The 144,179-nt window shown below is 40.8% G+C and overlaps 3 protein-coding genes across 11 annotated transcripts; all 3 read right to left on the bottom strand.

The window, feature by feature from the left end:
- Positions 1-58,583: 58,583 nt before the first annotated feature.
- Positions 58,584-63,715, bottom strand: LOC114433990 (retinoblastoma-like protein 2). Of its 3 annotated transcripts, XM_028402852.1 has the most exons (14): positions 63,558-63,715; positions 63,082-63,138; positions 62,843-62,936; positions 62,213-62,326; positions 61,735-61,841; positions 61,438-61,541; positions 61,199-61,336; positions 60,936-61,100; positions 60,725-60,826; positions 60,460-60,636; positions 60,223-60,294; positions 59,899-60,075; positions 59,622-59,786; positions 58,584-59,535 (listed from the first exon to the last, which is right to left on the bottom strand). In XM_028402852.1, exons 4-14 carry the CDS (start codon positions 62,284-62,286, stop codon positions 59,287-59,289), a joined length of 1,530 nt encoding a protein of 509 aa, XP_028258653.1. In that variant the 5' UTR covers positions 62,287-62,326; positions 62,843-62,936; positions 63,082-63,138; positions 63,558-63,715; the 3' UTR covers positions 58,584-59,286. The 3 variants fall into 3 exon arrangements, with proteins under 3 accessions (XP_028258653.1, XP_028258651.1, XP_028258652.1); XM_028402850.1 differs by having other exon boundaries at positions 62,843-63,138; XM_028402851.1 differs by lacking the exon at positions 63,082-63,138.
- A 430-nt stretch (positions 63,716-64,145) lies between these two features.
- Positions 64,146-120,200, bottom strand: chd9 (chromodomain helicase DNA binding protein 9). Of its 6 annotated transcripts, none has more exons than XM_028402435.1 (39): positions 119,980-120,200; positions 115,341-117,012; positions 100,795-101,207; positions 91,485-91,590; positions 88,828-88,974; positions 88,436-88,504; positions 88,193-88,248; positions 87,560-87,677; positions 87,170-87,256; positions 86,775-86,912; positions 86,041-86,162; positions 84,571-84,814; positions 82,887-83,063; positions 82,654-82,797; positions 81,522-81,777; positions 80,985-81,195; positions 79,921-80,116; positions 79,502-79,684; positions 78,450-78,635; positions 78,150-78,260; positions 77,831-78,030; positions 77,373-77,572; positions 77,139-77,298; positions 74,391-74,480; positions 73,673-73,776; positions 73,200-73,317; positions 73,027-73,084; positions 72,859-72,907; positions 72,490-72,733; positions 72,183-72,388; positions 70,985-71,860; positions 70,707-70,876; positions 70,359-70,589; positions 69,269-69,446; positions 68,893-69,041; positions 68,562-68,792; positions 68,284-68,433; positions 68,067-68,171; positions 64,146-67,933 (listed from the first exon to the last, which is right to left on the bottom strand). In XM_028402435.1, the coding sequence occupies exons 2-39, from the start codon at positions 116,907-116,909 to the stop codon at positions 66,938-66,940; spliced, it is 9,048 nt and encodes a 3,015-aa protein (XP_028258236.1). In that variant the 5' UTR covers positions 116,910-117,012; positions 119,980-120,200; the 3' UTR covers positions 64,146-66,937. The 6 variants fall into 6 exon arrangements, with proteins under 6 accessions (XP_028258236.1, XP_028258237.1, XP_028258238.1 ...); XM_028402436.1 differs by having other exon boundaries at positions 69,269-69,443; XM_028402437.1 differs by having other exon boundaries at positions 70,410-70,589.
- A 1,707-nt stretch (positions 120,201-121,907) lies between these two features.
- aktip (akt interacting protein) lies at positions 121,908-126,945 on the bottom strand. Of its 2 annotated transcripts, none has more exons than XM_028402559.1 (10): positions 126,787-126,945; positions 125,997-126,118; positions 124,774-124,985; positions 124,484-124,548; positions 124,203-124,303; positions 123,655-123,743; positions 123,324-123,422; positions 123,103-123,210; positions 122,898-122,958; positions 121,908-122,736 (listed from the first exon to the last, which is right to left on the bottom strand). In XM_028402559.1, exons 2-10 carry the CDS (start codon positions 126,042-126,044, stop codon positions 122,629-122,631), a joined length of 891 nt encoding a protein of 296 aa, XP_028258360.1. In that variant the 5' UTR covers positions 126,045-126,118; positions 126,787-126,945; the 3' UTR covers positions 121,908-122,628. The 2 variants fall into 2 exon arrangements, with proteins under 2 accessions (XP_028258360.1, XP_028258361.1); XM_028402560.1 differs by having other exon boundaries at positions 124,774-124,982.
- Between the last annotated feature and the right edge of the window lie 17,234 nt (positions 126,946-144,179).

The following is a 144,179-nucleotide window of genomic DNA, read 5'->3' as shown; positions in this document are numbered from 1 at the left end:
CACTAAACTATTCTGTTCAATTAACCATGAGGGAATGGATGGCAAGGGAGAGAGGGTGGGGGGGGTGTTTGGGAGAGACTACACTCTATGTTGGTGTTTAAACATAAAACAATAAAACACAGATATAGTGACTCTGTAGTCATTTACACATACACAAATTTTAAAGTTTCCTTTCTTGTCTGTGTTTCTGTTTGTGTCAACAGACCAATCGTACCCATTTTAATACCTTATTAACTGTTCTGGCTGGCAAATGTTCATATTTTTCAGGAAATAGTTGTATTGTATATGGACAGGAGACTTGTTCAAATTCCACTTGCCCTTCAGTGCTGTTCTAATGGGAAATGTGCTTATGCAAGGCGATCTCACCCTGGAGGCTTCACATTTTCCACCAAGACTCTGTCAGGTCAACAGTCTCATGAAAAAAAGTCGAATAACATTATGAAGACGGTAATAGTGAAGTGAGTTGGTTGCTAACACATTTCCCATGTTGCCTCAGGAGCCTCTGAAGCCAAACATACTTAAATGTAACTTTAAAATCTCAGAAACCTCTTTTTTCAGTTTGGATTGCATCAACTGCCCTGCCGCAGTGAAACACTGAGGTGGTGAAATGTTTGGCATTGCTGGGGAGTAGACGTTGTCAGTTGATCAGGCCTCGGCTGTCTGTTTGTGAAGAGACAATACCTTCAGTGCAACAACAACAAAATAGACAGAATGAGACAAACAAAGTGCATTTCCTGTCTACAGAAACAGACATATTTTTGGCTGTCAAGAGGAGCATGCTAAATGCACCATAAAACCACTCCCACAATGATGCAAATCTGATGCAGGGATATAGGTCAGCTCACTCCTCCTGACTCACCAGCCTGAAATAATCAAGCTGCAAAGTGAGGCACAGACTCTTAGCTTAGACAGAATTTGCTTCAGGGAGGCAGACATGTTATGAACACTGAAAATGTGGGAAAGAAAGGGTCAAATCAGGAGGAAGGATTCATTTTATGGTTAAAGATGGTAGGACTATTTTGGCTTACAAAAGAACTGGGTCACAGACAGATGCTGAGGACTGATTATGGCAGAGCAGTTGATCAATGCAATGAACACCCCACCCACCCCCCACTCCAAAAAAAATGACTGTCCAATTACAGCCAGGCAACTGGAACTAGCTAGGCTACAATGGGTATGTCAAGCTGTGGATTTCTCTACATGACAGAGTGATGTGCATGGGTCTATAATAAGACACCAAAAGAGTTCTGAATGTCTTTCTGCAGTCAGTCATGTCTCTTTATGTTAATTTTACTTTCACATCTTTGTGGTTTATTTTGTGCTGTGTGTTTTGAGAGTTTGTCATTTTATGCCGTGTTCACAGTGATTGTGCATCAATCTGTGGTCAAAGTTTCATTCAGACTCAATCATCATTGGGTTTTGTTGAGATTAACAGTGTGGAGCTTTTTGCAGATAGCTCCAAAGTGGTGACAGCAACAGCAGTGTTTTTGTGTGTGTGTGTGTATATGTGTGTCCAATCCTGTGCATCCAACGGTATTCAGCAAAGTTGCATTTAGGCTCAGTTAAGCCTGGGCAGACATTCTCTTTTCAATCAATCCATAAACTATTAATAGGTTAGATTCCTGAACTATGCCATTTACGTTTTAAACCCTATTTCCTAATTTGGCTCCTGCAACAACTTTATTACCATTGTATCACACCACAACAATTTCCATGAGCATATATACCTACTTCATACTGTAGCTGAAACTTTAATAATATTTATAATAAAGAATGTACTGTTATACGTCTCCCCTCTGTCATCCTACCTTTTCACTTAGCAGAGTAAATACTTGTTTCATGGAGAAGCCATCTCTGCAAAAGGATGAAAGTCCCAAAGGAAATTTCCTATCTGATGTACCATTTGTCACTGCTGCATGTAAGTCAGAATTTATGGTACCTATTACTGGATCAGTAAATCCAATGTTCTGCAGCCGAAAGCTCTTTTGTTGCTTGATTTAGTTTATCTGAAAAATACATCTTACAACGAAGTATGAATACATTGGTAGAGGCAATTTATATCACAAAAGAAACCAAATAAAAACTACTTGTGTAGATTTATACTATTCTGAGTTGGGAAAATTACTAAGTGCAACCTTTAGAGATAGTTCAATTATGTGTTGTTTATATAAAAACTTCTGCAGATAATACCATTTCACTGGGCAAATTAAGTTGTGAAACACCATTACTGCTGGGAATATGAACACCAATGCTGCTGGTTCAAAACACTTAGAACTAAATTGTGTTTGGGGATGGGGATCAGGGCTGCATTTGTTTTTATATTTATTTACACTACTCTGGTGCAATGCAACATAACTGCCCCTTACATTTATTCTCTGACATAAGGCAATAGTGAATGACCAGATCCATCCACTCACAAATAAGGAAATATTAATGATGATTAACCTTTTTTGTGTATGCCGTTGTATTTGCAGCATTGTGTGTTCTTAAATTCACCATGCTCTCGTGGCCACCATAGTTTCTGACTCCAGTCACGTTATATGTCTATAAATCGTAGGACCACTCTGAAAACTAATATTTTTTACACATCTTTCTGTTTTAAAGCAAGTTCCACTTACAGGGCTTTAAATAACTGAATAAAAACTCAAGGAAAATGTGTGTGTGTGTGTTTGTGTGTGTGTGTGTGAAAAGATCAAATGAAACCTTGCTCCAGTTGCGAGCTCAGAGGGCAGAGAGGCTGAGGGTTATGCAAATGTCTAACAGAATAGTGGAATTCCCCCTCAGTGCTGTTCCAGATAATATTCAGTGTCAGAATTATTCACCGCAAGCAGCTTGGAAATGAAATAATTAAATAGAATCACTTCTGTGATACATTTGGACTCTAAAGGGTGAAAGGGTTAGTATATATGTCGAGGATGAAGTCCGCCGTGTCATCGCAGATCTTGATTCCTACATTCAAATTGATTCCTCTATTTAAATTCAATATGGGTTGCAGTCGCCATTTTCCACATTAGTCCTTAAACCCCCTTCCCCCTTCATGTGACATGACTGACATGCAATACTCCATGTGATGGCTCACGTTCAAAGCCAGGGGTGGACATTTTCTCTCCCTTTAAGACACAGCACAAAGTCGTCGTCTCCATGCATCAGCAGCGAGCAGGAGGAGAAAAACAGCCGATTATTATGTGCAGAAGATGATGGATCACACATATATTCCTCCTTATCTTGCCAACAGCAGTATGTACTCCACACATCACCTTCCAATGACAGAGATGCAACGGCTTACAGAAGTCAAATGGCAATTTAACTTTGATCTTACTGCATTTCTGATTTACATTTGAATCACTCTTTGATTGCATCAGATGAATTTTTGACCAAAAAAAGACCAAGGTCAGAATACATTTCACTGAACTTGAAAGTTCTCCCTCTCTTAGCCTGCCATGCACTTCAATTTACCGTCTCATTATTCAAAGTGAAAATGAAAATTGGAGCCTGAAGCATTTATATTTGAACAAAGAGAGGGGAAGCAGATTATGAATGTTCAGAATGTAATTTCTATTACACTTCCATTATTCTTCTATTAATCACAGATTCATTCTGTCTGTCCTCTTAGAGTAAAACACGCTCATACAGTATTCATGTGCATACAAGGGGTGTAAAGAAATTGGCAAGACTATTGGAAATGTTTAATTTATGGAAGATACATCCTCATGCTGAAAGTATTACAGAATGTATTACAGAAAGTGTACGTTTTAATCACAACTTAAGAAATTGCTTGCAATGTGACAAACATGCTGTAAGTAATTATAACTGAAGCAAAGATCCTTTGTAACAATAATCCTGCTTTCTCTCTCTCTTTTTTAATAAACCACAGCATTTATGAATAGCGACCTGCATCTCTTTTTTGTTCTGCCTATCTTCTATAGAAAGGCTAATATTCACAAAGAGAGATGAGATTTAATGCATACTGATTACTCTGGAGACCCACTATTCAACTGTGGGAGAAAGCGTCAATTAAAGAGTTTTAAGCCTCCATAAACTGCACCTTAAACAGCTGATCAACGCTATGCAGGCCTACCTCGTGGATTTGAGCTGAGTTTTGTTTAAATGGAGCAAATTCATCTCTGGAGAGAAACCTTGTAATCCCCTTTTAAATCTCAAAGCAGTTGAATAAGTATGCTATTCATACACAATGATTATTTTACTGTCTCTCTCTCTCTCTGTCACACACACACTCAGTGTGGGGGAGCTGCACAGATCACACAATCAGTGGCAGAAATATTAAACTCATACCACTAAAATATGTGAGGTTGTAGACAAACACAAAGAGTGCATGTTAAAAATCAATGCTATCAACAAAACACAAACAGCCTCTTAGGATGTCTGTTTATTTTCATTTAGCTTACTTATGTATGTATTCATAAGCACTGAGGCATGAATGCATGGAGATATTTTCATTTGTGTGCAATGAGGCTTTGACATTGACCTCGCTTTTTAAAATACACCACAATGGATTTACAATGAACAACAACATTTGGCTGTGCTTCAAGAATACACCCAGAGTTTATTGATATGGGCACAAACATATCTGCAAAGGCTCAACCGGTCATTAGTTTGATTAAGAGTGTAGTAACCCTTCAGGACTAAACCTTGGCCTGTCGCAATAGCAGGACTCCCTGCATACGGTGAAGCCTTGTTGTGGTCCGACAAAAATGAAGAACACAAAACCGTATTCACAGAGCCTCCGAGCTCTGCACAACAATAACACAGCAGGACCATTTTGCGGTGCTCATTTTGATCCAGACCAAATGAAGTGGTGGGGGGAGAAATGAAGCTCTTGGTATCCAGTAGGAGAATGAGATGTTTAAGACATTGATTCACCTTGGGTTCAGAACCACAGTATCTAATTATAGCCATGGGAATCTAGTCAAGGCCATGGTATTTCAGGGCTGGAAAGAGACAACATTCTGCTATAACTACACACTGCTCTACATGAATCATATTCCCTACGTGCTTTGGCAACCATTAAAACAGAAAGTATGCCCTTTCTCAGTCAGAAGCCATAGGCTAGTGTACCTCTAAAGGTTAAAATTTTTTGACAATGTCTGAGTGATCAACACATACTCTGGAAACATACTAAGAGTAGCTAGTCAAAAGTAGAAACAGCTTAGAGGCTGTTTCAGCAGTAATTATAGCAGGATGGTTTTCAGCCAATGGGTTTCATGCTATTTGCATTTCAGGTAGAAACACTGTGATATAAGTAATCACAGAATTAGACACAGATAGGTCACCAAGCTTCTAACCCAGCGATACTTGGCACCCCATGAAAGTGTTGCTTATGCATATATCAGCTCCATCAAAGAGGGGAGGAGGAGGATGGGGGATGGTGTCTTTGTGAAAGGGAGGGAGAGGGGAAGGGGTTGCTCTCTGAAGCACACAACCTCATTATTCAGTTCAGCACATCCACTTCATTGTTCTTCAAATCAGCCCAAACTCACTGGGCTCATCTGAAGCCCTCAGAATGGAACAGAGCTGCTTTATGTTTTAAAAGGAGCTGTCGATGAGATCTCCGGAATGATATGTCAGGAGCATCCTCACTGCCTTTTTTTAATGCTCTTGTTTTGTCAAGTACACGGATATGATTTTTCTTTGGAACATCATTTGTCATTAGCAATTCAAAAATCATACAAGACAGATGAGGGAGAGACATCTTGCCGAGATGCTTTGAATGGTGTGACTTCCCCTGAGAAAAAGGCTGCTCAAAGATGGCATGTTATGGTTAGCTAAATGCTGAGAGTAGGGTCTAAGAGGTGCTGGGGCAACATGGTGAATCATTTCCAGAAATGTAAACTGATTTCACCACAAACTGTTAGATAAGGTCTTTTGTGTTCTGCCCAAACCCTCTGCTGTGCAGGAGTGTGCACGACAAATAATGGCAACACAAAAACAGGGCTTGCTGGTGTTGGTCCTCCCACCAGTGTTTCATGTAAATATGCCTACTACCTAACTATTCTTCTGCAGCTGCATCAATCACAGTGAATATGACAAGGCCCCTTTGTTCCACACAAAGAGTGTAAACACAGCTGGAGCATGCTAGAGGAACCTTTCCATCCCCTATCTTGCCACTACACCTGTCGGACACACTGCATCAAAAGCTCATTTAGAGCTCTGATTATCCTAATGACACCAGTGTCTTTTCCCTCTCTGGCCATTATTGCTTCAGTCCACCCTCTCTTAATTAAAGACACACAGAACAACACATGGTCAAGCATGGAAGAGGTCTCCCCCACACACAAAGGAATCCACCACTGCCATTCATCATTCTGTTTGTCATCATTAATTTAACAAATCGTTTTTGTTGTATGTGTAAATTTAGATCAATTTAGATGTTGGATTGAGTCAAAAATCAGATATTTGTTGCATTTCCATATTGTTATTTATTTTTTAGGCACTATAATTTGACAAAATAAAAAGCATTTTTAATATTCATCTCATACTAGAGTTTTTAATCCATATTTTTTTTTGCCACGAATGCATGAATAGAGGCAGGGACTGCAGCAACAGATGTGTAAACTGCAGTGAAGGCTGTGTAATTTCAAATAAAAGTAATGCAGTTAATGACCAACATATTCATGTCTTTGGAACTAAATTGCTGGGACAGCTAAAACATTTGTCAAACCAAAACAATGCCCCTGAAAAGCTGATTCTTTGAAAATGTCATTTACCCAAACAAAAACAAATCTAACAGGAATACACTCTTCTTGCAGAAAAAATTGGCTGTCAATTATTGCTGCAAATATGCTGCACTGAAACTTCTTTTTGTTTCTGAAACCAATTAGGGTCTGCAAAACTGTATAGTCAGCTAAATGCCCAACAAATGGAATGGAAAAGGTGATGGACAAGCAGAGTTCCCACTTACACGAGTTTAATAACATTTACTTTTTAACATTTAGTCAGTCACTGCTATCACCCAGTGAGTGCTGCCAAAGTAAAGGTACTGTGAAGTAAATCACTATCGTCCTGAGCTACAATACATGACCTGTTTGACCTTGCAGGGATAATGCATTGTTGCTGATATGGAGAGTATGAGAGTGGAGAAAATTCAATTTTGATTCAGTAGAGTAGTTTCAAGTGTTTTTGGTCTAATGGAATGGAAGAGTTGTTGCATACAGAGGTCACCCTGGACTTTTTTTTCTGCAATCGTGATCTCCTAGATAGGATTTGTCCTCGTTTCCTTGTGTTGTAGTAGTGTTTGCTGCTCAGCTTTTTGGGTCATTAAAATACCATGTACAGAATGGAAAGATATCAGTGGACCTGTGGTAATATAGTGGTAATCCAGATGTTAAACGTATCATGACTCAAGTAATTATATACACACAATTTTATTTAATAGCCCTGTTTTTATTAAGTTAATAATCTTTCAGATTTATAGCTAAGCTCCTGTTCTTAAGGATTTTAAAGGATTCAGTTTTGCAAGAAAAACCAGCCGAGTAAACTGAGAATGGAGAAAACCACGGCTCCTGATTCTGAAAAGAAACAGAAAAGTGAAGATGAGATTGAAACCCATTGCAGTTTGTATCATCACTGAGCGATACCTGTCAATATTGAGTGAAGGTCTCACCAAACCACTTGCCACTTCCACCAAGCAGGAGAAAAAAAAGTCACTGCTGTGCTGCCTCCAAGTTCTTATTCTCTTCCATTTTACCTCAAGGCCTGTGGAGCTACCTCAACAAGACCTCATCAAACTCTGCAGCTCTGTTTACACATTCTGTTTGGAGACAGAAAGAAAAATCCAATTCTCCACAGAGGAATGGTACACTTTTTTTTTTCTTTTTTTTCATATATTATTTGAGACATAGCAGAAACAAAACATACAGAGACAGACAGACTGAGCAAAACTCCCTGAAATGTATACCTGGCCATGCTGCCTGAATTATTTACCTTCAGCAGCCCCTTTGAAGGAGGCTGTGAGTGTACTGTATGTCCCTTCACATGACAGCTGTGAAGCAATACCCCAAGTTTGGTTTTCACAGCTCTTCTTCAATGCTCTGCTGGTTTGCCCTTTAATTTCACCTCTAGTGTGAGTCTGCCTCTGTACTCATATGAAATACAGCTTGACCTGTGACAACTTTGTCAGACGAACCAATGACATTTTTTCAAAGGCAAAGTTTGTAGACAAAGGGCTGCTTTGGATTTATTTAAGCTGAAATGTTTATGTTGTCTGTCCAAATGCTGTTGTCGGCATGGCACAGCAGTACTGTTCCTGCAGGAAGAAAACAGATTCATATATAAAATGAAATATATTGTTCTCAGCAAAAAAGACTTTTTTTTTTTTTTTTCTTTACATATGTACAGAAGAAAAAGAGATGAGCATGGCTGTGAATAAAAAATGTCATTCTACTGAAAATAAATTAGAGGTGTGTTCAGATGGAAGAACAAGCTACAGTTTCTGCCACTTACAATTCATATAAATGTGTACAACTGCTAACAGTAAGGGCATACTTCATACAGTGTCACTCAAATTGATAATAAATATACTATTAAATGATAAATGGAGAAGCAGAATACAGTTCGTCTCACTTGTATTATGATTAAACTTTGTAGCTCTACTACAACATAATCATAATTTGTAAAAGGAAAAACCTTCAAACCATCAAATACAGTTAAGCAACCAACTTACTTCGTGTGCTGACGGTTTGTATCCTATACACTTATCTCATCCAAACAAATAAACAAAAATATGAGAACAAATGAACCATAAATGCCATAATGAATCAAAACAAGGTAATGAATAGAGCCTTGTGCACAAGCACATTACTGACCAATTTTCATTTGAACAAATGTAGCCCTATGCTATCAAGTGAGCCATGTGAAGCTACTGCTAATTCCCTGCTTCATTTAACATTTAACTTTGTCCATGTTTGGAAAAAGTCACCATGTTTTAAAACGGTTACCCATGGGGAAACTGTTTTATCAAAGCATATCACCCTGCAGTGTAAACAGAATCTTACGAGCTTTAAATCAAACATCCTGCATACATTCCTTTTTTATTACCTCAGAGGTTCTGCAGAAGCAAATAAACTGCAGGCACACTATTGGCATGTCTACCTGTCCACACTGTAATGAAGTGCAACCTTGCAGCCTCTATATAAAATGCTCTCTGTGTCCCTTTATTGCCTGGAGGGAGTTGAAAGCATCCTGGTGTTCTGCTTTAAGAAAGAGTCTTGTTTTCTGATGGGGGACTGTGAAGCTGCTGGTAGCTATCTTTAACCCCAGCATGACAGAGCCTGGATGGGAAAGGGTGGGGTTGCTGTGGAGAAACCAAGTCTGCAAGCAATTTTCATCAGTCTGTACTGTTTTAATAGGACTTGTGTGTTGAGTTAGTCAAATAAACAATGTGAAAACAATAGAGAAGCAAGCTGCTTTCTTTTCATGCATTCTTTAGTGGCATATGGTGGATTTCATTACATTCTTTGTCTGCATGAATGCAGTACATTAAGATACAGGTCTGGGTATGTCACATATGGCTGCCTTAAACAAAACATAAGCTAAAAGGAAAACAGTGAATGGTAGAATAATTCTTATTCAGGTCTCAATCATGACATCCTTAAGCCCGGTTACTTCCTCTAATTCCAGAGGAATGAAAAAGCCTTTAAAGCAGCATGATGGAATTCAGCAACATAAGGTCTGGTTTGGGATACCAATATTATTCAAATGAGTACTACAGCCTGTTTGCACTGATAGCATATGGTGCTTCAGACAAGCACTGCCATATGGACCCATATGGTCGTCATTCCTGACATAATGACAACACAACCAAATTTAGGGTCATTCCTCAGCGTATTTGCTTCTGAAGAAGAGCCGTCTTTGAATTTGGCTGTGTGTCACATAGTCTAGCCAATCTGTGACGGCTGGCAGTGAAAGCAAAGAAGATTGACTCAGGCTGATCAAAGCGACAGAACAATGACAAACACAAGCAGAGCAGAGCCTTACAGTAGGGATGCTTCGCATGCCAGCTTCTCAGCATACCACAAATAAACAACAAAAGAATATAACAGTTATCAAAATACTTTGCATACACAATCAAGTACAAAATAGTGATAGGGATTGATATCAAAATTCAATCAACTCTTGGACCCAAACATGACCAAATAAATACAGCCTTGATTGCCCATCATCTAGAAGTTGGAACCAATTGGACTCTGGCAGAGTCAAGTGCGCAATTTTCTCTCTTAAAGTCTGTAATTGTGAGCTGCTCAAATCACCTTACCACGAATGAGCAGTTCTTGGTGAGATGGAGAAAATAACACAATTTATAACCTGCAGTAATCACTCCTTTGCATACAGAGGAGGAATGGGCCGCATAAGCCTTTGGTTATGTTTGCTGGGACTTAATGACTGTATACCAATGCTGGACAGATGAAGGACCTCTGGGTTTTGACATGGTTGTCAAAAACTTTCTCAAGTGTCACATTTAGAATAAATATATGTATGCTTGTTGCAATGTGGGCACAGGAGGATGAAGATACGCTCATTTACGTCTTAGTATTTTCATTCCTCACTCACTCTCCCTCTCTCTCTGTCTGTCTCCCCATGATGTTGGCAGCGCTTCAGGCTTAAAACTCAATTTCTTCGCCATTGAATAGACAGCAATTGCACTGAGCTAACTCAATTGTGAAGATAGTGCAGCAAAGGTTCTTGAATAGATTGAAGGCTTCGACTTTAACGCAGCATCAGTCACATTGCACAATACTGTTCCATTTTCATCCAAAGCACTTAAAAACAGAAGTAAAGCATAACCACAGTTATAAAAATAAGTGGCATGAATACATTTAACCAGCTTACTCAGAGATGGGTTACTGATATGCACAATTCAATTCAACCTCCACCAACATGAGGACATGCATACATTTATTAATGTAATGTAATCATGTTTCATGCTAGTTCTTAGTCAAATTCATAGTCGTCTATAAAGTTCATTTAGATTCAGCTAAAGGCAGTTATAAATCATACATGTAGCACTGCTGGGATGAGACATTATTTTGGTTGACAATGCAATCTTTTGACACACTACAGACAAATCCAGGGGCCTGATTAAAGCATGGGGCTTCTGGGCCACTTTGATTATCAGTTCCTTTACAGCAAGGTGCAAGGTGCAACTTGGGTAAAAAGTGTGCTCCCTGAAAAGGTTTTGGCTGGACATGTGCAATTAGCTGGATAGACAGGAGTACCTAATGAGGAGATCCACTTACTGCAAGGTTAACTTGTACAGGCCAGTCGATCTCTTCTTCTGAGACCGCTTTGATTAAATGTGCAGTCATAGAGCATTGAGAGGACATAAGCATTCATTTTTGTGGCTACAGATGTGTACAAGCATTGTGATATAAAAATACACAAGACCAAACCTTAAAGGTTTATTAGGCCGAACTGACTGTTAAAAAAAAGACTTAAATCTACTCTTATGTGGGCTTTTGCTTTGTCACCCTGCTGTATCAAACCTACTGGTGAGGTGTGGGAGGGAAAGAAGTGCCTATTCTCCCTATAAAAAGGACCAAATGAGTTTGTTGCTAATTTAAGATAATATAGTTACATTGTGAAGCTGTAAAGTGTCTTGTTAAAATAAATGAAGAAACTAATCCCATAACACAGAATTTTGGTAGTGACTAGTTTCTCTAGATGGTCTCGAGATGGTCTCATGGTTTGTCATTAGCACATTTCTGTCCTTGGTCTAATATAAAATAAAGCTACTTTATACAGAATAAAGTAGCTTTATTTTACAGACCTTGGCTTAATAATATCAATATCAATCATTTACAGAAACACATTTCTGTTCATATTATTTAATATATAGACTTGTTTGTTTTTATTCTTCTATTAAAAGTATTTATAAGTCGCCAACCTGGGAGTGGAAAGCCTTAATGTTAGATTATTTCTGGTTCAAATAGAATTTGTAAGTTGGTTCCTGTGACAGTGAAAAATTGTAAGGTGCAAAAAATGTAAGATGACAGGCCATAACTTAAACATTGCTTTTTGCTGTTAGAGCTTGTTACTCTCACAAAGCGTAGGCTGAGAAGCACAGGCAACATATCAAACTTAATTACCTTTCAGGTTGCCTCATCAAGTCACAGCTTCAATGAAGACAGATTGTTCCTGTTCCCGCAGAACCTTTAAAGCCACAAACACCACATGGCTCTTTCTCTAATGTTAGCAGCTCTTTTTTGAATTATTCCCCCCACTGCTATGATAGACCCTTAACAGGAAAATGTGCTTTATTGAGTAGCATTTCGTCTATGAATCCCATTCCTCATCTTAATATACAGATGAGACCTCTACGTCTTAAGGTAAAGCAGCACCACAAGGTTGCAGTTTGGGCTACAGCTGAGGAATAACAACGTGTTTACCATGTACTGCCATGGTAATCTTTCAGTTTTATGTCGTGAGTGCCAGTTGCTTTCCTATTTTATTGGGTATTACTTTTGTTTTATGGAGCAATTTTCACATCCTGCCCTTGATGATAGTGGCCTCACTCTTTCTTAGCACCAGGCGAGCAAGCGCACTGATGAACACACTGCACAGAGGGGTGATTATGGAGTGCTAAACTAATGATTGCCGATGAGAAGCTGTTCTCACCACACAGTGAATTCATTTCTCTGTCACGAGGAGTTAATGACTCCTTTTAAGGAGATGAAATCTGGTCACTAGGGAAAGCCATCCTAAAAGACTGCAGGTAGCTTATCCCATTTGTCTAAAGTCCTACTTCTTTAATATCAGTGCCTATAGGTCACTGAATGTAATGTTCACATTGGCAAGCATGTCAGCACAAGTCTGTAATTCTGATGTCAGATCCATCATCACTACCTATATTGGAGTTTATTGAACTTGTCATATTAAAGTGGCAGACTGGAGGGACTATTAGGCACGTCACCTGTGAGTGATCATTCCAACATCTCTGCTCATGATTCCAGTGCCATAGATGTTTGCTGCCATGTCTAAAGGTTGAGCACGAAGCCAAACAAAACTGAGGTGGGGTGACACAGAGCAATCTTTAGAAAGCACTCAGAGATAGACCCAGTTCACTGCTCAGGCATCCGCGGGTCCTTAACCTCCCGTTTGAAGCATTTCATTATTAATCGAGCACTGAAGTTTGGACTCATGTTACGCTAGATGCTCAGATCTGCCATGGGCGATCTTAGGCATCTAAACAGTACTGCCGGAACACATTTACTGCATATACAGGGTAAACACTTATGAATGATTTAGGAGTGCAGGGTGAACAAGTAACACACTGCAGCTGCATCATCCTGCTCTCTACATTTTCAACTTAACACTACTGTGAGAGCCTCCTGTTGACCTCTTGCCCCTCAGCCCATTGGAGTTACACAGTCAAACAAGCAAGAACATGTGTCTTGTATTAATTCTCTATTATATCTAAAAATATTTTGTGAAACTGTGAAAATGTTTCACCATAACTGTGAAGTTATGCTAGATGCTGATAGCTGAGAGCAGGTTGATAATTATGGTGATGCAGTCACAGCAATCTCACTTTTTTTATATTTAGCTGAATAACTGCACTGTAGCTGTATGCCTAGGAGCACATGTTCCAAAACAGATCTTCTATTATTTTGGCTACAGGAAAGCCAGCTAACGCTGACAAAAGTTTGACTTCAAACATGGCTAACTTGCTCTAACTATATTATTATATTCACTAAGGATTTGCTTGGAAACGAAAACATGCCACAACATTTATATTTTCCTCTTTAATCAATCATTCAAACAAACATTTCAACAGCTAATGCAGCAGATGTTTCCTCGATTTAATCTTTAAGACTGTCAGCCTAATAAAACATTTTTACATTATGCAGTTGGGGTTAATTCAGTTGAAACTCATTTGATTCAAGTGCTACTGCTGAAGCTGTGCAGCAATATATAGATTTTTTTTAAGATCAACTAATATTGTAATGTATGTTTCCTGGCCTTGCTCTGCCATTGCTCTAATATAGCTTTCATATCTTTATTAAAGATCTGAGCTATGGAATGTGATGTGTCGGCAGGATGTATACAGCCATGTGCTTTTACACATTTTATTTAGGCTCTGTGTAATAAAAGATGTGTGCCAGCTTGGTATCTCCTAACAGATAAAGATCAAGTCATAGTGCATGTTATTTGTATACATGTAGTGGTTTTATTGCTAGGGTTGGGCGATGAGATGAATCAGCTGTTGACAACTGGCTGAGCCCATCACCAATCCTTTAACATTCTACTAGATAATGAACATCTAAGGCACAATTAACAAGGCATTAGGAGGTCATATTATGCGTATTCTTAACCTCTTTTGAGGTTTGATTATTTTTGGAAAGAGACTGTACAGTAAAGGCACCTCAGCTTCCCAGCATGCCTGTTTTTAGATGAGCCAAGATTCAGTTTGAGTACATTGTTATATTTTGAAACAGTTCCTAGTTGATTGCTTATGGTTATGGCTTGACATAAGTTATGTGAAATACCCACTGCATGCACCTCTATGTAAATAAATGGAAATCAATTAACTGCTACTACTGTATTTAAACTTACAACTTGTAAACAAACTGTGAAATGTTTGTGGTTATAATGACATTTGTGCACAGGTAAGCCTCTTTATTCCTTATTAGAGACACAGTCATTTACTTTGTGCTTTCCAAGACATTTTGGCTTTGTATGCAGAGAAAATAAATTGGAGAGCTGTGACCAGTCACACACAGTACTTTGCAGCGTATGTAGCTGTAGCTATGCATCAGTCATCATTGTCCCTGTTTCAATAAGCAAGACCTTAACAAAAAGGAAACTATGCTGATACAGTATGAAAGCGAGCAGAAAAATGTGTATCATTCAGCATGACATTGTTAAAGTGGACCTCTGATCTGAACAGAACATGCCGTCAAGATGTTTGAACTAAAAGGAATTTCAAACAGCTTGTTGCTGAAGATCAGTCACACAATGCATATGGTAATACCAAAAAGAGAAAACAGGAGAAGCAGAAACCATCACTCTCATGGTGTCCTAAATATATATGAGAATATTGTGATAAAGATGTGTTTCAATACATGCTTTAACATTGTGTTTGTTTTTATGACTACCTCCCAAAATACTGCTGACGCTTTGCCATTTACGAGATGGACATTTTGGCTCGCAGCTTGCACTTGTATTTCCTTTTCATCACCGACACAGCTTATGACCTCAGTTCTGATTTCTGCTTCAGGAAATCTTTAAAATACCTCAGTAAGCATTAGTTTGTGTCAGATTATGTTACAGTAGTTCTCCAAAGTGGGAGCACAGGCTGAAAATTAATCGTACTCTACATCAGCAACACTTTTTTTGCTCAAATTGCCTTTAATTCATAAGTCATGTAACAGTTCATCAGACATCTTAGGTAAGAGAATTGTTTAGTGCCCTGTGAAGTATGACCTGCATGTGCTCCGCAGCATCGCAGCTGTGATGAAATAGTTGCTGCCATGATTACACCTGTATTACAAACTACTGTGCACTGTTTTGGTCCATCTCTTTTTAAAAACACTTCTGGTCTCAGTGGTTCCTTATCAATATGCACCCACCCTGTGTTGTTCTTTAAAGGACTGTTAATTTGAATCCATCTAATATTCCCTAATATTCATCAGCTTTGGCAATCATTTCTTGTTTAACTGTTGTCTACAATTACATTCATCTAGGGAAAGGAAACAATGAACTGGTTTTGAGAAAATTAAAACTGAATAGATATTGCACACTGTGAGCTGCTGACATGGTCAAGTATGCAGGTGACACAACATCAGCTACTCCAGTAAATGTTCGAGTGCAGATACTGAATCCTCCCATAAGGATGGCCCCAGAACACCAAGAGCTAATTGCAAGCAGCATGGCTACCACAACTGAACCTAAACTCTTATTTAGGCAGTTATATCAGTTATATTACCAAGGAAGAGAATAATGCAGTGCTGTATAACCGATTATATGCAGAGACTTCCAAAATGATAATGTATTCCTGAGTTTAGGGCCAAACATGCTAAAAGTCTGATATAAGATCAAGTGCTTTCTATAGATAGATAGATACTTTTTTTGATCCCCAAGGGGAACTGAGGATATATACTCTCTATATGAACTCTTTGTGTCGCCTAATACATAATTCATACTTTCTATGCTTTAATACGTGTTCTGAGAGAGTGTCCACTCTCATTAGAGTGAAAGGCAACTCTCCCCTCTAATCATAAAGAGGCAACTGATGCTCAGATCCCAAAACAGAGGAACAAGATATGATACATTATTTAAGAGTATCGATCACTTTTATCAAATCGATGAGATGGCAGGGAAAAAATAGCTGCTCATATGAAAGTCACGCTCAACTCTCGGCCCTTTCTGTTTGAAGTATTTCAGCCTTTCAAGAGAACCTAAGCAGATCAAAGACAGCTCAGAGCTGCAAAGATAGAGGGGGAGGTATGTGTGGCTGAATAGAAGAATTCCTCCAGAAGGGAATGGCCTCGGTCTATATGTATTTACTTCTGATTTAATAGTCCTCTACAATAGGCTTTTATTGTCATTGTAACATGCCACACAAACAACAAAATATATCCATTACTAAATCCACGGTTTGGTTCGTATCAAGGTTCTGAGGTCACGGTTTTCGGTTCGGTTTGGTTTACATTGTTGAGTTTTTTTTCTACTTTAAACACTCTGGAAATACCAGATGAGCATAAAATACAGCCTAATTATCCAACATTCACCATATTTAAGAATCAGTTCAGTGTTTTCCCATCATTATATCAGGTCAAGTCAATTTCATTTATTTTTAATTTCTATATAGCACCAGATCATAACAGAAGCCATTTAAAATAACCTTTCCTATAGAACAGGCCTACATCTTGTTCTTTTATTAAACAAACTAAACAGCTTATGTTATTTATCTTATTTGCACGGCAGCATGTCATTTCTCTCTGCATGGTGCGTTTACAATTCACCGCTGCTGTCTGTGCACAGAGGCACGATGCGTGTACACACACAGACACATGCACAGACAAACACACACAGAGGCATGTGCGCACATACTCCCACCGTCGGACAGAGAACGACATGCTAGATAGCCTGAACTATGACTACGCTAGGCTACGCTAACGGTGCTGATATCCGTGGTTTTCTCTTTATTTTTGCCATTGAAATATGCTATTTACATCCCGCTCTATAAGCATTGATGGGACCAGCGGCAGCTTGGCGCACGATTTAACACAGAGTGGTGTGGGTCTCTCTGCTCTGCCTGCAGCTGAAACTGCTGCGTGAAGCTACAGAGACTGACCGGCTGTGAGTGTTTTGAGGCGGGAGAGGAACTCACGGTCGGTGCTTGTCGAGGACAGTAGCCTGGCTGCAGAATGATACGTGTTTTCACGTCAGTCTCCAAACGTCACCAGAGAGAGTCACTAGTTGCTTTTGACAAAAAAAAAAGGTTTGGAAAGCCGCCAAATGTAGCGAGAGAGACGCTAAGTTGGCAACATTCGTCTCCATGCTGTGGTAAAAATGCCTACCCGCATTACTTGATGCGCATGTCCAGAACCAGGTGTCCAGAAACACGTGTACCGAACGGTTCAGATTTTTTTCCTGAACCGTCCCACCCCTAATATCCATGTGTAAGCATTGATATTTGTTTGCACTCTAATTTGTCCATTTTTTTTTAATTCCAACCAGTGAACCAGGTGACCTATGCAGGGACGCAAAGCTGGAGAGGAACAGCAAAAGTTCTGTCAGGAGGAGGATGGCAATCACAATAAAAAGATTTCAGTTCAATTATTGTAAGGGGCAATTTCTAGCCACACACCAGAGACAAAAAAATCCAGTGAAGGCAACACTTTCTGAATTGGAACAAAGCAGCACATTTAAGAATATTTGCTGGTGTTTAGCTCATATGCAGCAAATGGAATACCAAATCTAAACATTAAGTTTATCTGTTATTAGAAAACAATGATTCCTAATCTTTTCCAGATTACAGCGTACAATCCTAGGCCTACTGACTCACTGTACTGCCTCAATAAATGGTAAGGACCTAATGGTAGGATTAGATTAGAAACCAGTGCCAGGCATAGAGATGTGTTTGCACCAACTATTTGTGTTCCAGAAACCAGCCTTGCAGTTTTGGACATGAGTAATAAACATGTTATTGTTATGTGTACAGACAGGAATGTTCCATTTATATACCAAAGTAAATCTTTAACTTTTTTTACATTTTAAATGCTGTTATTTATCAATTTTCATAAGAACAAAGGCTGCAGTTGAGCTTCAGTTTAACAAGAATTCATACATAGTTTTCTAATGTAATCAAGCCCCCATTTTTACAAGAGACAGTAATAATTTATTTCTGCCTCTAATAGCCTATACATCACTGGCGGGGTGTATATTTCATTTTCCTGAAGCATGATGGCGAAGAGAAATCTTAATGATTTGCCCTTGCTAGCATAATTTTAATTATGGATTTTCCTCTACATGATCGATTTAGAGAAAGCCATAGTAATACAAGTTGTACATTCTACTGTATTAAATATTTGATATCCATTAAATTTTCATGATTAATGTTCTGGTGAAGAATCCGTTTCTCTAAGCCCCTTGGTTTTATTGCAGACTAAATTATGGGGTTTTGCTCCCATAGCAAAAGATATAGCCATATATTGCACCATAGCTTTGCCTGTCATGAGAAATGGAGCAATTTGATATTGATTATGAGGGAATTTTAAACTGAGAGAAACTGTCCTCAAAAGAGAGATTTTAAAGATGTTCTATGATTAATATAGTGGCAAATTAGATTTACCAATGTGTCTTTGTTCAGTTATTTAATATTTTTATGCAACTGTTTTAATTCTCATCATATTAATGTTTACATTTAATTTGAGAATCGCACACATTGTGTATCAAGCTCACCTTTTCAGCATGCATTTAAAATAAAATATTTCAAAATACAAATTATGAAGACTTTTCACATCACAAAATGTTGTTTTGCCAGAATTATCTACTGTGAATCAAGTTGTGGTGACAAATGAGCAGCCAGTCCAAATGTTAACATGGAGATTATCATAACTGTTTAGTAACGGTTGTGCTAAATCATATTTGTCATGTAAATAAATTAGTTAGCATGTTAAACCAAACTCCAACAATTGTCATTATTGGGGTTCTGCAAAATCTGAAATCTTTTTCCCCTTATCAGACATGTCAGATGACCTTATTGCTGGGCTTGTTGCCTCTGCATACAGACATTGCATCAGTCAAATTACCAACACTGACATTCTAACCAAAACTTAACTCGAATAAAAAGATGTTTATTATAATAACTGAATATTAAGCTTTTCCATCACTATGGGATGGTCCCATACTATTCGCCATACATAGATATGACAAATGTTAAAGCATCACCAGAAAGATAATGATGTAATAAAACGAACTAGAATCACCCCAGCCTCAAGTCGTATTTCATCCACTGAGCAGGTACATATAGTCCAATCTTTAACCAAGTATCCTGATTGTGTATCTGATCGGAGAGGACCGCACCGCCTTCCTATCTCTGAACATGGAGGTGTTGGAGGGCAACGCTGTGCATGGGGGGAGATATGGGAAGAGGCAACAACAGAGAAATAATGAGCCACCAAACCCTGATGCCTGAGTTTTGTAAATCCTAATGATTCTGGCTCCAATTCAAAGGAGAAAGGCCCACTCGACGCCAACTTCCATTTCCCACTATAGAATAGTGTGAATCTCATCTCCTAAAAGAATTACAGGTATCACACTCTCTGCTGATCTCCTTACACACCTTCTCCATCACTCAAATGCAGCACCAAAAAGCGCCATTACATCTAACTGAGGGGGTAATATCTCCTACAGTTTCAGGGTTGTAGATTTTAAAGAAAATCATGCAGATAAAATCTAATTTGCCACATTCGCTTCTCAAATGTCATACTGCACAATTTGCCGGTTCATCCATCCAGTTATGTCAGTCACGAAACTACAAATATTCTACATGGCTCTGTTCATCTACCACTATCACATATGGATAATGCAATAAAAGTGGATAGTTGTTAAATTCACCTTTGAAGTGTTCGCATCTTTGTGCTCAGTAGCTGTCTCACTTATGTAACTGTTCTGCTGGGAATAGCTTTGGCACGACGCTCTCATTTTGGAATTGCTGCAACACATTTGACGTTGAGGTATAATTCTCAATGTCACTGAGTTCTCTGTGTTCTGATGAGCGCTGGCAGCACAGCGAAAAATACTGCTTTCTTTTCTCTGAATCCTCCCCTTCATTGTTGATCTTGGATTTTGCTGCAGACAGGCCACAGTAAAAGGTTTATACCTTACAATCACAGCTCTCAATGTGAGTAAAATAACCAAAACACTTTCAGTAAAAGCCGACATATGTATCACACAACTCAGTCCATTTGTATCTGTAAATCAAAGACAAAAAAATCCACTGAAGATTGTCCACAATATCTACAACAGCAAGGAAGCAAGAAGTGTTTCTTGAGGGGAGTGATTGTCACTTCATCTTTAGCCTTCTGCATCTCTGACAAAATATTTATCTCACAGTGGCATAAGCAGTATTGTAGGCTGGGGTGTAGACATAAATTGCGTTTTTATGTTGTTGTATTGAAAGGAGTGGGTAGGGACTAAAATGCTATTTCAGAAAATCTTACTCTGCTACATTTACTGCTTACTTGGGATTTCTCTCCAGTTCACCCTCTTAATATTACTCCCACATGACACCCTCCATGCAAGATTCTCCTGCAAGTTCATTATCATCAATAAGTCAAGTATATTTTATCTTTCATCATCATATCATGCATTCTAACCACAGCACCTTTTTTTGCTATGTAAACCAATTTATATCCCTTCTCTATTGCAGATAATATTAAACAATGCCCTAAGAGTAGAGGCTGTCTGAATGGGAATGATTTATTACAAAGAGAGAAGTCTGTGTGTTGGTTTGCAGAGCTCTGCAGTGTAAAATAACCTCATTTATATTCTATATTGCTCAGGCTGCCTCACTTAATATTCCTGTCAGCACTCTTATGCCATGCCTTCTGTTGGCTTTGCCTGCAATAAAGCCACTGCCTTTGAAAAGTGTACAAACAATATTAAGCACATTTCATCAGATTAGTCCAACGCAGTACCAACACCTTTAATAGAAAACAGCAGGGTCAAGTGAGCCACAGTGCTGATTGTGTGGTGACAGATTTGCATCATTGTGCTGCAGCCGTCAGGATCATTAAAACACAGACGTGTGGCAGAATGTCACATGCTGCGTGTATGTGCTGTTTGGAGATCTCAGGGCACATAAGAAGTAAACACTGTATTAAAAGTAAATATGTAAGACAACATTATGACAACAGAGTAGCCACATATCTTGTTTAATGAGAAGATGTCAGACTCTTAAATGACTACATTATATTGAACTGCAATCTAATTGTACATGTATTATGCTTAGTGCTAAGAGCATTCTTCTTGTTGATTACATGAGTGGTTGATAATTTATTTAAGGGATTCAAGAATACTTTATTCTCAATCTCGCTTTAGACATAAAAGAACTCAGGTCTCAGTGCCTTCTATATTAAAACTGTATTAAAAAGCAAATAGATAACAAATATTAAAAGTATTGAGTAAGTAACAAGCAATGTCCTGTGTTATTGCCAACTGCCAACATGTCTTCACACCTGCTAATGATCAGTTCATCAAGAGCTGATGATCAGCAGCACCTGCTGCAGCTCACCTTTTTGAATCCTATGGATGTAGTAAGGGCCTACTTTGTATTGTGTACATATTCTATTGGCTTGCTTTTACTAAATAATAGCATGGTGAAAAGGTTATATGTTGCTGTTCATCTGAAGTTGCATTTGCATAATATAACACCTACTATGATGAGATTATGTATATTATGTTTTTACACAGAAAAAAATAGAATTAAATACAAGGGTATTGAACATGACTGTAACATGTTCATTTCTGGTATAATTAAAGTTGAACTACTACAAGGGAGTAAAAAGTTAAAGAAAGTAGCAGCTTTGTTAACAAGAAAAAGAGGAGATAAAGAAGGAACCTGTGTTGACCTGCTTGGCAGGTGATGCTTCCTGAGCTCTGAGAGGCAGCTGTTCCACCAGCAGGACAATGTCACACCTTTGGGCAGCATAAGAGACTTTTATTCATCTACACACTTTACGCAAGCCACTCAAGACAAGCAACAAGGAGTATGCAGCCATTAAAAGCTGGTCGATTCTCAGTTCCTGCCCTCTTCAGAATGTGTTCAAGAAGGCCAAACCAAGCGCATGATTTTTGTTCAGGTCTTTTAGTAGAGATCTCTCATGGAAGGAAACAAAGCTGCAATACAGTAACTGCTCTGCCCCACCCCCACCCCCACAACACTCTGCAGAGTGGTCTCACAGTTAGCATCATAATAAAGCCTTTTTAATTGACATTAATAAGGATATGAGGAGAAAACCAAGTGCCCAGGGGAAAGGTTTTGTGTTTGCCTGGACCTGATGCAGTGAATGTGTTCTGTTAATCAGATGTGAACACATGGCTGATGAGTAGGGGCCCTCTGCTAATTGGCAGTGTTTGTCTCCTGGAGGTTGTGTTGCTTGAAGGACCTAGCAGCATCCCATTGGTATTCAGGGTGCAGCTTTGTGCTCCCAGAAGTGATGCTACACCATTAGGGAAAGGGTCTCGGGATGCTTCCATTTACCTAACAAGAAGGACTTCCTCTCAGCAGTAAGCAGAACTCAACCTCTCTACCACATGTCAAATATCCCTGGAGCACAGATTTTACTGAACAGAAAGCCCTGCAACTATTTCCGCGTTACAAACGGATATAATTCGGATATAAAACAATTATTCGGATATAATATAATTTTGAAACAAAGGTTTTCGCAATTCTAAAAACTCAATCAGTTCACATCTGTACATTCAAACTAAATAAGTCTAGGTATTTATTAACATTGCTTGGTTCATTTAAGAGAGATGTTATGTTTCATTCAAACACTAATCTTTCAAGCAGTGAAATCTATCCTTATTTTTCATTTGTAGAAATATTAGTTGTGTTAGTGCTATCTAACACGCCACATTAATGCCAAACTTAACTTCTCCAATAGATGTTTCCAATAGAAAATAGAATTAAATAAAATAATTAAAATACACCTTTCCATGCTATATACTTTTACATTGGTTAAATTTAGGAATAAATAAAGTTTTAGGTTCCTAACTTTAAACTTATTAACATTAATGTTATACTGTAATCTTCACAGTTGCCAAATCCTAAACCCAACAGGATGTTTATGACGCAATGTGACATGGAGAGAACACAGGTATTCTGGAAAAATAGTGTTTCATCACTCCACTAAGAAAAATAACACACGCATATTTCTAACAACACCATAAAGGATGATCAAAAGATTAATAATGAAGATTGTATGATTCCACATCATAAAACACTAACACAACTAAACATGTGTCCATATTCATTACAAACCACCTCACTGACACCTCTTCAGTATTACATTATTGAATTCTGAGCTTTTAGTGTTTGTGTCTCGCTGCTATTAATTATTCAGCTCCGGCTCCTTTCCTTTGGAAGCTATGAAAGCAATTTCCTGTTCATGTTCACAAATTAAGATTGGCCTGCCCAAGAAAACACTAATTAGATGTGAGAAATTTGCTTTGCAGTCTTAAATCATTCTGTATTGTTGGAGGCTTCTCTTTTATGATACAGTAATGTTATTTTCATAGCAGAGGAAACAGAAGAGCTCAATGTGAGAGAGAGATGCATCAGTTCCCATATGTTGCTTATTTACCATGTTGGCTCACATCAGAGTCAACATGTGTAATACTGACACAATAATAAACAAACCAGCCCAGTTTTACAATATAGACATCTTAATTCAGAGGCAGACAACGTTTTCTAACCTTTGACCTCCATTAGCTAAAACCCAAGACTGAACTTCCTTGTAGGTTTTCAGCAAAGACTTATCCGAGTGTGACCCTAAGAATGCCATTAATATGTATGTTGAAACTGAAGTTTAGTTTCCAAACCTTTTTCCCAACAAGGTCAAGTCTTTTATGAAAATTATTAAGTTGAGTTAAGGAGAAGTTCATGTGTAAAAAAAATAATATGCCATCTAACTTCCATGAACTGTACTGAGTAAATGCTTCAAGTTAGTTTTAAGTTTTTACTCCCTACATTTTTCTCCAGTGTTCATACTGGAAAATTAGTCATGGCTGAAGAATATAGAGTATGTATGCATGGTGATCCCATTGGCTTTAAATCCATGTGTTTAGTATCAGATTATTATTAAAGTTCAGTATATATTTTGATGTAAAACTCAACTGTTGCCATTAAAGCTATTAACTTTTAGGCTGAATGGCCAGTTTCAATATGTATGTACTGACTTACTGACACATTTAGGAAGAAAAAAAAAAGTTCTTTGTGTATTCTGTAAAACCACAAGTAAGTGTGTAAGTATTTTCATGCTGGAGGTCATATAAAAACACGACACACACTCGGCTGTTTTTCACCTCTGCACCAGTGGCTCATCATTCTGTCATGTAGTAGAGGAACTGTCACCAGTGACACCCTCGACTAGTTGTGTGTCAAGGATGGATGGTACAGCCTCGTCATTTAACCCAGAGTTTTACAGCCATGTTGGGTTAATGGAATGAAGCTGGTTGCCATGTGCTGGAGACACAGATTTGTCCAACATATGTTTCAAACATGCACTAGACAAGGGGATTAGTTGCAGACTACATGTCTGGTGATTATTTTTTTGTTATTTAGTATATTTCCCATTGAAATCAAACTTATTAACTTTCTCTAAATAGATTTGTATTACTTGTCATAGGTGACAGCACAGAGAGCTGGTAACTAATGATGGCAACACAATGCAGCGGTGGGTGATGTCTATAGCTACACCTGTGCCAGTGCACTTTTTAGTGTAAAGTTCTTTTTAAATGTTGGCTTGATGTGGTAGATACATTGGATGAAGGCTACATTGTCTGAATCATGCTATCGGAGTGATGGAGGAACGAGGGGAGTTCCAGCTACTGCCGACTGACACTTTAATGAATACACAAGGGTAATGAATATCAACAGTACAGGTGGAGGTGTTATTAAAATTATTTAGATTTTTAACAACACTACGTGAAGATTTAACACTCTCAGATAAGTAATTTTTGCAGTCAAGTGATATATCAGAGATGAATCCGTTTTCTTACATTTCTCTAGGGAAGAACGAAACTAAAAACAGAATCTGCATCTATGGCATAATTGAGCACTTTGAAAATGACTCTGGTACTGCAGTAATTGCATCAATTCTGTTTACAAGTACCTTTTGATTAAAGTTTTTCAGTACTTTAATTAGATGGACACTAAACTTCAAAGGTTATCGGCAGTTGGCCTTTAAAGCTGTTTAAATGTTAAATCTTTTAATGATACAACCAGGGTCTTGCGTTTGATATTTTTGGCTGCCATTATTACATTTGTACTGAAAATCAAAGCTGAGATCAGGAGAGGCAGATACCATTAGGCTCAACAGGTAGTTTAAGAGTGTTTCTTATTATTAAACTAAAACAGCTCTTTCATGTTCACAGTGGGTTGGGAAGGTAGGAGTATAAAGAACTGGCATTAAGGATATGATTTAGTACTATTTTTTAATAAAATATACAAAAGACCTTACCTTAACCAACCCTAATTTTTCTTGTGTATATTGAGAATCCATTTCTCACACACAGTAATACTATATATCCATGTTTTCACACACCTCTGCACATATACACCAAGAGATCGGTCGCATACTGTGCACACCATAGTATGAAAACATCAAATAAAGAAAAGGGTTGGCTGCATAAGCCCTTTCAGAGATACTCTCGTAATTATTCAGCATAAACAAATCATATATAGCAGGGTTGTATTTAGCATATACTGCTGCATAGTTGTGATCGCAGTTTAACTGTCTTTTGCACACAGGGAACCGTTGTGTGGAAAGTCATCAGGAGTAATCTGTTGGACGCAGTGTTAATTTTGTTGACGAATCATTTTCGTCATAGTTTTCGTTAACGACCTTTTTTTGCTGATAAAAACGAGACGATAACTAAATAAAAACTAACGCACGGTGCCAAAAACGAAGACGAAATGGATTGACACTTTCGTCAACGAATAAAAACGAGACGAAATTATTGATGGAGACGAGATCCAATCAGAGCAAATTTTGTTTGTGGAAAAGGAGGGACGAATCAGGAGACGGCGGCAGAGAGCCAATCAGAAGTGATCTCTCTGTGTAAGGACGTTGCGCCGCGATGCTGGAAGAAGGCGTACTCATGCATGGTCACACAAAACAGGAGAACGGACACACAGACACGTTTAATTTCAAGACAATCAAGACGGTTTACAAACCGTGCGGAGCGACTATCAGCGGTAAAAACAATAAACCTGAAGCGACATTTGCAGACGAGTCATCTTAACTTCCGTTCAAAGATACACGTGACAAAATCTATAAATGAAGACACCGCTGCTGATGGTTTTACAGCATGCGACCTGTTTCTAAGTTGTCACTGAAGTGTTTTGCTGTAGTTATGGAGGATTCATGAAGAAGGTCATGACTGAACAGTGTATTCAGGGAGAGCAGCTCACTGTTCACTGCTGCTTTTGTGAAAAGGTAATAGCAATTAAATAAAGAGATGTTTGTTTCAAATAACACAAGTTAAAGCTGTGCCTGTTTTTATTGCACAATCAAACCTTAAATATTTCATGAAAAATATATATCATAGAATTTTAGTCGACTAAATCCACGGCAGATTTAGTCGACTAAAATTATTTGATATTTAGTCGACTAAAACTAGACTAAAACTTTAAAAATGTTGATGACTAAAATCAAATGACATTTTAGTCACAAGACTAAAATAAAAACTAAATCCGAAATTGCTGCCAAAATTAACACTGGTTGGACGTGACAGAAAGTCAGTGGTGTCTCTTGTTGTGACACTTAATTTGTATTAAGCTTGGATTATTTTTTTTCTGAATGCATAAAAACAACAGAGAACTATTGCTTCTGATACAAAAGGGCCATACAGATCTTATATTTAAACATACATAATGCACAGGGATCATGTATTTTTAACTCTGCATACATTACTGTAGTGCTGTGTTGTGATGAGTTCCCCATATGAAACTATTAGGTGCTGCCTTTAGCTGACATGTATCAGAATAAAAAGTGTTTTTTCAAATACAAAATGAAAAAAGAAAGACGAAGAAGAGACAATAAGCAGGAGTGCTGCTGGGAAAACACTCCTAGTGGTCTTTGTTTTGCTTCGCCTTTTCATTATCACTGAGTTTAGACAAGACTGACTTTGAATAGGGATGGGGGAGAAATGAGAGAAAAGTCACACATCCTGAGGGTAGATGTTGATTTGAAAGGAGAAACAAAAGAATTATACCCTTTGATGTGAAAAATAAAACCAACCACGTTGACTCTGAATGGAAAAATGTCAGGAAACTGCAGTCTAATTGGTATAATCTAGGTAGTAAGGGTGAAGGGTGTGGTCCGTATCCAATCCAATGAACAGATGATTGTAGAGAGCTACAAACATTTAGCATCACATTTGTATTGTCACACATCTACAGGCCAGTTACAGATGTCGTGAGGGGATTACAAAGACAAATAAACGCCATTTTACCATTTTTACCATTTTTGTGGCAGATGCACATACCTTAGAGGTCGTCTGAATGAATGGGCTGCACTGACTGTACATCAACCTGAACTTCAATAGTGTCAGATCCCTCGCATATTCCAAATTCTCAAGAAATCCCGTGCTACTGTATGATGTTGTATTGGTAATAAATGCCTGTTTTATGTAGCAGACACATATATACACGCACACATACATATATACACTCAACAAAAATATAAACGCTATAAACACTTTTTGTTTTTGCTCCCATGTTTCATGAGATGGACTTGAAGATCTAAACTTCATTCCAGATACACAATATTACCATTCCTCTCAAACATTGTTCACAAATCTGTCTAAATGTGTGATAGTGAGCACTTCTGCTTTGCTGAGATAATCCATCCCACCTCACAGGTGTGCCACATCAAGATGCTGATCTGACATCATGATTAGTGCACAGGTGTACCTCAAACTGCCCACAATAAAAGGCCACCCTGAAATGTGCAGTTTTGTCTCACAGCAAAATGCCACAGATGCCACAAGCATTGAGGGAGCGTGCAATTGGCATGCTGACAGCAGGAATGCCAACCAGATCTGTTGCTCGTGCATTGAATGTTCATTTCTCCACCATAAGCCGTCTCCAAAGGCGTTTCAGAGAATATGGCAGTACATCCAACCGGCCTCACAACCGCAGACCACGAGTAACCACACCAGCCCAGGACCTCCACATCCAGCAGGTTCACCTCCGAGATCGTCTGAGACCAGCCACTCAGACAGCTGCTGAAACAATTGGTTTGCATAACCAAACAATTTCTGCACAAACTGTCAGAAACCGTCTCAGGGAAGCTCAACTGCATGCTCGTCGTCCTCATCGGGGTCTTAACCTGACTCCAGATCGTCGCCGTAACAGACTTGAGTGGGCAAATGCTCACATTCGATGGTGTCTAGCACGTTGGAGAGGTGTTCTCTTCACGGATGAATCTCGGTTTACATTGTTCAGGGCAGATGGCAGACAGCGTGTGTGGCGTCGTGTGGGTGAGCGCTTTGCTGATGTCAATGTTGTGGATCGAGTGGCCCATGGTGGTGGTGGGGTCATGGTATGGGCAGGCATCTGTTATGGACGAAGAACACAGGTGCATTTTATTGATGGCATTTTGAATGCACAGAGATACCGTGATGAGATCCTGAGGCCCATTGTTGTGCCATACATCCATGAACATCACCTCATGTTTCAGCAAGATAATGCACGGCCCCATGTTGCAAGGATCTGTACACAATTCTTGGAAGCTGAAAATGTCCCAGTTCTTGCATGGCCAGCATACTCACCGGACATGTCACCCATTGAACATGTTTGGGATGTGCTTGACCGGCGTATACGACAGCGTGCACCAGTTCCCACTAATATCCAGCAACTTCGCACAGCCATTGAAGAGGAGTGGACCAACATTCCACAGGCCACAATAGACAATCTGATAAACTCTATGCGGAGAAGATGTGTTGCACTGCATGAGGCAAATGGTGGTCACACCAGATTAGTGCACACCTGTGCACTAATCATGATGTCAGATCAGCATCTTGATGTGGCACACCTGTGAGGTGGGATGGATTATCTCAGCAAAGCAGAAGTGCTCACTATCACACATTTAGACAGATTTGTGAACAATGTTTGAGAGGAATGGTAATAATGTGTATCTGGAATGAAGTTTAGATCTTCAAGTCCATCTCATGAAACATGGGAGCAAAAACAAAAGTGTTGCGTTTATATTTTTGTTGAGTGTATATATATAGCCTAAAATAGCACTTTAGGTAGATCAGCTATTGCGATTTGACACTAAAAATGGCCAGCAGGATTAGCAGAATCAAGGTCAACTCATATTCACTAACCATTGAACATTCTTGTGGAAAATATTTTTAACTTGATCCATGGCATGATTCTAAAAAATAACAGCAGCAAATATCTCCCTTGTTTGACAGAAAAAGAAGAACGCTCAGCTTGCTCTGCTTTATGGGTATCGTATGCACTGCTGGAAAATATCTTGTTACTAAAACAGCTTGGCTGAAATTACACTGTACACTGTTATGTAATGCAACCATAATCTCACATCTACAAGAGATGGCTAGGGTGGTGTCTTCAAATGACAAAACACCTTCTGAAACATGTCTGGTGGTCGGTGCGAACAATTTTTTGAGTCAATGATTCAACTGTAATAGCCATTTTTTTTCCTTCATGTCTTTTAAAGTCCAGTCTAAGTCTATATTCATAGTGAAAAATAGTCACTAGTGCAGAATGAATGCTGTAGCCACTACAGTCATAGCTTACTGATGGAAATGTGGCAGTTCAATTGAGTCGAGAGCCCATTGTAATTCCTGTTGCATCTAACTCTTACCAACTCTCTCTTAATTTTATGCTGTATGTATTAAATGTACAACTCATTCAACCAGCATTTAATGGCTGAAATGATTTCTAAATTTGACAAACAATGCTATAAAATAACAGCATCACTTAAACAAACCGGATGAGCATGCAGCACTGGCTCTGAGAGAGAGGGAAAAGAGGCTTTGCTGATTTTTCTTACTCTGCAACAATAGAGATATCCATAGTAATTAAGGAAGTCCAATAAAAGCATTGATAGTGCAGTAATGAAATAAGCCATGTTACGATTGAGGCTTCAGAGTCTTTGAGAAAGCTATTGTAATTGAGGAGCAGTTGTGTTATCCCAAGCTCCATTAAAATTTCATCACCCTCGCACATTTCCATGAATGACATTATTCAAATTATGCTAAATCACATCAGCTTGCCTACTTGGCAATGCAACGTTGCCCATTACAATGACCGCGGCAAGATTCCCAAAGTCTAAAAAGGGTCTGCATGTGACTTAACAGCACGCTTCATATTCTAAACAGATGCTGAAATGCTACTGAGTATTAGCCCTTGGCCTCTGAATATTTAGAAGACTGAGGAATGACAACCCTGAAACTTGCACATCTGAGACAAACCTCAGCTTTATTCAAACAAATATAAGTGCTTTTGAAATAAAGATGAAGAGTATAAACTGAATTGGCTTGGTAGGGAGCAAGGCTTTTTTTAATACTGCACTATACTGTTATTATACTACTATTGTACTGCAATATGTGAACATACAGTATTTTATTAGTGTCATCTATCATTCCGATATGTAACATAAACAATTGTTTAGAATGTAAGAATGAACAGTAAAAATATCAAATTATTCATTGTTCTTCATCTATTATGGAAGTAGGAATAACTGTAATTCTATCAGTGGCTGAAAAATGTTTATGTAAGAAATAGAGATTTACATTTGTGGGTCGTATGTAAAATCAAAATACATTACAGCTCACAAAAAACGATCACAGCTTGATACTGATTTGTTATTGCATATAATTCAGTTTGAAGTGAAATATTCATCAGGTGGGGGTAGTGCCTTCTCTGCTGCTCATAATAAGTCACCTGCTAACACACTGAGAGTAGCCTGTCTTAACCTAGGCCAGGAGAACATTATTATGATTATAGCAGTGATTTCCTGATACCTTGCTGTTAATAATACATGATAAATAGCTGGATGAATGGAACAAAGCAGTGTGTAATATTAGGTGACCCTGTGTTATTAGCACTGAGAGGAACCATTAGTGGGTTGCCTTAACCTGCCTTAATGAGGTCTCCCTGCTCTGGGAGTGAAGGGGACGATTGGTGCATACGATAAAGGGGGGCTGAGGCTGTAGAACTCACACAGTGGTGCGTATCTGTGGTTGTTATTTTTTTCAGCTACTGTTTCTGTCTGCTGAGGGACTGCTTCATCTTTGATCTGATTTTATTATGAGATATTTTAGTGCACTGAAACAAGATCTGACTCTAATAAGACAAAAATGTTGCAGAGTAAAGATACATATCAGCATCAAGGTGTATTAATTGTTGTTTTGTTCGTTTTTTAATGTGCATATTGGTCAGTAAATTACTGACCAATTACTCCCCTTTTTGCAGTGAAGACCTTTGGAGTGGAAGTCAGAAGGGTTACATTACATTTAAACCATTTTTATCCAATTGTCCATACTTTTTTTTTTTTTTTTTCCTCTTTGACAAGGTTCATTTGGTCTTAACCTAACCCTAACCTTTTTAACTATAAGAGTATTCCTTTCAGTGTTTCCTTTCCTCAAGTATCTTAGAGTCTTAGACTATACTTAGAGTCAAGGTAAAAAACACAAAAAACACTGGTCTGACTGAAAGGAATACTCTTATAATTGTCCATACTCGTTTTTTACATGAACTGTTGTTAAAGTGTTGTTTGGCATACTCTGATGAAGATTCTCAGTCATCCAGGTCATTTTCATTCAAAGGGTTGAAGCAAAGCAACTGGACTCGTAGCTCCAACAGCTCTAACTGTTTGGTGGGGAAACAGATTTATATGTGGTAAAACTAACTGGTCTGTGTGAAACTAACAACAGCTCTAAAATAGCTCAAATATTCCACTTAGTGCTTCACACAGCTGTCGAGCTATGTCAGCATTTAAGTCTAGCAAATTAATAGTCTTTGTCAACCATTAAAAAAGTCCAATCTAGCTACAGCAATGTTACGAAACCTTTTTCCACACGACTGATGATTTAGAAACTGTGGAACAAATGAAACAAAAAGGATGAGATGTTAGAATAGTAAAATGAGAGTGTGCATGAGAGCTTAACAAAGCTGTGTGCTGGCAAAATGATGTAATGTTTCAAATATACAGAGCCATAAAGCTAATTAGACAAGTCAAATTAATTACAAGTATTTGCTTGTAAAAGCTCTCTTTATATGAAAGGAAAGGGTGTGGGAGGACTTTTTAACATGGGAGATAAGGGGGAGGGAGCTGAAAGGATGAACTCCCAACTGTGGACAGAGCCCTAGACCCATCCACAGGACATGACAGATGGCTGGCAGAGTGTGCAGATAGATAAATCATGTGTATTTGTGTGATTGAACTATAGCAACTGAAGTTGATGAATAATATTAATAATGATAATGTTAATAAAAGATAATGTTCCCATTTAGAGTCACAGCCTGTTTGTCTGGGCTACAATTCGTTTGCAGTATACGTCACATTTGCTCTTTTATTTCCCTTATTTAAAAGACAAACATTGCCGTTTGTGTAAAACTAGAAATTAATTGTCTCCCTCAACAAAAGCAGCCTGAATAAGAAGAAGCAGACGTGACAAGTTTGCACGGTGACATGTTGAAGTATTATTATTGTCATTGTTTGAGGTATTATTTTCTGGCATAGACTTGTATTGCCTCCCGTGGGTGTCAGGTGATTGACAGTAAGCACAGCATAAAATAACATGCCCGCTGAGATGAAAACACAAAATCCAGCCACAAAGAAGAGATAACAAAAACAGACACATAAAAAAACAGACACTTAACCTAATTAAGCCATCATATTTACCTGGATAAAATGATCTGGCTTGGGTACTTTCCAATTTTATAAATGCAGACACATGCAAGCTTGAATTCAAGCTTGCATGTATTTGAATGTCAGGGCTTTCCAGGCAATTTTCTTTAACTTAAAATGAAGCCATCTATCGTTCCTCATGTGTAACACTTTTCTAATACTGTGTGTTTACCAAGGGAGTAAATTACCTGCATGTGAACAAGAAGATGGACCTGGAGACATTCATGTGGGTCATCTGAATCAGAAAGGAAGAAGAGGAAGACCATTACTTGTCAGTCATGTGACAGACCCTCATTACACTCACACATCACCAAAGCAGAGATGCTCTCAAGTGTTTATTACACTGGGATTCAGGGAGAAATCGATCTAAAATGACAGCTGTTAGGTCCAATCCTGCCGAGATTGGAGTTGACCCGTACACACTGGACAGCACAGTGAACGGTCTTACCTGAAGTTACTGTGTTCAGCTGTCCTGGGTAAGATCCTATCTTAAAGATGTTATCTGGTTACATTATGGCTCCTGGTGGGTGCAATTTTTACAAGAGCAAAAAGGAAAGATTAAACAGAGGGGAAGACTAGCACAAAAAGGAGGCAAAAAGACATCCTCAAAAGAATGCTTTAAGGTGACTTGAAAAGGTAAACACCACCAAAAATCTGTTTTTTTCTTTAAAACTGATAGGAAATAAAATGCAAAATGCCATTACTTCGAGTAATAATTTCAGTATCTAACAGATGGCCTTGACAGAAAAATATTTAGCGTACACTTCATTTAGAATAAAACATTTTGAATGTATACTGCAGCTCCCAGAAGGTTAAAGAAATGAACAACTGCACAAAGCAACACTTCCTAGTATGCCGTGCTGTTGTTGGTCTGTAGGGAACCCAGAGCATAGCACAGCTGTTAAGTACTTTTAGCACAGCTATTGTTCAGTGAAACAAAACAGCCCATTCAGCTTGGCTGGTTTCCAGAGCACTCCTATAGCGGCCAAATGTTTATCATTGTTTTGACACTGCATAGGATAGGACAGCATGGGGTATGTCTATAGATAGCAGCATTGACTGTGTGTGCAGCGCAGAGGTTGCACAATGCATTAAATGCTCTAGAAACAAATTAGTGGTATATTGTAACATGCTCTTTGACACTCCCCTGCTTCCTTATTTTCTTCCTCATGGGGATAAAGCAAATGTAGTTACTCAATGATCAGCAGAAATAGGCCTTTCAAAATATTATCTTAAGTGTCTGAGCAGCAACAATAAGCACATTTTTATTACTGATCTCTACTCTACTGATGTTTCTTCGGCCCCTACAGCTTCCACATTTGAACTGGTCTTTAGCGTAACAGTGCCAAACAGAAATAAAAGCTGTTACTTTATCTATTCTAACTGCAGCCCGATCACTGCTACTACTCTGATTGTGCTACCTCTCTCTCTTTACCCATTTCATCTCTTCATTCTGGCAGTGTGCACAGCCAGGACAGTTCTGCTTTATTCTAATTGCATACTTTCGATTAAAAAAGCTTGTTTTCCTTGATTACTTTGATGTTGAAATGGGAGCAGGGGAGCAATTCACATTCATTCGGCAGTATGTTTCCCCCCCTCTCTTTTGTGCTAACAGCAGAATTCCTATTTATATATTGGCAGTGGAACTAAATTACTGCAAACATCTCTGTGGGCCAGCCAGGCATAACAGATTGGCAGACTCCTGTATTATATCAGTGCCCCCTACTGGCAGCCAGTAGAAATACACTGTTGTTCATTCCAGGCACGTATGGCATCAGGGTTTGGTAGAAACACAGTGGAACGGGCTCCGAGAATTTTTGCTGGGCTGCTGGAATATTTGCTAAATGAATCTCTTATGACTGGGGGCTTCTCAGCCAGTGTACTCCTGTGTGCTCAAAGCAGGAATTAATCCACTTTCGACTCTACGTTTTACTTACACAATTTTCTAGGAACATTTTAAGTGACTCCAGCAGGCTCGTCTTTGGGATCAAATACCATAACATGCATTTGCAAGCATGAAGTGCTCCTTTTTTAAAAACCCTGTGACTATGCTAAGATAATAAGGCGGAGTTAAAACAAAGAAAACAACAACATGACAAGATATGAACAAAAGAGGAGGGACTGACATCTTTAAAGAAATGAGAAAGAAAGAAAGCCTCCAGAGGAGTATTCCAGGAGAGGAGAAGGGTTGAGTGGGGATGAAGAAGAGAGAAGATTCCTTATCCGTTTTGATGCTTAATGCATATGTTGCATTGTATACTTGAGTATAACAGGGATTAGGGCACAGCTAGCAAAAGCCTCACCAGCTGTATATCATTCATGCCCTGATGTTAACCAGCTAGTGTAAAGAGGCAGGTTTTGCAACTGAAGGCGTGGGTTGACTTCCCCACTGGGATGTGAGTGTTTCTCCCTCGAGTCCCATCACACACTGCATCAACACTAACAAACATCAAGGTGCTATTGCTCTTTTTATACTTTTATTAACTCTCTTTTTCTTATCTTGCAACTGTAAAAAAGTGAGTTGCACAAAATGGAACAAATAAAGCCTCTTTGGTCTATTAGCACTTGACAACAGGTCAATTAGGAGTGTTAAACTGCAGCAAGCTCGGCTGGAGAAAAAGCCCAGAGATTAAAAGCAGAGATTTTGAAAGAGAAATTTCTGTGTATCTCTCCAAAGACAAATACTGACAGAGACAAAAGTTGTGAAGGCAAAAGCAGTGCACACACTGAGCTGTTATTACTGACATAAATAGGGTCCAAGGCAGTCTACATAACAGTGTGGCAAACGGTTTATGCTGTATAATGAAGTATGGATCTTATATAGACTATGAATTAGAATGTTTTATTAGAGGCAATGTCGTTTTAAGACTTGACACTAATGAATACGTAGAAATGCCATTAAAGCCTTTTAAAGAAATTGCATTACCAGGAAAAGTAGAGCATAATTTAAAGTATTTTGGGGGAAAAAGCAAATGCCAACCACTGAAATGTCACAAAAAGTCTATAATAGCCTCAAAACTGAATAATGTTTTTAAGTGCCGCCCTTCCCTTACAAACATAAGGTAAAAACATCTGATGTTAAGAGTATGTGAATTGTTATTGCATTTTCTTTTTTCCTTCAAAAAACAATTTTCCTTAATTTTAATATAATAGGTCTATTGACTGGCACCTTCCTTGCCCCATCATGTCAGAGCCTGTGCCAGCTGCACCTTTGGATGAGGCTGTTTGTCTTCATTAGCATCCAGTGTTTCTGCAGTGTTTTCATTAACAAGGTCCCCTCCTGTATTTGTCAACCAAAGTGAAAGGCCAGAGACACAACAGAATCTGGGTCACGCTTTAATCGTTTTCATGCTATCTCTCCCACTCTCCGAGGTGTTTGTCTTCCATTAGCCGAAGAGAGACTTTCCCACACTGGGGGCTTCTCAACCAGCTGGTACAGCATAACCCTGCCAGCATAGGGAATACAGAGGGAATATGAAGCTGTGAGTTCTGTTCCCAAACATTCCTCTTTTCCCACCTGCATGATGACTTCTTTGCATAATGGCAGCAATGAGATCCAGACTGAGGCACAATTTCTTCCACTAGTAGAAAGTCAGGTGTCTTACTAAAACAAATATTTTATCAGTAGCAGAAACAGCATTTCATGAAGACATGTCCATGTCATGTAGTTTAAGGGCCATATTTGTTTTTGTTTTTTGTTTTTCAAATAACACAAAATGGGTTTTGGTTGTTTATTCGCTTGGAAATCTGACCATCATGGTACATGATGATGTTTAACACAAGAAATAATAATACTAATACAGAATATTTTTTAACTGTTTAAATGACAGGTAGTAATAGTTAAACTGTAATCTAACTATTTCTAAACAAGCCTGCAAGTGAGGAGTTACAGATTACGGTCAAACTAATGACAATTCAAGATGGATGGATGTTCTTATCGTCGCATAGTACTTAGGCTAGAGACCTAAGCATAAACTGAGATTGTGTAGTTTATTCAGCTGATCATCATGCAGAGTAATCAGTGATTTCTGTGCAGGAATTGGGGGATGGCAGGAATAAACATACCAAAATTAATAAGTCAGTCATATGTCTGCACAGAAGTAATAACAAAGCCCTTTGGATATGGCCAAAACACTTTTAAAATTGTACGCGTGTTATGTGACATGTCTGTACCTACAAAGGTCATTGTTTCTAAACATGTCATATCAAATATAAATTCTTTCTGCCCCAACAAGAGGTCAGGGAAGCAGTACTGGGGGAAAAGAGAAGAATATTACGGTATATCTGTGATTATTGTCAGTTTATAAACTTATAACTACACACTTTCAGACCGATCCCATTTATATAATGCACTGCCAGTCTCAATTGCAATCACCTTGCTCAACACAACAGTGCTAGTACAAAACCATCACACACAATGACCTCTATTAGAATATGAAAAATACACTTCAGGAGAAAACCTACCTCACTATTTTTCAATGCTGAAATTATGGTACTGTCAGCAGTTTTTAATGAGTGTGTCACTTATTGTTTCCAGCACTGTTCTTTGGAGCCACATCTCCACTCTTCGCTCTTCACAAAAATGACTGTAGATACTGTGTTCAGTGTGTAAGTTGTAGTGATTAGCAGCTGTGATTTAAGCACTTTCTTAATTAACCTTGTTCTTTAATTCCCTCCCCCACTAATTTCCAGTACAGACAATGAAGACGCTGTACCAACTGCTTGTGCTACAGACTATTCTGAAGACAGGGTAATAGAGATATGGCGTATCTTACTGTGAGCACATTAACCGAGCCAATATAAGATATACAGAGTAGATAATTTTAAATCATCAATCTCACTGACCGTGAGTGCATTTTTCATTCTGTTTAGTTCAATTTGTTAGATGGCTTTTTTCATCATTCTGTGTAGTCCATTAAGTACTACAGCAGTTACAGTAGATATGGATGTTGTACTTTAACATCAATGGCTGCACTTAAATGGAAACAGTGAACAAAAAAAAGACATTTCTAAATTGCCCAATTTATTTGGCTAGTTGGATGATGGAGTGACAGGGCAATGATTTGCATTTCCCACTTCAGATATTCCACTTGAATTAATCAAAAATAGCATTTCAAAAAGGTGTTGACATGAGGGTGGCCAACACTACAACCCTTGCACATCGATGTATATCTTGATATGGGCATATCTCTTTAAAGACAGGCTCCACACACTTTCTTCTTCAGCAAAGTCAGCCACATCTATTGATTACTACTGGAGAGGTATATTAATCTCTGCTTGCTTAATATACACACATGCAGTCTCTCATTCGAGAAATCATATATCTATGCTCTGGCAGCTGTTTGAATGGAGGAAAAATGGTGAGGGAGTGGCCACCTAAATACTTCACAATACCAAGACCATGCAGTGGCTGTCAGCTCATGAGAGGAGCTCTGTGCTCTATGAATCTGGGCTGAATAGCTGGAGGCAGGGCATCAGAATCAGGTCAGTCTGTTTACTGATCAGCTCTGGGCCTCCAGAGAACCACTGGGCTAACAGTGCTGTGCAGCAGTGTGTGGAGTGTTTTCAGAACCAGAGTAGGTACCCAACGCCTTGGGCCAAACTCAGCAGCATAATTCATAAATGCAATGACCATATCTCAGAAAAGTTTGTATTCATGGATAAAATGGGCAATGCGGTAAATATGTTGTCCATGTCATGGTATGTGCAATGCTTTAGGCTACTATCCATTTTGTAAAATACATGTTCACTTGCAAACAAATTACTACAGAACACTCTCAACTGGGGAAAAGATGAATGTGTAATATAAAAATATAGACAAAATACAATAAGTATCGTAATGACGATACACAGTATTCAGGTCCCTGGAAATAAACTGCACATTTTAACGATTTTTATCTGAAAATTTATTGAAAGGATGAGCTATTTGGAAAGGGGAAATATGTCCAAACGATGCCTGGCAGGTAAAGCATCTGTCCCTCACATTTACCAAGACAACCAATCTGTTCACTTCTTGCTGTCCTCACAAAAACCAAAAAGACGCATGTCATAGTGCAGTATTTGGTCCAAACGCAACCATATAAAGCTGCTTTAGGTTTGGTAATGTGGATAATTGCTTGATCTTTGCTTTGCATAGTAAATATCATGAGTGAGTACTTTAAGCAGAACTGTGTTCATGTTCATATCCATATCCAAATGTTTCACAGTATTGGTTAATATAATACTTAAATCCCTACATATACACAGTATTTGGTTTGTGTTTGTAGTTTCCACGAACATTTAGAGGTCCAGTCCAGAGCAGAAAAGAAATTTCTTGAAACTAGATGCTCTCTGGATAAAGTTTTTTTAAGCCTGTATGGATTAATTTTAATACTGTTACCTATACTGGTAAAGCTTTTGTATCAACTAATCGGTTAAAAGTATGGTTATGTGTGCATCTCCTCTCAGCAAGAAGATGCTGATTATTCCTATTAGATTCGTGTTGTGTTTCAGGCAGAGTAACAGCAGTGTCATCTGCCAATGTTATTTCATGCTCAGTTGGGTGTGAATCAATTTCATTCCGGGGAACAATTACTGAAGATTGCAGATTTTTTTTCCAGGCTTCCAATCATAACATTTGAATCAAATCATTGTGCGCTGCTCAACATACAGTGCCAGAATCAAAACACATCAGCTGCTCCACGCTGTGGTCATGTGATGTCTATGATAGGCTTTTTCCAAAAGAAAAGCTGTTGTTTACACACCGCTATGTTTGTTTCAGTTTCTCGCAATTTAAAACCACTGAAAAATATTCCTCCTCTTTTCTTCTCTTTCTCCAGGTCAATAAATACCACTGCCGACCTTGGTGAACCCTGACTCAGAACGTTTACATTGTTGGGGCAGGGTAGTCAAACAATACGCAGGATGGATGGCAGATAAAGCTTCACACATTCTCCCATTACTCACTTAAAGAATGTTGGCCCTTCTGCGATGGACAAAGTGCCTAGATTTCAGAGGCCTTGTTGCACCAGCACTGACAGTTATTTCTGGCCTTAGAATTGGAATGAGGGCAGGCGGTACGAGGAGCCATGCTTCAACAGTTAAAGAGGCTGATCAGTCTGAGGCTGTGCAGCTTTCACTGACGTGGAAGGTGTCATTCAAGCCCAGCTACCTCTAAGTGGAGGAAAGGGTCCGACCATGGATCAGTGAGCAACAGAGACAGACAGACCCTCTTCAATTAGAACTGGCTGCAATGTATCCACCCCATCTTCCACCACCTTTTAGTTAGACATGGATGGGTATACTGTGAAGAGTTAAGTTCAGGGTGAACATAATTAAACTGAAAGCTTTGAGGCAACAGGAATGTTTAAAGGAAATAGTTTAATTCTGAAATAAGATGTCCAGCCACTGACAGGGACATTAAAATAACAGCTCAAACAGCTGAAAATGTTAATGTTAGCTTCTCCAAGACATGGGATTCATAACATTACTGTGTTCATTCACCTGTCAAAGTGACAGCAGTCATTCAGAGAGGTCACTTTTATATTATTTGAGGCAGTAACAGGGAGAGCTACAGGACAAACTTCTCCCACACCAACAGCTACATGTCCTGCTCTATGTCCATTCCATTACCTCGCTGCAAATCTTGTCCTCATATTCTCTGTGCTTTCGAGTTGTTTGTCATAGATTAACAGAATAGTGCAAGTCGGCAATACTTGATACAATTTAGACATGGTGCCTGAACTTTTTTATGCTGGTCATCTGCGTAATGGCGTCAGACTGTATGTGAAAGAAATCAGGAGAACAAAAAAAAAAACAACATAAAATGTATAGATATTAATATTGTTGTTAAATGGGGCTTTAGTGAGTCATGTTCAGTCAGACAGTGATAAATTTTACAGTAACAGATAATGCCTGCAGTGGAATGTATTCTGAAATGGAGTGAGAAGCCAATAACTGGCACTCTCCCTGCCAGAAAGATTATCTGTTTTAGCATCATGTCTTTCCTTTGTCACAGAGAAACACCTGGGAGAGGGTGTGCACACAGCATACACAGATTTCTGCCTTTCATGCCTTGTGAGCTACTCATCCCTTTCCTGTCCATATCACCCTGATACCCAACTGCTTTCGACAAGGCTGCAATCACAGAGCCCTGATTTTTCACTCAGGTCTCCACAATATCAAATTGACAAAAGGAGAAGAAGCTATTTCTGAAAGAGGCACAAGAGCATAAAAAGTCCACAAATAGTAGAAGAAGAGGAATCGATAGAGATTCTCTTTTTGCAACGTTAGAGATGTGCAATGTGATGTATTGTACGGTACATCAACCTTCCACCCACACTTTGCAGATCTAAACCGACACTAGGCTTGTTGTTCGTTGTGTTGCCACAGCAATATTTCTATTTATCCTGTGAGACAGCTATACAAATAGATGAAGTGCAACAACATGACATTTTCTGTACTTCAATTACTTTGCGGGGCTGGGCCACGTGGGTTAAAAGCCAACAAACCATAACTTTTCCTGACATTTCCTCCCCCCACAGTGACCATTGATGGATTCTCCCTGACAAAGCATTCATTATCGCAGAGAACAGAGAGTGCACTAAAATCTCTTCTCTTTTCTTCTCCCCTCCATCCTCTGCCTTACTGTCCAAATCGAGATGAACTCAGCTGCAGAAAGAGAATGGGCTCCACACACCGTCAGATAGGGAAAAGCGCTGCAGGATATTCACTGGCAATCAAAAAGTATATCCTTATTGCAGGGCAGCCATTGTGGTGCAGTGGGCAGAGGGGCATATCAAATGGAAACAACTGTTCTGTGCCAGCTCAGATTTGATCCTGCTACAATGAGAGAGCCTGCTATGGAAATGAGCTGCGATGGCATGCCATTGAAGATTAACTCCCTTTTATCATTTATCTGAGAGTTCAATGCACTGCAGCTCAGTGGGCCAAGATGCATTGAGTCACTGTAAGTGACAGGCAATGCCACAATCTCAGCCCCAGCCCCCCGAACGCCCTCTGCAAGGGTGTAGCCAAAAAAAAAATATCCAAACAGTAAATCAATTTCATCATATATAGTTTTAAATATGACAATACAATTTGCCAAGACACGTATGGGAACAATTTACATGCCAACATGTCTTAATCACATTTACATGGATGCAAACACACACTGCAAAACACACGCTTTAAAAAAAAACACCCAGAGGCAGGGGACTGATTGTCTGACAGCATTAGCATTCCTGTCCAGACCTGATAGAAGCAACACAAGAATAAGGCTCACTTCAAGAGGTTCACATCACTGACAGAAACACATTCATTCACCGTGGACAGGCTAATAAATAAAAGAGTAACCCTGTGGCAGTAACAAGCCTATAAAGTATAGCTATGTTTTACAAGTGAATCAGACGGACAGCCAAGAGAGATGGTTACCTGGCGAGAGCCGGGCACTCTGTACTTTACAAGGCTGAGGAGTGAGTGGTACTGCTGCAGATTGCCTCTGCTTCATCATGATATGAAAATCTTAGTGTCACGGCTTGAGTTATCATGTTTACACTGCAGAGTTAACACACGTCTCTTCAGGTGATGTGCATTTTTCTTAGATAAACAGGACTTGAAACATCTTCATAAATCATGTCGCTCCTTTATGGTTTACAAAAAAAAACATATTTCAATTTGATATGAAACCCCTCATAGCATTAATGTAATACACATTGATAAATATTACATTCTAATTATTTATAATACACAATATAGATTGGATTTTTATCATAGCCTTCAATCGGAACACAAAGCCACTAAATGTTACAACCTGACCATATTTTCTTTGTCAGCTGATACACAGCATTTCTGGCATGTTGTAAAGCTCATTTTGCCTTTTTTTTGTCTTGCAGAATACAAAGATTCAAAGCAGTTTATTGTCACAATAATCAGAAGGTAACCTGAAAATGACTAAATCAGAAGTCAGATAAAGATAAATCAGATAAAGGACAGCAGAGACAGCCATGAGGCTTCAGTCTGGCTGTCATGCCCCATCCATGCCTGGCAGACACAGCATGCCTGAATAAAATGACTCCATGTTGGCTCCAACATATGCATGTGAAATAGTAGGTTAAGTGCATCTGGTGGACGAAGACCTTTATATTTACACAGCATCTGCTTCACAAGAACAACCAAATGCCAGCCAATAAGAGCATGCTAACTCAGCAGCAGCCTCATTTACAGCCAACGTCTGAGCAGCCAAAACACTGGCCTCATCATGTAAGTGTTAGCCCTGCTCCTGTCCACTGAGAGCGCAATCAGCAGCACACAACACAAATATAAACACATTAGCTTTAATTAGATTGCAGCCAGCACTTTGACTCCATCAAATCTAATACATATTATGCTGGATGTAATCCAGCTGGTTGCTATGGCGTTGCAGATTTATGGAGGAAGGGGGGGTTGGAGCAATGTGTGCTGCTGTGGAAGCTGTGATTTGTATAATGGGGGATATAGATGGTAGCATGTGAATCACTCCATACAAGAAGGGTGCAAGTCCTGAAGACCGGGTGGAGGTGGGTCACAGTGTTGTCATATACAACATTTAGTGAAAAAAAGTTTTGTAAGAGCGAAGATTTACACGATGACGTCCGCTTTATCCCTTTTAAAATTGCTGCTTTAAATTAACAACGTACTGGTACATGTCCACTAGGTCGCCGGCGAACTAAAGCCATGTTTCAAAGTGACTTGGCAGTGTGTATAAAAACAAATCATTGTTAAACTTATTAATGTTGGCATGTAATACAAGCTTGACAGTTCAAATTCTCACCGCGGTGAAGTTTTAGGTTTTAGTCCAGACACAGTAAAGCAGCACGGCATAATTTATTCATATTTCCTAGCATGATTACAGAAATGGCTACTTCCTACCTGCCTGGCAGTCATCTGTTCCGTAATTATTTATATTCCTTTGGTCCAATTTTTAAAAGAATTAAACGGGGTTTCCATAAAACTGCTGTGTGAAATCCATTTTCGCCAGCTGCAAACGTCTTTCATCAAAGAAAAACAAAACTTTCGTGCCTAGACGCCGGTGATGTTTGGGGTGCGCTTGTTTTACGTGCTAGCTGGCGTCATATTGCGGCGCTCCCACTGTTTTCTGTTTGGTTTGTATCAGCTGGATGTCTTTTACAGCAAAACAAGCGCTCCCACTCAGAAGGCCAATCAAAGTGTAACTTAGTCACAGCTGCAGAGGGCTGCTGAACTATCCAACCTCTAAAATACCTGTTATGATAGATTCTATTATTTTTATGGCCACAGAAAGGAGGAAAGGCAATTTGGTAATTTTAAAAATGACATCAAACACAGTAGAAATTCGGCACAGTTGTTTCGGACAATGTTGGATTTATTTATAAAGAATTATTTATTTTTTAGGTAATGATAAAAAACCTTTGTGCCACTGAGCATTTTTGTCATTTTAAATGTGTTTTACAATTGGTTCAACAGTAATAAATTGACTTTTTTTTCTTCTCACTAATATGGGCACGGTCTATTGTGAAATGAATTGTGCTGATTTGAGCCCCCTGCCCTCACAATAAATAAATGAATAACAGTCTAAACACTGGGTTTGACTGATTCAGACCAAGTGTTTGTGTGCATGGCTGAAGGAGGCAGGGGGTTGCTGTTTTTCTAACTGCATGCCACGCACACGTGTCAGTGCATCCATGTGTCACTTAAAACATATGCTTCCCAGCAGCTCTGCCTTAGGAGGGAGGCTGAGCTGTGGCACACGGCAGGACTCCATGAGATGATCCACGGGGACAACATGGAGCACGGCCCCTGGGGCCACAGAGATCAGCCTAGGGCCTTGAGGAGGCTGAAGATCTGTGCGTCCTCGCTGTCACCATCTTGTCTGCTCACTGGCTGCGTAAACAAAGAAATCAAGATGACCCAGCCTGTATAGAACCACAACAAAGAGATGACACAAGCAATATGTGCATTCATATGTGCACTGCAGGTAAACACATGCTACACATACAGTTATATTGCACGACCTGTGTGGTGCGAGTTTGTTCTCCACATACACATTGGGACATATTTCCACATGTTTCCATTAAGAAAAGAATAGCATCCATGATCTGGCCATCTTAGCTTCAACACAGCTTCTTTTTTTTTGTTTTTAAATCCGACAAATCATCATTAAGTCATCTGTAATCGTCTGCCAGTGTTAACTGTACATGACAATGATCACAGTCAAACAGCTCAAGAGCTACCACTGCTGACACCAATACACTCCAGAGGCTCCTCTGCCCCCCATTATAACAGATGGGCCCTACAGACTTCTCAGTCCTCTCAGTCTACAAATTATCTAGACACCTCAGGGTGGACCTTCCACAGCTCTGGCCATACTTCTTCTCCATTACGACCTCAGGGAGAAACTCTAGGTTCAGCTGTCAGGTTTGAAGCTACCAGTCCGTGATTGCATTATGATGCCCTCACTGTTACCACAGCTCACACTTTGATTAGTAGGTGATGCAGAAATCAGGTCACAATGCTAGAACAGAGCTTTAGTTCATTTCCATCTGGTGTTGATGGAGCGCTTCACTGGTAGGAAACAAAGTGTGCTGGGTATAAACATAGGATGCATCATAAAGGGTCATTTTAAATGAATACCCCAATCACATTTATGCACAACTGGACAGCTTATGTTTTTGTAATATGTTGTATTGTGACTAAATTATTTTTAATATCATAAGGAACCTGTGATGATGAATGTATTTTGCACATATTGCTGAATGTTTTGGTTCTAGTTGGGATGTCTGTCTGTGTTTTTATACAGCCACTTCTTGGCTATGAAAAAGAGCAACTTGACTTGATGTGTTTTCAGTGTGGAGCGAACAGAGAAAAAGCCCTCAAATGTCACAGCCACAGCAGATCCCTGGCCAATGGACACAGTGTGTGATGTGCAGAACTTGTGCTGCTCTAATGTGCAAACATTACTGTTTGAGCTGTTCTGGCTTTAACCAGCACAACTCTCTTGGTCTCCCTCTCCAAACTTGGAGAGCAGCACCCAAAGCTGTGTGCAGTTACACGTCTCTAATCCTGTAATTACTGGCCCATCAGCGCCTAGTAAAACCATAATTGGAACCAGCTGTCTATTTGTTTTGTCTTTTCCTCTCCCAATCTGCACCATGACCAATCTGACATTTACAAATGCATCTCTGGACCTCCAGTACAGCCTGTGTTGTTAATGAGCAGGGACAACTTAGGTCCAAATATTGTTTGCCTAGAACTGTGAGCCAGTAAAGAGGGGGGGGGGGCACAGTCAAGTTTAGCAAACCTCATCTTAAATATACCATGGCACAGGGTTTGGCTAAGTATCAGTCAGACAAGAAGTCAGAGGTGTCAGAAAATTGCAGAAATGGGTGATCAGGCCAGCATATAAATACATGCTTAAGGGAAGAAAGAACAGTTACTAAAAATCAACCAGACAGAAAAAGAAGTAAGCAAGACAGAAGAGACTGCAGGTTTATTTATGTAACTAACCAGACACTGCTGCAATGTAGGCGAAACTGAAGTTCAATAACAAGCCGAATGAGAAGCTGTATTTATCAAATTTAACCATTTAGAGTTTGAAAAGAAGAAAAAGTGCAGATCTCCGACAGACCTAAAGGTGGTATTAGTACGTCTGTGTGGGCAGCAGTCTGTGTCTGTGTCCATATAACTAGTGCGAGAATACATTTTTGCACTTCCGAGCTTGGAAGTAAGGAAATACTAATAAAGATTAGACTGGCCTGTTCTCAAAGCTCTGTTAAGACTCCCTAGATGTCTTCAGGGTTGTCCAGATCCAAACTCTCACCACTCTAACATTTCTTGAATATGATTGTAATCTCTCTACATATTACACTTAGTCAACACAAAAATAAACTCATGCTCAAGTTTGTTTTCTCACAAATAAGCAGACATGAGGACACAATAGTAGCACATGATATTTTGGTGCTCATCCCCCTGGGTGCAGATAAGTGTTTACTACTCCAGAGAAGATGTTCCACACAGCCACAATATAACCTTCATTTTCATTGTTTTCCTTGCAAAGGTCATTGTTTGCTTTCCCCCTCTCTGTATACATTACATTTCACAGTCTATTGCTTCATTCTCGTCTAATGACTTGAAGGCTCCACGGCCTGATTTTCCAAAAATGAAAGCAGACATGACAGACTAAATGACTTCAATTCTACTCGGGAGTAGAACTACATAGCCTCAGTGAAAAACACACAGCAGATAAATAATAAATAGAGAAGCGGGCAACACTATCAAGAAATACAATCATGATGTGCAGCAGCAGACAAGACATGATTAAAGTTGCCTGTGCAATAACGGACAGGAAGGAGCTATTTTATTTTTTGTATTATGGTTTTATAAAAAACAAAGGCATACATTAGCATTTTATCAAGGACTGTGCACAACTATACACAACTCTAAAAGCTGTTGTCTTTGATTAATGCTACTGTTTTCCAATGATAAATTACATTCAGCAACACACACAAGGCTAAACAGAAACACTTTATATTGCTTTTCTTCACATATAAAATCTTCACATTGAACACGTGTTTACTGCTAATGTTATCACTTAATCTGAACATCAATATCTGCCAGAGCTGGCTATGTAAGCATTATACTGCCTTATGGACAGCTGCAGACAGCACAGAGGCATAGCTGCTGGTTGGTTGCAGTTCTCACCATATATATATATATATATATATATATATATATAGAGAGAGAGAGAGAGAGAGAGAGAGAGAGAGAGAGAGAGGTTGCTGGTTGGTTGCAGTTCTCACCATATATATATATATATATATATATATATATATATATATATATATATATATAGAGAGAGAGAGAGAGAGAGAGAGAGGGGGGGGGGGGGGGGGGCATCCGGCTACGGGGTACATGCTAAAGAAATTAATAACAACATAGACCCTTGATTCAAGTTCATTTAGCAGACTCTCCTTAGATGTATTTGAAGGGGGTCCACCTCAGAACATGTCCATAGCAACGGTTTGCTACTCATACAAACCATCCGATGCAGAAGTAGCCGACTGCAGAATGTGGCAATTGACCATACAAACTCTTGTTTTTAACACAGTGGTGCGGTAATAACACCCCTGTGACTTTCCCATTAAAGTTATTTTCAGACCGACAGGTTCAAAACTGTGGTTTGTTAAGCTGACCCTTTCACACTGGTATCATCGTTTTCAATACTATATATATCCCCTGAATGCATTTACATTCACAGTACATATTTCAGGCACACCGCTGTTATTTTTACGGAACCACGGCTCTCACAGTGTATTCCCATTATTTTTTTCATAGCAAATAAAGATCTTTAATTTTAATTTTCTTATTTTTGTTGACATGAAAGAGGTCAATGAAGCATTAACCCAGTGGTGTAGCATTTCAAGCTTCACAAAGATAGTTTTGTTTACTATACAACAATATTAGCACTGCTTATCTCAAATTCAATAATACGATCACACCACAGAGTTTGCAGAGTTTTTTCAGCATGTGATAGTGTACCTTCTGCCAGCATTGCCTCGGGGCTCATATTTGAAATGCTACAAAATGGTGTAACAACACAGGATAATTTAATAGGTTTCTGACTGCCAATCCCCAGGAGCCAATGCGAGACAGGGAGAAAAAAAATAAAAAGGCAGCTATTCTAATGTGTGCTTGGCTCTCTTCCTTGACTCTGCTGCAACTAGCACTGATAGGAATGATGGTTTTTATATGTATCTCTTTCCGAGTGGCGGCAGATGTTCCGCATTCTCCAGCAGAGCTTCGTTCCGGGGGGAAATCAGAGAAAACTACGCACTATAAAATTAAACCACTGACACTTCACCGGCCCTGAAACCAAATAGGGCCCGCAGCGTCGGCAGGCTGGAGCGAATCCATCATTTCTCATTTTAAGAGGGTTCCATCTGCGCTAACTTTCATTAACACTGCCTGTATCTACAGTGAGCTGCTCAACAGCAGATAAACACCAACTACTTATTCACAGCTCCTATTGTGTTTGATAGCACATGAAAACATGCAAACATTAAAAAAAAAGATCTGATATCTTCCACAATAGCAATTATTATGCCTGATGTATGCAGCAGTGAGTTAGACTGTCCTGCCACAAGGAAAAATGTGTTCCAGTATGAATCAGATATCTCTGGCTCTGGATGGTACAGATGGTGGAGAAGATTTCCTGGATGACTCATTTGACTTTTATATTAAGTCCATATCCCAGAAATGATTTGCAGCATTTTACAATAACCTCCCAACCCCCACCCCCACCCCAAAAAAACAAGGTTTTAATAGCACACTAATGCATGTCTCTACAAGTTGTAGTCTGTCATTGTCACTCACAAAAAACTCAAACCAGCAACATCATCATTGTATGATGATGATGATGTGTTTCAGTGTACTTTTAATGAATCTTTAGTAAAGTTTTGTAGAACACTTGGGGATGCACAAATGGCCAATCCCTACAAAACAGTAATAGATGCTCAATGTATGGGGTTCAATGTCAGTTCACCTATAATTTGCTAATGAGGTGAAACTGTCTCTATGACAAAGGAGCTCCCTGATGCATCAAGAGGATAGAAGAATTTGATGTGTATTAGATGTCGGATGGCAGCCAAGTGTCTTAATAATAATAATAATAATAATTAATAATAATCTGAAATTGGTTGTGTGATCATATTAATAAAAACAAGAAAATAAAACAAAGAAAATTAAGACAAAATTTTTGTGAGAAATTGTGGGGGAAAAAGTATAAATAAATAGATGAGTGGCATTTTACTGTTTTTCAGTTGTACATGATCCCTATATGATCCCTCTGAAGTTTAATAACTGTATTTAATCCTTATTTTTTACATTGTAATCTTTTAGCTTCCAAAGCTGCCTGCTCTAGTGGCCAGTGACATCCAGTTGAACCTGGATAAGGGGATTAGGCCTCAGGCATTATGGAAATAGTAAAGATCAAAAAAAGAACCAGCAATGGTCAGACTGTTCAAGCAGGTAGACTGGTGGAACAAAGCCTTTTTAATTACCCTTTTAATTGCCCCTTTAACAGTATGAATTAGCATTTTAATGATGGGTATGTAATTAGGGTGGAAAAGGCTACGAGAGCTGCAGGCTGCTAATAATGCCTCTCAGCTCAGAGATCACAGCAACAGGAGACAAGAGCAGCTGCACCTGAGCGCCGACACACACTGCACCACTCAGCCAACAATGAACAGATGCTTCATATACACACACATGCTTTCTGCACTCACACACTCATTCATGGCTACACATACCCAAACATTTAGCAGCCACTGGGATGAGGATTTGGTGGGCATCCAGAAACAGAGAGAACATAGTGACAAGCATTCACACACACACAGACACACTGACAACTCCATGCCCAGCCTCCAATAGACTGATTAAATCATTACACTGATCATTAAACCCATTAAACATTAAAGTGATTATATCATCAGTCACCGCTGTGTACTGGTACAAACACCAGGTTGTTTTCTTTGTATGCTTTGGAGCTATGTTGGGAACAATAACCATGTTGGATGCAACATACAAGAGAGGGTATTGATACAGACACAGATGCACTTGCAAGCTTAAAGCTTACACACACACACACACGTTCCAAGTGAGCAACCTATCAGTGTAGCTGTCTTACACAGGATTGCTTTGAGGACCAATCGCTCCATTTAAAACCATCTCCCGTAGCAGCTCGCATGTGGAGACTGAAAGATGGTAAAGGATGAGAGCAGTTTGGCTAAAAGCTTTCCAGCTAATTAAAAGACTAACGTACCTTCCAAATGATCATTAGGATTCACTCGGCTTGGATGTAAAAAAAAAAAAAAGGAGAGAGAGAGAGAGAGAAAAAAAGGCAGAGATGTTCATCTTATCATGGGATGATGCCAAGATGAAAGCAGACAACATGGAATTTGCCATGTGTGTGTGTGTGCGTCATCATTTGTTGTTTTCACAGAAACATTTAACTGTACATGCAAAGAAAATTGTCCACAACCAGCATTAAAAATGTTGACAGTACTCAGAGGGGACTCTTAATTCTGCCTGTAGAAAACACAATGCAGGCTATAATTACATGACATAATGCCAGTAAAAACTACATCATGTCTGATTGTTTTTCACTAATGATATCAGCAGTGAAAAACCTGTAATGAATATATTGTTTAGAGCATTCTTTTGTGGTGTTGTTTTTTTTTGCTGTTTCTCTTGAACCTTTTGTGCTGTCTGACAGTTTTGCAGCTGATAATGTTAGTGATTGCACAATAATATCATGCTGCAACACGTTTCTTTGATGTGAAAAGAGATCAAACTTGACATGTAAACTTTATTTCAATGAAACCTATAATCATCCTCAGTGTGAAAGCTACCCTTCTTCTAGCCAATCTTACTGTAATTGCAGCCGCCCTCTTACAAAGTCCACAGACCCAGTTTTATTTAGCACTTGCATTAAGATTATTTAGCCAGAGTCTGGGCGGAAATATCAAGGTAGTGCTAGCATCAGGAACAGAGGGCTGTCTTTGTGCGGCGTTGCTACTGGGAGAGACAGAAGGGGTTCTCAGTGTGCTCTGGATGCCTGTCCTAATTATTTTTTTTTCCCAGAGATGAGGTCACATTCCTCACATCCCAATCATGGCGAGAGGATAGCTTGTTATTAACAATCTGTAGACAAACAAACAAACAAGCCGGGTAAGAGAACCATGTAGCATAAACCTTCTACATTTTCATCAAATTTGATCAAATTCAAACAAACAAATGTAGAAACACAGCAAGGAAAACAAACAATAAAACATTTTTTTAGCCATGTGAGTTTTTTTTAACTTTGGAACAAAAGAGCAGATTTTTCTCCTTCCCTTGAGGCATGTCGGACTGTGGCATGATGACACAGCAGGCAATAATGCCATTAGCAGACTATTACTGTTATTTGATGTGTGTAAAGCAGCCCTTCTACAGATGGTTTAGTAATGTTCAGGGGTATTAGGCCTGTTGTCATGGTGAACACAAAGGCTCCAGCAAACTGTCGGGGAAAATTATTGTGATAATAAGCCTTTCTTCTCCTAATGGATTTGTTTCCAGCGATGTTAAATGTCGAACACACCAAAGCAGCAGAAAGTGTGACAAATAAAACAAGCAAGTACATGCATTCAGTTTATTTCATATTGTTATCCATATAGTATCATCATTCTCTTTGTGGAGGCTGGAGGCTCACAGCACTGGTCTCAGCCTGCAGCACCTTTTTTGACATATTGATATTATATCTAGAATGATTGTTGAATATCTAGAGACAAAAAAATAAAAATACAATTTGATTCATGCATTTGATGGCAGTTTGTGTTGCTTTTCCTCCTAATAAATTAGTATTCCTTCACTGGTAACACAACCCTACCAAAGGCAGATGCAGGTTGGTGATATCTTGACACACAATCCTGTAGGACCACTTCCAAATGACAGTGCAGGCAGTCTGTCCTAAAAAAAATCAGATTTAAGAAAGAGAATCTGCTTTTGTAGCATTTTTGTCTAGAGAGAATTGTTGTTGCTTATTGTATGGCACCTTTTGTTTGTTTGTTTGTTTTTTAGCTCATGTTCATGTCTACCATCATCTTGAGGATCTCCTGGACAGGCTACTGGAGCAACACATCCTCACAAACAAACATCACATTTGGTCAATAATGCACCCGCCACACATGACACATGGTTATGTTTCTGCTAACAGAACATATGCGGCTGGCGATACATGCTCGCATGCTCCATTTTCAAAGACTGAAATATCAACCTCTTGTTGTGTTTTCCTGTTGAGGACAGGCTGCACACCTCCAACCCTGTGGGGCTGCTCAAAATAGATGGCCTGGGGAGGAGATGGAGAAACCTGAAGGTGGTCACTGAGCTGTCTTTCAGTTTTAGCAGGAAAAACAACAAAAACAACTAAAGAAAGCCTACGAGTATGTGGGTTCCATTCACAAAGGTTATCTAATGAACAAAACAAAGCAACAACACATAAGCTACTGTATTATACACAATAGTATCCAATCTGTGGAGATAACGGAGTCACATCTGAGCCTGTGCAGTGGCACACGTTGGCTTTCACACAGACTTTGTTCTTATCAAATGTGATATTTTACAGAGCCCACTCGTCCACGTTCACAATAGGAGGAGCTGATTCTGCTGAAGGTCACCCCGACATGCGAGCTGAATGAATGACATTTAGAGTACAATTTCCTATTTTTCACTATTTTCTTTGAAAGAAGTTATGCTACAGTACATGAACGGACCCGGCACGAGTCTCACACATCCACACATCCACGCTCATACACGTTCACGTAAAAACCATACGGGAGGTTTTAGCTGCTAATGATGGGCTCAGGCTCAGAGGCACTGAGCACACCTGTGTACTCATAGTTTAAGAATGAGCAGTCAAAATGTTTAATTGAGTTTTTCTTTTTAGGAATTTTCGTGCTCAAATGAACAGTCGTACCTGGCACTGTGCTCTCTGTTATTAGAAGATGGTATTTATTTTCTAACCCCGTTGTAAAAGGACATGTCCCTTTGTGCTCCCATCCAGGATAATCAAGTCATCCTCGTCCACATGCCTCCCTGTATCTCTCCACCAGCGCCCTGACCTTTATCTTCAGCTAAATCTTATTTGCCTTCAGGACTTTATAGGGTTTTCCACTCGTTCATAATCTATTTGCAGTGTCCTACAGACTTTTCATTGCTATGACATTTGACAAAAAAACTTAATGGTAAGATATTTCAGTCCCTGTGTTCATTTGCGGTTGACTTTTAGTGAATCATTTTGGAAGCAGGAGGCTGAGATGGATAGTGAGACGCTTTGCTCCAGGGACATTTTCCCCATCATTCAAGGAGATTACCTTTTCAGATGTGTGCTTCATTAAGCAGCTCTCAAAAGCATAAAAATACTCTGGAGTAAGAGAAATAAACTTTGTGGAGATGCTATCGCTTACTGTCCAATAAAAGGAGAAGGTAATGAACTACATAACAAACTGATGGCTTACTAACAGTGTCTCCTGCTGGACTGGGTCGTGTCTTTTTCAGTAGGGAGGCACTAAATAAAGGAAACACACAGAATAACATGAATGTTCCCAAAGTCCATTCTGTGGCCTGCATACAGATCAATATGAACTTTTTCAGATCACATTAGCATGTTCTTAGCATCAGTTAGGAACCTTTGTGACATAATAAATTGATAAGAAGAAAAGGTTTTAGATGTTTAGGCTCTTATACATCATGCAGCATATCATCAGCAAGACGGCAAACACAAAGAGCGTAAACATGCAGCCAGAATAATAAAGACACTGCCTTCAGACACAAGAACAAGTCCTGCAACAGACAGTGTGACCCCTACAGAGACCTCATCTCAACATCAAGGAGTCTTCTTCAATTGTGGAACTTTAAAGGGCACTGTATAGTGGGCGCATTTGCACACTGAGAATCCAGACACACAAACATGGCAAAGGGCAGTCAATGTGGACTAAACAGAGAATGACTGTAGAAACAGATTAATATCAATGAAAGGAATTTGTCTGAATGCTTCAAGACAGTTATTATTAAAATGATGTTTAATTTACCTTATATGCTTTATTGAAATCTGACTATTTGTATTTCGCAAACCTCACGTTTTCCCCTTTTTGTGTGGGGAAAATGTAAAGTAGTCTTTAAGTATTTAAATAACTAATAAATCATGTATAATAACAGAAAGAAAATGTCTGTGGGTTCATCAAAATCTTTGTTGTATTTGCTGTTGACGGACCAACACCCCTTTATTCGCATCAGATGCTTTTTTTTTCGTGTTTTTTTAAACCACAAAATTAAGAAAGCTGCACCCCTCTAAACAGTCATGCTCTTGAAACAGTGTGTGAATAGAACTGTGCCTGTGGCCTGCAGTTATGGGGGTGGAGGAGGAGGAAGCTGGTAGGAATCAGTGACATTCTTCAAGGCCAGTGTAAGATTAAAGACCGGTGCTGTCGTGCCTCTGATCATATATTCACAAAAGATACCCTGTGAAGAACATATCTTTAAAGAGAGGCTGCCTGAAAATAAGACCACTATTTGTGAATATTTGTGGCAGCCCATTATACATATCATATAAATGGTCTATTACTGAGTTAGAAGATTACACCCCAGAGAGTTTTTTTTTAAGTTGTCCTTCTCTGTTTGTGTTTGCCCTCTTTTTCTTTTTGGCCCAGTCCTGTGAGCTGCTGCCTCCAGTGGCACGGGTTTGTCCTCCTGTGATGTTTTATATGTGGAAAAATTGTTGGATTTAGCTGGGAGAACTCAGGATCAGACAGAATCACTCCAACATTATAGTGTTGTGGCATTGAGCTCAAAGAGCACTGATTAAAAAAAAACTAACAGCCTTGGGCACAATGCGCAACCAGGAGCATTTATGCAGAAATGAAAAATGTCAATAGTGCTTCCTTCCATAATATTGCCTGTTTCAAAGGCACATAACACTGGCCTGTGACTCATGAACATAAATTCTATGTGCACACAGTACAGTAAACCGAATAATGATTAATATAACTTTCATCTTGGGTTTGCTTCACTTGCTGTGGCCTTGGGTCCCTTAATAATCATGGTACAGAGGAAAAAATGTAATAGCTTGCTATTCTGCATGTCCTTCAAATAAAATGTTTCCATAATGGATTCTCATTGGTGTGTATATATAGAAGATATATATATATACACACACACACACACACACACACACACACACACACACACATATATATATATATATATATATATATATATATATATATATATATATATATATATATAAGCCTTGCCCTTTTTATATCTTTCACAATGGAGTTAATCAAAAACTCGGCTCAATCAGGATTGGAGCCGCTGAAAAGCAACAGCCAATGGCTTTGCTGCTAAGAAGTATTAATACAATAATCAAGTGTTTCAGGTTGCTCTTAATTCAATTGTCTCTCTTAACATTTCCGAACCATGTCAATCAATGTGTGTGCCTTGTCTTTAAAGCAACAGAGGAGTTATCCGTTCTGACACCATTAAAACATCAATGTCTCATTTCTGCTAAATTGCAGAGGAAAGATAATTGGCATGTGTGCATGCATATTAATTAACTGATAATGAGACGATAAGGCCCCCCTCTCTATCTGCAGGTGTAGAACCACTAATCAATTGGCAGTGAAATGGGGTAAAAATGCGCTTCTTTTATCCCACTACTGAAATTAAAAACCTATTTAGTGCCACGTTTTCCAACAAAGTGCTTTTCATTTATCTTCTCCAGCACATTATTCAATCACACTTTCCATTTGTATAATGGTAATATTTTCATGTAATTTCCCACTGCCTTCTGAGATGGGTATTTTTGATATGGCTTTGTAAAATGGCTATTCCATTCCAGCTCCATTCACTGGCTGGTAATAAACTTACAACCTATATTTCAGATTAAATGTCTTCAGCAAATGGAGCCAGCCTCAGATGTGTCATTGCACCGTGGGAAGACCACTCCTGCTCCCTGGTGGCGGCTGTAGGGAACTGTTCGCATTCTTTGGCCACTCTGCGCCCCCTGGTGGGGAGAACTGAAAAGTGTTGGAACACTGAACACCTGGCAGCAGTTCATTATGTGTTGCGTTTAAATTCACTGTCTCTGATTGTCCAAATGAACAGACCTGTAATATGTAGAACATGGTATCTAGTTAGAAGTTGCAAGGTACTCAGAGCTGAAACATAAGCTGACTATCTTAGAAGGTTGCTGTTGTAGCCTGCAGCAGAATTGGAAGCATTTAAAAGAGTGTGTTGTAACTACCAGCTTTGACAAGAGGTGTGTGAGTGTAAGAGAAGCAAGAGGAGGAGAAGGAGGAGGAGGAGGAATACATGAACAGCAATGAAAAGCAAAGACAGGCATTGCAAAGTATGCCGCAGGGGTGTGTGATCCAAACACAGGCTAAAAAAGAACAGACACAGGTACACAGCAACACAACTGTCCATTCAAATCAATATATTTATCACAAAATAGTTTCAAGAATATGAACAGCAGAGCTGAATCTCATCCCAGGTGTGTGTGTGTGTGTGTGTGTGTGCGCGTTTGATTATGTGCGCCTGGCCCAGACGACATGCAGGTTGATGGACAGTGGTGCAGCGTCGCCTCCTGCTGCTGACAGGTCCTCCTTCACCCTCAGACAGGCCAATCTGTACACACAGCAACACAGACACCACAGAGCCCATCTCAGTCACCGCACAGCCCATTTGTCACGTCAAACAGCCTCAGACAGACACGGCGGTCCAGTTACAGGGGTGATTGTATCAAAGTGACCTCAATGCATTGGTCATAAATTGCTTGCTTTATGGGGGGGTACTATATCCTTGTTCATTGATAAAATTGAAAGGAGAGTGAAAGGACATAGTCAGCTGATAAGTATAATGTTTGATGTAGATTGTGATTCATATTCTATAATACACTTATAAATCATGAGCTCTTACTTGGATGTAAATGTGGCACTCAGCTGGAACTCTCTGTCTTTTTATCCTTTTTATCCTTCTCTTTTTCCTTCTCTTTTTCTGTCCTTCCATTCGTTTCCTCTGCAGATGACTCCTCGGTAGAAGTGGCTGTCTTTGGCCTTTCCTCCGGCTTTTCACTGGGGTCCACCACTGTGGTGCCCCTGCTTGTGTTGCAGCCCATGATTTAGCTAAATCCACGAGTGTACCGCGTGCTGTTCAGAGTCCAGACAGTCCAGAGGCGTTTCGGTGGTTAAACACCAGTCATCACCTTAAAACCTGTATGAGTGTTGTGGGCTCAGGTGATTTTGGTTCTCTATGGCAACCTTGAGACTTCCTGTTAGCTAACCTAACTGTGTGTTGGTTTTATTTTACAGCGCTTTTGTCTGCTGCGTCATACTGCCTCTATGCAATTGCATCCTAAGCAACATTGGTTGAGAATTAACTCTGAAGCGTGCCAAAACATGGTTACTCATAAACACTGGGGGATTGTGTGTCAATCACACAGCAGCCTTGGTTACCAACTTTCCCACAGTGGACAGAGTGTCTGTGGTCATTCAGTCATGTTCATGTATTTTATCTTTTACCAGGCAGCTCATGTCACACAAGATTCTCATTTATGGGGTCATAAAAACGATTGATTAAACTGGAAGCCAATGGTATTTAATCAGAAAACCACATACAATAAATCATGTCAGCCATGTCCTTTGTTATTTGGTCCCAGCATTATTAGGCTGTTACAAAAACAAAGGAGAGTAAGGATACAATGCTTCCTCTGAGAATTATATTATGTTTAAGGGAATCCTTCGAAGTAGCCTCTGTGACCATTAAATGGAGTGAATAGGAAGTTATGAGGCTCATTGTTATTGCTAAATACAGTGTTATTTTGTAGTAAGACAAGTGTAGTTAAAATTAAAGCTTTTTTTAAAAATGTGTTAAAGACGTCTCGTGTAATGTTCACTCTCAGCTTTTCACTTCACACTTGTGCAATTACACTGGCAGGCTGTCACATTTCTAACAATGTGTGTACAAAGTAGTTTTTAGCTCAGGTTTATAGAAATGTTGTCACTTCGGCAGAAGAATGTGAATCCATCTGTCCTTCTGTCATCACATGACATAACATGACATGACTCCTCTGCAGTAATATTACAGTTTGTCAGCCTAGATGCATGTTATCCAATGTACTGCAGAACAAAGTGCTGTAATAGCATTACATTTATTCTTGTCTAAAAGTGCAGTTCCCTTCATTCATCAGTTCAGTCTTTTACACTTTTCATACATATTTATGTTAATTACTATGCATTCAAATTTATTTAAACTAAATTGTACCGAGAGATTTGTTTCTATCTAAAACCATAGAAATGAAGGTTCATCTGCAATTGAAAACTTTATGTTTTCTTTGTGGGGATGTTGACCTTTATCATTGTGTATAAAAGAAGACTGAAGGTGTGCTTATTCAAATATAAAAAAAAAACAGTCTCTCCTCCCAACCACTGGGGGAGGGGTTATGTGCCTTATCCAAGGGCACTGCCACAGCACAGCTGCTGTTAAAATATTCAAGAGTAAAAACATTTTAAGCTTGGCTCAGAGATACCTATAAATGGAGACAAGGACTGCTGCCCCCGGTGGTCTAGTGCAGCATAGACCTGTTCACAGGAAAAGACTGGACCTGGTCCTGGTTCTGTCTTGTGATGCGATCGTTCATCACGTTCCTCAGTCGTCTCTGCCAGGCTGACTGGCTGTTCAAACGAAGCCTCTTGGCTGAAGGTCCGTCATCTCCGTCCTCATCCTCTCCATCTTCTCTATCCATTGACAGTGCATAACAGGACCTCCTGGGTGACCTGCCTGTTCTGATCATGTTGTTAATCTCACACAGGCACTGCAAAACAGGAAGAAAAAAAACTCTGTTATGACGTTATAACACTTTAGATAAGGATTGCTCTTGTTTGAAAACCATCCACAGACCTCTGAGGGGCTTGAGTTGAAATAGTAGCAGAGTCTGGATGTAAAGGGGGTGATGGTTTCTGCGTTGTATGGTGAGACAAAGATGGTGGGGCTGCAGGGCAGTCGCTGTCTACGAGGAGACGCTTTTTTCAGTTGGGGATAAGGAGACAGAGGAGGAGTGTCTCCCTAAAAAAGAAGTGAAGTGTTAGTATAAAATATAATATAATACCATTTTACATCGCCCTGTGTGCTTCAGGGTGTTCCCTCTGTTCAGTTTGGTCTAAAATACTCCACTTACCCCAAAGGTCGGGGCAAACTGCTTGGCAAAGTGCTGCATCTTTGTTGTGTAGGTCTGGTTGTAAAAATAGATGAGATTGCCCCTCTTCACCTGACTGGGTCCTGGGTAATGTGCTGATGGTGTGCGGGGGGTCAGGACTGCATCATCTTTTTCAGAAATCAGCACATTTTTACAGACCTGTTGATAAACATTTAACTAATGAACCCAACTGTACTTCAGGCTTAATGCTATATAGTGATTACCATGGTCACTCATATTAATTATATATATATATATATATATATATATATATACTAAATACATGGAAAACAAACCAAGACTCACACTTCTGCTGGTATGTGGCTGTGACTCATAGCACTTCATTATGCGCTTGAAGGGGATCTCCATCTGGCTAATCTGTAAAAGCAATTCAAATTCCACGAGTTAACCACTGATGACATACACTGTAATGGAATGCAGACTCAAAACAGAGGACAAAACTGCTGATAATAGTGCAGAATCCTAAATAATTCTTCTTGTTACAGACTTTAGAATATGTGAGAGCCCTCTCAGAAAGCCCACCTTAGCTATGATGTAGATGGCACACATGAGCAGTTGGTCCAGGTGGCGGTCCACCATGAGGCTCGTGCAGTGGACCAGAGAGTATTCAAAGCAGGTCCAGGTCTTTAACCGCAGCTCATCTGAGATGTCCAGTGCGGAGCACAACCCTCTGAGACGTACACCCATCAAGATGTAAACCTGAGGTCAAGGTTAAAAACTTGGTTTCTCGATACTTCAATTATAAAACCAACAGTGGAAAGTGTTGTTTGGAGAAAACGGCACAGACCTTACGAGCAAACAAATGAAAGGAACTGCTCCTCCGAGGACGGTTTAGAGTTGATGGGAAGTCTGTTCTTATTGAACCTTCAAGCTGTGTGGGAAGCATCACCTGCGCATGACACAACACAAAGACCTCTGTAAAGCTCATATCTTAGATGAACCTCCAGGTGGAAATGTAAACAGTTTTATGGCAGAGTTAAGACAGGGTTACTGTGGACCTGTTGGCAGGCAGGCATGTGTCCCTCATTGGCTCTGATTTCTTCCCACAGCGGTGAGTCTCTGGTCCAGGCCAAGCTCTCCAAAACTTTCACCTCCACTTGGGCCAGGTGTTTGACCACAAGGCCGGGCAGGCCCACGCCAAGCCGCAACACGGGCTCAATCACCTGTCACACAGCAGGAAAAGAACCCACTGAGTTAAAGGGGCTGGAATGTCAATCATTCACTCCAAGTACATATAAAATTACCATGCTTTGACACACACCTTCCAGAACTGGTATGATGCCACATTCAGGAGCTGCTGGAGCAGAGGGAAGTCACATGATAGATGGTTTGAGGTTACAGAGATCTCGAGACAACAGGCCACAAGACAGCTCTGGAGAAGATCATACTCCAACATATCCTGCATCAAACACATCACAGGCATCACATGCTGTATGTTAAAACAACCACAAATCCCTGTGGCCCGCTCCTGCTGCTGCCACAAGAGGGCAGCATACTCACTGACACGTCACTGATGCCCAGTCTTTGCCTCTCTTGAATAAGGAGATTCTCCAAGATCCTGTAATACCAGGTCTCAGCCTCACAGCAGCACTTTACTGCCAACACTGTGAACAACATTGCATGGTGTATCAACAGCATAGCTTTAATCCATCATTTACTGCCTGTCATTAAAACAGGAGCTCACTCTCAAATCATGTAGGGACGATTAAGATAACGGTGATGACAGTAAGCGTCACAAAATGCAGGCAATAAAGTGATAACACTGAAAGGCTGTTCAATCATTAACTGTTTATTTACCCTTGGATCTTCCACGTCCTTCATCATCCCTGTGGTGCTGCAGAAACAGGTGCAGCATCCGTCTCAGTCTGGTTTTAACTGCGTCAGTTGGATCTCTGGAGCAGGCCCTGAAACGGAGACATCATGTTGGAAACAAAATTGAACACATCAAGAGCATCTAATCTGCCATATAATCAACAGGACAACAGATACAAAGTCAATGTGCTGCAAAGCTCCAGATGTAATTGTAAAATTGTCTGTAAACCGAGCAGATTTACACATTATCAATCCAAAGCAGAAACAGTATGTAAGCAGCACCAGCCGAAACCTCAGACATTTGCCCGTTAGATCATGTACAGAGAGTCTGTGTTCTCTGCCAAGCCTGACTGATAGAGCATCTGAGCCCTGCTGTGGATGTGACATGCTAAGATCTCACATCACAGACACACAAAGATGGCCCCTGTGAGAGTGAGTCATACTGTGGGACTGCGGTGCTAACCTGAATATAGCGATCAGACGGTCACTGGGGCCAAACCTCGGCTTTCCCACGTTGCCCTGAGGCACGGTTGCCATGGTGACCTCCTCACTCACACAGGATGAAACGAATGGGCACCTAAAAAAGGGTAAAAGAACATTAAAAGCACAGAGAGACAATTAGAGCAAATAAAACAGTGTACTTCAAATCTGTCAGTGGTCAGTTTGAGCCAATTAATACTAAACCTAAAAGGCCAAATATGTCAAATAATTATATATCTTTTAGATGTAGTTCAGTAATAGCACACTTAATCATGTATTGAAAGCTGTATCTAAAAGCAGCCACTAGAATAATTCTTTATTATACATTATTACATTATATAAAAGGTGAAGGCAGTTTTCCCAACAATTTTAACATTCTTGTAGACGTATTGCCAAAAGTCCCCGTCCTTCATCATTTCTGTTTCTACTTGCTGCTTTTCACTACCGCCCATTCTGAGCCAGCCTACAGTGACTGCAGGTGACGTGATGGCATGACACAGTGAAAATGTGATAGGTCTGTTGGGGTTGGGCACTGCTGTGTACCAAGTACTTGAGCTCACCATTTTCACATTGATGGCATACAAATCATGTCTGAGTGTAACACAATATTTACCTCGCTTTGAGCAGCAGCTGTCTGTAGTCTCCTCGTGGACTTTTTCCACTGCGTGGGAAAGCTTTAACTTCAAGCTCAGAGTTTAATCCAAATACTGAAAGTAGAACATTGAACAAATATGCTGAAACATCAAGTTCTCTGACCACCTTCATTATCATGTCCACACACATGTGAATCACATGGAAGGCTGCTGTATTCAGTGGTAACCACCAGATCCTCTCATGCACAACTGATCTTACTTGTGTTATCTTCTTTTAACTACTTAATGTGCCACTACAAAGAAACCACAGGAGAATCTGAGGAAAAAAAACAACAAGTCATCCTTTGTAAACTGTATGGCGTGATGTTGAAAGAAGCTGTTTCCTATCGTTTCATGCATGTTTTATGTTGTTATTTAACTTTAAACTCACACGATATTTGAATCACACCCATTTCCTGTTTCCCCTTGGACTGGCTCTCACTGACACAAGTTACATCAAAACAAGTCTTGCTTTCACTTTCTAGCACGTGCTATAAATTTAAACAGCCTGTAACTGCAGATCCACGTTGTTTGATCAGCACACTTACATGTTCAGTGCATTAAAGTCCTGCTGCAGAAGGACTAAACGGTCAATACCGAGTGCAGAAAAGTCATCTGACAGATGTACAGATGATGCCAGTGTGGCATTTTACTTTAGCAGTTAAACAAAAACTGATGAAAGTTTCAATCACTCACCATTTCTCTGTCTATTTTCAGGCAGTTTAAGATGTTAGCAAAGAACCTTCCCAGTTTATAGACAGCAGAGGAAGAGTGCAAAATGAGGCAACTTGCTGCTCTGCAGCCCAAAGATACTCAGCCCATTGGCCTGCACAGCAGACAAGCCCCAACATGTCATCTGGGTCTGGTTGCTATGATAAGTGCTAAGCAGCAGCAGGAAGTGGGTTAAAGAGGCAAATGAGCACCACCCACAGGAGGGATGAAAGAAAGACCCAACAAACCCGAGCATTAGAATGCGTCAGTATAATCACTTACTAAAAATAACATTATAATGTGCATGTTGCAATCTATGCACTCTTATTGCATCTTCACCGTTTAAACAAACCTCTGTGCAATGCTTTTCATTTGGATGCTACATTACAAAACAACAGCCACTTAGTTCCCCCTAGGTAAGTATTAATGACTTTATTTCTATATCCTGACAATAATTCTCTTAGATGTGTCACATATTAAGAAAAAAAAATGATGAGCTAACAAAATGTCAACATCAACATCTGCTAAAAATGATGACTGATCTCCTGTGAAAGGACAAAGCAAAAGGCACACTTAATCGATCAGAAGAATATGTTTAATAAAAATAATTAAACCTCAATTTCCTCTATAGAACTTCATAGAAAGTAATCCAATAAATTACAAATGACTTTTTAAGACGTGTTTTCCTGCACTACATGAAGAATTATTTTGAACTACACAGACCACAACTTGCAAATATTACAACTGTCCGATGAAAAAAGAAAAATAGAGAGAGAGAGAAACAAAAAGACACAAACTGACCAGGGTGACATTTACGATATTATCAAGCTCAAAATAAAAATACAAAACCCATGAAGCTAGTTTTGTCATCTCAGTGATTAAAACTTCCCTGTACAGCAGTAGTGTGTTTTGTCATTCCTGTTGCATATTGGTCATTGTTTACTCGTCTGTGTTTTCACTGCAGATTGAGCGCTGCGTCTTTAGCTTCAGCAGTGCTTTGGGAGGTCTTGTACAGTAAAACCTAAACAATAAAACTGGAAGAAAAGCAAATGAAAGCAAAAGTCCTGTCTTATGTCTACAGTTTTTTTTCCTTTTTGTTTTGTTTTTTGTTGTTTTTTGTTTCTTTTTTATTACCATATAGAGGCTCAACACAGTCATAAATCCACCCATCACTGTGGGGCAACAAAAAGTAGCAAAAGTCATTAGATCAGTCTCCTACAGCAGACGTAGCAGTGGCTGGGTGTTTGCATAAGGGCACTACAAGTTTAAAGAGAGCAGAGGTGCAGATTTACAAAATGACAGTGGCATGTTTAAGTTCATTGCTCAGACATAGAAAAATACCATACTGTTAGTAATAATAATTATTATTATTTAAAAAAAATGCAATTGCATTGCAAGCAAACCCATGACGAGGTCTATATAGAACAGGCATACAAGAAAACCACTTTAAAGCAACATCAGAAATCAGATTTCAGTCTTTGTGTTCAGACTTGTTCCTGGTTGAACCCACTGGAGAACGATGCTACAGCGATTATAACTAAACAGTTAATTCAGTGGGCCCAAACAAAAAAAAAACAATACCTCAGAAATTATTTGAGTATCTAACAGTCCACTGTGTAACAGCAGTCCTATAGAGCGAGCACTGTTGTGCTAGAGACAATTACAAAAAGGTACTTCGGCTCGAGTGAACTCCAGTGTTTGTGTGTGTGTGTGTGTGTGTCCTGGTTTAGAGCTTAAAATGAACATGTGCAGGGATGCTGAATAAAATGGACACTGAGCACAGATGTGAGTGGCTGGATGATAGAGTGAGGTACAGGATAAGGGCACTTCTACATCTAGTGACGAAGTGAAATAAAACACGAGACAAAGCGGTAACCTACAACCAACAACACAAGCTGCTATCATCGAGCCCTCTGAAGCAAAACCGCCAGGAAAAGATGACCACAGTCACTACAATCATAGCAAAGGTGTGAACCATTTTGTGCTTGTGCCAGGTATGTTATGTATAAACACAGGTTGTCATGCAACATGTAATCTCAACCACTTCCTCCAAGTTTCCAAAGAGACATGTCTGAAGGTGAAGAACACTTGTAATGTAGTTTGTTTTTAGCAGTCAAAGTCTGTAAGTCCTGCCGTACTCAAACTCACAACATTCAGACTGGAAGGTTATGGAAGCAGCCCAGCCAAGCAAAAGAAAAAACAAAAAAAAAAACAACACAGTGGAAGCTCTATGTAAGAAAAAAAGGCCTCAGACACACACACACATCCCAGCAGAGAAGAGGGCATTGTGTACAGCAAGAGAACGCACCCATGCACATGAACATTTGCACAGTGAAGCCAATCTATGTAGCAGAGTTGAGGTAAGATGCAGTCAAATACGCCGGGGTATTGGTAATAATATCCATCAAGAATCCTTTCAATACGCAGAGACCACACAGCTCTGTCAAAGGGCAGTTTTTTTGGCACACAGTAGAAGGTTGTTTCCTGTCATCAGAATCAACAGACGTGCAAGTGAAGTGGTATGCCTGCTGCAGGTGGCTAAAGTGCGCCTAAAATGTTTGTGAAAATGATGTGCATCCCTGTAAAAATAATTATTTAAGCTTGTACTCAATTGAAAAAAACAATACTTGTACAGAACCTCCCCAGTACATATATATATATAAGGGGAAGCCTCAGATAATCCTGTTTCCAAACTGGACAACAACGAATGAACCTGTGTTCATAGTGTGATATGACGGTAAGTGAAGGGTTGGTGAGGCTGTCTGAGTTGTGCACTGGGGTGGAACATGGCAGACAGAAGAATCTACAGCTTAAGTGACATTCATTAGCTGCCCAAGTTATTGCTGACATATCCAACGTATGATCTGCAAAGCATTAAGTGTCAACGAACCTGTAAAAGTACTGAATATTTACAAGAGAAAGCAAAAAGTCAAGTGTCAATCCCCGCACCCCCGACAATCAAAATATATTAATAGTACAGCTCAGCGAGCATGTTGATGTAGTTTCACTTTTTTAATAAAATTAATCCTGACATAATTACAATAATGCCTTTTTTGTTGCAATTGTACATAATTGCGTGGTACAAGTTCACAGAGTTCATAAATCTACTAAAGTCTGACATGCAAAATGTCTCAAAACAAGACTGTACCTTGTGAACAAACATCGACATTATTTATTCAGTTCCTTTTTATGTCAGTTTTTCCCATTTTTTTTTAGGTTTTTGTCTTTATTATACAACATTTTAGTTCTTGTATTTACATGTAAAGAAATCGCAACATAAGTGCTGAAAAATCCATATATATGTGAATATATGTTTACATTTCTAGGCGATACATAAATAAATTTATAATTATATATTCATAGGATCAGTCCTCATCACTTGAGTCAGAATCGTCTGAGGATGACGAAGAGCTCCCAGATTCTGATGAAGATGACTCTGCTTTTCCTGAACCTTCAGGACCACTGTTATCTTTTTGTTCTGCAGACTCCTCCTCCTCCTCTTCCTCGTCCTCTTCCTCATCCAAAGCCTCATCATCCTCCTCCTCGCCAGCCTTCCCTGCCTGCTGCTGCGCCGTCTGCTGAGCAGATGACTGTGAGCCTGCAGGGTGAGGAGGAGGAGCAGCTGGAAGGGCAGGGTCACTGTTTGAACTCTGCGAATGTGCGGCAGACACAGGAAGGTTAAGGCCTGGAGTGAGAAGCATCCCTGGGTAAAGCATACTGGAGAGCAACAAGGGGTTAAGAGAAAGTTGGTGACTCGAGGCTGCAGAGGCAGCTGAAGCACTTTGTGTGGTGGTGGTGGCAGAGGAAGCAGAGCTGGAAGTGGAAGAAGGAGTCGTATTCGAGCCCTCTGTCCTTTCTCCTTTGGTGTCTGAGGTGTGAGACGGGGCTTTAGAGGCAGATGCCTCTGCTGTTCCACTGCTGCTGATTCCCCGTGTCTTCTCTTCTGAGCCGCCGGCACCTTCCTGAGCAGGCTTCCCAAGCAAGCTGCTCATGCCAAGCAGGTTTGGCAATCCAGCCATTCCAGACAGCATCATGGGAAACATGGCAGCCAGGTTACTTGCGGCCAGGTTGCTAGCATCGGATGGCAGCCCCATCAGGCCTGCAGTGAGCTGCAAGGACTGTAAACTCTGGAGGTTTTGCTGGAAGGCCTGCAGACTGGTGAGGTCCATCCCAGAGAGGAGACCGTTGGTCAGTAGGGGGTTCAGGCCCAGGGCAGCAGCAGCTGCTTGGCTGGGTGCTGCTGCGGCTGCGGCTGCAGCCTTGGCCAGAGGATTCTTAGGTCGACGTCCACGTCTGCTCACCTCCTCAGGAACGATGGGTCCTGTCAGGATCCTGTCAAACATGCTCTCTGGGAGGTAACCCTGGACAGGAAGCATACATTATTACTAACATCAGCAATACTGTGAAACTTCTGCCTCAAAATGAAAAGTTGTGATGTGGCATCATTCCAGGATAACGTTTGGCCTGTTTGGACTGTTTTACTTTGAAACTCACCGACTGTTTGACCACTTCAGCCCATTCAGGCGGGACTCCGTACTCAGGGTTTTCCTGAAGGAACCGGCACAGATCCTTCAGAGGAGGAGCAAAGGCTCCACCAACCTGTGGGAGAGAATACAGGCAACATGAGCCAGTGTACACAACAGACCAAGAACATACTGGAGAATATCTGTCATCTTTGTCAGCTGGTGAGAAAGCTATGTTTTAGACAGACCTTGCGTGCGTTTCTCCTGTTGATGATTTGAACCCTCTCCTCTCCTGTCAGACTGTTTACATCGATCTTGTTTGGGTTCCTACAGCGATGCCTTTTCTGCTTTGGCCGACCGTCCTGGAAGTGGAACGGCATTTGCATCTTATTTACCCCCTGGAAATAGACAGAAAGGTAGCTGTTTAGACAAAAACATCTTACTCCACAACCTATAATGTAGTTTTTAGATACAATTCCTTCTCAATCTGTTCCCAGTGGTTTCATGTAGAAAAAAATGGACTCACAAGGATAAAGGCTCCCGTGTCAGCCACAAAGCCAGGATGTTCCTTTAGCCATTGTTCCAGGTCTTTCTTTTTGGGAGCGTCCTCCCCAGCAAGCCGGGTTCCATCTTTGAGGTTGATAACAGGGACTCTGCTCTCAGTGTCAGAAGGAACCTGACTGGAGCTCTGGCTGCAGCCTGGCAAAGAGGAACCAGCCATACCCACCTGGCCAATACCCCCCCAACCTGGAGGCACCTGGAAACAGAGGGGCATTTTTTGCAACTTCCTATATACTGGACAGCACAGACAGCACAAGCATCTTGTAAAAGTTAAACAATGATCACAAACAGTTTACCTGATCAGGAACAGCAGGGCCTCTATTCCGGTTCATGAAAAGCAGGTCCACCCCCTCCACATTCTTCCTTCTTCCTCTCCGCTTTTTCACAACTGGCTGGCCATCCACCACTCCATTCAACCTCATCTGACCAGTAAAACCTGGAGGACCTTCAAGAGAGACTTCCTGTTAGCTGTGACCTACATTGCTATGCATGAAGACTACATGGAAGTACACGTTCTGGGGGACATTCACATGAACAGGAAGGATTAACTGTCTTCCATGTAAACTAGACTTTGCTGCCCTCTAGTGGTGTATGAAGGAAAAACAAGACAGTCCACTTTCAGCACATGTATGCACAGGCCCTTAACTACTTGCTGTTTTTAAATAAACACACCTGTCTGGAAGCTGCACTGAGGCTTGGTGATGTCAGCCAGATCTGTGTCTGAAGCGCTCTGCAGCTCATGAAGACGGGCTAAGTACTGCTGCTGGGCCTGGGGACCTTCCTCGGACTCCAGGGGCCTCTTCAAAGGTAGACCCTGTTTCTGGAAGGTCAACTTCAGGCCTCCCTCCTGCTACACAGATACAACAATGTGAGACGTGACCAGGAAAAGAGCTATAAGGCAAATACACAGTATTACAGGAGAACCATTTAATTGGTTCTTCACTGAGACTGCATCAAAAATTACAAAAGGACTTGTTTTTGTCTATCATATGAATTAACAAGTCTTTTGTTTCTGCTTCTTTGCTGTATCTTGATTGGCAACTTATGTCATTAAGACATCTTGTAAAAAGGTTTTTCTCATAATAACAGCACATATTGTTCAGGTGTTTTATGTTAGTCTTGTTGGGACACATGGACACACAGTGGGTAGTGCGTAGCAGGGCAGTGGGTAAAGTCTATTTACACTGTAGTCTGGACCATTGTTGAGAGCCATGCCACAGAGATAGCTGCTGTCAGTCAAGTCCTACCTTTAAATGTAATAAGCAGGTGTTTTTAGTATTTGTTCAAATCATTAAGATTTGGAAGATACTGTTTATAAAAGCAACAAAACTGAAGGAATAAATAGAAGCGAATCTGAAGCCAAGTTAATAGCCACGTTGCCTAGAAGCATATTAGAGAACACCCACAGCAGAGGTCTTCATTTCAATCAGATTATTAGCAAGACCCCTTCAGTCTAGAGAGGCTTCAAACTGAACCTTATTATATTCTCATGACTGAATGATTTGTGCTCATGTAATCACAGCCTGAGAGCCCAATTCAAATTGAGTGTGTGGGAAAAGAAAGGAAGGCTGCTATTAAATTAATCTCTCCTCCTGCCAGGCAGTCAAAACCACTAATCATACCCAAAGGAAAGCAGGAAGAAAACCAGAAACATGCTGAACACGGCAGCTAACACCAGTCATGGCAGCAGAAGGGGAGGGGGGTGTTCCTACGGTTAGGGCGAAGCGGAGGGAGGAAGGGAGGAAGGGAGAATTCAACATACATCATTGAGCTTTACTGAGAACTCCTTGTTTTCTGCAACATGCTTGGTCACCTTTGACCCCTGTGGTGAGGCAGAGGGGTCCTCGCTCAGACTGTTGGCATTGTCCAGCAGCTTGGTGGTATAGAAAGAGGCCACTGCACCTCCAGGCTCGTAAACCCGACGCGTTCCTGGCCACTTGCCCTTAAGCACTGCCTGGCAGATGCTGTCCAGGCGGTTGATGATTACACGGTCCTAAAAAACAACAACAGATAATTTCAATCTGATTTGCCCACCACCCACAGCCATGCTGTATGTTTACATATTAATTTGTTTCTATGTCTTGGTTAGCAGGTATGTACAGTAATTCACCTTTGGCCAGTAGGATGCAGCCAGCATGTACCCTCCTCCTTGGAAAGGATGTGAGGAGTTGTTGGCGATACCGTTCTCAGCCATATGGGTGTCTTGTGTTTCATCCTGCGTAGTGCTCAGAGATGCCACACTGTCCTCATCGAAGCCCTTCACACTTGTCACTGCAGGCACTAAAGACATCAGATAAGAGACAAACATTGGATAAAAACAGACAAGACTCACCTTCTGCACATTGCCTAACTAATTATGAAATCCTTTTGTGTGTTTGAGGTACTCACCTTTCTTCTTCCTTTCCTCTCCCTCACTTTCACTGTCCTCTGATGAAGATGACGAGGAGGACGATGATGATGAAGAGCCAGAGGAGCAAGATGATGAAGAGGAAGAGCTGGACCCGGAATGTGATGAGGAAGAGGAGGAGGACGACGATGAAGAGGAAGAGGAGCGTGACGATGAGCTTGAGGACGAGCCATCAGAGTCAGACTCTGAGCCGCGCCTGGCCTCCTTACGGCTTCTCTTGCTGGCCTTCTTGTGTTTCCTCTCGGAGGAGTTGGGTGTGAGGGGTTTTGTTCGCGCCGCCACCATTTGCCTCTCATTATCCCTCATCACTGAAATGGGTTTTTCCTCCAGACCTGTGGGAGTAGCTGGTGCTTGAGGAGGGGTCCAACTCTCTCCCTGCTTTTCCTTGCCCTCCTCCCCCTCAGAGGCAGGTTCCACTTTGGGCACTACTCCACAGGAATCTGTGTCTCTCTGGGTGGGTGGAGGTAGCGGAGAACCTGTCAACACTGAGCTGGCAGCCTGATACTGAGGGTGTGGGAGTGGCGTGGATGTACGTGATTGCAGCTGTGCAGTCTTTGTTTGGCTGTAGTTGCGCTGGGCAGCCATGAAGCAGAGCTCAGGGTCTCTCAGAATGTGGTAATCAGTGCGGCTGACGCCATGTTTTGCAGCGCCAATTAGCAGATCACGGTCATGAGTTCCAGGCTCCCACCAGACAGGCAAGTCAGAGCTCATCTGGCACAGTGGCAGGCGCTCATAGAGCAATGAATGCCGAAGGACTTGTTCCCTCACCTGGCGTAGCAACTCCACTCTGTACAGAGTACGAGAAGCTCGCTCCTCTGTGATTGGCTGGATGGTCAGAGATGGGTCCACTGCAGAGTCTGGAGAAAAAAAAAAAAAAAAGCGTGAGTGAAAAAAGCTTGGCTACAAGTACAATCCAAAGACTTGCTTGTGCCCCGAGCTTTAACATCCCACTGTTTATCTTTCCACTAATGATTAACCTTATCACCTCTGTACTGCTGAGGCAGCTTGTTTATCAAGGTGCCACTGACCTCTCTCCAAAATAAAACTGTCAGTAATGGCACATGAGGCAACTCTTTCACATTCATTTATCTGTTGGTAAAATTAAAATAGCAACAAGACAAGCAGGATTTCATATGATAACCATATGAGGGTGCAGAAATTAAAGGAGAGGTTTCTGACCTCCTTCTTTAGGTGGCAGGCGACACACCCGTCGACACATGGCAGTGAAAGCACACAGATACTTCTGCAAGCTCTCATCCGTCTTCTTGTGCAGCCGAGCCATAGCCCTGAACTTGGTCCAGTCAAACCGACCAAGGCTTGGGTCAAAGACAACACCAAAAGTGGAGACAACGCGGTAGAAGTCAGCCTCTTCTCGCCTGGTCCATCTGGGGATAATAACAATAACTGTATGTGAAAACATGTCCCATATAATGTGGTACATAGATAAAAAATTCTTAAACATCATTGATACAATCTGTATTCGGACCTCTGCTGACGTTCAATCTTAGCAGCCATCTTGGGGTTAAGGGTTTCGAGTGTGGGGGGCAGCGGGCAGAGTGGAGTAGACAGTATCATGGCCTGCTGGGACTGAGACTGAGTTTGGTGAATGTGCAGGATCTGTCGGCTCTTAGTGTATCGCTGGGAGGCTGTGATCAGACGCCTCAGCCTGGCTGTCAGCACTGAGGGAGATGGCCAGTAGGCAGTTTGACCTTCTGTCACTGGAACTGAATCTGAAAGTAAATTAAGCAGGAACAATGCTTTACAACTTTAAAATGCACACATTTTGCAAAAAAAAAAAAAAAAACAGTGGGAAGCCTTTGATTGTAATTGAGGATTACAAAGATTTAAAACTCACCCCCAGCATTGTCAGTCACAACCAAGTCTCCAGGAGAAGAGGCATCATCCTGCATGAGGGGATAGCATCGGTTTACAGAAGTAGAAGACATAATAATCACACTCAATCTGCACGGCTACTTATAGCCACTTTTATCAGATCGACAGATTTCCCTTGAATGGTTCTTACCTCCATTTCATCCTTCAGCAGGGCTGGAGCAGGCTTGTATTCTGGATCATCCACATCCCTACACACACAGATCAACTTGTGTCATTTTTGCTGCTGTTGGCACTTTTTAAAAAAATATTTTAACCAGCACATTGGGTTAAATCAAAGGGCTCAGACAGGCGCTGTGTACCCACCCGTCCATGAAATCATTGCCTCTCTGTTCAGCAGCAATGGCCTTCTCGTCTGGTCGTCCCACGCGCTCTAAAAAGCACAGGGCAGGGTCTGCACGAATAGTGTTGTACTTCTCATAACCTGGAAGTGCCAAAGGGGGATAAGCAAACTCCAGTGTTAGCAAAGGATGGAAACTGGAAAGACCAGAGGTATGAAATACATACATGTTGAGTCATTTCTCCCACAATCTCAATATCAATGGAAACAAATGGTACAAAACTGATGCCAGTACTAACAATTAATGTTACATTAACATGGTCAGTTAGTAAGCGTACATTGTAGCTTGTAAAGCTACTATATGATTTTTTTCTTTCTTTCTGCAAGCAATTAGTGGGATGTCAAAGCAAAGGATTTATTTTAAATTAAGATGTACATACATAGATGTAATAAAACATCATAATAAAAAGACACCCTACTAAAAGCCAAGGTTTCTTACCATGCTTGAAGACACCCAACAGCAGGCACCTGTCACAGATATTGTCCCACCACAGGGCTGGCAGGTCTGAATGGTCAGGTTCTGGCACCCTGATCTTTACCTCACTACAGAGGAGTAGAAGAAAGCGATTTTGAAGAATGTTTAAACATTTTCTCATACTTGCTGATATGTCTATTATCAAATAAAGTTAATAATAAAATAAAATGTTTTTCCAATAACCTGCATGGTTTTGCTGGGGAGCTTTTATGTTGAAACAACTAAAGAGAAGTGTTTACCAATTTATGCTTCATTTGACTTCCTAGTTAACTGTGGTTTGATTTTTAAGTACGTACTGTACAGTAGGAATGTTTCCATCTTTCACCAGCAGGTGGAGCTCAGCAACCTCTCTATGAATTTGCCTGATCATCTGCTTCTTTCTTCAACAGGTTGATACCATATTTCAGAAGAACAGCCTTGGCAGCTGTCGTAATGTGAAATGGAAACTCTTCTGTTTTAATCTCTTTTCAGGTCTATGTTGTTGTATTGAAGCTGTCTAATCCATCTGAATGCTATCGTAGAATTAAATAATCACACTGTGGGGAGGGTTTAGTACAGTCAACCTGTACTACGGCTATGTTGTAGAACATTTTAGGACTTTATGGAATGGGAAGAAATGGTAGTTCTAATGTTCCTGAAAATACCCTATGATAATGCCTGAGTATGTCAAAGTTGAGCTCACCTGGAGTCCACACCATCGAGCACCTCCTGGGCCTGGCTTCCTATCACCTCTTGTTTCAGGTAGTAGAGCATTCTGACCCTGAGCAGCACCCTGCACAGAGAAAACCCACTGGTCACAACAAAGCCCTGACCATGCACAAACGCTGAGCGTGCAGAACTAACACGTGCATGCACACACACACAGACACACACACACTACATACGCACAGTAACCTTTTTAACACAATATAAATCAGTGAAATGTCTGACCAGTTTTTATGTAAACCAGGAGATATAAATTATCAACTTGCCATGATAAAACCAGCAAATGCACCAAGCCTGATCAATTAACTCTGGGAATTATAGCATTACTGAAGTCAACATCACTGCATTGACCTCACAGGGAGTCAGCTTCACGGCTAGGTTCTGAGGACTGAATCAGACAAGCGTCTCTCTCTTCAGTTGTCATGTGGTTGTACTCTAGCAATAGATGAAGGCTGGGAAGTTGAGGCTGACAAGGTAGAGAGAGGCTGACTCACTGGGGAGACATTAGCTCTGTGATGCATGATTGCACATCACAGGCAGCAGCCTTTCAGCAGAGACACAGTGAAGTGGTGGGAACTGCGGTGTGCCAGTGTGGCAGGCTGTAACATCTGCTATTGACGATTTTTTAATGTTAGAAGCAAAAATTGTATAAATACAAAATATGGTTAAATTCCTCATTCCAGCAGCATCTAGCACTTGATAATTTGGGGAATCATTCACAACAGTCTTTTTTTAAAAGGCTCTTCCTACACCCTGTTGTGTCAAAAGTGTAAATCCAAGCACATCTTACATATTTAGTAGCTGTACATTGTCAGTATGTATTTGATTTTCGGTAGAGTACAATCAACTGTGCACCGTGAACTAACCCTAAAATTCCATATATAAGAAGAAGGAAACGAGGAAACTGCAAAATGATCTCTCCAGGTAAACTGTGGCCCTGCCTGCTTCCTCATTTTTGCAGCCTTTTTTTTGATGTATCCATCATCGTGTGGAAATGTGGCTTCTCCTGCCAAGGCCTTGCTGACAATGAGCTCTTTTTTCAAGAGTACAGTCCACAAGTATTGTAGACTGCTACTTTGAAATATGGCATGCCAGGCATTCCATTTTTCTCTTTTTGTAACTCTGCTAAGTACTGTTATAAATGAGCCTAAAATCCCTCCTTGATTCACTGACAGGGCTAGGAGCAACTGCAAGGCTCCAGGGTCTGTCTGTCTATGTCTGCAGGAAATGATGGATGTCTGTGGTGACCAGTCTGGACTCGTGGCTTGGGTAAGTCAGAGTTGAACTACTTCCTCCCTCTCCCTCCTCCCTCCTCCACCCTCCATCCTCCTGTGTGACTGGACCCGCCCAGGAGCAGCTGCTGCTTCCGCTGCCTGTCAGCACAGCCCTTCATCACAACCCCTTCCAAGCCTTTGTTAGTTTGTGTGGGTGTGTATGTGCGGTTCACGCAGAGGACCTCGGAACAGTCATACGCAATCTTTCAGAAGCAAATAAGCCCAGTATGCCTGACATGAGAGGCATGCAAAGAATCCCACATGGTCTGCCCGTAGAAAACACCATCAAAAAACCAGTGTAACAGGGAGACACTGGCTTTATAAGACATTATAAACACTATGAAATGTTTGTGTGTGTGTGTGTGTGTGTGTGTTCTCAAAACTGAATTTAAAATGCATGAAATAGAGGAAGACCTGTAGACGTTTACTCTGGAAAAAAAGCATGAGGACCAAGAGACTAACAATGATCAACAGTGATCTCATTTTCTGACCTGTTGCTCCTTCAGACTTAGGAAACTGTCAGAATCATTAACCACTATTTCATATAGTTTCCACTGCTGTGCAGGAGGTGTCCTACATTTGCAGGACTGCTAAGAAAGCCAGCGAACACAACCCTAACCCACCCCTCCCCTCACATTCCAGGTCCTCGAAGTGAAAACGCAGAAGTCAGCAAACCCTGCTGACTGCATGTCCCCAATTGCCCGGCGTGTCACATATCAGACAATCCCTGGATTCAGCACTACTGGACAAGGAAACAATGGAGAACTTTCTATGGAAGCTGCAGTGCTCTGCATCCAAAGCCCAACGCACACAAGCCCCCCTTTTAAAAAGAAACAGCCATCTATTTGGCTTTATATCTCAACAGCCCATGTTTTGATAGCAGCCATCTTTCCCCCCCTCTGTCTGCAAATAAGTGAGATCTATGATGGCCATTAGCTGGGCTGAATATTCTTATCAGTCAGGTAGTCTCCGTTTGACGCATGTCCGTTAATAAGTGGACTGTCAGGTCCAATAGATGTTTTACTGCTTCCTAATTACTGTGGCTTGGCAGTGTCACGGTTAAAATTTTAGCTAAAACCCAACTACATTTTCATACATGTCATTAAAAAATAACCAGAGGCAATCTGCATTAGAAGAGAATAATGACCACCTGCCACTTGCTACAATAGCGTAAATGTTAGACACAGACAGACACAAGAACACACACAGAAGAGATAACACAACACAGCCACACACAATTAATCACCATGTGCATTATTAGCAAGTTAAATGCTAATAAATATGACATTACGCTCATGCTTTTATCTACTAAAACATTTTAGATGGTCAGGAGCTCTGCGAGTACTAGGAAGACGATCTATAGTAACTTAATGGAACTTTACTGAATTATAGTCGGCTACCGTAATTGAAATGTGTACCATTTGAACAAAGTGGTCTGGAGAAACACCTACTTGTTGCAGTGGTGTTTCAGGTGCTTCTTGTAGCCATCGTCCTGAAGCATGTGTTCTGGGTTGTGTTTCCTTAGCCACTCTGCTTTATGGATATCAAAAGAGCTTGACTGGGTCTTCATCTTCTTACCCTTTCTTCCCCGAGGAACTGGAGCAGACAAACCTATTGAACAAAGGAGTCAGTTGTGTTGTACTGTACAGGAAATTCTCTCAGCTAATGCAGACTTGAAATTTCACCTAGGTGATTCTGCAGCTCCTTTGTGCGCCCGTCCTCGGTAGGGGCGATGAGATCCCACATGAAACTCTTGATTTTGTCATCTCCGCGGTAATGGACCAGGCAGTAGGCTAACAGCGCCCTGCAGATGGACTCCACATCCCACTCTGTCAACTGCTTCTTAAAGCGGCCGTGGTTGAGAATATCCTTCCAACGACCCCATCTGGAAAACAACATTACAATTTAGAAATATGAGATGAGTCTGAGATTTAGAATCTGTATTCAGTTTTATTGTGAGCCAACATGTAGATTGCTCTCATTACACTCTTACTATGCTCATTTGAATGGTACTGGACATATTCAGTCAGTGACACTCAGATTATCAAAGACAAACAGTCAATAGTCTGCATGTGAGAGGTCAATATCCACTATGTTTTCTGTTTAGAAAAAGTCAGACACTGTGGTAATTGATCCATCTTACCCATATACAAGCAAGTTCTTCTCTACCCTGAAGCACTCGGTGCGGCCGTAGCTATTGAGGCGATCATGGTTTCTTCTGGCCTTAGGTTTGCTTTCATCATTGTCACTCTCGCCCTCTGAAAGCTCTGCTAACTCGTCCTTGGTGGCACTGAATGGCCTTGTTTGCTTCCGGACACGAGGAGTGTCGATCACCAAGCTGTTCTGTAGAGGGGAGGGGAAAGGAGCACAAACAAACTCTCAAAAAAATGTTATTACAGGTATATTTCATAGGTAAAAAGAGGCTGCAACTCTGTTAGACGTCCTTTCTAAGAAGTACTTACTCTCCCGTTGACCATATCTATATCGATGTCAGCCTTTTTGGCCCACTTGTCCCAGAAATTAGGGTCATCCAGAGAGATGTCTGTGCGGTTTCCAGATGCTACAAAACTGGCCTGAAAGCAGACAGCAGAACCTTATGAAGCCTTAATCACATTTGCCAATCCCTGTGCCTGTGTCATGAGCTGGGCCTGGATGAAAATCAAACTGTCAGATCTTAAATGTGGACATATTAGTATCTTGTTACACAGCGGGGACTGGGTAAAGTTACCATTTATACTGATGAATTTATCTGTTTTATTCACCTTGGCGAAGGTGGATCCTCGTCCCTCAGACTCAATAGTGATGGTCTTTGTCCTACGCTGGAGGATCTGGTCAATGTCCTCTTCACAGAACTTGGCCCCTTCATCCTCTTCATCCATGATGGCCCCATAGGCACCACGTCGCAGCAGATCCTCAATCTCCTTCTTGGACAGCTGCTGCTGCACAGCCTGGGAGAAAATGAGAAACAGTCGGGTAAGGTGAGGTCAAGAACTACATGACGATTAAAAATGAATGATATTGAAGCACACTTCAGACATCACCAACTCGCACGCACAGGCACTCGCATTGGTTTATTAAAAGTGTACAATCAGCAGCCCTGTATCTAACCCCAGCAGCTGTTTAATATGCAAATATGTTCAGTCTTACCAGATGTGAAAAACTGCTAATACCTCAACCTCCATATAGTGCAGATTATTCTCAGAGGACACAAACTGCAGCTCAACATCCACCTACACACTTCACACACTGCTGACACACTCCCTCACAGACAGATTAGACTAAAAGGATCAGTTACACACAAGTGGAAATATTAAGATTGACCTTCATATTTAACTTATTATCTTATTGTTGTATATGCTAGTGTTGCCCTAATATAACTTAAACTGCTGATTTTTATTTTATTAGAAGGGAAATTGAACTTTTGTCTCTTATTAGGACTGTTTATTTTCACACGATGACAACAGGAAAAAAAGAAAACAAGTGTACGAGTGTACCAAGATGAATGAATTTGCTTGTCTGATTTTCACAGTGATTTTGTCATAACAAATGAGTAGAGGCTGTGAATAGAGCTCAATAGTAAATGAAAGCCTGTGCTGTAATGTGGAATGAGTAGGTATGGTAAAATGGGACTTCAAGACACAATCAACACACTCTTCAACAGAAAGGCCGGGTTTTATCCACATGATAAAGGGTTTTATCAAGGGCTGTCTGAAAGCAAACAACTCTTTGAAAATGAACAGAGCATAATTTACATGACCAAACAATTTAATTCCCCATTTCTATTGCAGACCATTTGGACAATTCTCAAACTTACCCCTCCCCCTGTGCTTCCTCCCAGACTGTTATCACGGCCACTCATGCTCTGCAGCACTGCTTTGTCCAGGCCCAGCTTGAGGCTGGCGCGATCGAACATTTCCCGCTCGTATGAGTTCCTAGTAATCAGACGGTACACCTTCACTGCCTTGTTCTGACCGATCCGATGGCAGCGAGCCTGAGCCTGTGAAGTACAGAAATACTGAGGAAACCGCTCTAGACAGGTTTCACTGTGTGCTTTTTTCCTTGAGTGACACCGGCTCTTCAATGACTGATCAAAATTAGATTTACTTTGGCAGGGTTTCACATGAGATGTCAGATGAGAGATAGACCTCGCTAAACCAGTTGTTTTAAAGCCTAAACATCAGGCATTAGAACATCAAATTAATTAACATCACTATACTGTATTTCATGTATTACCTGCAGGTCGTTCTGTGGGTTCCAGTCAGAATCAAAGATGATGCAGGTGTCTGCGGCTGTGAGGTTGATTCCTAGGCCACCAGCTCTCGTACACAGGAGGAAAACAAAGCGGTCTGAGTCAGGCTTACTAAAGCGGTCAATGGCAGCCTGTCGCAAGTTCCCACGAACACGTCCATCAATCCGCTCGTACAAGTACCTGTAGCATAAAAAAATGATACATATCTAACTCTTTGACTCATTGAATACATTATTTATTCTGAAGCCATAAGCTTACTTAACCATTAGACGCTTACATTTTAATACCGTGCTTTGAGTAACCAACTAAATTTAAACATGTCTGGACTTTCCTTCTATACCTGAAAATGGCATCCTCAAAGATAAAACTGTTTCTACAAAGAGCACTTTTTCATCCCAGTGTCCATTCTCATCTCCTCCCACAATCCTGACCGCCTGCCCTCCCTAGAGTAATCCACTTCCACCCAGGAGAAACCTCACAGAATCTCCTGCGCGTCTAATGTGGAGCCCTGAGGGCTTCTGTAACCTGCTGCTGAACCCTGTCTGAGGTCTGTGCGGCGCAGCACCGCACATGTTTACAATAGTTTCAGGTTAGCTTCAGCTTCTTGCTGGAAACCAGAAGAGAAACTGGGAGACATGAAAGAAATAAAAGAAGACAGAGAAATACCCAACAAATGAAAGTGAGCTGGAAAAAGACAGAGGAATAGATTTTATAATAAAATGAGAACCAGAAACCTGAACTACTATCTGTAATAAGTAAATTCCTAAATGTCATTAAATTCTAAATCTAATTGCTGTTGTAAAGCTTTTCTCATGATCGTCTGGATCTAAATGCTCCTGACCCTTTTCAGCTTTACAGAAGACTCAGTTGAGACACACAGAAACAAACAATACAGAGACACAAAATCGAGGTCATAATTTCTTGAATCTCAAAGCCATGTTGATTCAGCAGTCTTATTTGAAGTCTGTTACTATATATCTATAATCCCAGAGTGCCCATTTCTAATCCAAATGATGGCAAGAGGGTTAAAGCAGCAGCTCTGCGTTACCTTCTCTGAATGAGGTAGTCTTCCAAGATGTCCAGGCAGCGCACCATTTGGGAGAAGATGAGCACCTTGTGCCCTCCTGCCTTCATTTTAGGCAGCAATTTGTCAATAAGGACCAGCTTCCCCGCAGACTGCACCATAGCCTGCAGGTGAAAGTCGTTGGCAGTGGGGCTATGCACTTCCCTGAAGTCCTCCAGGATTTTTTCTTCTGCTCCTGACAAGGCAAAGACAAAAAACATCAGTAATACTGTTTTGAGGCTTCACATTTTAGATTATTACAACCTGGTATCCGATTTATTTCTTTTTTGACAGTATTCAAAGAAAGTGCATGAGACACTAAATGTCAGAAGATCATCTGTAATTAACTTAAAGGTAAATTAATAATCAATTCACTCCAACACAAATATGCAGAGATTTAAGTGCTAATCACCACAGAAAATTATATTGAGCACTTCTGCTAAATCTGCAGAAAGACAAAAATATGATGTTTTTACCTCATGAGTACATTTCAGTCTAATAAGCTATTAAAAAGCACCATACCTTTGATGAGGTAGGGGTGGTTGCAGCACTTTCGTAGCTCCATCATGGTGTTCACCAGGTTGGGCATATTTGACTGGCCAGCTCCTTTAGCCAGAAAAGAGAAATTCTTCTCCAAGATAGCGCGATAATATTTCTTCTGAATGTTGGTGAGCTCAACCTCAATGATGGTTTCCTCTTTGGGAGCCAGCTTCTTCTCCACATCTTCTTTCAAGCGACGGAGCATCATAGGCTTCAGGATACCCTGAAGCTTTTGTACCTGAGGACAAAAAGGGATGGGAAGATGGTCATTTATTAAGATGCTGGGTTAGGACAGTATATTATGGTATAGCAAACCAGTTCATAAATGCCATGTTTGTAAATGTGGACATATGTGTTTTGAAACTGAAATAGGTGATGCAGATGCAAAGAATCAGTAAAAGCAGGTTACATACATTATGTAAATAGTGACTGCTAACATTAAAAGGTCAACTTGTGATCAGATGCATGTATATCATTTTCATTCACAACTACTGCAAATACATGTCACACAGAATACCACAAACACCACTAAGTAATTTTTATCAATCTTGCTGTTTGACTAACACTTGATCCATTAACAGTATTTTATATCAAAAGGTTACATGTTCCACTACACCACAACAGATTGAGCTAGCTTTGTACAACCTGTATTTTTTTTAATTACCGGTACACATTCTGTAAAAGGCCAAGTCTATCTAAAAGTTGTCAAGGGAAAACATGTCTCTCAGCAGATATAAATATAAATATGATTACACATTCCCAGTGACTTCTAGATTTGTTATAAGCAGTGGATAATCCAGAATGTATAAGGAGAAGTAAAAGCTTTTTCTGGTGGGCAACTGTATCAATGCATAGTCCAACAGTAAGCAGCATAATACCCCATTATCTGTTAGCATTATCCACCATGTGTTGGATGGTGCATGTGTGTTGTACAAAATAACACTGTGGCCTAATTAAAAAAAGCCCTATTTTACTTCCATCTGTAGACTGAGAATCTTTGAATCAACACAACACGTGCAAAAACATCAAACATGCCAAAAGAACTACATAATGTTGATGCTAATATATCAATGATCTGATCATTTTAAACTGTTCAGGACACCACCTCACATACCTGCTCTTCAGTCTTTAGGTCTCCAAACTCCTGCATGAAGGTGTTTTCGGAGGGGAAGCGTGCCGGCTCCAGGAAGTGGAGCAGGCTAAAGAGCTCTTCCACTGTGTTCTGGAGAGGAGTTCCTGTCAGCAGGACCTTGTGCTCCTTAAAGACGAGTGAGGATCAAATTGTATAATCAAAACTTACAGTGCAGGTTTTCATTTCATTTATTTCTAAGCTGATGGTTTACCTACCAGGCTCATGAGCTTAAAGCCTTCTAGCAGCTTGCAGTTCTTGTTCTTGAGACGGTGGGCCTCGTCGATAATTACACAGCGCCACTCTATGGCGTTGAGTTCGGGACAGCCTGCCAGGATCATCTCAAATGTGGTGATAACAGCCTGGAACCTGTATGCACCTCGTATCACACGTCCCTGAAGACAAAGAGAAGAATGGGAATTGAGTGGGAATTGCCTGTTAACATTGGAAACCTACATATTTGTAGCTTTTTGCTGTTGACAGCTAACATATGGCTTTCTTTATTTAGAAACACACCTCATGGTTAGGACGCTATCCGCTGTATAAGCAGTGCAGGAGCACCTGCTAGTGAGTCTTTATGTTGTTTGTTTATTTGTTTGTTTGTCTGGAAAGGCTTTGCTTTACCCCGCCTCTCCATTTGTATCCATTGCCTTGACAACGGTCCTCGAGGGATACTCAGTTATCCTGTAACCCCCTCCCACAGCCAGCCAGCCAGCAGACTGCTGTAGAGGAGCCGCTCTCTCTGATGTGGCTGAGCAGCGTTGACAGAGAGCTCCCCTTGGGGGCTGCTATGACATCATGGGCTGCCTGGGAGACAGCCTGGTGGCGGCTCCGGTCTGTTCTACTCTCACTCTCCTTAATTCCTCCTACGGTTCGTCTGAATACTAAGAGCTCCTAACTGCCTGTTGTGACACATCACATGGCCTGCCAACCACAGAAAGCCTTTGCCCAAGGCTCACTAACTGCCTCTCAGCCCGCTTATTGTCAGACACGGGCCCTTCTTTTATCCTGTAATCCTGTTAAATAAAATCTTAGGTATTATTCATTAAAATCAGCACACTCCCAGGATGATCAGCAACTTTAGGCTAAATAAAGAGTAGAATATGATTCTAAAACCCACACAATTTCTTCCTTTCTTCCACTCTGATACAAACTTAGCCAAGCAGAGTGCCCCTTGTTTTTTCCCCCCTCTATGTACAGGTGTGTTTTTCCTTTGAAATGTTGTTGTAAGTGGTTGCATTTGTTCCAGGACCCTAAAGTGTATCTGGGCTTTGTGCTGCACATGGTAATCATGCTCTGCCTGCCTTTTCAATATCCAACTCCTATTGTTGCAAGCAGGCCTCCTGTTTTCAAACATATCATTACATTACTCACAGGATTTCATGTCTCTGACACAGTGCTGCTGTTTTCTAAAAAGCACTGTGATTACTTTAATCGAAGCGAATCACTGCTTTCCACTATAAAGGTAAGCACAGCAGTACTGCTTTCCGCTGATCAGTCTTTAGGAGGAAAGAAAAGGTGTGTCAAAATGAAGTGAAAGGCCTCTCAGTGCTCATAATTCTGTTTGTGTGAGATAAATAAGACAAATTAGAATAATTTTCTCAGGCCAAAACAGCTAAAGGGCAGCAGTAGCTGGGGAGTGGGGGGTTCTTTAAGAATAACAATATTAGGTACACAGCTATGGATTTATCTGAAGAACATAACATTTTTAAATCAATACATTAATTTATGAGGTTTACACATACAAAGCCAGGAAACTACTAAACTTGATGTAGTGTGATATAAAAAACTGAAAATTTAACTGATATGCCTCCAACTAATAAATCCTATTAAATACAACCTGCACTGGAAATGGAAAATTGGGCAATCAGTTAGAGATTTGTGGTTCTGCTGCTCATTTACCTGTGCATCCCTGAAATACATCTCATACTGCTGGAGCATCTGCCTGCTGACCATGCTTCCATGGTAGACAATGACATTGAGGTGGGTCCAGGTATGGAACTCGCGCTCCCAGTTAGCAATGGTGGAGAGTGGGGCAATGATGAGGAAGGGCCCCTTGATGCCTACACGATGGATCTCTTCGAGGAACGTGATGGACTGGATGGTCTTTCCCAGACCCATCTCGTCTGCCAGGATGCAGTTCCGTCTGATGTGTAGAAAGTAACAGGTGGGTTAGAAGAGAAGAAGCGTGAGCCTAATTGGCTTAAAAAGTATTAACCCATGTGTAACAATGTAAGGATTACATAACTGGTGTGTGCAGACTGTGTGTGGGGTTTTAGGTTGAACTAAGCATGACCGGGTATTTATCAAGAGACTTTCTACAGCATGTAAATACTCCTCTACTCTAGCAAACAGGAAGGGAGGAAAGGCAGTGAAACAAGGAAAATACAAAAGTCCCATGACACTAAAAGAATAAACCGAAAACAACATAGGACAAAAGTACATCATCAGCACTAATAACAGACCATAGACATAATGGCAAATGCAACTGCCTGTGCTGTGTAGTGTACTCCAGAAAACCATTTATTCAGCTGTCCAGTGGGTGGGGGTATTATGTCTTGATGCTAATTGCAACGTGCAGATATTCCCACTGGCCTCTTAAGCAGCTCACTACTTTTGATGAATCTCTCTCTGCGTAGGCTTACACAAAACTCCTGCATGCTCACACAGAACAAAACCAATTCCCAAAGTTAATGCAAGTGCACTGACACTGTACCCATGAAGATGTACTGTGCAGCACTTATTTTGTGATTATGGGCAAAGAAAAGCCGTTGTTGTTACAGCAAAGTGCACCTTGACAGGAAATTAGAAATTTCTCCTCAAAGGCCCATATAAAGGGAATAAATCCAAATCGCAGCGTGGTCCACACACACACACACAGGATACAAAAATGGATGTCATTCATTATTCATAATGTGCAGTCCCAATATGCTGACAAGATTTCTGTTGATACTATTGTATTCTGCTACTGTTATTTAGCATTCCTTCATTGATGTAAATGGGGCACAAAGCACCACAATCTGCATCCTTGTTGCTGACCATGTCTTCTTTCCAATATTTTGACAACATCTGGATGAGTGAGCTTCATTTCTGATTAAGCAGCCTGTTTACTTTTCTCTTTATATTTTGATGAAACCTAGTCACTTTCACACTGCACATGTCTGAACAATGTGAATGAATGTTCATTCATATCACTGCTATAAGTGCATCACACCCACAAACACCCCAGGTCAGCGTTACAGATATTGATCAGATACCACAACAGGAAATTCACACCAGCACTCCACATGGATTTAGGGTTTCATATGAATATGTGTACATGTATGTATGTGTATGTGTACAGGTATGCATGCACAGTATTGACTGACTGACCTGTTGTACCAGTTGAAGAGGAGCCAGTTGACCCCCTCTAGCTGGTAATCCCTGAGGCTGTTGCCATTCCTGTATTCACGCGACTCTTCCCTCTTCTTCCACAGGTTGGCTGGGGGTCGCTCCTAAGTGACAGATTTTATGTAAAACTTTGTAAATTTACTACTTCATCCTAAACACAATAAACACAACACACTCTGTGACAATTCTGGTTAATGCTCGGACAATATAATAGAATAGAATGTATTCATGTATCTTCCTTAGGAAACAGGTGATTGTTACAACCAGCTAAAGGTATGCAAAGTTTGAAATATTGTGGACTCCTGGCAGTACAAGTTGCATCTCTGTATAAACACTGTTTACAGAGGAGAAGGTACAGGTTAACCCTAAAATTATTGTTCCCTTTAAAGCCATTTGTTTATTTTTTTCTAATCACTCAGACTCCACTTGGATATATCCTCTGATAAAACAGTAATATTTGTTACCTCTCCAGTGAAACACAGTACACTGATCTTGAAGTGACTGACAGCAGCTGTTTGTCTTTTAATGTTTTTTTTAACTGTGTGAGGATGGTCTTTCTGTGGTTGGGCTGAACATGCCAATTAATTTCCGCATACAGTAAATGTTTGTAGGTGCTACTACATTTTTAAAGACGAAACAAGCTTATTACCACTTCAAAATACCAGAAGCAAACACTTGCTTGTGTGAGAGTGATAGAGTAAAATGGAAAAGCTTACCATCCTGCGCGAGTCTGGCTTGGCTGCCTGCAGCTGCTCAAACTCTTCTATTTTGCTCTGATCGACATCGTCCTTCAGCTCCCAGGTGCTGTCTTCATAAGGCAGAGAGCACCACTTCACCAGGTAGTACACCACTTCCTGCAGCAGGCAGAGGTGAATTAGCTCTGGAAAAGACTAGCAGCGCCAGAGCGAGGCCAAATGTTGCTTTGATAATATTAACAAAGGCTGCGAGGAAGCCCATTAGGATGGCCTTGGGCATTTCTGAGATACAAAGACATTGCTAGAGTGGAGAAGTATGCTAGAGTATTGAATGCAACAAAGCATTATAAAACATGTTCAGGAATGTACGCACAACACACACTACTTATCACTGAATGAAACAGCATTCACTTTACCTCGCCTGTGTCTTTGTCTTCACAATACGACACCTCCAGCACTCTGTCTACTTCTACATAGTCGGGGTTAAATGGGTCCTCTTCCATCTAAGAGAAACAGAAAAGACAAACGGTAAGGAAAGACCTCAAAAAAAGACAGAATAAACCTAAGTGCCCACTCACCATCTGGATTCTGAGATAAAGACCACTACTGTATTTACTGAGCCAGTGAATAGATTCAAATATATGCACACAGATGTGCCCACCTACACACACACACAATAGGTACACATGTGCCACAACTCAAACGCACACCTGCTCATGGCAATGCAACCCCACAAAAACATGTGTGTCCACACAGAGACTGTACACAGCATGCTTAGGGACACATACACAGTCACACAGCCTTACATCCGCAAAGAAGAGTGCCCTCTGTGCTTGTTTCATCTTGAAGCGTTTGATCTTCTGTTGAATCCTCTTGTCCTTCTCCAGCTGCTGCTCTGTGGCCCACTCACAGTGCAGGTAGGAGCTGAAAAACACACACAGGCAAACAAACACTTAGAATAAGGTGAGAAACCTTGAAAACACCTCCTAAACAGCATCTGGGGTGGCTGCTGAGGCCAGCAGGTGTGATCACAGATTGCAGATGTGGTCTTTTGCTGAGATGCTGTTTGAAGCAAGCTCCTTAGTGCTAAATGTCTTTTGAGTGTGACATTCATATTTCTATTATTTTCTTCATTTGGCTGAGAGGTAGTGAACATTGATGACAGATTATCTGTCATGTGAAAATAAATTATTTCTCTGGGATGCTGAGTATGGCTCATAAATTCTCATTTCCAAAGCTCTCAAACTGATAATTTGCTGTGGGAATGAGCGAGCACCTTTATTAATGCTGACAACATACATGGCAGCAGCTAAAGCTGTCCCAAGGACACATGTCCTGTTTCTACAATCACAGTTCACAGTACAAGACTTCTGTGCCTCTGCTTGAATCTAATTTTGAGATTGTTGTCATTAAAAGAAAAAATGGAACAATTAACTTACTAGTTTTTGTATTTTACAAATAATTCCTCCACTTCGACCACCACTCCAGGAGAGACCTGCAAAGAAATTTAAATTAGCACAAATACAAAGAAAAACACATATATCAAGTAACAGAATCATCTGTTAATCATCAGATAACACTGACAAATAATTCTCACTATTAGCAACATGAATCACAAAGCAATTTTTGCCACAAGTCTGCAGGTATTGTATTTTTTATTGCAACAAGTAGTGTATAATTACCTCCTTCTTAATGACACGAGAAGACATGATTTTGTCAACAACAGCAGCATCTTCTTCAGTGGGATTCTCCTACAAAAGGAGTAGACATGAAAAATGTAATGTGTTAAATTATGCTGTAAATGTAAAATTGGGTTTAATTACTCAGTTTAAATCCAGGTTAGGGGTAGCAGTTCTGCACAAAATACAATATATCTTTGCAGAAACGTGTCTGTGTGCAGTTGTCTTTTTGATTTGATACTGCCCTCCTCACTAATGTATCTACCATCTCAGTAAAAACTGGCACTGCAGGGGTACACATATATGAATATTCTTTTATTATCTATCCACTTATTTATTTTTATTTAAAAGCCACTTCTCAGCTCTATGAAGGACTTGAAGGCTGAAGTACTTACTACAAACAGTTGAACGGCTGGTTCCTTGGATGCTGCAGTGTTGGATTTCTTGGCTTTGACGATAACCTTGACTTCCTCATCTGACAACCTGGCCTCCAGCTCTTCAGCATATTTCTTTCTCTTCACCTGGCGATTAGACCGTCTCTTCTAGAAAAGACAGACAAGAAAGAGAAGCCTGCTTAAAAAAACCTTACATTCAGGTGGATGTGGTTGTGGTTAAACATTTTTAATAATAATTTAACCTGGACAAAGTAGATGTCACTCAAACCAATGATCTAGGACTATGTTAAACTAAAATGTAGAATTCTCCTGTATGTACATATATATATATATATATATATATATATATATATATATATATATATATATATATATATATATATATATATATATATATATATATATATATATGGAGGTAAATATACATAAGAATATTTTTGAATGATTTGTTATTACCAGCACAGTCTTACAATGTATCAGTAAAAACAACAAGGCCTCTATACCTTACATGTGTATTACTGAGTCTATCAGAGCACAGCTTAAACCACACAGAGAGCCCCCACAGAGCCCACTGTTCTATAATCAGTATTCACGATTGATTTATTATCAAGGATTTTAGTGTGAGGCCACTTCCTGCTTAGTTGAGATAACTTATCTTGTTTCTGCACTTCATGTATTGGCTATGGAGGACCCATAAGAAGCAAACACATTTACCCTATTTGTGTCTAATAAATGTGTCTACTGTCTAATATGTTTTCTTCAATGAACAGCAACATATGTTACACTTTGTAATGCATAGAAAACCTCCATGACAAGGCATGTCAGGCACAGTATGCAGGCTTCATTCCACAGGTCATGACCCAACATAACCCACAAATGTCCTTGTTCAATTCCCATAGTCAAAGTAGGAAATCCAGAAAAACACAGTGTTCCTAAATAAAAGAGTGTTTTAAAATCCAGCTTCCTTCTATTCTTTCCTGTCAAGCATTTATAATTATCATATGCGTGGGCTGCTGTATCCTGCATCAATACACAAGCCCCTCCTAATGATAATATGTAGTTAATTAGGAATAAATGCCACTGAGCCAAAGTTAATTAGGTGTGCAGTATAAAGTCCCAGTGGAGCTATACCCTCACATCCACAAACCAAAGCTGACCAGAACTGGAAACCCAAACCTGCTGCATGACACCACCACCACCACCACCACAACAGGGCTGATACCCTGAGGAGACTGTGCGTCTGTTCTTGCTCTCGGCCACGCTACTTTGAATTCTGCCACAGGATCATCCTAAATGAGTCATCAACAGACGGTTTTAATTAAGGCCAGAGGCGCCATTTAACGAGCGTAATTATATCATAGGATGTAGTCCGGATAGGACTCCAACGGGAGAGACAGAGGTGGTAGGATGTAAGAGGACGCAGTCACCCTAATCATTCAGCCATGTCACACTTAATATATCAGATATCTATCAGGGCACACAACCCAGGCTTGTGATTAAAAGGCTTAAAGAAAGCAGCTTTCATCATTAAACAACAAAACATGAGCTAGACGACACTTATTCATTGTTGAATATATGTAAAGGGGGAAGTGTTGCTGGATTTTCACCTTGAAATAACGAGTAATGAGATTTCTTCATGATATTTTCAATCAATTCTACATAGTGAATCTCACATTTAATTGTTAATTAGGTAGCTGAGATAGTGCTAATTTATCTTTAATTAAAAAAGAACATATTGCGATGTGAAACCAGCAGATCTTTGTGTATGTAACAAATATATAAACATTAACCAGCTATCATATGTATGCATATATTGCTAATAACAACGTTAAAATCATGCAAAATGTTACCCAGCAGCACATCCTTTTTGCCATTTGCCATAAAGTAAACTCTATTGATAAACCTTATAATTTGATTTAGAATGTAATGGAAACCTGTTCACTCTTTCTCCCATTCTTTAATTAATCAAAACTTCAAGTGAGCAGAGCATTGCATTTTCCATAATATCACCATGTGGAAAAACAAAATGTGATTCTAATTACTCTGAAAAAAAGAGGTGATAATTGAATTTCACTGGCTGCTGTGGCAACAGCATTTCCTTTCAACAGAAAAAAAGGAAATGTTATTTAACTTGCCACTGTTGTTAAATAGGTGTGTGCATGTACAGGTGCTACTGTCGCTACTTTGACCTAGATAGTACTGGTACCTCTTTGCTGCCAGTTTTCTCTATCATCAACACAGATAAGAATTTGTACTTGAGAGCCACCCACTGCATGACCCTCACATGAACCACACTCAATCCTTCCGGGCTCAAACTAAAGCTGTGAAGCCTTCCTCTACTCTAGGCGGTGTGAAGAGTCAGGCGGAGGACAGTACTTCACCCGCTCACTTTCAGCAGAATAGAAACAGAAAAGACTCGGCCTTTTCCTTTGTGTTCTTTCAGAGGTGTGACACCACGGGCAATAACACAATCACCACATCTATATAAAGTGCAGAATAAAAACACAAAGTAGGTAAATGGCCTGAAATCCAAGTGGGGCCTCACAGTTAAGGGTACACATTTTAATTTGACTAAGTGCAATGAAATACACAGCATTACAGTCTGAGCAGTGTGCCTTATGTGTCATTTGTGAGCATGTGTTTACAATGGAACTTACAGAGTCGTCATCCTTAGAGGTGTGTCGAGGGGGAGGGTCATCATCTGACTCCTCTTCTGAAGACTCTGGCTTTCGCTTTTTCTTTCCAATTTTGATGACAATTTTCCTGAAGGTAAAAAACACAAACACATCATGAATAAATGAAGGCCAGTGTAATAAAAACCATGACCGAGAACATAATTGCTGTTCTGTTCTTTGTGGGTGTATTATGTGTAGACAAACGCCTAAAAGACACAATTCTGTGGATCTCGTATGCATATATGTATCTCACAAATGCCAAAAGTGTTTACTTTGACGATCACAATATAATCTGCAGGCATTATAATAAACGTGTTCTTTTTTATTTGCTGCAGTTTGCACATGTACAGATCAGACAAAGACATAAAGCAAAGCTAACTTTTCAAACAGCTGAAGCTTTACATTAGTTTTCAATACAGACTGATTATTTGTGGCAGCTCTTTAAAGTAAAGGCCTTAACCATTTATTTCAAAAGACATTTTTGTCACTAAATACAAACGGTAACTCAATAACTGTGCCGGACAAAGAGCTGCTTGTGTGAAAAGATGCCAGTGATTGATTATAAAGGATAGAAAGATATATATAAAAAAAACATCTGATAATTTGACTTCCCTTTTTCCAGCATGATGATGGAGGCGTGTAAGTGTTCATACATTTGCTGCAGTCCATCAAGATTAGATTAGTGTTTGCACCAGTACCCGATGTCACCATGCAGTTTTTAAAAGCAGCATATATGCAACCACAGCGGTGAAAGGATTGCAGGGAATGCACGTATTAACATGCTCACAATAGGAGCTGCCTGAGTTTATGCTGTTAGGAATTCAGGGCTTTGCTAATGCCCCTCCCTAAGTCTGCAGATCCAGACCGTCATTTGACCATAATTTGGCAGATCCTTTTCGTGTTACACTACCACTGCAAGCTTGCAAGTGTGGAAATTCTCACCATGACCTAATGTACAATTACACTGAGACAGACTGCTAAGACGTTAGGCTATCAGAAGTCCAAATATCAGCAGATTGCACAATGAATAGATGCAAGATTATACACTGTGCCAGTGCTTCATGCTCTAACTCTCATCTCTCTTTCACACGCAGTCACATATTATTTCTGTGACCTTTCCCCATATATCCTCTCACCACATATGCAGTAACTTCCCATCTTGCGCCTCTCCACATGTATTATCTCTTGCAAGCCACGGGCGCCAAATCTCTTTGGCTTGGTGTGATGTTAAATGGAAAAATATATAACGTAAACACTGGTGTCATACAAACAAGAATTTTCCTAGTATTGCATACACATTACCAACCCACCCTTGCCTTCCCACAAAAGGAAACATGCGCCCATGTTTCACACAGACTGGTGCATGAGCAGGTACGTCTCTAGTGAGAAGGACATCCCCTTGGGGCTTGTTCATGGAGATCAGACTTTGAAGACTGCTTAATGAAAAAAGATTCCCACGCTAGCCAATAGCTTTCCCTGTTAGCTAGTATTACTATCTATACACAGACAGAGTCAAACAATATGCCAGCTGTTAGAAACAATAAGCCACTATGAATCACAATTTTTCCTTTTGCCATCTCCGTCTTATAAATATTACAACAGCATGGCGATATAACTGGAGTAGAAGCAGCAAAACAGACCAGCATTTTGTGTAATACAATGCAAGAGCAGAACCAAACAGTTAAAAGGCTGAGGTGACTTGTTAAGGCAATATAGAGGCATGACAAGCAAATACACAATGTTGTAATTCATTACCCAAGACACAGTGCAGTAGGTAAACAACAAAAAATTAACTGAACTAAAGACATTTCAGGACATACAAAGACTCGCCCACATACACATATTAAAATATCTGGCTGTGTACAAGTAGAAAACAGCATGTTTGTCCAGCAGCCCTGTGCTGGAGAGCTGTCCTCTCAGCTGGTGTCCCTGCCCCCTCTGGATGATATTACTTTTCACAAATCCTCCTGACAATGACACTTTATGGTTGCCATGCAACGTGCCCTTGGGAGTGCATTTGACAATGTGGGCGGTAATGTCCAAGGTGACATCACTTCCTGTGAAAAACAACACCAGTCCATGTCCAATGACACTATGAATGGCTGAGAAATGTGCCAAGTCAGAGTGACACAATGAAGGATCAAATCATTTAACCAGCTGTGACTCCCAGACAAACACAAAACAACATAATAAAGCAGCTAAATAGGGACTGAACACAATGTTCTTTCATGACCAAATATAAAATGGGCCTTGCAGAGCAGCAGTGTCACTTCATCAGGCAGCAGCTAACAGGGTATATCAGGGCTAAAACATTTCTCTGACTTCCATATGGTAAAGTCTGAACTGTGAAACAAGATGCTTGAGTGCTGTAAAATCACCAATGAGCCAGAGAAACAGAGAATATAGTCATGACAATGTGGTACCTTTATATTGATATCTGTAAGCATGACATTTACATGAATGACGAGGGATAATTAAAGCTCAGCATAAAGAAAAACATAAGGCACATGCCCAGAAAAGAACAAAGTGTAGACCACATCTTAGCGGTGGTTAGAGTCTGTTCCACCCTGCTGTGGCTGATACATGGGACCACCCAGGGCTTTACTAACATCGGTCCTTATCTACACACTCTCTTTCAATGGATAGCCACCCCACAAGCTGAAATACGTTGACTTAAATAACAGGGGGAAAACTCCGACTTTCAAATCAACCTCTTGCAGAGAAACTGAGGTATGAAAGCAGTCCCTTTGTGCTCTATGGCCACAATCGAGCCTCCCTGATGTGAGGAACTTTTGCACAGGCAGTAAAAATGCCACAGAATGACAGAAATTATATCCACTAACTTAAGTATGTGAAACATTGCTACACATGAGACATAAGGTCTCATAATGTGTGTTATCTTATTTGACATAGCGTTTTCCTGTAGGGTCTTACCATTAGTGACCTTTTTTTTATACAAGAAACAATGTAACATTGGAAGGACTGTTAATGAGAAAGGAGTTTAAAAGTTGGAAGCAAAAAAAGTCCTATTTAAGCCACAGTGGTTTGCTTATTTAAGAGCTGTTTTGATTGTTTTTTACTGATTTACCTCCCTGTCAGGAACTTATGAGGCCATACTTTACCCATAATCTTGCATTTGTAATTAGACTACAGCTGCCCCTAATCTGACACTATAGAGGGAAAGGCTACCATAACTTTTTTTCCCTGAAAGTAATAGGCTAGTGGCTGTCTTCCTTGGCATCCATCCTCTTTTGTGCGAAATAGCCCCCATTCCTTGTCCCCCCAGTGTTGTCCTGCTCTAGTTGGCATGCCGCCACTGAGAGTGTATGTGTGAGTTTGATTTTAATAGAATCAAGAGTGCATAGTGCTTTACAGGCCAAGACTGCAGTATGGTGCTTCAGCATGTCGGAGGAACCTTTTAGTCGGTCTACTTTAGAAACTCAGATTGTGTGTGACTGAGTTATCCTCCAAACGGCTGCTACGTGTGTGCTTGTTTGTCTGTGTTCATCCTGAGGGGCTTATTGACACAGTAGTGCTGGTCCTTGTCAGGAAATCCCCCGTCTTATGAATGGAAGGCTATAATCTCAGAGCCTCATAGCACACAACTGGAAACAGTAGTAGCAGCACCATCAAGCCTCCCCTCAAAGACAAACACTGTATCAGCACAGTGCACATGGCCACACAGGATTTCTGCTTTATTCAGCAAACAGATGAAAATGGCCAGCGCTCTTACCGCACACATAAACAGACATTTAAGGACATGCAAAGACCCACATGCATGTTTATGTATCACACAGCAGCACACGTGAAACCACAGACATATGCACTCTGCAAGGGATTAGCTAGGGAAAAAAAACAATTAAAAACAGCTTTTCCTAATGAAAAAACCTAAGTGAGGGAAAACAGATTAGATGGCTACCAGGCAAGCTCTGAAATATGAACAGCTATACGCTGCAGCATATATAAGACTTAAACCTCCATTTTCTATCATGTAATTGATCTCACAAGCACCATTTTGTTTAATATTTCCTGCAAATAAACCCCCCACCCACCACCAACACACCCACCCACCCACACACACACACCTCTGCTTTGTAGTTTCAGCATATTTAGAACATCCCTGCATACAGGAAACATTGGATGCACAGCTTTGAGCAAGCTGCAAGAGCAAAATTTATATTAGGAAGGAAAAATGTAAAGAGGAGGGGGGAGGGAGGAACAAAAAAGGGAATGAGCGGCACAGTGCTTTCATCTGATGATTATATGAGGGTATTTTTCAGCAGGTAGGCTGCCTAGAAAAGCAAATTCCAGCCTGCAGAGAGCTGTGATCAGTCAAGCCTAGCCTGTAAAATAACCCTTGCCTCTCCCAAGGATCACTCATGTTGGTTAGTATTTTGCATCATAAAATGCCATCCACAGAGCAGGTACAGACCAAATACAAAAATCTGTCAGTGCCTTGTTCTATTTGTTAGCCTGGGCTTCATTTTGTAGATTAATGACTGAAATACTACATTTTTTTTTAAATTTTAAAGCTTGAATAGACTGAACCATTCCTATTATAGCAGGTAAAATGTCAGCTCTGCAAAAGGCTATGGTTCATCACAGTCTATTATACAATGAGATTCACAAACAACACTTACTCACAAGGACATCTTCAAATAAAAGCCTTTTGATGTAGAACGCTATTAATGAGTGGACGTGCAGCTGCAGGACAAACACCGGCAGTATGTTTTTTAAACAGGTGATGTAAAGTGATTCCTCTGGGTTACACCCCTTGTTGCAGCAATGTACAGCATAGATGATGTTGAATGTAATCATCTATGTTTAAGCTTTAATAAATTGATTTGTTCAGCGCAGTCACAGTGATTACAGGCAATTTTATGATAAAGAATTATCAACCTGATTTCAAAGGGGTTTAACTGGTTTCCAGGACATCAGCCATTAATGTATCACATTTGAAGTGACACAACAGGCTGATCCTAAATGTTATCTGGCAATATTTTTATTAAAGCCCAGCAAAAGAACAAAAGTTAACAAGTATGTAGCATTTTAACTGGATTCTTCTTGGATGTGCCTCATATTTACGTGTTCTAGCCACTGCTGCTATCCATCAGCTGTAGCTGCTATGTTTCTCATCTGTCAGACGGATTTTCCATATTATGATTAGACCACTAATTTGATTTGCAAGCAGTTGGTAGAGCAAACTATCTTATTAATACAGACGAATTAAACAGAACTGATTCAAGTGGAAACACATCTAGGTAAAAATGAGAGTGCAGCAAAGCAGGCAAACCTTGAAGGCAGAAACAGGCCCTTATGCATATAGACAATTAGGATAATAATCTTATCTCAGGCTCCATTCCCTGCTTAAAGAACAGTCAGATGATGCAATGGAAGAGTGAGCATGCACTCAACACCAAATACAGACACACACAACCTCAAGCAGTCTGAACACAGGCCAGTATACACCCTTAGAACAGAGGTAATGACTGTAGTGGAAGGTTAGTACCTCTGCAGTTGAGATGCATTAATAATTTATGAGGAGATCCTATGTGGTACATGCATATAAAGAGGCAGGACTCTCCACTGGTATGAATCTGTCACCAGAAGATTCTTGTCATAAATTCGTCTCAATCCCCACCGTCCTCATCACATTCAACAGAGCGATTATCTCTCACTGTAGCAGCCCACATACTGACATTCCTCCTCCATTAGAAAAACCCTTGTTCTAAACAAGTAGGTTTTATAAAATACACATCTCAAACATGTTGCCTACTTTGAATTGCACACAGCAGAGTGTGCTGTGTATTAGGGTTGGGCAATATTGGCAAAAAAATTAATCACGATTAATTGTGGCATTTAGCCGATAACGATTAATTTGACGATTAATTGATGACAATTGCATGTTTTTGACTCTAAATTGGCACAGTGTTCTAGCATGATACCGACAAATCATCAGTCAAGTTAACTACTTCATTCTAACAGGTTAAGCTGGTGATTAGGCACCAACCAGCCATGGAAATATGTATTGATAATATTGAGGCACAAACTGCTTCAAAATAATAATGAAGCAAACATTTAAAGTAACTTTGTCCTTCAAATGTTTTTATCTTAAGGTCACAAAGCATGTCAACATTAAAATTAAACAGACAAATAGACAAATAAGTTCAGAAAAGTCACATCAGTGATTATTTCAAGTTAAAAAATGTGTCTGTGCAAATGAACCTGTGACTGGAATATGTCCCACACTAGTGCATGTTTTCACTCAGACTGTAGAACAGCAGCAGAAAAAACAAACAAATAAACAAACCGGACAATTTCACATTTAAATGTGTGTCTGTGAAAATCAACCTACATTACGTTCTTCCAGCGCTTAGTTTGGTCGTAAGGAGCACAATGACTAAACGTATCGCGGATTCTCAGCTGAGTGGAATTCTTTCCAATATCTGCTGGAGGAGACTTCGCTGTTGTAATGTTTCCTATGTTGCTGTGGAGTCCGTAAATAAAGATCGGAGTTCATTCATTTGATACGAGCAAAAATTCAGTTACTATGGCAACAACCAACGCGCCACGCTTCACCTAATGCATGTCGCGGCACTATATACAGCTGTAGTGTAGTGTAGTGTTGTGTCCTCGTTGCGCTTTCTTCGGCTTTCTTCGTGCTCGGGCTTATGGTGACAGACGTTGAACTTATGTTAGGAACGTGCTGCTCCGCATTATTTAACTGAACACCACTGCCTTCCACCATTATTGTTATTGTGGACTCACATGTGCGCGGGTGATGGTGAGAGTACGCCGCACACAAAAATGCGTCATCATGACGAGGCACTAATCGCCGTAATCGATAAGTGGCAAATATTAATCGATTACAGTTTTTCTGACGATTAATTGCACACGATACGATTTTGCACAAGCCTACTGTGTATACAAGATCAAGGTACAACTCAGGCTGCCTTTCATTTTGCGAACTTGTCTTTACATATAGCCGCCAACAACCGAGCTAATGAGGGGAGGGCCTTGACAGCGGGTACACAGAGGTAAGGGTCCAAGGGTACAAAACAGTGCCACACATATGTAGCCTTAATGCAAGGTCATTCCTATAGATTTTGTGTTAGAAAAAATCCATAATCAAGATGAGAATGTTATCACAAATTCACCAAAGCAGTCACTCCTCCTATATTAATGGTTTACAGAAGAGCGTTGCTCGTTTGGTTCCTAAGTTCATTCTGCTATGCTACAAAGCTTCATTCTGTCTACCCAGACATAGGTGTATGTCGTGTTTACATCACAGTGCCATGAGCCAGTGACAGATCATGTTCTGACTTTTCATAATTCAAGGCCTGGACCTGCCTGGCCAAGTGCAACTGGACTCGATGGATTTGTTACCTAATAAGTAACACAATACTAGTTTTAACAAAATGAATCATGCATGTATTTAGAAAAATGTGTTTAATGGGGAATTCACATTCAACTTTAGAGATTTCTTTTGAGTCCTGCCATTATTAAGAAAAGCACTTCTAAAAAACGATCTGCTCCACATGGCCTCTTTTTTGTTTTCTAATTAGTAGAAAAGTAAAAGCTCCATTAGCAGGAAGATTTTCTGAGCCATGAATCTTCACACCTTGGATGAAATATTCACACACACCCACAAGCCTCTTGTCATATACAGACAGCTATACGTCATTGCTACGTTTGCACCAAGGGCCTGAAGGTTTAAACCTCCCAACAAAGGAAGACAGAGCATTACATTCACTGTATCCAAATGTAGCATTCCTGCAGCACACATTGGTAGCCAGGGACAAAGTTGTCACACTAGTTTAAAAGGTCATAGACTAAATGAATATAAACTGAAGCTGTCAGCATCATCATACCAAGATGACATGGTTTGACTTGAGACAATATTTGGCTCTATAGGCAGGCCCTGTTGTCTACACCCATTGGTTTCACATGTAGGCCAAGTATGGTTACTTGGGTTACACAGCCTATTAGCTGAACAACAACGATTGTTATCTGTGACACATTTGAATGACAGGCTGTGGACAAATTATTAGCTGCCCTTCAAGTTTTAGATCGCATCAGATTAAATGCAGATGGTTTCACGGATGCAAGGTAGGTAGAATGAAGAAAAGATAAAGATCTGGATGTGCACTGAGTAAAAACAAGCCAGACTAAAGCCTCCTGATCTTGTGTATCAAAGATAAATAACATGATCAAATGGAATTTTAATTTAATCACAACTGAGCTTGTTCAGAGATGATAGCTGATCAACCGTCCCTTAGCTAATTAAACACCAGAGTTACTGAGAACAACACCAGGCGGATGCCTCCACCTAAAACTGAGAAACTTGTAGTACTGTATCACCATGACTGATGCCTCCATCGTCTCACTACTCTCCTAAATATCAGCACTGCCACAACTTTCTCATTATCACACCAGCAAAATTCATTATGCTTTCCGACCTCTGCCTGGCTCATCTAATTATTAATCAACACAGTTGCCAGCCAGATATTATTGTTGACCATTGTCAGTCTTTTTTCACACTAGGTCTCAGAAATACAGGCCTTCAGGGTGTGAATGTAAAATGCTATTTTCCCAGCTGCACAATCTGACATTAACTTCTTTAAACATCCCGTTTCCTTCGTCCCCTCTGCCTCTGCATTCACATCTGCAGCAAGTGATATTTTAATAGCTTGTGCTGGGTGTGGTTTATAGCTACACACTGCTTGTAGCATATAGCAGTTAAACAGGGGGAGGGGGAAATAGAACGTGGATTACAGTATCTATACATCAGCACTACTTGCCTAAACATACTAAGCAGCACTGTCTCACATGTAAATGCAGTCTTTGTTTGCTCCTCCCATGTCTATGCTGATGATGGAGCCCGGTTTATTGTTATAGCATGCAGTAAATTCTGTTGAACTTTGAGCTTCCATCTTGGCAACCCCAGACAGAAAATGTATGCTAGTAAAAATGTAGCTGCAAAAAAAAACATCAACCAGTACACAAGCAGGTGAAATCAGTAAAGCAAAGTGCTGCAACCTAACCTCACATATGGTGGTTACAGCTTTTCAGCAGTGACATTTTTTTGATATATCATTCATATTAAAATGAATCCTGTGCAGTTTGTGTCCGTGTAAAGCTCTAAATATAATGTGGTATACTACAGAATTACCCATTAACAGGGAGAGTTCACTGAAGCTTATGATAATCTACAGCCAATTAGGACAAGGTAGTTAGAAATGAGATCAAAGCTCTAATGAGTAGATTATTTTGCGGAGCCGTGACTACATACCCGATCTTGGCCTTCTGCTTGGACTTGGAGGAGGGAACAATGCATGCCTTCCTACAGGCCTTCTCCTTTGGCCGTGCCTTGCCATTTCCTTTGTGCTCCCGGTCACGGTGGGCCTTGTACTGTGATGAAGAGCTGGGGAAGCTCTCCGGGCTCATAACCCGGGGGATGTTCTTCTCCCCTCGCTGCCTGGCCTTTGCAATAGCCTCTGATATTATCCTATTGGCTTTCTCCTGCTTGTCCTGTGGAGTTGAATCCATCTGATGGTGTGTCCTCCTAGGCACCCTCTTCTCCGACGAGGAGCTGGACGACGATGAAGACGAAGAGGAAGAGGAGGAGGAGGATGATGAGCTGCTCTTCATTGGGGGACTGAGGACCCGCACCTGGCTATTGGGACCATTAGCGTTCTTCCGAGGCTAAGGATAGAATAGAGAGAATATTTAGTGTTTACTATTACAATGCTCACCATGTGGCTGAAGGCACATAACTGTTGATAATGTGTCTTCAGCACCCTAAACATATTGCATTTCTTCTCATATACCGAAGATGTACCAAATAAGGTATTTTGACACCAGGTTGAACATTACTCACACCTACATGCTATGGTTTATACGCTTTGTTATACAAAAAAATATCATCGTTTTCATCATATGAAACAGCGGCTGCTACAAAGCTTCGATCAGATCTACTAAGTCTTTATTTCCCCTACAGAAAATGGTGCCAGCACATGTAGATGCTATTTCACTGTACAGTAAGAAGATGACTGTAGTGGTTAAATGTGAAACATGGGCTGAGAAGGAATACACTGGAAAACAACTACTTTTCACTGTGATGCTGCACTGTGACCAACTCATTCAGAAAAACACAACCTTCTGGTGGCAGTGTGAGAAACACTGAAAGCAGAGCTTGTAGCTGTCCCCATCAAAGATAGAGGGGGTGGGGGGAGGACCTGAGTCACTCTGCATGATGCTCTCTTCAACTCTTGGCCTCCTACCTAACTCTACAAGAAGACATCCAGCGTGAGAAAAGGCCAGTGTTTCCTACCACGAATCTGTTTAGATCAAGTGGAGAGGAACGGGTAACTTCAAATATCTAACACACAACTCTTTTGGGTAAGGTACAATATTCAAAGTCAGAGTAACACACTGGAGCTATTTAGCAGGTTACACAGAGAGCCTTGCAGACATAAATAATCCAGCCTGCCTGATACATGATAATATGTGAATAATAGATGGCGTGACTGCGGTTATGCCTACACAAGTGCCTTGTGGTGGGCCTTGAGCCCAGCAGAGAGGGAACCCATAAATGGATGACCTAATCTAAAAATGTATTGCGTATGCCTACATGGCCCTGGCGCGGCTGGTTGCTTTTTTCCACACTGCTAGCTAAATAAAGGGAATTAGCTTGAACCTCTCTGACAAAGTGGGGGGAGGGCACTAAATAACCAGCAATTCATTTGGAAGGAAGTGGGGAAAAACACATACACACAAGAGCTGCATTATGATATTCACGTGTGCGACGCTGCTGAGGCTGTTAGGAAGAAATTTACTGGATCATGCTGGAATGTTCTCATTCAAGTTAAAGTAAAAAAAAAGAGAGGGAGGAGTAAAAAGTAATGCTTAAGAGCGGAAGAACATGAGCGCTCATGAAAAACGTAGCAAGAGGAAGAAAAAAATATAAAAACAGACCTTCTATCAGAGAGAGGGAGAGAGTGAGGGAGAGAGAGAAAAGATAAAATGCACCAAAACTGAGAGCACTGCAGCTGTGTAATACATCTATAAATAACTGAAATTACAGCCTGCCAGCACTGCAGTGATTTCAATCTCTCGAGCAGCACGGAGTCCCATGAAAACGGCGGGGACCATTACAGCCGATGAAAAGGTAGAGTAAGCTCCATTTGGGCCGGACACCGTTCCCTCGCTCCCACCTCCCTCCCACCCCCTCATTTCCACATGTAGTGAGCTCTTGTGTGACTGACAGGCTCAACTCATAGAGGACACACTGTCTCACACACACACAGACAACAACGTACACACATCATACACAGTACATAAACTACAGAGGAGGTCAGCCTGGAGAGCACAATTCAAAGGTGACTGGAAAAGTGCTGCATAAAATGAAAAAAAGGGGATGGGGAAGAGAAAACACTGTATGTCTGTTATGCCTTGATAAGCTTTAGAACAGAAAAGCAAATGAGTGTGGAGGGAAGGGGAAAAAGCAGCAATGAGTTCAAGATGGCGGCAGTGCAGCATGAGCCAGTAGCAGAGGAGGTTGTTCAGTTCCTGCCGGCCCCTCCTCCCTCCCCCTCGTCCCTCCTCCCGCCCAGCTCTCAGAGCAGCTCACTTACCCTTCCTCTTGGCCTCTTCACTGTAGACATGGTGTTTTTTTTCCTTCCTCTTTCCTCCCCCTCTCCAACCGGCTAACAAAAGCCTTGCCCTTTCGCCGGGTTTTTTCTCTCTCCGTTGCTCACTCACACTTTCTCTTACAAACACACTCACTCTTTTCCTCTCTACAATCGCTTTTTTCCCCTCACTCTTCCACTGAGCCGTGTGTCCCCCCCTCCCCTCCCTCTCTCCTCGCTTGCCTCCCCTCCTCCTTCCCGGTCAGCTCTTCTCTTCAGGCAGTGTGAGAGCACTGTAGCTGTTCCGTCTCCTCCTCCCCCAGCGGGCAGGGCTCAAGAGGAGCGCATGGGAGCTCTCTCACTCTCTCTTTCTCTCTCACCCTCGTTTGTCTCTTCACAGGGTGATGAGGGAGCAGCGCTGTTGGTGGTAGAGGAGGTGCGTGGCAGTCCAGGAAGCACTCATTCTGCTGCTGCGTGCTGCTCTGCTGTCGTCCGGCTTCACCCAAGTCTCCCTCACTCTCTCTCTGAGCGTGTGTGTCAGAGTTGCCTTCCCCTGCCTCCTCTCTCCTCCCCTCTCATTGATTCTTCTTTCCGCCTGCCTTTCGTGTGAGCTCTCAGTGCCTCTTCAAGCCTTCTCCCTTGTATTTCTTGTTCTTGTTCGGTCTTTCCGCTTTGCTGTTTCTTTTTCAACACCTCTCCTCGTCTTCTTCGCCACGCAGGATAAGGTAGGTTACTCCTTTTTTTACCCTTTTAAAAGGTTTTTGTCTAATCTTGCTTGCTTCTTTGGCTGATTGTTTTTTCCTCCTTTTTCCCCACTTATCTTTTTCCTTGGTCTCCCTTGCTGCCCTCCCGTCTCCCTGGCTGGGGCGTGTATGGTGAGCTCCAGAATCTGGCAGGCAGCACGGCGGAAAATGAAAGCACAAAGCAGCAAAATGCATCAGCATGAATATTAGAGATGTCGTTAAAACCCAGACTCGTTTTTCTCTCTCTCTCTTGCTCTCTCTCACTCTCTCTCTCTCTCTCTCTCTCTCTCTCTCTCTCTCTCTTTGTAAGGAAGTAGGCCAGCAGATGGTGCTAGCAGTTATTACATTAACTTTCACAACTTAACCCCCAAAGTACTGGATTTCTCCAATGTCACAAATTGTCAGCCTCATAGATTTTTGTGTCACTGCCAGTGACATGCTTATTTGTTTATGAAATGTTGTCATCAAAAAGAACTAATAAACAAATTAATTTAGGCTAGAAAACAAAACATGCCCCTGTTACAAATTACAAAGTTGCAAAGAAGTCAAGGAAAGCAGAGTATGTCTGGTACACACAGCCTGCACTGTCTCCAGTGGTGACTTCAGGCATTTTACGGGGTCAAGGTCAGGTCACCCTGCTATGACTTGGGAAAAAAAGAAGGGAAGTTGGGATGTGTCCAAGACATGCAGCTCTTCCTGTGAGCCAGAGGAAATCTTGTAGTGTGAGAGGGCCTTTCAGGGAACTCCTGACAGCACAATGCATGGGGCCATGTGCACCGGCTGGCACATGGTATTGGGAATTATTCAGAGACACATGGCTGGCCAGGAGCCAGGTACAGTACTCAGCACTGCTGGGTCAGGCCTGAGAGACTGACAGATACCCCATCAGCTTTTTCTTTGCAGACTGCATTTACTGTGCAAATTCAGCTACACAAAGTGAGATGTGAGGTGCCAATCCATGAAGGGATTTATTTGTGATGCCATGTTTCAGATTAGTTGTTCTGATCTAAGTTGTGCCAGATCTAACATGTCTAAAACCTAAAGCACAAAATTGTGTGTTTTTTATATAAGCCTGTTATAATTAGACTTAATTTTGGATGCATGCTGACCAGAGACAACACTAACCTTCACTACACTACTTTAACTTTATTCAATTAAAGCGTGAAATATGTGGGCGAGTGTGCGTAGGTTACATGCTGTACAGATAACCTAAATAAAGTTCTGCGTATCTAACCAACTGGAACAGTGTGGATAGCCTTATTTTCTACATATGTGTGTGTGTAAGTGGGGGGACAAGGTTGTTGGTGTGATAGTACCACTAAAACTTCTGTCAGCAACCTCTGTGGTTTGCAATGTTTTACATCTCTCAGCTTTACATCTCACATAGAGACAGAGGGAACTGCCATGTGTAAGTAGCAATGTCTGCCTTTTCCAAGTGTGTAGCAGAACAGCAATGGATCAATCTGCCAAACCAGGCCTTGGAGTTTGGACTTTAAAGCAGACCACATGCTTATTAGGAGCAGAACAACAACATCCTCTCCAAGCTAAACAAATCCATTGTCAGATAATGCCCATCAGGGTACAGACTGGGGATCAGGCAGCTATACACACAACCACAGTGCAATGGGTTTAAATTCACAGAGGAGACTGGCCCAATAATTCCAACTAAATGGTTAAAATGAAAACAGTCACATGTCACAAACTGCCTTTCATTACTGTGTCTGCCATACAATGAAACTTACTTATGCCACATAACAACATGATCAACCTTTCCACTGAAAAAGATGAAAGAATGAAAAATGCTTTAAAAAGCCTAAATCAAAAATCTTCCTGTGAAACTCGAATAGGTAACTGGAAGAGATGAACAGTTTATTGAAGGGAGACAGATGAGTCTGAATAACACCTTAATTTAAAACACAAATACACTATACACTGCTGTCAGTCATATAAAAACATGGTTTCTTTACTGGCTGATTTTGTCAAAACAAGATAAGTAAGAGGAAAAAGAGTGAGCGTCAACAACATACACATGCTTCAACGGTCACATGGCATGAAGCCACAGCTCCTTGGCAACTAGACAGTTAATATGCAAACAAGCCTGGCAGCTCTGTGTGAAGGGGAGTGGCTTCCTTTTAGGACAGAAGAGGGAGGGGAGAGGAAGAGGAGGGGAGGGGAGTAGAGGAAGGGGAGGGGAACAGCAGAGCTAGTGAAAGGAAGCGGGTGGGAAAAAAGTGTGTGTGTGTGTGTGTGTGTGTGTGTGTGTGTGTGTGTGTGTGTGTGTGTGTGTGTGTGTGTGCTTGTGCGTGTGTGTGTGTGCTTGTGCGTGTGCACAGAGAGGTAGGGTGGCTGCAGAGGCACAGGTGTCTGTCTCTGAACACTCCATTACTCCCTCATCAAAGGGCCTGTATTAGTGTGCCACAGCTCTCATCTCGTGCCTGTACCACCGTGAGAGTCTCCGCTAACTCACCATTAGGGAAATGAGAGCTGAGAGCAAGCAGAGCGCTGGCTGAAAATGACAAGATGGCTAGACTTCATAGCCTACAGCTAGCTGCTGCTTCTCATACACAGAGATGAAGTGTTCACCAGCTGGAATATAATGTCACTGTTTTAATGACAAACTGATTTGTGCTGCATTGAATGGCAAAAAGGTTCCTGGATTCATTATGCACTGTGGCATACAACACATATTCTATTATGTGGGTAATGGCTGTGTCAGCTTTTAAATTTCACAGTAAAGGATGAAGACACTGATTGGTGCAGAAGACGCTGCTTGCAATGGGTGATAACCCTGATGTCACAGTTTCCACTTTGTTCAGTCCTCAGTTTGGACATTTTTCTGTTTAGCCTAAACATCCATCCATTTTCTTAACCCACTTTATCCTGTACAACAGGGTCATGGGGGGCTGGAGCCTATCAATGGGCAAGAGGCAGGATACACCCCGGAGAGGTCACCAGTCAATCGCAGGGCTTGTTTAGCCAAAACATTTCTGTGCTTATTGTTTACATAAAGTCACTTTTTGTATTTATGATAAGTAAAGTAAAATAAGTAATGTGTGGATCTAATGTTTTCAGCTTGCATATCTTCTTTGTTCAGCAACCAATAATCATTGAATAGACATAAAAACAGATTCATACCAATTCTGAATATATAGTACATGAGGGATTAAAAATATGATCTACAATATTCAAATATCAGTATTTAGGATTCGATACAATGGTGTTTATTAGTACCCTGTGGTTACTTGTTAAAGTGAGTATATGAGTGAAACAGCCACACATCTGACTTAATCTGCATTGTGATTTGTCACAAATGCAAAACATATACATTACAGGTTAGAATAAGCTGATGTACCCCCCACTGTGGCAGGTAAACTGAGCATGTTTACATGCCACTATACAAAATCACTTGTTTGTCAGGGGCTAATTTCCAATCCTGCTCATAACTGAATCAATTAATAGACCATATTCTCCTACAATTACTACTTCACAAGTAAATTGTCTCTCACAGTTTCATGATTAATGTCCAGTGGTTTGTCATCTACTACTTAGCATTTATATTAATGATAGAGTAAAAGTGTTTTTTAATGTGTAAGACAATGCGTGTATCTAAAAGGCATTTAATCAGTCTTCAAATTAAAAGGCTATGGTAAACATACACAAAAAAATGTTTTTTAACAGTCAGGTTTGTCAGTAACACTAAGGCCACATCCACAGAGACAAAGCCGTTTTTGTTTCAAAAACATTTTCCGTAAAGATGGCATCGTTTCAGTAAATGTGTCCACGCGTATCCACTGAAAACACTGTAATTCATATGTCAGGCCTGTGATTGGCGCTGTAACGCTACCACAAACGCCAAAAACAGAAAAGAAGACATGTGGCATGCGCACAAATCTTATGCGATGTAGCGGAACAGGAGATTTGTTGTAAAAGCAATAACAAGTTCAGTAGTTTGCGGGTTAAGGGTGAGGTGGGGGTGTGGCATCATCATTTTTAAAAAAAGGTGCATATTGGGCGTGCACACGGAAACATGAAAATGTCCAAGTTTCAAAAGTTAGCATTTTCGAGCTACTAAAGAGCGGATCAGAGTAGATGAAACAATATAAAGATAAAAAATACGCAAGAATACACATTGTTTCTGACCCACAAAGAAGCCCTGTTAACACATGTCACACCTTTGGAGTCCTGCTAATGACACCTATGACTAAAAGGCCAGATTGAAGCCAACTTGCAGTGTGAGGAGGTAGCAGGGCTGATGCATAAAGAGACATGATGCATAGTATCACTTCTTCAACCAATTAAATACAGTTTCATGCTTTAATGATCATTTATTCAGGGTCAAGAGTAAGAGAAACAGGGCTGAGCATTCTTCTCTCTGGAGAAGCTGCTAAAAGTACAGCATTGTATTTTTACTATAGTCTGGCCTTGTGCACAGTCAAAGGATAATAACATCCTTGCGATAAATAAGCACGTTCTGCAACAGTATGCAGCTGGTAACGGTGAATTAACAAGGGATGCTGGATAGTTTCTTGAATGTAATAACCACACCTCTGGACATTTAAATATGTATTAAGGCTCATTTAAAAAAGAACTGCTACAAGATGTGTCCATGTGCATGAATCTGTCAGATATTTATAGACAACACATTTTGTTAAAGGGACCATGATCCTACAGACGAACAGAAAAAAAACGTATATACAAACACCCTTTTTTTCACCTTGCGCACACACACACACACATCCCCATTGCTAAAAGAAAGGCCTGTGGTTGCTGACAGTTCCATGTAAAGTGTCACAGGTGTTATGCTGGTAATTGTCATCTACCTATGACCGATCTGAACACTAGGGGGTGAATGTTGAGGCAGAGCAGGAATTAAAGGTAAAGGGAAATGATATCTAGAATCACCTTCATGTGAGATGGCGTTCAGCAGTGATATTCATATCAACACCAACAATCCCTTTCCCAGACAGGTAGCACTATAAAAATAAATAATACATTTGTAAATGTATTAAAGAACACACAATGAATAAGGACCACACAGACAGCAACAAAACACCTTGTGGCCTAGCGTCTGTTTTGTGTCTGGGTTTGCTTTGGCTTTCTCATGGTGCTCATTTTCTCCCTGATCCCTGAAAACACACACACACACAATCACAGCAGTGACATGGGTTTGTGGGTTGTGCAGAATACAGATCCTCGGCCTGGCTCGATGTCAATCAAGCCCAATGACTGCAAAGAGCCGGCTGTGATTCTAACTAGGGCATCTGCCCTTCTTGCATCTTCAAGTGTCAGCACAGAGGGAAGTCGCTCAGCAACATTTAAGATGATATTTTAAGGGCTAGGCCTGTGTGCATGCACTGGTGAGCATGAGTCAAAATGAAAACAGGAGGCCATCGGTCCATAGAGGGACGCACCTCACAATTAGAAGTAAGGTCCCTGAATTTACATTACAGGTGTGCCAATGTGAATTTTTACCCCATCAAACACAAAACTCACCACTATAAATGTAGCCAATATATAATTAATGTATTTATCAAATATTGTCAGTACTGCCTGTCCTGGTAAACTCCTTCAAACGTCAGCAGATGCATGATGCAGTTTCACACATATAGCAGATTTCCTTGCTGGAATCACAAGATTAAACAAAAAAACTAAAAACAAACTGCTTAGCCAGACTTTCTTCCCCTTGACATTTAAAATTAAAAGTGACCCCACAACTAGTATCCACAAAAGTCACTCTTTACACAACTATGAATGATATTATCATTAATACAAAAAAATTCCTGTTACTGTTTCAGCTTTGACCTAAGGAGGCCTATAAAAAAGGAGATGTTTTTTGGTTTCTTGTCAAATGTTTCCTGGTTCCCAGATCTCCACAACTACTTTGATAAGAGTCATTGTAATGGCCAGACATAACAACAAGACATCACATTGCAACAATTCATACAGAAACCACATGGACTCTCAAATTAAAAAAATCTAAGATAAAAATGATATTTGACTCTTCATGGAGGGAACAGCAAAATCTTCTCTTCACCAGGAAGTGAATTTTGAAGGTGCTGCCTTATTCGTCCTCCTGGGAGGAATCAAATACATTTTGCATACTGAACAGCCCACAGTTTTCCTGTACATGATGCGTCACTAGCAGTACTGTGGACAACCTTCTTTATAGCTGTTTTTTGACTGTGGTTGTTCTGAGTAATGATGTGGTGCTCTCTAAATAAGAGGTGGCACAGCAGGTCAGACACCAGGCAGTGAAGTGAAGCTGAACGGTGCAAAACAAGCAAGCCGGATGATGCCATTCATTAATGGGAACATCGGTGCAAACTGAAGAGCGGAGCTGAGAGGAGGTCCTTTAGGATGCCAGAGAGAGAGAGAGAGAGCCAGACAGAGGAAGAGGAAAGGAGAGGGGGAGGCAGGGATGAGGTGGAAGGGGATTCAGCAAGGGGCTTACTGCCAGACCTTTACAACTCCTTCATTATTGAAGCAGTGCAAAGGAAGAGCAGGGCCAATGCCTGCGTAAAGAGGGACACACACAGAGGCAACTATATAGGCATGCACACGCTAGGCAGTGCGGGTGTGTAGTCGACCTGCAGCCTTCAGGATTGATGAAGTGGGGATTCCCCCAGTTCATCAAATCCTGAAGCACACAAAATCCTCAGAATTAATGCAAGGGCTCAGGTGAATGTTCTTCTTCACAGATTTATTTGGACATTACACTGGCCTGGTACTCAAGAAAAAAACTAGTCTGACAGATTCCGATATTTAAATTTACAAACAGCTCCTCCTCTGGATTCCATCTTTCGGTTTCGCTTTCCTTATTGACTACATGATCCATGTTTGGAAGAATCTATTTTGTCCTTTATCCACACAACGTTTAGTGTCCCACTGGCTGCCATACAACCTTTTTCTGAGCAAGTAAAGTCAAAAAGGACTTTTGTTCATTTTTTTCATTAGGTGATATGGGCAGCAGTCTGGCTATCAGTTGTCTGTAACACTTATAAAATAAGATTATTAATATCAGATGTTGTTCTGCATAGGAACAATGGCATTAAGAGGGGTCTACATGGCTGCAATACAGCACAATCTCCTATGAACAATGTCGATTGTAATTTAAATTTACCATGAGCCTGTACAATGGCAAAATAGGCTGGCTCACTATACAATGAGCAATTAAAGATTATTTACATCGTGTTTTAACACAAATTGAGGAATTGAGGTCATATACAGTTTTACTCAATAAACAAAGTCTCAACTTACAGCATCAGCACCCATGGCAACTAATAACTTCCTACGGACACAAAACTGCTGAAGTTACAAATCAGTAACCAGTGAGCCAACCGTCATCTCTGTGAACAATGTAACTGACATTTTGTTCTGTCAAAGTCAAATCTTGACTCATACCTGAAGGACAGCCCTAACTAGCCCTACTCTAACTTTATTTTACTTAAAACTAGTTTTACTTCCTCATTCCCACCCTTGAACAACAAGATTACAACCATTGTGTCAGGTGTAAACAAGGACAAAAGGGTCATTCTGCCTTCAGATCTTCTAATTTACCCTGTTTCTTCTTTGATTTTAATGCTGTCTTCTCAAGACATAGTCTTTCTATGCTCAGAGACATTGAGGCAGCTAAACCTTCATCTCTGCCAGTCAAAGGTTAACACGAGTTCAAGGAGGTTACCTCACGTCACAAGTGAACAGCAAAAGCCCTGCATTCCAGTCACATACACAGACTAAAAAAACCTCCACATTTGACCGGTGGGCAAACACTCGCCCACCCATCACCCCTGACAAATATTCAAAGCCATTTAATCCCCAGAGAAGAAGGCAAAAGAGAGTAGAAAGGAAGAAAAGCTGCATAAAAAGAGCATACTTTAAATTCAGACCTACTGTGCAGTTGGGCCTGGAAGTGTTCCCACATGCTCCTGATACACTCAAGCCAAGTACAACCCCCTTCTCCCTGTCCACTCCTCCTCCACTGAGCCCTCCCTTTCTACAGCAAAGACTGCCTGACTTCCTGTTTACCTCTGACCCTTAGTTACTCCCGCCCCTGCCCTTGTCTGGCAGGCCTCCAAACAGACAGGGCGATCCGGCTCAATGAAACAGACACAGCGCTTCACAGAATGCGCAAGTGAGTGAGACAGTAAGAGAAAGACAGAGAGACAGGGAGGTGAGAGACAGGAAAAGGGAGGCAGCAACAGAGAGATAGAGCAAGGAGAAGAACAGGCTGTGTATGGACATTGGGGGAGGTGTTTAGAGAAAGCATGTGAATAAGGCAGCCTATCACAGAAGCAGCAGGTTTCCCTGGAGTGTGAGTGTGCAAAATGTTCTTGCATGTATGTGTCTGTGGCGTGTGTGGGTGGGTGAAGGGAGAGAGCTGGGGTGATCCATGGTGTCAAGTTTCAGGACTGATTATGGCATTGCCTGTCCAGCTGGGTAGGTTGTTTGGCTGGGAGTTACATAAACCTCACAGAGGTCAGGAAGCAACAAAGCTAGCATGTCACACACAACCCATGCCAACCTACACACATACGTGTGGTTGCTTACTGGCAACACAACTCAACACATATATGCCAGGCAGAGAGGGGAAGGAAGCAATACAGAGTCAGGTAATAAATCTAGAGAAGTGATGCAGACAGGCAGCAAGCAGGCACCTGCTCGGTGTCACTGCCGGGGGGCCTGCAGTGGCTACAGCAGCCTAGGCCATCACTATCTATCAGTCTTTACTTCCATCTCAATTTTTTCCATCACAGGAGCCATATTTAAAGTCTCTGCTACAAATATAAAAAATACAAAGCAACTCATTAAAGCGACAAAGGTGACATATCACATATACACATCACAACATGCCTACGTATTTACCACAACAATAAAATTATTGTATTATACAACATGGGAAACACCTGACTCCACAATAAAGAGGGACTTAACGGCAACCTTTTTCTTCCAGTTTAAGTCTGTTTCTTTTTTCTACATGTTTTTTCAAGCTGTATATAATGTATAACATTTTAGGGCAAAAGTTTTTCTTTTTGGCTTTTAGGAATAGTCTAATTTGCGACCATAAATAACTATATCGAATCTAAAGATGCATGTGAACTGTGATCAAGAACTCAATAAAGACACATTTAAAAAAAAAACAACCACAACTACATGTTCAAAGTAAAAAAATAAGTGTGCAACTTAACGTTCAACATCAAAGACCTCGACAAAGCCTCAAACAATTGCTCAGTCTACGTCACAGCAATAGCAGAGGTCTGTTTAAAAATGAATTTTAAAAAATCATGTTAACCTTAATGCAAAAGGAAAAAGATTGAACTCAAGCACAGTAGTGTCTCGCAACACCTCACGGCACTGTCTTTATTTAAGCTTTCAAAAATAACACCTGGAAAAAATGGGAGGAGAATAACCTGATCTGTTGCAGCTTACAAATCTTGCATGCTGAAACTGAAACAGCAGGACAGTGAAGACTTACAGCCTTACTAGTCATACCTTAGATTTGTATACCCCTCCTTACCCACCTGACTAGCCATGGCATAAAGACTGACTGCTGATGTGGACACAAATAACTATTACTGGTCTCTGTAAAGTTAAAATAGCTCCTTAAAGGAGTTTACAAATTTTGTCAAAGTGATTTGATGGCAGCAAGTGTCAGTTCCACAGATGTATTCATTTTTAAAAATCAAATTCCAACATGACCTAAGACATGTCTTAACTCTATTTACTCTCTGATTATGAAAACCTGGGACAATTATCCAATCCTGAAGCCTGGGTGCTCACCACAGCTGCAGCTGACCATTACAAGCATTGGAAATCCTAATTAGCCACATTCACTGCGGGGGAGTGAAGACTGGGCAGCTATCCCCTGATGCCTTGCCTGTTCAGCAAACACACTATCAGCAGGCTCTTCACACATCAGTGCACATGAATAGCACAGTCAGCCTGTAAGCATCAACACAGGGCTGGATGTTGACACAGACAGGGAGAGGCTCGTTCATATGGCTGTGGTTCATGGCCCCATTTCAATCAAGGACCTTTGGAGAAGAGCAAATGGCCTGCGTGAATGAGCTCTGGTTTAGGCAGACCACCAGTTCTGATCTGTCACCTGCTGCCTGTTGGGGAGTAGTAGAGCTACTCAAACTACAAGTTGTGTTTTGTCTCTGGGGCATAAATTCCATTTCAGAAGAGGGGGAACATAATGGGTCTGTTATCAGTATGAGGACCCTAGAGGTTTAAATGAATTACTCAAACAGGTACTGTACAATAGTAGTCATTTGTGTGTTTACTACCGTGGGGTAAGTACACTGAAAATGTTGGGTTTGAACAATAATGTCAAACAACTCTTATGTCTTATCAATGGCAATGAGATCTGCTTGGTAAGCAGTGGATGACAGAAAACACACAGGCTCTTGATACTAATGTATGAACTGTCCACATGCGTATTTGGCCTTCAACAAAACAAGTTCAAATGTCCTGGTATTCACAATTCTGAAATCTGTTGCTTTGGCAGCTGGTTATGTGTCACTCCAGGCCAGGAGGCTGTGTGGATGCTGCTAAGTTACTAGCCAACTGAGGTCCAGGAACCGCCTGAAGCCTGTTACAGCCAGCTAATGCATTCTCCCAACCTCCCCCTCTGCTTCTCTTTTCTCTCTCTCCCTGTCTCTTTCCCTCTCTTTCTTTCCTAAGCTCTCCTTCTTTTTCCGTGAACTACTGCCCTCTCCATCTCTCAACCCCCTCCCCCCTCTCTCATGTGCTAACCACTCTTCTTCACTATGCTCTTTTCCTACCACTGGCTCTCTCACACGTGCACATGCGCTCACGCACAGAGACACACAGAAACTGTGGCAGCTACCACAACAGCCTGCAACCTCCCCCCACACTCCAGCGAGTCAGTGTGCAAGTGCCTCTGGCTTGCCCTGACCCACATCTTGATATAGCCCTAAGTATGCTTACAGCTAAGTCCTGAAGACACTCCTGCCACTCTTAGCCTAATCAGGCCTGACCTGCTGTCGGCACACTGGGCAGATAGACAGGCCAGGCTGGACTGACCATTATCATTTTCAGAAGGCTTTCAGACTGTCCTCAGTACCACCAATCCACCTTCCCCCACTCCAGGACTGATTGCAGGTTTTCTACTAGACAAGCACATGTTCTATCTGGGATCCTTAGTTAAACATTACACGAGTGACTGGATTCTGTGCAAAGATAATAGTCAGAAGAATACATAAATGTTGTCAATGCCAAAAAAGCATCTACATATGCATTATATAACACATGGCATTTTCAGATCATATGAATCTTAAATCTCCTCAGTAATCATAACTGAAAATAAATCGGTTTTAGGTGGCCAGGTTGTATAGTTATGAAGTGTAATAAAGAGATAGAGATCTCAGGGTTTTGGTTTGCTATAGAATGGTAACAAGCAAGATCCTTTATAGCTTTAGAGAAGCAACAGAATAAAACATTACCTGCTCTTCCTTGTATTCAATAGGAGGTGGATTCCTGTACTCATGTCCCTTCTCCTGTCTGGAATCGGCCCAAGAACAGTTGGATTCTTCCTGTTGCCTAAAAGCATCCTCCAGCTGGGGCAGTAGGTCAGGCAGGAGGTCAGGGGGTTCCAGGCTGTCCAAGTCTTCATCTTGAGTGTCTGATGTCAGGAGACTGTCTCCCAAAGCTTGGTATCCATTAGTGTTGACAACCGCACAGCTCTGAGTCTGCTCTGAGGGCAGGTGGCTGGCAGTGCTTGGATAGCAGCTCATTGATTCACCAAACATATTAGATGACTTGCGATTTCCCTGGGTTTCTCCAGAGCAACGGAGAGCTCGGAAAGGACATTCCTCTGCCTGACTAACCGGGGTCCTAGTGTGCTGCTGACCTAGTGCCGTGGATGAGAACTGACATGCTGTCCCTGATAGCTCAGGCACTGTAGAAGTGAGCTGTGCAGTGGTGGTGGGCCTTGATATTGAGGCTGAGGACAAAGACTGCTGACTGAGACTGGGTATTTCTGGCTCCCCTGGGTAGGCAGGATACTGAGCTGGTTGGTAAGCATTGGCAGAACTGACAGAGCATGTGGGCATGGAGTGAACCATAGATGAAGAATGCATGGGGAAGGATAAGTTAGAGTCTTCCTGTGCTGATCCAGAGAAGGCTTGACCTCCTCTGACCAACTGGTAGTTACCCTGCTGCTGCAGTGTTTGCAAGCAAGTCCCACTCAGAGAAGCATTTTGACTTTCCAAGTAAGATTTGCTTTGGAGAGCCCTTGGATGGAACTGGGGTTCTCTAGTAGTTAGTTGATGTTGGACCTGCTGCTGAGTATGGTGAATTTGCTGTTGGCTGTTGGATTGACCTCTCTGGTGAAAGGAGAAATTGTGATGCTGCTGTTGTTGCAGGGATACTGCCTGTGTGTTAATTTGTTGGTGCTGGTTTAACAGCTGTTGGTGATGAGTTTGCTGTTGCAGCTGCTGTTGTCTCATTCTGTGCTGCTGCTCCTGTTGTTGACGGTGACAGTGGTGTTGCTGTTGCTGCTGGGCTTGTTGTCTCACACAAAGTTGCTGGTTGTGCAGTTGCTGCTGTTGATGACATAGCTGTTGCTGCTGATGTTGCTGTTGTTGAGATAAGGCATGGTACATATTCCCATTCTGGTCCTGGTTGCTCCAGATTGGACTGCTGTTGTTACAAAACAGCCCATTGGCTTGATGTACTTGACTCATGGGAGGATTGTGGTACTGACCATGCTGCTCTGCAGTCATGCCACCAGCTGTGCTTCGAGAACCTGAAAATCCCTGGCCCATCGGATTCTGTGCCTTTATGCCAATGTAATGACCCATGGGCTGACTGTAAGTGGGCATGGCCTGTTGGGTAGAAACCGATGTCATCATGTCTTGATGCTTCGCTGGGCCAATAGGCTCCACCTGAAGGGGTTCAAAGTCAGCACTGAGGTTTAGCTCATCCACAAGCGATGGTCCTGAGGGGAAACCCTCCTCATCCAGCCCTTCCAAACCTCCAACAAAGAGGTTGGGGTCATCAAAGAAGTCCATAGTGGAGGCTGGGAATGATTGGAGCCTTTGGAGCTCTACTGGATCCAAATAGGTCCCAATGGGCCTGTTTACTGGGCTAAAGCATGTCCAAGATAATGTGCACCTGCCAAAAAATAAAGGTATTTAAATATAACATTAATACTGGTTGAGGTTTCACTCAGTAAATATGCTAATACAAGCTACTCATAATACAACACAAACTTCATCACAGATGATGACTTAAGTACATTTCAATATGTATAAAAACATTTAATAATGTGGGCAAAGGCTGGGTCAAATTTAGTAGTTTTATATCAACACTGCCTTTCATGTGTGCAGCAAGGCAGCTGGTGCAAACCAACCGCCAGCCACCAGCAGGTGCATCTTCCTGTACCCCCACCTTTCTCTCTCTCTCTCACACACACGCACACACACACACACCACCAAAAAAGCCGCCTGCCCTGTTACTGCAGAATGTGCAGGAGGTGCAGACAGCTGATAGAATTTCAACAGCTCAGGACAGAAGCAGAGGAGGCCCTTTGAGCATGTGCATGTGTGTTCTGCAACCACAGACCAGCGGAAGATGACAGAAATGTATCCAGGTCGGTCATTTTATGCTAACTTGCATATTATCCACACAAAACACAGACATTTCTTAACAGTTTGAGGTATGTATGTAGGTTTGTTTTTTCAGTAACTTCTTTAATAAAAACAATTTATTGTGCTAGGGGCTAACACCTTTCTCAATCAACAGTCTACTGAACAGTCTGCAATATTACAACTATAGTCAGAAAAACAAAAGCACTATGAGCCAATATCTAGACTAATTTTTCCCTCCCTTTAAACCAAAATAGCCCTTGGAGGCCTGCTTTACTCATACCACCACATTAAAAAGTACAATAAGTACATTGACTATTTCTATCCCTACTGATTCTATTTTACTCATTTATTAAACATATCCACCCAGGTAAGATAAGCTGCAAGTCAATTATGGAGCTTAAGCTAACCTGCATGTGTTAAAACTGTGAGAGACAACATGGACCTGTGGAAGATCTATAATAAAAAAAAGATCTTTTAGATTTTTTAAAATCTTATGGATGGACTGCTACCATTATAACCAGAAAATCTGTTGACAACAGAGGCATGATGATAAAATGCTGCTGGTTATATTGCATTAGTGCTTCTTGGTACCTAATTATGACGTGCACAATCCAAAACAATTCATACCAAACAACAATTACTATACCCATATCCTGTCAATCCTGTCTCTTAAGATACTTAACTCTAAAACAGAAAGCAAACTTACCTTCAGAAAACTGCAACAGTTTACTAGTATTATCACAACATTTCGTGTCATGCCTCGCTGTTACGCAAACAAGCTCATCACTCTCCCTACCAACCACCAGGTCCAAATAAAAATCTATTCACACAGGCATGAAGCCATTCCTGTTTTCAATTTGTACATCAGCTTTTCAGTTACATGTTCAATGAAGAATCATATCACAATCCCAGCTTAAGTTTGTCCTTGTCACCGCTCTCCTCTTTAGACTCCTTTATTCATAAGAAACATACACAGATGATTTCTCCCATACTACCAACATGGGATTCAAGAGGAATGTGGAACGACTACCACCAACACTGTTACACCCTCTTTAATCCAAACAAAAGTTGTTGTTTTTTTCTGAAACTGTCACAAAAATAAACAGCGTAGATGAAGTGCTCTGAGTCAAAACCCAAATGTTGCTTGGCAGACAGCTTCTTGCTGTCATGTGAAGTAATTCAGAGATATGGCTCAAGCATAGCTGAAAACTGATGTAAATTCAAATTTTAATTTCAGATTAAGACAAAATTGCAAGAACTAGATGTTAATTTCAAGGTTGGAAAACACACATGCATTTCTTAAGATATCCCATGAATCAGAGCAGCATATTCTGCAGCTGCTGCTACCCTTTAAACACCACCCATCTGGCCCTGAGGCACAGGCCAGGCCCCTCCGCTGCTTTCCAGCTGTTTCCTTCATAATCGTGACGTTGTAAGCGCCATCCAGGCACGTGCAGCTCATGCCCAATATCAACAAGGTCTGTGTGCCTGTGGAAAGGTGTACTTTTTCACACCAATGTTAATCAAACAGCGTCAAACCAAGATTAAAGATAACGCGATTTTAGAAGACCTTTACGGTGAATAAAAAATGTAGTTGAAAAGACTTCGTCCTCATTGTAACAGTGTTATAATGAATGGGTTGGTTATATATTTGCTGTGTCCCCAAAGGTTTCACAAAGACTCTTTCAAAGCTCCGAGCTCACCTCTGAAGTGAGCATCCTCCTCTCCATCTTCCCCCAGAAATGGCTTCACCTCCTGCGAGCGCGGTGTTTGATAAGCCAGCGAGGCGGCAACGTGTTTGTGCTACTTTAAGCACAACTACACGCCGAGGGGAACCCGCATGAATGCACGTGGTACGGTTGTTTTACGTTTAAAATTGTTGCCCCGGCCGGTCGAGACGGCCACACGTGCTCCACGTCGGATTCAAAAGGTGTCGTGACGTTGTTCACTGAAGAAGACCAGAAGGAGGAAAAGGAGGGGGTGAGGAGGAGGAGGAGGCCGGAGATGGATGGAGAGAGGTCGTCAATGATGGTGTCCGTGATAAAAACAGGTTACTAGTTTTACACCTTTCACTGACTTTCAGCGCGAATAAAACTGTGCTGGCACAGTTAGCACTCCATATTCCTGCGCGGTGCTGACTGGTCGCTGTCAGTTCAGGACCACCATGACCACGAACCATCGAGGGCACTACTTTAATAGTGTGCTCAGGCGCGTTTTAATTCACACGACAAACTCTGAAAAACTACGATTACATTTGCTGTTTTATATTCGCGGTTCAAGAAATCGTTCAAGTTTGGAAACTCATCAGTCTTGTTTCAACCGGAAAGATAGACACCCAGCTATAGGCGGTGTGTCATCAGACAGCTGAGGCGACCGTCACTGACTGACTGACTGTCCGAAATTTGACAGCTCCTACAGCCTGAATGAAACGGAAAGCTTCGAGTTCAGACTGTTTAAGAAAAAAATCACCAAAACAAGTGTCATTTCTCACCTGAAACGATTAACAAATCGCGACTCCAGACGCCAGTGTAGACAGAGTGATATCGGCGAAGTTGTGGCTGTGTTGTTAGTTGTACTCCTGCTGGCGACCACGGCGCAGCGGCTCTGCTGCTGCTGCTGACGTGACGGTGATAACACTGTATTTGCATATTAGTAACTCTCTCTGTGATTGGACCACTGGCAGTTTGATACAAAGTCACCTCTCCATGTAAAATTAAACAGCGCTTCCTCCAGTAGGAGAACTTAAGGGACGCTGACCCCCAACTAGCCCCAGAAAGCTGCTGATTAGATCATATAATCATTTGTAAAGTCGCCTTGTTGACAGAGCCCATAAGATGGCCGCGTCTAAGCCAGAGCCAATCAGGAGAGGTTTTACATTCGCACATGGAGCGGAGTCCCTCCTCAGACGGAACGTGACAGGAGTGGGAGAGCTACTCTCCACTGTGGGGACATACCGTCCTCTGGTGGCAGCCTGAGTGAAATACCGCCCTGGATGAGAATACTCGTATTTGGACTTTATGAACAGTTTAAGGTCCTGCTAAAGGTCGGTATTACCCTGCGTCTGTGACGATCCTCTCACAGCTGGACAGGTGTGAACGCTGCCAGGACGCATTGAGATATGATACTAAATGGAATTGGACAAAATGCAAATTTGAGCTGAAGTTCTTGGCTTTTATCTGTTTGTTAGTGTTTTATGTGTTTTTGTGAATTTTACATCGCTGCATCCCATCGGGCAGCGGGATCCCTGCCCGAGTTGGTAGTGCGCAATTACGCACCTGGCACAATAGTAGTAACAACAAACTATTAGTGTAATTGAATACAGTTAATAATAATCCTTGACATGGAGTCAAAAGTGATGGTTTGACAAAAAAATCGTCACTGCAGACAGATTACACTGTTATAACATGTATTTCAGAGCTTCATCATGTTATACTCACTTTTTTTCAAGCCTATAATTTTAGTGAAAGTTTGAATTATTTACTGAAAGTGTTTCTTACTGATTTGCTGAAGAATGGCTGCTCCTCCAACGTCCCTGTGTAACCTGTGCCCAAGTATTTGAGACGTATGCTGAGATAGATTTGAATGTCAGGTGTGATCTAACATACTTAGGCCTATTTGTGATCGAGTTCCTGAAGACGCATGAGAAGATCTGCACAGGGCCATCGATGACGTAGAGAATTCATGATATTTTTTTATTCTCATATGGCAGGTAACTATAATTAAATACAATGTAATAGCTACAATGTATCCTAATGAATGGGACAGGCTGCAAGCAACTTGCAATAACAATTTGTTTTGACAGAAAAACACAAAGCCAATAGATGTTCTGGCTGTTCTGATTCAATAGAACTAAACAAGCAAAAAGAAGGCACACAGTATAACTTTTTAAAATATTTTATTGATTTCAGATAAGAGCATTAAAATCTCATGTCATCTAAGCAGTGGAGAAGGAATGGTTCCACACAGAACACATTAAAACTCACATCTGGAGATTCAAACAGCTATGTGAAGCACACATAATTTGCCTTCACAGCAGCTATAAGAGGTCTGAAAGTTTTCAGCACCATACTGCTATTCTAATATGGTACTATCGTCACAGCATTCCCTCAGACATTTTAAACTCCCCATCACTTCTCAAAATATTTGCATATTAAATGTGGTTGATCACATTTACCTTCAAGCCAGATCCCTCTGCAAATGCTAACATCAGGGCCAAACTGACACAGGTCTGAATCTAAAGTCTAGTTGAATTAGACATATATATACATAACCATTGCTTTGTGCTGCAGTAACTAAGCCTTATCAAAATACATTTGTGTAAAATGTTGCTTATGTAATATGCAATGAAAACCACCTTTAAAAAAAAAGCACCAATTTAGATGCACTTCCTTAAGTCAAGCCTTAGCACAGCATCCATTGTTTACACATCAAACCTTTAATAACCAATAGCCAAAAGGTACATAAAACATTCAAAATGACTTAAAATCAGACAAAATAAAATACAGGAGCATACTTAATTAGCATCTCATTTAAACCCTTACGTGCCTGCTTTGACTTTATATATTAGAAACTATGTAAGACAACAGTTTACAAGGTAGAAATAAAAAAAAAATCCAATAAAACAAATATTTACCATATGTCAAGCTAACCGAGTTTTGGGAGAGGTGTGATCAGGATATTTCATTCACACAGCTGAGAGTGACAACATTCCAAGTCTGACAAACAGTTCTGAGCCAATTTCAACAAGTGGTATTCATCACACTATGCTTACCGTATGGAAATGCAAATGGATTTGCTCGCACATTCAATCACCTTTTTGGGAAAGCTTATCTTATTATCTCCTAACCAGACAAAGGCAGGGACCCGAAAAATCAAACTGAGAATGTACTTTGATTTCACCACAGCCTACGAGATGTGGCTGAGGTGTCCATTTGTCATCGTCATTTTACATGATATATGTGGTTTCCTTGTTCTAAAGCTGCTTGAGGAGATGCCTACAAAGCTTTTAAAGCTGAGTAATAACGTGTAGAGTTAATATAAAGTTCAGCCAACTGTTTCAAGGATCTAGTTCATGAGGCAAGTGGCATGGCATCAGCTGCTTGTGCCTCCCTCTAGTGGCCGTTGAGGTGACTGTGCAGGCTCAGCTCTGAGGAGGATTGTCATCTTTGCTGAAGGGCTGTGTGGATCCAGGCTTTACCCAAGATAACCCTGACACCTGCGTTCCCTTGTGGTGATCCTCGGGCCGTCTCTAGAGCAACAAAGCTTAATTAGTAGTTGCATAACACAAACAGCCTAACCAACCCTATTCTTATAGTATCTACTAAAGCATGACCAACTTTAACTGAACTTATCCTTGTCATTTGTAGCTCAATTGAGACAGTACGAATAGTAAATATTGGTACAGCTTACTTTATATGTGAACATCCTCTCTTTTGCTTCTTCATGTACAGATGGGTTCCATGGAGAAAAACTGACACAGACGAAATAGTGCAAAGTAGTGAGAGTAGTGAGACAAGCTTTTCCCCTTTCTAAGCCATCACACAAACCAAAACATGAGATGGCAGAATGTGCAGAATACACACTGGTATGTTAGAAAAGGAGACAGCTCACACACCTTATTGCGTAGGGATCATCTATCTTGGGCTGGTCAAAAAGATGACTGTTGCATAGTTTCACACTATCCACCACTTTGCTTTTGAACAACTGCACATCCTTCTCATATCTGAAAGGGTAACATGTAGGACAAACAAAATATTAACTTGTACAATCAAAGTGCATTGGAAAAGTCTCCAGACGTAGCCACAAAACCAATTGAAAGGTTGCTCAAAAACTTACAGCACAGCAGCTTCTGGGTTCAGTGGGTCTGTGGTGTTGATCTTGTAAAAAACTGTACGTGCATACATCAGGACTTGCCAGATGTGGTTGTGATTCCGTCTACAAGAACACAACATAGGGTGACAACACTGAAATATTTCACACAATGTCATTTTACTCCCTTCACAGCAGGGTTCAACTGGACAACAACAATAGGAAGGTGGAAGTGCACTCAGTTGGAATTGCTTGTACAAAACTGATTACCTCTCATTTTTAGCTTTGTTTGTACTGCAAATTTGAAAAAAAAAGTAGCAAACTGCATAAGCCAATCTTAGCCAAACAAAGAATATACCTCCATTTGGTGAAAGCTCTTCTGACATCAAGTTCTCCAGACACAGGGTCAACAAGCGGATGGAAGACTGGGATGTCAAACACTAATTTCTGGAACAAAGCATAGACAGGGTCTCCTGAAACTTTGTGTTGAACTATCATAGGACATTTCTAATAAAAATAGTAGGTTCTACAATAACTGGTCAAATATCACTTGTTCCAGCACTGTAAAGCTATTATTTTAACTGTATGAGTCAGCGATTTTACATAAAGAGGTGGGCTGACAGCTTAAATACTGTTATGAATATATTTCCAGGTAGTAATTTCATATTGAGACTGGATGGATACAGAGCCTTTTCCAATAAACCCTAAGGCTGAGTGTCCATCATCTTTTCTCCCCCAGCTGTTTCCCATGAGGGAAGATTGTATACACCAAACAGCTTTTATCAGAGTATGCCTCCTTCTTTGTGTTGCTCCCCCGAGTGCATCAGGTTAAAAAAGCCTGAACTTTTCAGAAAGATGTACAGCAGTGACTGAAACAAACGGTCACTTTACTACACACATACTTACAGGACACTCTCCATCTGGATAGTTGTCTGGAATATACACAGTGAACTTGAAGACACCATCCTGGTACAAGCCATGCCTGATGAATATGACTCCAAACCACACTAAACCATGGGAGAAATATGGCATTTCAGAAACCTTTACTCTTGTCAACATGGGTAAAATTTAGATGATCAACATAATCCAGAGGATACCTAATATAATGAGCATTAAATCAAAAATTAAATTGCAATTTTATATGTATGTGAAACTCCATGAACTTGGAAAAAATGAGGGGTCCTTACTTAGTGCAGACTTGTAGGATGGCTGGACATAAATTCCAGGGAGTTTCTGCTTAATCACTAGTGTGCTGCAGATCACATGGCAAGAAGTAGATCAAAACAAAGGGAAGAAAACCCGATTTGGAACTTATTAGGTACAATATTAAAGACATTTTTACACCATGTGCCTATGGGTTTTGAAAATAAGTGTTATCAACATGTTGGTGCATTTAACAAACACACAACACAAGAAATGCCAAAAATGAAAAACAAACCAACTGAAATTTAAATTCTGAAACTGAACCAATACTTACAACTCTGCCAACAGAGAATACTCCAAGTAAAAAGGGCCATAGGAGGCATGTGTGCCATTGGCTGACTGGGCTGGAGTGCCCGTTGATGCAGGCTTTGTAATGGGGGTAGCATTCTTAGGAATGGGAGGAAGCTGTTTTTTGCCAAAGGGCAACCGGGCTGGGCTGGCTCTCTGCTCGCTGTGCCCGCTCTGTTCCTCGCTGTCAGGTCTCTGCTGTTTTGTATAGAAAAAAAGCTGTTACACATTAGGGCTATGTAAATAAAGCAGATGCACTGTATACAGCAGAGGCTGTCTTGAGCGGTAGGTCTAAAGAAGAAGGGAGAACCTTCCTGCTGATAGCTGGCCAGTAGAGGAGAAGAAGAAGAGGTAGACAGGACAGAGAGGAGGAAAGAGAGCAAGAGGAACAAACGTGACAGGTTGTTGATGTTGCCAAGCTGAAACTATGTGGCATAATGCACACTCAAGACAAGATCAGTGGCCCAGTGTGGTGACCATGTGCTGTGAACAGGCTCTCAGGTTACACTGTCCATCTGGTTAACAGTTTATCAGGAATTTACGTCTTAATGAGCAGGCACTTTAATCCACAGGTGTCATTATATCTTTCTGAGGCTGTTCAGAATGATAAGACTAATACAGCCTAACTGTGCTCACAATAAGTGATGAACTAATGCTTGAATGAACAACTGAAGTTAGACTTGACAACAGAAATGTATCCATGACTACGCAGAAAAAAACTCCCACCCATGCTCATAGCACATTGTTTACCTCTTACCTACCTCACAAGGGTTGCACCAGCATGCCAAATTCCACTCCCCTCCCTTGTTGGTGGCATCCTAATCTAGTGGTAGCCAACTCTACTCAACCACTGACACAAATAACACTTACTGGTTTTGTATAAAGTAAAAGCAGTTCTGTACACCTAACACAACACAGTACAGTGTACTAGTGCTGGTTATATTGATGTCATCTTGTTTGACAGCAGCAGCAAAAGTCACACCATTAACTTTCCTGTTTAATATATTAAACACAATTATAAATGTTAAACCTCCAACTGACTTAATGCCAGTGTCAATAAAACTTATGAAAACCACTGTCATGTTTTAACATGCAGCTGCCAAACAGGTCAATCAACCACATAAAACATAAATCGCCCAATCCAAGCTTTCTGTGTGAATTATATTGCAGTAAGGTTATATCCAACAAATAGTTGCTCAGATTATTTACCTTACGACTTGTATTGGCAGACATGCTCCAGAAAGGGTTAAGGTTCATTACTCATTCAGAGGTTCGGTTTGGTGTCCCGCTTTTCATGTAGGTCCCACGACAAGCACGGTCCGGGCCATCCGCTGTTGTAGTAGAAAAATGGCCCATGAAACAAACAACACTTGTGGTCAGACAGATCTCACCTGATCACACATATGCCCTTAAGATCAAACGTCTAATGTCGTTATTTCTCCTGAACTATAGTTATTGCAACCTGGCAGCACACCTCTATAACTGAAGAAACATAACTACACCGGAATCAACGAAAGGTAAGGTTGTTTGGGATAGCTTAGCTTCGTACTAACTTGTAAACAAACTGCTGTATTGTTGTCGACATTTAAAATGGCTCCGTTGCCAAAATATGGTGATATGCGGCGGTGACAGTTCATACCAATGTCTTAATTTCAATAACATTTACTATTATTGTGGCCGTACTTCAGACAGAACATCGAGTTACCGTGTCATTCGTCACGGATTGTAGTTGCAATGCTACGTTAGCAAACATTACTGAACAGCACTAGATATCAAACATTAATGTAATTCTAGCTGACAGCTGTCATTTATACTAAATAATCGTTCGAGGCTTACGTCTAATCATGTTACTGCGCATACCTGTGGACCATTCCACCTGTTTTCCCTGATTCCCTCAATATAAAATATAGCATTAGCTCAAAAGCTACACTGACTTTGCTAACAACTATTCCTGTTATTTTAGCCATTGCGCATTAGAAACCTTAACAACGTAACTTACCGGATTTCCTTTAGATCAGTAAAAGGCCTTGTAATAGAGGTGTTAACTCGTTTCCAGTTGGATTTAAGAAAAACTGCTCAAACGCTTGCCATTCCGTTTGGTGTCATCCTAGCTAGCCTGCTAGTGCTGGTTAGCTAAATAATATGACAGCACAGAACCTGAGCTCAATCTAACAAATGAGGGGCGGGATTAGTGTATGAGTACGGATTCTGATTGGTTCATAGGAAGAACGTAAATGCGTTTGATTGGTTGGCCTTTCCGTCATGTGAAGGAAATATGTGCTTTATCAAAGTCCTCATATAATGACTGGCTAGTGTCGTTTTTTACCATCAGTGTGTCTGACTGTAGTCACGAAATGCAGCTGCTCATAGAACACAATGTTGCTATTGATGACACAAAGATAACTGACTGCATATTGGTTGTTAGGCTACTTCAAAAATCACTCTTCTCCAAATAATACAGATGTAAAAAGTGGAAGGGAATATTAGACTTTGTATTTTTAAAAAGAAAAAAAAGACATGTTATAAAGGGTAGAAGAAATGTCATGTGTCACAGGTGTGGGAGCTCTGAAAGGGTTACCTGATCCATGATAACTTGGAAAACCAGCAGCTGGTAAGTAGAACATGATTTTACTAATGTGTCCAGTACCACATTTCACCTGCAGGTAGGGGAAAGGATCAACATACAGCGGGGTCCAGCAGAGAATCATACAGCGAGACAGTATGTGGGATCATAAACATTTGACACGTAGAGATTTTACAACATTGAACATTGAGTGAAATTACCTTTGCAACCTGTTGTAGGGTCAGAAAGATAGATAGACACAGATGTTGTTATGTTACAGCAGCAGAATACAATAGAATAGAATACAAATAATATTTAACAAGTCAAAATATAAAACGTGATAAGGCAGTCCTAAAATGCTTGCAGTATAAAAAATATATAACACAAAATATATAGGAGGGATTTCCTGAAATGTTTTTTATGACAGCAGAGCTGACCGAATTTAGTAGAGAATGAGCTCCGCTGTCTTTACAGTGTGGTGGGTGTGAAGTGTGTGGGATGGGTGGTCCATGATGGAGAACTCTTTATTCAGTGGCCTCCTGTTTCTCACTGATTCAAACGTTACCATGTTCTGTCCAGTGATGTTGCCGGCCGTATGGATGAGTTTGTTCATCCTACCGCCATGTCTAGGATCTCAAGGATTAAGTCATTGCACACAGAGATAGCTTGATCTTACTCATGCGTGCACAAACTTGACAAAGTGTTACTTGCAGGAATGCACAAGGATGACTTCATCTCACTCACACACAAAAATAACTCAATGTCACTGGAAAGTGGCCAAATATGAAAATAAAAGAAAAATAAAGACCATGTTCGAGTTCTCTGTCCTACATTAGTGAGCTTGATATATATTTGCGTGCAATCAAGTAATCTTGACAAGTCAAGTGTAATTTAAGTATTAAAAATAATAGTTGTCTTGAAATAAGAATGAAAATACAGCTTCTCTATTGGCTTCATTTGAATGTTTTGGTGTACTGAACAAAAAAGGTCCCATAAGTGTAAAATGCATCCAAGCCATCTGTGTCAAACATTTCTTTAGTTCTGACCACGCTTCAATGGCAGTTCATTCTGTTGAGTGATTGATTTTCTAACAATTACCCCTAATTATTTTTCTGGGTGAGAGAAAAAAAAACTAATTTAATGCATGGATGACTGCACTAATTGGGAGAAATGACATTGTCCAAGTTTCAGAGTAAATACAAATTATTGACTCCATTATTGTTATCTGATTGTATATTGTCCCAAGTACACTTCACTGACAAAGGTAATTAGTGTCCTGTTTCTTTATTGGGGCAGCCAACAGTGCAAGGTCACCATTACTTTTTTGACATGTACAAATCAAAGACGACCACAAAACAAATAAGTTTATGCCTGCTTTGCCTTCATCGACATTGAGATAAACTGTCTGACCCCAAACATGGGTGCAAATATCCACACCAGTGCTTTTGTAATGAGTTTTGTCTTTGCAATTGATTCTTTATCCAATCAATTATTGTGACCTTGTTTGGTCACAAATATACTAATGAATGTAATTAAAGTAGGGAGATTGGACTACCTGATTAAATATGTGTGAGCTGAATTTTTGCTTTTATATAGTGCGTCTATAAAAATATACCTTTTTTTGTTTGTTATGACATCAAAAGGCATTCCTTGCAACATTTAAAATATATTTGAGATGTAAATTCAGAATATGCATTTAAATAAGAAACATATTTTCAGCATCAGAGTCTTAAATATATAAACTTGTCAAACAGAATAAAGGTGCAATAGAGTGTTTTTGTCTGTCTGTTCCTGTCTTAAATATTTATATGTTATTGGTTCAGCAGACTTTCATCTGGCACTAGAATTCAGATTTAAGATGAAATATGGTCCCCTCTGTAGGTCCTCTTCTTCAGAGAGTTTTCGGCCCTGTAATTCAGATCTACAATTTGGTTAAAATGACAGTTAAAAATGACAATCGGCAGTCCCTGGTGAAACCTGTCTTGACAGTACATAGATAAAAAAAAAGAAAACAGATGACTCCACATACAGATAATATGTAATAACAATGTTAGTTTGTATAAAGAAAGCCAAATCTAGAATCAAATTTAATATTCATTTTAGAAATATGGGGAGTAAAGGTTAAAAAAAACATCAGCCAAATCCTTCATATAGCAATAGTCTTTCCTTATCCCTGGGGCTATGGCCTGGCTAAAACCTCAATGCAGCAATTATTTGCTGTAATGACTGCAGTTCAAATAAGCCTGGAGATTTTATTAAACCAAATGAGAGAATCATCTGTGTATTATCACCTTGTGATTGACAGTGACAAGTGTTGGGCAGGCTCGAATGTGAGCATGATGAAGAAGCTCTTGGCAAAGCTCTCGATAATGTTACCCCCCTGATAAAGTTGCCTGGAAAACCTCAGCCAACATACAGAGAAGGAAAAGCTCTACGCATATTAATTCCAACGTCAGATCCCTCCAGTGTAGGAGTAGAAGGAGGGGTGCTAGTCTGGCAGGCAGCCCCTGCTGCCCCTCTATTCACTGACTGGCATTTTACACAACTAATGAAAAAGAAATCCATTGTGCTGATCATATGCATAGATTTCACTCTATAATAATGATGAAAGAGAAATATTCATAATAAAAGTAAAGGTCACTCGCTGCTGCAGCTAAGCTTCCTAAGCTGCAACCTTTGCAAGAGCAGTTGTCAGGTTCCGGTGATAAAATAGGAAAAATTGAGAGACATCAAGTTTTAACCCTGCAGAGGCCAAGAGGTGAGAAACTGTGACCAAGCAAGCCAGTTCAGTGTAGCTGCTTGGTCATACACTGTGTTTATTTTCCTCCTACATCAAATAGTACTGATGTCTTTTCCAGGTTGGACCCAACAGGGCCGTCTGTTCAGCGTCCAGTAGAGAGGTTAAAGGTCATTCACACCTTTGCAGTTTACACAGTCCTCTCTCTGGCAGGCGGTATCACCACTAGTGTATACATTGCTCGGGGATTTGTCTAGTCTGGTTAATAAAATTCAGGGAAATATAACTTGTATGAGCGGCCGCCTCTCCTCATCGCTCCCCTCCTGTCGATTTCTGTATGTAGGTCACCTGGGCTTTCTCAGGTCTATAAGCAGTACTGCACAGGGGTGGAGAGAGGCATGTCTCACCTCTGAAGGACATTCACAGCATTATTATTGCCTGCTGTGACTTCCACGCTGAGCCCCTTCTTCATATGCGTCACACATTGGCATTTATTAGTGGCATGCACTAAGTACAGGCCATGTTATTGAATTTGAATATCAGCTCCTAGCCACATTCACGGGTCCAGGAAATATATTATATTAAGATGAAGCAATCTCATTTAATAACACCCAAACTAATAAAAGGAGAGCAGATTGGAAATTACATTTATGAATATTGCTTGGCAGCAGAAGTGATCCAAAAAAGCCCAGCTTGGTCTGTCATATGCAGATATTTTTCTAGCTGTAAGCCCAGGTGTTGGAGAAATTTCTCCCCATGGGTAACACGCTGAAAAAGCAGCAGGTATGCTTCAGGTCTTTTGTGTTTGTCATGAGTAGAAATATACTTCAACCAAACTGGATGGGAGCATTTTAAATAATCAATTAAGCCAAGTGCTGGATAGGTGTATAATGATTAATGGTGCTACTTTTGGAAGCATGGAGAGGATGATCAGAAAATGGTGGAGAAGAAAGCTAAGAAAATGGTGGAGAAACTTGTTTCCCTAGTAACTTGTATTACAGGATATGTATACCTCTAACTATTGTCCAAGTCTAGGCTTGGACCTCTTTTAGCAGACTTTTAATCTTTAGCCTTAAGCAATTCTTTGTGTGGGGATGAGTTGAATTATTGTGCTTGTTAAGATTAAACTGCAACATGTGGATATAAAAAACTCTACAGGGCTAGCTATCTGAACAGCCTTACCACATTTTCCCTCTAAATGGTTGAAACACTGGCTTCATAAAGGGGCATTCATCCAACAGCAGTCATATCAGTCTGTGCCAGAGCTTAGCAGCTCAAATTATGGAATGTCATTCCTTCGCTCTACCGTCTCGGCTTCACACAAGCCCATAATTTTTCCCTCTTGTGTCATTGATGGACAACATTCTGTCGGTCAGTGTTTCAGTGTGTGTACATACAGCAGCCTTTTGCCAAGACATCCGACAGGCCCGGTCCATCTGTGTGTAAATGTTGACTCCCAGTGGAACTGTGACTGTCACTCACTGCCCAGTCAGCCCAGTGCCAGGCATTGATCGCTACATATATCTCGCTCTGTACTTCCCAAACCTTCATCAACAGATGCGGCAGCAGAATTGATTAGCAGCAACTCAATGACCAAATCTCTTTGGAAACATTTTTATTTATGTGTGTGTTTATGTGGATAGCTTAGAGGGCCATTAGCGGGATTACCTTTGAGGCTTGGCTGAACAACAGATGTTCAAGGACGACTCAATCAATTTGACTTACAAGAGGCTGCACTTGCCTGAAACAAGTGATAAGCCTGTGAGGAAGGAGGGAAGACAGGGTTAAATAAAAACAGTTCACTGTGCTAATGAGCAGGTACAGCACAGGAACAGAAGAATTAGACTTACAGTAGGTCCATTATTTAGAGTGAGATCATTGGCAGGTTTTCTAAGACTACACACTTAATGAATTGAAATCCTTGTGATATAAAGCGCGTTCATGTGTTTTAGCACCATTTAAGTTATTGTCTTTTAAAGATTAAGTTAATACATAAAGTGTTACTGTAATCTAATCTCTAATGTGTTTGAATCTAAGCTGAAAAAAACCTTTTGCTGAGTGTTGCACAAACACACTTAGTTTAGCCACCAAACACATCCAATAAATGGATTTCAGCCCAAACCAAACTGGATGGGTATGAGTACATTTTCAATCTAGCGCCAGGCTCCAGAAAGGCCCATTTTAATTTGCGCGGAGTAGTGCATTCAATTATACAAGCATCTATATTGAATTCAAATTAATGTCTGATATGGATATTTTTTTTTATTATATTTAAATAATCTCAATTCAGCACAAAATTGATTATTTCTCAGAGAAGATCATGTTCTTTCATTCTTTTCAATTTTCCATTTTCCTCTCATGAATCAAATAAATGTGTTGCAGAGGCTCACGATCTGCCTTTCAAGTCCATGCTTATGCTTCCTTATCGGCAAACTTATTAAAATTAAGTCAGAACACAAAATGGTATTTAAAAAGTTTAAGTGAAACAATTTGCATCGGGAGTGTGTGAAAATGCTAATGCATTCTTTCACTAAGCCTCACAATCACTGTCATCCGTTTTGAGCTCTGATTGTTTTCCACATGGATGCCTTCATTCATTATTGCAAAATTATAAACATAGAGAATATCTCTGTATTAATATTTCTGCTTTTTGTAAAAGCTCAATCAACCATAATGTCCTAATTTTTTCTCTGTGAACCTCATTTTAAATTATCTCACTACTCAAGGAATGGATGTCCCAAAAGGGATTTATTTCATTTAGGCCTATCAGGATTATTGAATTAAATTAAACGAGACACTTACCGCAAGCCGAACAGAGGTACCTTATCCACTTAAAAGGTAGGCCAGCTCTTCACTGCTATTTAGGCAAACACATTAGGCAGCAAATGCCTTTTGTTGGCTTAGCCTGTGTTACTGCATAATTCATTTGTTCATTTAGAAAAAGCGTTGAAAGTGCTTGAGGTGATTGGAAAAGGTCAAGTATTGAACAGATCTTTAATTAAGGTACTTTACAACCACAGTTACACAGCTGATGACATATGTGTAATGTTTGTTTACAAGCAGAATTACTGGCTGGAAAGGCAATAAGCATAGATGAAATGAAGGGATAGTAGGTAAAGTTTAAGCTGTGAATTAAATAATAACTGCAAGAAAATATCAAAGTGCACATGCATTAATAAAATGCATCTAGGTTACCTTCACATAACTGGAGGATTTCTGAATGTTTTTAAAGCATCCATATGAGACAATATTTGTCTTAGCAAACGTGTGAAAAGGGAGACTGCAGAGATTCAAGCAGCTGATCTGCTATTCCTGTATTCAGCAGCAGATGGCAGCCTGTTTCCACTGATGAATTGTCACAAGCACATGCTGAACTTCTGTACCCTGCCGCTGTGATGTTGACTTCCCAGACCTCGCTGATCCTGCCTGTGAAATGCATTCCCATTAAAAGGCATTTTTAAAGCCAACGCCAGTGCTATAACAATCATCTCCCCACAGCCAAGCCTCCACACCCAGGAGCTCGGCACTGCCACACAAGCAGACATGTGGCAGCTGCCACAAACAAAGGCCCCGTTACTCTCCTCCCCATTCCTCATCCCTAAGTCTCCACATGGTTACAGGCCGGCCTGCCAGGGCCAATTACACCCACAGCCCAGTGTGTGAGGTCTCGCAGAGACCCCAATCACCACTAACAAGATCAAGGCTAACTCTCTATCACATCGCACAACTTACAAACACGCATACACCTGCGCAATGTGTGTGTGTGTACAGTCTGTCCCCTCTCTCCTCACCCGGCCTCTCCCTCTCTGGCACACTCTGAAATTATAACACATTTTGAGTGGCTGTGGAAAATATATAGCTTTTTTTTAAGAGCAACAAAAATAACAGGGTGACAATCATGCTGTCAGACGTGGCTGTCTCATTCCACTGCATGTCACCAAGTTCAAGCCATTGTCTTAAGACACTGCTGCAGAAATCAACATGTTCCATATGAACATGAAACATGTGCAGTATACTTCAGTCACAAGATTAACTAAGAACATAAAAAGCCACAGTCATCCTTTCAGAGTAGGGCTTGTGTTTCGACACGTTTGCTTCTGTAGAACTATTTGAAATGCTCCCTGTTCCCTCTTCTGTGTATCGGTTCTCAGTGGGCCTGTGTCACCTTTTTCAAACAGGCCAGATATCTGATTTTGTTACTCTCTGTTGATTACAAGGGCATACATTTTACCCTCCTTATCAGAACTCAGCAGATGCGGACAGGCTGGATGGGTGACAGAGAGGAAGAAACTGTACCCCTGTACCCTGATACAGCCATCAATACCCATGAGGCTGTGTGGCCCGCAGCAAGTAGCCTGAACAGAGGTTCACATAGCTACTATGATAGGCTATCTCAGAGAGAGCCCATGCATCACATCCTCACACCAAGCGTTGATGTGGCAGCTTGCTAAATAATTTGTGCTTCTTTACCGGGGTCATTGGATAGAGAATCTGGTCCTTGAATAATTAATTGAGATACAATCTAAGCAGCCGACTTCTGTTTCTTCCTCGTTTCAGCCAGATTGTCTGCCGCTGTGTTGCATTCACACTGACTCGCTGTCTAATTCATCTGGATTCATCATCATAATAATGCTTTAGGCAGACTGGGGTTAGCCAGATCGTGTCCTGAGCATGACCCACATGATCATGAAAAAGAAAACCACTCACAGCCACAGAATCTATTTTCATTTTGTGGATAAAAATAAAACAACAGCCTATTACCACCATGGCTTTGTTTAGCTATATAATTGCTTTTCATTATTCAGTGCACAATTGATACCCACAGAGTAGGTTGAAAGAGGCGCAGTTGTTCGAGTGAGGCTGGAAATGAGATCTTTTATTGATACTGCTGTGTCTCAGATCTGATTCTTACAAATGCTGAGTGATAAAACCGGAGCCTGATTGTCTGTCTGTCTCTGTGAATGCTAATGCCGCTGTTCAGGCTGTTAGATGGGCTCATAGTAAACTGGAATAGTTCATCATTGTGGGAAATTAGCTTGTGTTTTTTTTTTTTTTTGGTGAATTAGGGGACAATACCACTCCAATGTCAGTACAGTAAATACTATTATACGAAAACAGTTATGAGCAGATTTAAATTAGACAGTTTTCAGGCATTTCTAAATTTTAAACCTCAGCTTTTGTACACATTAAATAAACAATGTATAACATCCCAGGTGCTGGATTTATATTTTCTTTTATCAGGTCAACTCTTTCCCCTATTTCTAATCTTTGTGCAAAGCTATATGCTGACAGGCATTATATTTACCAGAAAATCTGGATGATCAGAAAAGTAGATTTACCTCAGATTTAAAATAATTTAATACAAGTGAACAAAAGTACATCAATCAGCTCTATATAAATTTTTTAAAAATACATATTAACACAGTTTTGAAAATATAAAATTTTGCATGCAAGCAAGACTATCATTAGGAAATCTGACACTAATAGTCATCAATTTTTTTTAGCTTTGTTATATTTATCCCCCAAATCAAGACTCTTGCGTTTGCATTTCATCAGTAAACTATCTGTACACACCCTGCCCAAATTTAACTGTCCCTGCTCATCTCCTTCCACATGTGTTTAAATCCTCATATTCACTCTCATATTTTGTCCTTCTTTGGTTGTTTTGATAAGAAGTGGTGTATGACCAGGGCTAGAATAGCACTGGATAATACCCCAACACGGTTGTCAGGGTCAGTGTCCTTTCAGAGCAGGCATGAGAGATCGGACTAAAAGTCTGAGGCATCCAGCAAAAGGACAGTAAGAGATAGAGCTCTTTAAAAAAATACACCAAGACAGGAAGAATGACACTTAGCCCTTAATCATCTCTGTGTCTGCAGGATCCCCTGTACTTTTGTGTCTATTGCAGATAATGGTCTTTCCTTACTTGACAGCATGTCTTTGCCGAGCCGGAGCTCTGTAACCAATGCTTAAGTGTATCAGGGTGACAAAGCGTTGCTAGATTCGGTGGTGTCACAGCTCATCATGTACTGACATTGCTGACAGCTGTGGTGTTAAGACAGGGAGGCTGTTGAATGGAGTTAGAATAGATTCTAGTGCAGTAGAACCAACTTCCATAACAATGCCTTCCCCGAGGATCACGCTGCAATATGCAATCCAACAACACCAGCTGGAACCACTGGAAGACAGGGAGGGGAAGTAATGGAAATCTGGGAGTGCAAACCAAAATGCTGCTTCAGTTATTGGAACACATGGGAGCTTGTGTTTCAGGAGAAAAACCAGAGGCAAAAAGAGTACAAGAATGACAATGTTTTTTGTGGGATAGAGCTCTCACGCGCTAGAGTGGCTGGCAGGCTGTCCAAAAGTGCTGGCTCCTTCCTCAGAAAAAAATAAAAGTTCCAGCCATCAGATATAACCACACCATCTTGAATCTGTCCAATCCCATCAGTCCTCCTCTGTGAGCCTGTCGGAGGAGACATCCTTGCCAGGTCCTCTGCTAGTTTAAAGGGACTTCCTGTTTGTTGAAAACAGCACCGACAAATTGTATAATGACAAATGGTGGCCCAAACATCGTGGGAGCGTGCCGTCTCGGGACCTCAAACTCAGTTGCAACTAATTTTGCCTCAAACCCCAAAACAAGCAGAACAACATGACAATGACCAGGCTTTGTCTGTTTCTACGCAAAAATGCTCTCTGAGGTTTGGCTACATTTGTGGAGAACTGTACTTATAGCGATCCACTTTTTTTGCAGGGCTGACTTTTTAGAATAATCATATTCAACATGACCAAGAAATGCACATTTTCTTTAACCTTTTAACATGTAGGTCATTTGTACAAAGCAAAGCTGGGGGCAGAGAACTCAGCTTGGCGCCATGATGTGTTTGAGAGACCTCACTGCTAACTGGATTGCACTGTTTATGCTGCTGATCAGGACACTGGATGAGATTACTGTCATCCTCTATTAGAGGTTAGGGCTAGAAGAAAGTCAAATGTTAAAGAGTGATGTTCTCAGTCGTTTTTTTCCAACCAGATGTATCAAATGATAGAAAGGCTGGCTGCACTCTGTGCTGCCGATATCTTTAAAATGTATCTGTGCTTTTGCCATTGCCTTTAACCTACTTTAAATATAGGAGATATATATGGCAATATGACATATGATGCCCCCCATCATTTTGTCCTATTGTATTTTGAAAAATGCAGGCTTAAATTTATTTTTTATAGGAAACACTTATGATGACATTCATGGTTGCTTCCTGATTGAGTCTTATCAGGCTGTTGCTCACAGTTAGGTTTATGCAGCAAAGCTACTTAGTTAGGTTTCATAAAACATCATTTTCACAACATTAAACACATTCTATGAGCCAACATGCTTCCATCTGCTAATCTTTGCCATTTTCAGCGCTACCATGGTGACGTGTCCAGCCACGATTAACGCATTTTACTTACACTATATATTTATGTCACCACGGGGTAGGTGTTACCAAATACAGGGACTCACATAAACCTGAAGGCAAAAGCAGCAGAATCTTATGGTTTATTCAACATGGAGGTGCTGCTCACCATGTTGTTTATGCTACCAGCTGTTGTGGAGTTAAATTCTGCAATCAACTGCATAATTTCAGTCCCTAGCAAGGTATTTTTTTTGGCTGTCACTGTAGCTATACCACACATGAGAGGGAGGATGTATCTTTGTCAATACAGTCAAATAATTGTATATTTATCACTGGCTGTGTATCCTCTTGTGCTCACCACACCACAAACTGCCATCTCCAAGAGCCTCTGTATGACTAAACAGGCCTCTGTAACAGTGCTGCTGGCCGTGTGCTTATATTTGGCTGCTCAACTTTGTCACTGAACTGTAATGAATGTTGTGGTAATCTATTTCATCCCCTGACCATTAGCAGGCTGTGAACACTCTCTAATACCAGTCCGGGCCTCATTTTCCAGGCCTCTGATCGCACCGAGCAGTGGGCACCTAATTCGCTCAATGAAATGGGGCTTGCGATTACTGAGGCAGAGATTTAATATATCACGGGAAATTAGGTCAATTTTAATAAATTACCCATCCCACTGAATCGTCCACATATGCTTACAGCGGAGGGGGGCTGTTTGGCTGGTGGGAGGGCCGGTTCAACATGTACATTAAAGGATGCGGACAACTGCTGGTGGGGGAGGTGGGTGGGCCAGCTGTGGGTGCCCCCACCCAAACGAGAGATGTCAGCACTTCCTGGTGACTTAGTGACTTTGGAGATCTTGTAAACAGAAGCAATTAAGGGCCTGGTTTTATTTTCAGTCTTCTCCATGTGCTGCATGGACCTCCACATCTAAATGATCTATATTTATAGCTTCCTGGACCTCCCAAAAAGCCACTGGCCTTTCCATTGGCACACTGCAACTTGTCACACAATGCCTGAGTAAATAAAATATGAGTTAGTACATTTTCACCATGTAGCACAGGGTGTATTTTACTTTTATGGCAGCATATTTTGCTCATGATGGAGGGTGAGCGCAAGAGAAGTCGAAATGCCTCCATAAATCATTCCTTGAGTTCTACCTCAAAAATAGTGCGCACATGATAAATGCGAGTTTACTGGAAGCATTTTAACTCTGAACAATGAGTCTGTGTGTGTGTGTGTGCGTATGTGTGTGACAAATCTGGAAGCATTTTATGGTCAGCCGCAGAGGCCTCTGTGATTGGACAAGCTATGTCACTCCTGGTCTTAAAAGGCTTTGCACAACAGCAAGGGCATCCGCGAGTCATCCCGACATTTGTGGGAAGAGAAATTCCACAGGATTCACCACATAGTTCATTTCTATCCAAACTGCTTATTCTATCTGCCTGCTTTTGCAAGACACATGATTCAGCTCAGTAATTTGTGATTATGGTCCATAATCAATACCCATGGGGATTTTGAGCTCCACAATGACTGAAAGGGATTTATCATTGTTAAAGGGAGATCACACCACTAACTCTCTAATGTGTATAATATTGCTGTGAACTGCTCTGACTGAATAACACGGAGAGGACACAGTATCTGCTTGGATTATATGTTGCACATTTACTAGTTTAAGCTCAGTGATAAATCTAAGTATTGATGGCCTCCATGTATTAACACTGTTTTTTTTTCTTTTTTTGTTTGCCTTACAGGCAGTGCAACATTTCATTTTTCATTTCATTTTTAATAAACAGTATATGCATATGTTCACTGCAACAATTTTGCTTGCTACCTGATTCATATGTATATTGTATAAGCCCAATATTTGCTCTCTATTTGGCTTTTTTTGTCTCCAATAGAATCTAATATAATCACATGGAATGTGCCAAAATTATTGATGATAAACTCCTATAATGGTGAACCGTAATTAATAACCATGGAGTGGTATTTAAGAAGTGGCTCTTCAGTAAACAGTTAAAGTTCTTCAAAACAATATAGATGCATGTAAACATATACGGTTCACTCATAAAAATATTAATTGTACTGTTGTTAGTAGATTTGTGAATTTTCCTTTTACAAGTATGCATATATAAGGAAGTCAAATTTAGTGTTTAAGCGAAAAATCACTTCAGTCATGTGTTTACACATTCTGTTTTGCTGGTGGATGTTTGGGGGTTTGTTATAAGCTCTGTGAAAGGCATGCAGGGCTTCCATAATTCTTGATATCACCACATTACTCCTTCTGTATTTCACAAACCCATTCCAAACAACACCCCCTCCTTTCCCATTCAAGATAAATATGAAACCAAAAGGAGAAATTCATGCTCGAAGCAAGGGAACTAATCTCCCTCCTGCCTGTTTCACTCCTCTGTGTTTAATTGATAGAAATTGCATGCATCAAAGAAAACGCACACTGAGATTTAATGGGCATAAAATGGACATTAGCATTTTAAAGAGGTGGATTAACACATTAATCCGGGCAATTTTCATCCAGCACTTCCAATGAGATCGTCACAGCGCGCAAGCTCCTAATGGGGCTTTAACTGGCTTTCTGCTTTAGTGCTACTCTCAGGGATAACAGCAAAACTTTTAGTTTTTGGAGAAGGGGGGAACCAAAGGGGCTTAATTTGTGTGACGGCTCTTTTTAAAAGTGAGCTTTTACTTCCAAGCGAACAGACATCCACATGACACATTACACAAGTTGCAACAGTGCCATGGGTGTGGAGCAGACGTGATCTCTTTCTGAGACTGAAATTGTCTGAACCAAACAAAAAAACAGCAATCAAAGGAGCTGTTGTTGGATCACAGAGCTGACTTTTCATCCGTAATGGGCTATTAAGCACAACAACTGTAATTTACAATAGAAGTAATGATTTTGCTGCGATGTGGTCTTTGTGATCAAAGGGCGTCAAGTATGTTCATCATCCATCCAGATGAAAGCCATTTGAGCAGATTTTCTGTGACTCACATCTACAGATGATCCAACACCCAGCCCCAAAGGTAGAAGATGCACTGTATTGCCGTGGATTGGTTAGCTTCGACACATGAGGGCCACCCATGAGTTCGGAGTGTGGTGATGATGTCTTGTATGTATGTATTCATGAACATACACATAATGATATGAAGCGGTATCAATGTTAGATGACACATAATTCAAAATTAAACAAAAAACCATGAATCGTGAAAGCTATCAAAATAAGAGGAATAGAATAGAAATCACACACACACACATAAGCCAATAAAAGTCATCATCAGTGATACAAACCCTCAGCGGTGGTGTTTAGACTGATGCTGTGTGTCCCCTGGAATAGTGCACACTTTCATTTCCGTCCCTGTATGGTTGCTCCTCCCTTTTGTTTGACTCGTTTACACTGCAGTTTATGCACACACAACATGTAATCCTGCTGTATCTCCATGCAAAGAGAATGTAATGTAGGTCATCAAACAGATCCGACTGGGAGAGTGTTGTTGTTTGTGAACAGTGAGGCAGCCTCTAGAGTAAAGGACTGATGTGAAAGGAGGAGTGAAAAAAAATAACACACAAAAAAAACACAATGGAACAAACAAAAGGTTCTTCGACAAACTGTTAAAACGTAGAGTGTGTTTGTTTTGGGTGTTGTCACCAGTGGATAGAGGTATGGAAATGACGAAACACTGCTTTCTTTCATTCCCTTTTCACCTATCACATGCTCTCTGGTGAATACTTTATGCTACGTAGCTTCTATTCACCTCTGCTGTACTTTCCGTCCCATTATCGCTCCAACATGAGATTGCACTCAAGACAATGTTAGAATTTTTGATAACATGGATTGTGAAACAGAAACACTGTTCTGAATTAATAAACAACATTGTCTGGAGCTTTTAGAGAGGAATCCACCCTTTTCCGGCATCTCGCTGTATTATTAGTAATATTACTTTTTCATTCTCTGCCTGTTGTCCACTACCATCTGAGTACTATTAGAGAAAGCTCTCAGCTTCCTGGATAGGACTCGGGGATGGGTGTTTCCTGAAACATGCTCTGGCAGGGCGCTGTGATTTGAATGAACCCTGAACACAAATGACATCTGAAAAGACAGGCAACACTCAAGGTATGGTTTCCCCCATTCTCTCAGCTACCTTTTGTGTTAAATCCTGCAACATATTCATGCACAGGTGTGCTCTAAGTGTCCAAGTGGCGCTCTGGCCTAGTTAGTGTGCAGAGTAGAAACACAGCATTCTCTTTCAGTGAGAAATCCATGGACACATGACAGAATGCTATAAATTTATGGCTGTTTTATAAGGCTATTTTCCTTCTGCCATAACCTCACGCTTCCCCAATACTGTAACTCAATCAGTTTTCCATTTCCAACACGTGTTTACCAGATAAAGAGAAAGAGACCCCCTCGACCTTCTCTGTGAGAGATAATGTTCACATTCCTGTGGCAACCGCTCTGTCATGGTCAGCGGTTTCTTGCCAGACAATAAAACACACAAAGGCTGTATGCTGATCCAAAGAGTCAATAACAACAAAACGCCCAACCGCCCTACTCCAGAAGTACAAATCTAACCTCACTTCGGTTACCACCTTTTATATGAATTTCTCATATACAAAACGTTTAAACCTCCATCATGAGAATGCTCGCATTGTAAGAGGACTGTGTGGATTTTACCACTGGTTCACCTAGGGGCAAGTTGAGGCCGGTGTTTGAAACGCCATCAAAGATTTGTCCTCGTCTCTGTCCTTTGAGAATGATTACTTACTGTGTCTGCTGCTCAGTCTGATTCATGTTAGCAGCTTGAGAGACAGCCAAGGCACTTGGACTAAAAGGACAGAAATTTACTGTGCAACGCTTGTCTTCTCGTTTGCCTCAGCCAGGCTTTCGACAGCCTCAGAAAGCTGGTAAGCTCACTTACTTTGAACCACGCGATAAGGATCAGCTCAAGTCAGACAGACGTTAGGCTAAGAAGAATCCAATTTTACATAAGGTTTTCAAAGAAGTGCCACATCTGTAATTGAATATAGAGTACCCTGATAAAGTGATCAAAGCAAGGAGCTTGCAAAGTTAATGAAAATAAATAAAGCTAAAAGTGCATTTCTCCTCACTGACAGAAGGGTTTAAAAGGACGCTGTTTTATCCTCAACGCTTAGACCTGTTTTTTAATAAGGATCATAATGAGGGGTTTCCTTCACAAGCCTGCAAACAGGACAGAATTTGATTAGCACAAGCAGCTCTGTTCGATGTGGATGTGCGCACGTGTATAGATGTGAGTGTGTGGAATAGATCCATCCATTCCTGATGTGGCTCGCAGCAGCCGACAGCTCTGCCAACCGTTGTCATTTTCTGGCAGCCAGATTACTCTTGGGGTGGCATTTTCACAGTTGTCAAGTGAGGATTTAATGGCCAATTATCCTCAGATAAATATATCTCTGCTGAGGAGAGGGAGCCATCGTAGGAGTGGGAGACTATCGCTTCTAATTGTGGGCTAAAGAAAGAGGAAAACATGTCTGGTCAAAGCCTCCAGAGACTGGCCGACTTCCCCTGTCCCCGCACTGCCACTTCATCATCACCCAAGAAGGCAGTTGGATCCCTTAAAATAAAATCCACTGTACTGTAAATCACGTGTTAGGCTTACAGCACAAAGAACACTGTCGTCGTTAAACAGGGTGTCGCCATCCTCACTTTGACCAGAGCCATGCTGTAGATTGTTTTTTCTTTTTTTCCACACTGGTGTTCGTGACAGGAAAGGAAATTGCTCACTGAGGAGACTGTTCAGGTCAGCAGGGTGACTGAAAAATGGGAATGAAAGGATTAAGAGATGAAAACATGGAAAAGCAAACTTAACACCTTACTGAATATTGAATATGCAAGTTATTTGGCAAACGTAAAAGAGCTGCAGCTCCTTTAATGCTCCATTCCTCAGACTGGAGGAGTGGAGATTAGCATCGATCCAGTAGGGTATGGCTTATATTGGTTTCGAGTAAAGTTTTGCTCGTAAAGGTGGCACTGACAGAAACAGGCTGGTTTCTGGCTACTGCATTATACAGACATACGTCTCTGTTGCTGGCAGGTTAGCAGTGTGTAGATGTCAACGGGGATCGTGGCTAACAGGCTGTGCGGCCTGCACCGACGTCACCTCAGGTTAATGACAGTGACAGTCTCAATCTCTGGGCTGGTGGAGAAGATTTAATGCTTCCCCTTTGGCACCAGGAAGTGCTGATAATGATGCTGGGTGGCATGGAGCGTGTCCCTTCTGACATCAGCAATGATTTAAACTCCTGCAATGGTTAGCAAGTTCACACACACACACACACACACACTCACACATAAGCACATGGGTGTGTGTTTATTATGTCCAAATGATGCTTCACTTGCCTTATTATTTTTATGTTGTTCTTTTAGAAGAACCACACATGAAAATCAACAGATGAAGCAGTTTTGTAAACCGGCACGTCATACTGACAAAACTGCACAGATTGTCACATATAATATGTTGTTTCACATGTTGTAGTGAACCAAACTGTAGTTTGTTTTACCAGATAACTGTCATACATACTGTAGGCCTACAAAGGAGCTCAACAAGCTGGAGTTCACACAGACATGTGTAGGCCTACACACATAGCACAATATAGGAGGTTTAGGCTATGATGGTCCCTTGGATAGATTTCAATACGATTA

This window comes from Parambassis ranga, chromosome 3, assembly GCF_900634625.1.
Source record: "Parambassis ranga chromosome 3, fParRan2.1, whole genome shotgun sequence".
Classification (NCBI taxonomy): domain Eukaryota; kingdom Metazoa; phylum Chordata; class Actinopteri; family Ambassidae; genus Parambassis; species Parambassis ranga.
The sequence above is the reverse complement of the archived record's forward strand: the minus strand, read 5'-3'. Positions and strand labels throughout refer to the sequence as shown.

Bases quoted from the DNA above. Each gene is read 5' to 3' on its own strand.
- LOC114433990 (XM_028402850.1), bottom strand. From the start codon at position 63,012: ATGTGTGTGGACATGATAATGAAGGTGGTCAGAGAACTTGATGTTTCA. The intron at 61,542-61,734 runs GTAAATAAACAG...TGTTGTTCACAG, and splicing joins AGGACGTGGAAGATCCAAGG to TGTTGGCAGTAAAGTGCTGC. The intron at 60,076-60,222 runs GTGAGTCTTGGT...GTTTATCAACAG, and splicing joins AGCCACATACCAGCAGAAGT to GTCTGTAAAAATGTGCTGAT.
- chd9 (XM_028402435.1), bottom strand. From the start codon at position 116,909: ATGGACTTCTTTGATGACCCCAACCTCTTTGTTGGAGGTTTGGAAGGG. The intron at 78,031-78,149 runs GTAAGTACTTCT...TCCCCTCTACAG, and splicing joins TAGATATGGTCAACGGGAGA to AACAGCTTGGTGATCGACAC. The intron at 69,447-70,358 runs GTATGTTGAATT...GTATCTGTGTAG, and splicing joins TCTCAGTAAAGCTCAATGAT to CAGGAGGGAGGCCTGAAGTT.
- aktip (XM_028402559.1), bottom strand. From the start codon at position 126,044: ATGAACCTTAACCCTTTCTGGAGCATGTCTGCCAATACAAGTCGTAAG. The intron at 124,549-124,773 runs GTAAGTATTGGT...TGTGATCTGCAG, and splicing joins TATTCTCTGTTGGCAGAGTT to CACACTAGTGATTAAGCAGA. The intron at 123,423-123,654 runs GTATATTCTTTG...GTGTTCTTGTAG, and splicing joins AGAGCTTTCACCAAATGGAG to ACGGAATCACAACCACATCT.